The 144,179-nt window shown below is 36.2% G+C and overlaps 2 protein-coding genes across 3 annotated transcripts; one reads left to right on the forward strand and one right to left on the reverse strand.

Annotated features, from left to right (window-relative positions):
- Positions 1 to 7,738: 7,738 nt before the first annotated feature.
- On the reverse strand, positions 7,739 to 64,459 carry LOC109100678 (pre-B-cell leukemia transcription factor 1-like). 2 transcript variants are annotated; one of them, XM_042771282.1, is made up of 9 exons: positions 63,834 to 64,458; positions 62,541 to 62,614; positions 19,112 to 19,356; positions 18,736 to 18,926; positions 17,347 to 17,482; positions 17,030 to 17,189; positions 12,726 to 12,835; positions 11,139 to 11,228; positions 7,739 to 8,094 (listed from the first exon to the last, which is right to left on the reverse strand). In XM_042771282.1, the coding sequence occupies exons 1-9, from the start codon at positions 64,019 to 64,021 to the stop codon at positions 8,002 to 8,004; spliced, it is 1,287 nt and encodes a 428-aa protein (XP_042627216.1). In that variant the 5' UTR covers positions 64,022 to 64,458; the 3' UTR covers positions 7,739 to 8,001. The 2 variants fall into 2 exon arrangements, with proteins under 2 accessions (XP_042627216.1, XP_042627225.1); XM_042771291.1 differs by lacking the exon at positions 12,726 to 12,835 and having other exon boundaries at positions 63,834 to 64,459.
- Positions 64,460 to 122,153: 57,694 nt separating this feature from the next.
- LOC109106083 (glutamate-ammonia ligase (glutamine synthase) a) lies at positions 122,154 to 125,546 on the forward strand. The gene is made up of 7 exons (XM_019119405.2): positions 122,154 to 122,308; positions 123,109 to 123,293; positions 123,385 to 123,546; positions 123,635 to 123,781; positions 123,872 to 123,999; positions 124,144 to 124,343; positions 124,476 to 125,546. The coding sequence occupies exons 2-7, from the start codon at positions 123,128 to 123,130 to the stop codon at positions 124,786 to 124,788; spliced, it is 1,116 nt and encodes a 371-aa protein (XP_018974950.1). The 5' UTR covers positions 122,154 to 122,308; positions 123,109 to 123,127; the 3' UTR covers positions 124,789 to 125,546.
- Positions 125,547 to 144,179: the final 18,633 nt, after the last annotated feature.

Genomic DNA, 144,179 nt, shown 5'->3' on the forward strand with positions numbered 1-144,179 from the left:
CAAGGCTGCATTTATTACTTTTTTATATATTTTTATATATATATATATTGTGGCTGTCAAATGATTAATCACGATTAATCACATCCTAAATAAAAGTTTTGTTTACTAATATATGTATGTGTACAGGGTATATTTATTATGTTATATAAATACACACACATAAATTATATATTTAGAAAAATTTTACATGTATATACATTTATATATTTTATTCATATTTTATATTATATATAAATATATTTAATATATAAACATAAAATATTCTTCTTAAATATATACATGCATGTGTGTGTATTTATATATACATAATAAATATACACAGTATACACACATATATTATGTAAACAAAACTTTTAATTTTGGATGTGATTAATCGTGATTAATCATTTGACAGCCCTAATATATATATATATATATAATCTTTAGATTTCACAGTAAAACATGTCTAACACAGTGAGAAGTATAATGCATAATGTGTTGTTGTTGTTTTTTTTTTGACTGATGAGAGTGGAATATATGTGAGCTTGTTATTGTGTATGTGTGCACTGTGTGCTTGTGACCCCACCGACGGGAGAGTGAGGGTGAGATGTTGATCAGGCCTGACAGGGTGTGATCATTACCGGGCCTGGCCAGCGAGGTCTCAGCCCTGCCACTGTAATGAGATCAGTGGGAGTCATGGTCGCTGCCACGCTGCATGACCCTGCTCATGCGACAGCAGTGCGCTGAGATGGCTAATTTAACGCCGCTCATCCAGGCACCCACCACCCCTGAGCCATTGCTTGTGTAGTGTGACCTCAAGCATGTGGAAAGCACATTCATGGGAAACTGACATTTGAGTGACTGTAGTCTAACAAGTAAGAAACACTTTAACTGAATTCCATCTCAAGCTCTTGAATTTTTGTCCCCCTTTTTAAAAGGCCATGTAAAGGACATCAGATGAACAGTCAATATCTATTCAGCATTTTTGTAGGCCAAAACCTGGAAAGTAATCAGCATTTTGAAAGAGCTGTCAGAAGCTTAATGGTGCTGCTTTAAAGTCATGTGACCGTTGTGTACTTTATTTACAGCCTACATTTAGCTTTTTACTTCTGCCGATTATGTTTAGGCTTCAAATCTGTGTTAAATAATGGAGATTATGATGATGAATAAAACATGTAAGAATCATCAAGTTGTTGAACAATGGAACTTATTTTCTGCAATAATCCAAAAGTCACTGGAACAATCCTTTTGGGGTTCTTGTAGACGGAACCAGGGTGATGCTCATTTTCAGCTTGGCCTACAAAAATACAGTACATCATCACTGCAGCTCTCTACTGTGTTGTTAGTGTCAACAAATGAAATTTCAAGAACAATTATTTTCTAACATGTTTCCCAAACACTCCCCCATCTGTCATTGGTTAATCGAACAGTCCCACCCTAAATTCAGGGCATTGCTTGAGCCAATGTTTCTGTCGGTCTTCTGGTGTGAAAATTTAAAATGCACCAATCTTTAACTTTCCTAGTTAAAATGTAACACTTTATAATAACTTTAATTTATAAATCATTAACAAACATTATATAATACTTAACAGATCATTAGTTAATATATATTCACATAGCTAGAAATATGAGATAATGTTCTTATGTAATGAACTTACTAAACATTACATAATGATTAACATATGGTTATGTAAATTAATGTAAATTGAAACACTTACATATGTCAGTAAACTTTGAGTTCATATGATCTTTATTTGTCTTTGTTGTTGTGTAGACCTCTATTTACACATCTTAATAATCTATTAATTAAAAATGAGTTATTTGTTAATTTGTTCACCAAACCTGTCCCTAACATTATTTGTATCACACCTCAGTAGCAGCAAAAGTTTTGTACAATTAATACAAGTTTTTAATCATTGTATTGCATCTATTAAAATCATTTGTAGATTTTCAATAAGTGCTTGATCATATGGAATTGATATTTTAATTACATTTGTAAGCATCTTAACTTGCATGAAAAAATGATTGGTTTGAACATTATCTAATGTTTATTAAGTGTATTAGCAAACATTAACAAGCACATTATCTCACGTTTCTAACTCTTTGAATATATATTAACTAATGATCCTTTAAGCATTATTTAATGTTTGTTAATGATTTATTAATGCAAGTTATTATAAAGTGTTACCGTTTAAATATTAAAAATGAACTTACATTTTGCATACAGTTAGTTAAAACTTTCTAGGACCTATATAGGAATTTTAATAAGACATTTTGTGATCTCAAATACAGTACCAAAGTAAACATAAGCAGGCATTCACTGGTCCTACATCTCCGTCTCCCCAGTTTTCTTGGCAGGAAAGACATGGACTCAATATAATTTAAAGTTGGCTGGAAGCTGCTCAATATTTGACTGGCACCAAAGCTTATGTGAGCTGAGCTCAGATAATTCAGCAGGTTTCACAAAGAAAGCCTTTGCAAGTGTCAGGAAGGGGATTCTCATCCCTCCTGTGAGTGGCTGATATGCAGAGGCTGTGTGTCTGGACCAGATGGCCTATATCTGGGATTTGTCCTGTCCTTTCAAACCTGAGAAGATCAGTCGTGAGATGGAATGCCAAATGACACAGAGGCGACTGGGGAGGCTTCTACAGGGCCAAACAGATAAAGAGAATTAAACGGAACTGGCCACAGATGTTCCTATTGCCCTTTTTAATTTCCCAATACACAGTGCTGGATTCACTGTCAATGCCACTGAATCTTCTTTCTGTTCTTCTGGTATATTGATGCAGGAAAACAAAATAGCATACGATATCAACGGGCACATGAGTAAAAAGTCACAAGCCCCTTTTCTGACTTAATAATAAGATTTGCCATTATAACAGCTGTGAATATTCACCTATAATGCCTGATGAGTTTGAAGAACATCTGATCAGAGATCAGAGACCATTCCTTCATACAGATTCACTCTAGGCCGTTCAGATTCCCAGCTCCATGTTGATGCTTCTTCTCTTCAGTCCACTCTACTTATTTTCTATAGGGTTCTGGTAAGGGGACTGGAATGGCCATGGCAGGACCTTCATTTTGTGCTCAGTGACCCATTTTTGTTTAGATTTATTTTTGTCTGTTTTTTGATCATTGTCCTGTTGGAAGATCCAAACATGACCCATTATAAGATTTCTATCAGGGACAGTCAGACACTAATGTACAGTTCTCCAGGTGTGATCCTTAGAGAGTCTTTGGTCACTCAAACTATACTTCTTGTCTTGCTTTAAGACAATATACAGTAGACACACATCCTCTTCCAGGCTGATTTGTTATATCTCCTGTTGATTTGAACTCATTTATTATTTTATATACAGTGAGAAGTAGAGAATCACAGTGTTGTATGAATTATGTCAAAATAATCATTTTTTTAATCGACATCTAAGTAAATGTCCTCTATGTGGAGATCTAGAGATTCTACGGCTTTTTTCAACAACAACATTCTCCCCTGTATAAGCAAAATAAGACCTGACAACACAGAGGACAATTTCACATTTCATTTTTGTTAGTGTTCACATCTCTCTCTCACGCGTTGACAAGTGGAAGATGTGGATGAGTGGGATTCAGGATGTTTAGGGTGAAAGTCGTGTGGGGCTGTTTGCGGTTTGGAGGTGGGAGACTGGGTCAGTATGGGCCTGTGGAGGTGGGAGACATGTTAAAACCCTTGTCCCCCTCACACCCGTCAGCCCCCCTCATTGAAGGCAGTGAGAAATGGCTGCCAGAATATGTATATATAAAACAAGCTGCCAGTACTCCTGAGGCTGACTAGCTTAAAGCTGTTCTGAGTCCAGAAGCACAAGACCCTGACATACCTGTGAAGTCTAGGTCTGACCTTGGCCCACTTTTACTCTCGGCATGAGGGAATGACAGAACTCAGAGCAGGAACACAGTGACATTCAGGAAGGTCTGTGTAACTAATATCACAGACCTTACTGTGATATTCAGCCCTGGATCATACAAAGATAAAGAAATGTATATATTTTTTCTATATATTTAAAAAGGTAATGTATTTCTGTGACGGTAAAGCTGAATTTTCAGCAGTATCCCAGTTTTCTGTGTCACATGATCATTCAGAAACCATTTCTGATTTGGTACACAAGGAGCATTTGTTTTTATTAAAAAATGTTGAAAACATTATTACTGCTTTGTACTGTTTAATATTTTTCTGGAAACCATGATGCATTTTTTTAGGATTCTTTGATGAATAGAACATTTAAAAGAACAGCATTTGTTTAGAAAAGAAATCTTTTGTAACATTATAAATGTCTTTACTGTCACTTTTGGCTAATTTAATGTTCTTTCTGAATAAAAGTATTAATTTATTTCATGTACATATATATATAAAAAAAAATGGCAGTGAAATCACGGTAATTAGTCATCAAGGTAAACAGACTGAAATGTGTGTGTGTGTGTGTGTGTGTGTGTGTGTGTGTGTGTGTTGCTCTGGGGTCCCCATATGCATTGTGTGTGTGTGTGTGTGTGTGTGTGTGTGTGTGTGTATATATACATATATAAAGTACAAAAGCTGTCACTAGGGTGGTACCTTTTTTCCAGAGAGTGTGTGTAATGTATCAGATTATTGGCACAAAGTTTCTAAATAAATTAATTAATTACAAAAATGTACAACACCAGTTTTTGTTTTGTACATTTGAAACTGTAATACAATTTTAAATTAGATTATTTTATGATTATTACAATTATCATTTACGCAAAAAATCATATTTATTATTACCAAACCATTTGCTGTGGAGATACAGAAGCAGATAAATTACTATTAAAAAATAATTTACAAATGATCAACACCTTTATTTGACTGCATTTGCAACTTACTCACTCTAGCCCATCTCCAAGACCCAAGTATAAACAAATATAGAAAGCAGTTATTTTAAGTTGTATTAATATTTCACAATATTACTGTTCTACTGTAATTTTGAGCTATTACATGCAGCCTTGGTGAGCATAAGAGACTTCTTTCAAATGCATAAAAAATCTTACCGACCCCAAACTTTTGAATGGTAACAAATTTGGTTTGCAGACAAAGTAAAATCGTGAAAAAAAATAAATAAAATACAACAGCATTTACTCAAAACACTGCAATATTTTATTGTAAGCAAAACATGCAACAAAATAAAAAGGGGTTAATTTGTTAAGAGCTGACTTTAAAATCTCAGGCTAAGAAATGATGTGATATTGGACCAGAAGTGTGTAAAATCTAAGTCATGGACTGAGTTGACTAATGCCAAATGTACCCTTTATAGATGTGATACACTATTTCTCCACATTTCCTTTATTGTTTTACTAAAATGGTCCCTAAACATGAACTGGAGAACAAGGAAAGCATTAAACCCTGTAAAAACCCTTTATAAAAATAACAAAACAGAGAATCTCAAAAAATACATACTGATGTGTATCAATACTGTTCAGTGAGCAATACAACATTTATTGATGATAATCATGTCAATTATGAGACAAAGTGTGTGGGAATTGTGGGGGAAATCCAAACACAATAGTCTGGACTTCTATGCTTCATATGGTACATAATCGTGAAGTCTAATAATGCATTTATAGCATGTGCGTTCAAGTCTATTTCACAATATATATATACATATATGTACATTTTCACAATGGCAACCATCAGCAAACTAGTGTGTCTTTTGTGTCATAAACGTATGTCATTCAAATAACAGATGACGTATGTTTGTATTTTCATATGGATTAGCATGATTATCTTCAAACTATCAAAAAAAAAAAAAAAAATACGAACTGGTGTTTCAGGTTCTTATTATTCTCATTATTCTCAATAATGAGAACAAACAAAATCAACAAACAAGAAACATACTAAAGCAAAAAAAAAAAAAAAAAAAAAAAAAAAGCATCTTCAAAGCCATTATTGAAGGCAAAGGCAATGAAACAATCTGTCACATATTTCTGTTTCTTATACATACATAAGCAACTTTCAATTTTTACATTTTTGGTTTTGATAGTGTATAGCGATGAACATTCCCAAACATTTCCCCCCAAAATCCATTAAAGAGGCGGAGCGTCTTCCTTTTTGGCAATTGTTCAAAAAGGTGTTTTTGGTAGAACACATGTTAGAGAGCACAAATTAACAGGGGATAATATGATATTAGACACTGAGGTCATATTAGCGATATATATAAATCAGGGCAGAGATGATCGTTCATCTCAAATCAGTGTTTGAAACTTTTTGGGTTCGGGGCAAAGGGTCCATAAAGATTAAGTGGGTGTATGGCGCTTTACCTGCATAAACACAGCTAAGAGTGACCGTTGAAATATCCAAATCCTATTAACTTAATGACTTCCCCATTTAAATGGATTCTGATTCAATGTACTGCAAAACAAACTTCATTACCCAGAGCCCCGACAGACAGGGATATATTTTCAACAAAAATTAGTTAACTATTGGATTTTTCAAGATAATTTTTTTCAATTAGGCAGAAGAGCTGCATCCGTCATGATTTCACAATGGAAACAGTGGCATCAGCAATACAAATTGGCCAAAAGAAATAAGACATGAGTAATCTGGAGACTCAGACTTGCTTGTATGTTGCATATCTGAATTTCAGACATCCCTACAAATGCTACAGAAAACTGGGGAAAAGCTCATTGTTTGAACAGCTATGAGCATATTTCATATTCTTTTACAGCGGTTACACAAAGGATTTTGGTTCCCAGCAATACTCAGCTGTAATGTTAAAAGTGCATTGCTTGTTTCTAAATCTGTAGACTTAGAGTTGGCTCTCATAGTTGAAATTAGAGGGGAAACGACGAGATGTCAGGTTAGCATTTGTTAAGACACAACCTTTTAATGAAACCTTCAATTTTTTTTGCTAGTGAACATAAGATAATAAGAAATAAAAATTGTAAAAAGAGAATATACTAAAACTAATTCAACTTTTTCAAAACATTAAAGAGCATTAGTGCTTGTTTTTTAATTATATGGGGTAGTAAAGGTCATCTGTCTGTATAAACCAAACAAATATATTGCTCTTTATGTCAAATTCCTTCACTTAAGGGAGAGAGGGAATAAGGGAGCGTTTGAAAGCAATCTGAAGTGAAAGAGGGGAGGAAATGTCATTATAGACCATAATGACTCGATGCTTCCACCATTTCCGGAATCAGTTATATTTTCATCTACTCGCAGACAGTGTCCTCAAAAACAAACAGAGTGAGGAAATGACTCCAAATGAAATCTACGACAACAGAGTTGTTTGGACTGCTCTCTACAATAAACATAAACCTGTTCCTTTATCTAATGGACAGCTTTTGATGGCTTTTATGGGGAAAATATGATAATCAGCTTTGAAATGGTATGAGTGACCTCCACACATCCTATTTCACGTTTTATACAAAGATGTATAAGAACAATCTGTTTTATTGGGCAAAAATTGTCAAAGGAAATACTTGAATATAGCTGAACTGATACTGGAAGGACTTTTGAAAAATGATAAAGGGAAAACAATAAACAAACAAAAACAAATAGTCAATATATCACAATGAACGAACAAAAGAGGCAATAATAATTGACCGTACCGATAAGGAGAGCTTCCTTTCAAGCACTATATCAAGTGTTACATTTTTTACATTTTTTTATTATTTTTTTATTTTTTCATGTATTTTACTTTTTTTTTTTTTATTTTATTTTTATTTTTTGATTTGAGGTGGAATGAATCGTTTGATTGTTAAATCATTGACTGTGGCCTCATAAGATTGAAACAGTCACAGGTTTGTTAGTCGCCCTGTGCCACCTAAAATACACTGTGAAAACTGTACAAACACATCTTTTTTTTTTTTTTATTCATAATTGTTTTCAAAAATCTTGTAAAATATCCCAATGTTCCACGGTAGTATGGCATGATTGTGTGTGACCGTGTAGGACGTTAATCCAAATCTGAGGAGGGTGGGTCGCTGGATCTTTAGTCTGAAGATCCCACGCGCTGTGAGGATGGATGGTGCGGATCAGTTGGAGGTGTCAGAATGGACGCTCCCGGGTCCTTCCGTGGGTGAGGTCACTGAGGAGGGTGTTGGGGCGTCTTGCCAGCCTCCGTTTGTCTTTTGTGAGGAAAAAACGGAAGACAAAATTATAAAGTGCATATTTAAAAATACAACGCATATCTGAATGCAAAGATATAGGTGACCCACTACAAACCCCGCTGTGAAATCTAAACAAGAGCGACTGTGATGAATTCCCTCACTATAAACACACTTTTGCAAGAAGAGAGTCACAAAGTGAGACAGTAAAATGAAACGGCATTATGCTGCGTATTACGAGTCATAGCGAGTCATTTCCAGAACATGATTTTCAAAAGACAGATGATGGAGGAATCAATTATTGCAAATTATCACATTGGCTAAATGAATGAAAGTATAATGGGCATCTAAAATAGAGGCCATTTCATGTCCGGGAGACAGGTTGCCTAAAGAGCATTTGGGGCATTAATAGCAATTTCCATGCCATCAGAAAAAGGACTAGAAATGGGCTTTGGCAGCCTCTTATTTTCCCAGCCTGTTATTTTAGATAGAGGCAGTCTGTAATCAAAAAAGAAAGAGCAGAGCGAGAAAGGAAAAAAACTTTTCAAATCTTCAGCTTTGGTGACACTCAATGTCTATTTCAAAGGCGTAATTACAGCGCATGGGTGAGAGGAAAGCTCCCCCACATAAATGCTTTATGTCTCAGGCCGTCATTATCCACAACTGAAAAAAAAACGGGAATAACTGGGTAGAGAAGGAAAAGCATCATGTTATTTAAGACAGTGAATTTGTTGGAAGATTGAGACACTTTCTCTGGCTACATTATCACAGCTTTGTGATGCAAATGTTCGGGCTGCTGCTTTCTTCTTCTTTTTTTATCTATGGTTACAAGTGTCCAGGTATAAAATGTTGTTGATTTAATTATTGATATTCAATATCGAACATGAAATCAGTTGAAATCAAACTCAAGATTTATGAGATTTATTTATAAGAAATGACTGCAAGAATGTTACTGAAAAAATATAATAATTAATTAATACGATAGAGATTACATTCAAAATATATGTGAGTTAAACAAAATTTGGCTAAAATATATTTTCTGATTTTATTTAATATTGAAATCTTTACATTTAAGGATTTATGTGTATGTAAAAAAAATGTGATAAAATGTCTTAGAATTAATTGGTTTTAGAAATATTTACATGGTAAATCTATGTGAATAAAATAAATGCTCAGATAAAATGTATTTTTAGATCAGAAATAATTACATATAAAATCTGTGAATTGAAGAAGTGTTTAGATAAAAATGTCTTTTCAGGTTTTTATTTAATTTATTTAATTCACATTCAAAATATTTTCAGATTTTATTTAATTCAGACATACTTACATTCAAAATCTGTGAATAATAGACCATAGATTTCATAGATTTTAATGATGAAATGTACATTTAAAAATGTATGTGAATTAAATACATTTTCTGATAAAAAATTTTACATAAAATGTGAATGAAATATTTTTCAGATTTAATTAATAAACATTTTATTCAGATGACCTCAAAGATTTATTTATATCACTGTAAGCTGTCCTGACAAAAACATGCTCTCCATCAGCCATAGGTGGCACAGAAGTGCTGGGTCACCTCCACAGTACACATTCGGCTCTGCTTCAGAGCGGCTATTTAGAGAGACCATGTTACTGTGTTTGTCTTTTTTCCTTTTTTAACTCCTCACACTTTGCTGGCTCCCTGTCAGTGCTGTTAAGGTGGCAGATGTGTGATATGACCAATGCTCTTGGATTGCTGTCCCAAATCTCTATTCAGCCCTCCCTTGAGACTGTCTGATCAATTTCCTCTGTTGGCGACACGGCTTGTCGCTGTGGATTTTACATGCTGGCCTCTGCCGTTTGCGTTCCCGTTTTCCCTCTCCCTCTCTCTTAAACACTCCTCCCCCAGTACAAAACTGATGGTTGGAGCTGCTCGTCTCCTCTGGTTAACACGATTCTTTTAATGTGCGCTCAGAGCTGTGGTGGAGGACACCATTGCAGGCTTTGAATTGCTGTTTATGTGGCTGAAGGAGCCATGGTAACGCTAACACAGATCAGCGGTCACATTTACGGTCACCTTGGTGACTGTTGCTAGTGTGCATATTGCTGCTGGCACCACTAATCAATACGGCAACAGAACAGATAGAGGTATGTTTAACCATATATGTATACACACACACAAACACACACTGTTCCATTTAAAGGTAAGGGTTCAGTGATTTTTTTCTAATGGAAAACAATACCTGTATTCAGTAATGATGCACTGCATTGATCATTAAAGGCTTTTACATTGTTTAAGATTTCAATTTGAAATAAAATTTTCATAACCAAATTAAGCAGCACTGTTTTCAACATAGAAAATAATAAAAATTGTTTATTGAGCACCAAAGCAGCATATTAGAATGATTTCTGAAGGATCATATGACACTGAAGACTGGAGTAATGGCTGCTGAAAATTCAGCTTTCCATCACAGGAATAAATTATATTTTAAAATATATTAAAATAGAAAACAGTTATTTTAAGTAGTAATACAATTTTACATTATTACTGTTTTACTGTATTTTGGTCAAATAAATGTAGCCTTGGTGAGCACTACTTTCTAAAAACATTTAAAAACTCTTACCGACCCCAAACTTTTAAATATCAGACTAGTGGCACAGGTCTTGGGAATCAGGTACAATAGCAAAAGACAAACACTGCACCCGAAATTGCATACTTCTCTACTATACAGTAGGCAAAAAACAGTATGTAAGGCGAATCGTATGTCCGAATTCATAGTATTCGAAAAACAGTAGGCAAATAATCCCCGGTTGACCTACTTCTTCCACCCAGATTCTAAAGTGTGCATTCTATGGACACTTTACTATCCCATGAGGCCACGGGAGAGGATTTCTGAATGGCAGTGGAGTTACGCAACTGACGCTGGATGGTCATGTGACAGTAACATCATGGCGGATGCAGTACATCCAAATTCCATTTTTTAACGGTTGTCAAGTAAATTCAAATTCAAATGTAGTACCTACATAGACAGGAAGCGATTTCGGATGCACTGAAAGAGTGAAGAGGCTAAGTTTGGACTTACATTGATGCCCTGTGGACTGTATATCTGACTGGCAGCGAGGCTTTCACTGTATCCGCCTGTCTGACTGATAACATGGCGAAGAGTATCCACCTGCACAAAGAAGAACACAACACAAACAAAAGACTGGGTCAGACAATACCGATACAAAACAAAGACATTTGTGCTGTGAAAAGGTCACCCAGATATCAAAAGAATATTGGCAACTAAAAAGGTCATCAAATGTTGAATGAAATGTTTGTGCTGCAGATATCAAACAAAGGATACAATCTGTTTCTGAATTGACACGAAAAATAAAATAAAACTAAAATCAGTGATTAGAGTGTAATTATAGGGGTGAATTTAGATAATTAAATGTGATAAAAAAAAAATCAAACCACAAATATACAACTTATAATAAAATATAATAATTGTTATTATAAATTGCAATATACAGTATATATATATATATATACAGTATATGTAAATTATTTGTAATATATTAAATATATTGTATATATTTTACTCAGCACTATCAAATCATGCTTATATAATCTATTAGAAAAGATTTAAATAATACTTTAATAATTAAATATATTACATTTATATATATATATATATATATATATATGCAACATGTATATGTGTATATGTAAATGAAAACATATATAAACCAAATAATTTATATTAGATTATATATATTTTATAATATATTTTCTATATTTTACTCAGCACTATCAAAATACACACACACACAAAAAAACAACAACACGTAAAATCTCTCTCGTGTAATTCTTGCACCACATGAACTAATTTCAGAAGATTTCCTCTGGGATTCCCGCACTGAATATTCATGAAGCCCCCTGAGCCTTTGGAGAAGTTACTTCGTTACCCTGTGTTTGGATGCTAGTGTGCTGGGCAAGGTCAGCCAGCTACGGTGGCGGATGTGACAGCATGACAGATACGCAAACCTGCTGACAAGAGCTGTATTTTTTCCAAGACTGTCTTTGATGGTCTATTCATTTGGAAGTTGACAATGGCCACGGAGCAGTGTACAACTGCTGGAGGCAAACTGTAACCCCAGCCCGTCCTCAAGGTCCGGAGGCCCGTCAAGTCAGCCGCAGATGAACAGAAACGTACACACGCCGGACAATATGAAGAGCAGGCTGGCACTGAGAGATGAACTTTATTGTGACAAGGATATATAACAAGATGATGACTATTTGATCAGTTATGACATAGACATGCCATTCAGTATTAATGGTGAAAGTTCCCTTGAAAATATGGGCAAACACAAGAACAAAATATTACTAATATTTTTTTTCAGAATAGCACGTGCTTGCCTGCAAATGGGGTTCAGTGAAAATCAAAGCACAGTTAACAAAAGTACCCCGTAAAAAGGCAGCAGCACAATTCTAAGAGTCCTTTCTTAGAAATGTAATAAATATAACAAAAGAATTTGAGCACTAATGGATGTAAACCACAGCTTCCAAGACATGATTTTGCGAGCGAGGCAATCAGGACCACCGTTATGACAGAACAATGTATGATCAGGTTTAACTGAATGAAATTAGTTCCGGTCATCTACCCTCTCTTAGCGGTACTCCCTACCTGTGACTGAACGTTGGCCCCGACTTGGGCCCCCTGGTACGAGTCCCCATTCAGAGACTGCACACTCATGAACAAGTCCCCGGAGTTCATGTTAAAAGAGCCAGCAGAACCTAAGAGGAAGAGAGGCCGAGAGAGAGAGACAGAGAAAGACAGGGATAGATAAAGATAAGAAACGGTCATGCAACAGTAAGATTGAAGTAAGAAGGGTTAGTCGTGCAGAGCTTTTACTATAAGTGTTGAAAACCTCACAAACTCGGTACCAAATTCCCAATCCTAAATCCAAGGTTAGAACAAGTAAAGAGATATTCTGTTATAAATGTTATAGTTCATTCAATCTAAAAGTACCTAATATTTCTGTTTGCTTTGTATATTTATGTCTATTAGGGGACTATGCTCTTATCTTAGCAACACATCAATGCCAAACTCTACTGGATTCAATTTAAGACTGGGAAAAACGGACATAAATATTTCTCACAATATATTTTTTTCCAATATCATTTGATATCAATATTTATCACAATATTCATTTCAAACCCAGGGTTCCCACACCTTGATTAACTTCAAATTCAAGGACCTTTCAAGGACTTTCCAGGTCCAATACCCTCAAATTCAAGGACTTGATGTGGGGACACATTTCAAGTGAGAGCGAGGTTACATCGTGTAATCTTTTAAGATACATTGTTACAGTTTTCATATCTCAAACACAACTATGCAAAAAAGATTCTTTTTTTTTGCATTTATTTTTGGCCATGATAGAGATCTGATATTCTATGTTGTATTTCTGTTTTGCATAAAACTGAAGAATACTCGGTACATCCTATACTGTATTCTAAAATTATCTGATATTAACTTTTGCATGGATTTTATTGTAAAGAGCTTAGGCTCATGTAATCAGAAGTTTAAAGATATATGAATATGCTTTTAAGTTTTTCTTGCCTCATGGATTACATTATCTTAACAAGTAAATTATCTTAACAAGTAAAGCAGTTCTGTGAAACATTGATACCATCAGTTCTGTGTGTCTGTGAAATGTTGACCATATTTTAGGTTACCATCGTGGTTAGTTAAAGTGTGCAGTGCATGAACGTCATGTAGGGTGACCACATTTTTAAAGGTTCCCCAAAAAAATGGAGAGGCATTTAATATACAGAGCCAGATCACTGGGGCTGGGCAATATCGGTTCATTATGGTTCATCTGCGAAAAGCGCGTGACAATCGCATGCGAGTCGTGCAGCCCGGTTGGTGGTTAAAGTAGTGCCCAAAGTAGAAATGTCATGTCTATACCTAAAATACATATTTTACTGTTGTGCATATTGATTATAAACACAGCTAAAAAGCTTCCTACCAGTGGCCCTCCTTCACAAAACTTAACATCTAGCACAGTTCAGCAGAATGCAAAATGTTTCATACAAGCATTTCAAACTTAACATCTAGCACAGTTTTATCATAGGCAGAATGCAACATTTGAAACCTTTAACCCATGGGGAAAAAAAAAAAAAATCAACCCATTAACAGTTTAAAAGTAGCCATAGGAAAAAAAATGGCTGCAGGTGTCAGACTTGACTGATCACGGGTTGAGGAGAGAGAGATGGCTGATAGACCATGCTGGAGGATTTGCTGCTCAACAGATTCTGAGCTTATTGACAAATATCTGACCTTACTTTACACAAAGCGTGCATGATCGTGTAAACAGAAGTGAAATTGAACAGTGGGCGCTTATTCAAAAGAGGTTTAAATACTCTGCGTATTGATAGATGCTCTCTGATGCGTGAAAATTATGCACTATATTAGAATGTTTGCGGGTGCGGGCGGGACTGGTAACAAAAATCACGGGAGCAGGCAATAATGGTCAGAAATTCAGTGGGAGCGGGATTAAGAAACAGTCCCTTGCAGCGCTCTAATACAAAAATGCACACAATCACAATTAAAATTTTGGCCAATTCAGAAATCCCGGTTGGAGGCATTTTTTTAGGTCCAAAAAGAGGACATGTCCAGGAAAAAGAGGAAATGTGTTCATTCTAACGTCATGGCAACGTACAACACAAAGTACCTCACATGTGAAACACATAACGTAACGCGTAAATGCGTGTAACTAATGTAAATCAAGCAAGCTAGTACACATAGGCCACGAAGTGTTGGGAATAATACAGATTTTTTTCCAGAAAACTTCTTGCACAAAATAAATTCAAGCACTTTCAAGGACCTGTGTCAATGTATGTTTATTTTCAAAAACTTTCCAGGGCCTTGAATTTTTTTTTTTCAGATTCACTAACTTTCAAGTATTTCAAGGACCCATGGGAACCCTGCAAACCATTAAAGGGGGAGGCAATGCATTCCACATATTTATCAGACCTTGAGAATTAATGTAAAAATAATTTGTTTGTTTACAAGTAAACATAACTTTTGACTTAGGGCCCAATGAAATCAGTTTCATTTTAATAAAACTTAAAATGTAATCAACCACAAATATAATAGTTTACAACAAATCACTGCATTTATTTTGTCAAATAAAGTGTTGCACAACAAACCTTGTATACTGTATGAAATAAAACATGGATGAAAAATAATCTTGGTCGTATGATATTACTTGATATAATTATAATAATAATGAAAAATTATTATTATTATTACTTCAAGAATTACAATTTACTGTAGGTAAATAATTTCTGTATTACTGTAGGTCATAATTCATTCAAGTTAAATCAAACTTTTATTTTGGCAGACTGTTGTGAAGACCTTTTTTGTTTTGACACATACCTGAACATCTAGATATAGGCTAAATATAAGAAATTACTCAAAAGTTTATTATCGATAATGTGGATTTTTTTTTTTCCACTAAATATTGATTATGATTTATTGCCCAGACCTAAATCAGTTGTCCATTCTAGTCTCCAGTGCACTTCATATGAGAAGCACTACACTTTTCTTTAATGCTAGACAGCATAATAAATCAGTTCCTTTCCAGTTAGGATGCTGTCTATATAGTAAGCAGACAGCAAGGTTGTTCACCATGTTTTAGAACAGCCCTGCTGAACCTGCCTAATGTTGTTTACTGTTCGCAGCTAATTTTTAAACCTGGACATGCTGCTCTTTAGCTGGTTGGCCAGTGGCCAAATCCCTCTAAAACCATCAAAACAGACTTGCCTGACATCTTGGCAAAGCTAGGTAACTAGCTAACCACCTTAGGCAAATTTAAGCTGTTTTGTTTCAGTAGGGAAACAAAGTAGTTCTAATGTAGTTAAATGCCACACATAGACATTTGTGTTCAGATGCAGAAACATTTACTGTTGTTTGGCAAATATTATGGGTAAAACCAGTCATTTTAACAGGAATTCATGCGTTCTGGAATTTTGTGTGTAGACAAAAATTTTCCCCTGCAGATTTCACATCGGGTTCAAGTTGGTCACACAGAAAGCTGCTTGGTTCAGAAGTGACTTCTGTGTGAGCTCTGCTTTATTCATTGCTACACTTTTGACAATGAACCTATTTGGCCGGCAAACCTTCACCGAAATTTCGCTAATCGAAATTGAAAATAGCTATTAAAGTGTTTCAAGAACAACAATGGGTGAAGGACCAAAACAGTCTTTCATTAATTCTACAGTGACATCTAAGATGGACAGTACAGTTACACTGCCACAGCCAAGTCATTCAGGTTGTGCTAATTGAGTCACAAAAGGAATCAAAGAATGCTATTTGTCTTTAATGGAGGAGAACTCCCAAGATGTTTAAGAGAGAGCAGGGCTTAACTTAATTTCTGCTTTAAAAGCCGCAGGGCACTAATCAAATATACATGGACCTCTAATCACTTCAAGGCTATATGACAAAAGGCTTGACCATCTCATCATAATGACATCCAGGAGGTCAACCAGACAACAGCTACTGAGCCAGCTAATAGCTTATGTGCGTTCACACCAGATAAAGCAAATACAATTTTAGCCAAACAACTGTTAAGTCAGCCTAGAAAAACTGAAGAAAAGCAGAAAATTGGCGAGTAACAGGTAAATTATTGGTAGAGGACAGCGAAAGTCTTATATAAGCTATGCTGCTGGCCAAGTTGCTGATGTAGATAAAGATGAGGGAGATTTGGATCTCATAAAGAGAGGAATACAGTAAACAGAGGACATTAAAGGCAGGCAATTGTCGAATATTAAAAACATTACCATGGTGAAGTGCTTATTTGCCAGATGATGACATTAAATTAGCAGTTTCTGCGCCACTAGCAGGGCTATATTCTAAAACTCACAGAAGACCAATGAAAAACGAACACAACTGTTGTTTGTTTGTTGATTTATTGCAATACTCACCGGCTGAATTTGGTGTGGAAGGCGAGTTGGCTTGGCTGCCGTGGGTGGAGACGCTGGTTGCGTTAGCGGCGGTTTTGGCGGCGTACATGTTGGCTTCTTCTTGGAATTTTCCAATATTTTTCTTGTATCTGATCCTCTTGTTTCCAAACCAGTTGGATACCTGAGAAGACAAGAATTAATGATTAAATCAGAAAGAACATAAATTCATTTAAACTTCAATGTTACTTGAGCTCTCTTTAGTTTCTTTGTACAACAAATTACTAAGCATTCATGTGTATTCTGCCTCTCTGTATGGGGTGAAGGTTGGTGTGTCTCACCTGTGAGACTGTAATGGAGCATTTCTTCGCCAGCTCCTCCTTGGCCTCTTCGCTAGGGTACGGGTTGCTGAGGTGGGAGTAGAAGTATTCATTCAGGATCTCTGTGGCCTGCTTATTGAAGTTTCTTCTTTTTCGTCTAATGGAAAATGGCAGAACAGAAAGAAAGAAAGAAAGAAAGAGAGAAAGCAAGAATGAGAAAGAGAGAGTGAGAAAGGGAAAAAGCAAAGCCAGTTTGATTCAGAAGCTACAGTACAGTGTTTAGAAAGTCCTTCACATTTGAACCTGCTGTGTAATTACAGTGGCTCCAGTAAATACATTTTATTCACACTTAAAAATTTACGAACAGTTGAATTCCATTAAATAGCATTTAACTAAGTGACACAATCACACTTTTTTATCAAAACATTTCATAAAAACGTTGTTGGGTTTCAAAATATATAATATATACTGCCAATCATTTTTTTTTTTTTTCAAGGTTTCCAAAAAAAAAATTATTAAGCAGCACACCTGTTTTCAACATGGATATTAATGTTTCTTGACCACCAAATCAGCATATCAAAATTATTTCTGAAAGATCATGAAACTGAAGACTGAGAGTAATGGCTGATTCAGCTTTGCCATCGTATGAATAAATTACATTTTTAATATATTAAGATAGAAAACAACTACTTTAAATGTCTTTTTTCAAGTTCCTTTCCAGTTAGGATGCTGTCTATATAGTAAGCAGACAGCAAGGTTGTTCACTAGGTTTTAGAACAGCCCTGCTGAACCTGCCTAATGTTGTTTACTTTTCATAGCTAGTTTTTCAACCTGGACATGCTGATCTTTAGCTGGCTGGCCAGTGTGCAAATCCCTCTAAAACCATTAAAACAGACTTATCATAACATCTTGGCAAAGCTGGGTAACTAGCTAACCACCTCAGGAAAATTTAAGCTGTTTTGTTTTGTTTCAGTAGGGAAACAAAGTAGTTCTAATGTAGTTAAATGCCACACATAGACATTTGTGTTCAGATACAGAAACATTTACTGTTGTTTGGCAAATTTTTGTGGGTAAAAACCAGTCATTTTAACAGGAATTCATGCGTTCTTGAATTTTGTGTGTGGACAGCTACTTTAAATGTTAAATAATATTTCAAATAATAGATCACATTTTTACTGTTTTACTCTGTTTTCTTAGTCTTTCTAAGCATATAAAGAGTTCTTTCAAAAACATTAAAAAATCTTACAGACCCCAGACTTTTGAACCATAGTGTATATATTTGGACACTTTACTTGAAGAGAAAACAGGGGTCTGATGTTTTAACAATTTGTCTTTTTACTTCATGTTTGCTATGAAATTAGAAAAACACATATTAGATGTAATATTAGATACAGACACACTTATACAGACCTGGCATCTAGGAAACGGGAGCGCAGGATCATGACCGCTTCGCAGGTGCTCTGTTTGAGCTGCATCTGGATGGAGCTGAACTTGCGATGGATGATGCCCACCATGCGCTCGATCTCTTTAGGGGAGATAGGCCGAGTGCGAGACTGCTCCCTCAGCAGGTTCATCACATGGGTGGTGAACTCATTACACGCCTGAACATGCACAGAGGGGCGGCACACCAATCAGTTTCTGTGCATGTAAACATAGCTACAGGAGCTGCTCAAATATCCTATCCTGAGGACTTTTTTGGTGTGCTAAGGCCTACAACATTTTGTTGCAGAACATCTGCGTTTATACAGAGGTCAGATCTCCAGAAGTCCAGACTCTGATCTCTCACCTGCTCATACTTCTCCAGTTCTGTATGGTAGATTTGACGGATCTGGGACAGCTTGGCCCGGTAGTCCGAGTGTTCGGCCGAGTTATCGGACCCGCCGCCGCCTGCCGCAGCAGCTGCAGCTGCAGCTGCAGCCGACCCGCCTCCTTTCTCAGGTCCTGACACGCCCTCGGCTAGCAGCATGTTGTCCAATCGCATGAGTTGAGCATCTGGTGGCTCCTCCTCCTGAGCTCCACGGATACTGAGTACTGAAGGGAAGAGAGAATAATCTCTTTTGTAGGTTCAACTGCTAAAACAGCCTTCAGTTACCATGCCACTGGAAATCCTGAAAGTTTTCAGACATATTATGTTGTCTATGGCTAAGTAGTAGACATTTAGTGGTCATTTCTGATTAAATGTATACTAGGAATAGTTAAGTTAAGAAGTGCAATGTCTCAATATGACACTTAAAAATGAGAAGCACACACTCACACACACATACTGTATATATATAATTTATCATTTGAATGACCTCCATTATAGTCAAGTTAATGTCTGAAATAAAATCAAAACAATAACATCACCTTGTCTCTTTGTGAGACATTACAGAGCTTGAGGATTAATATATGGCTTTCATTTTAATTGCTCTCTTCTTTGTGACAAAAATGAGGAACTATACACTGATTTTGGCAGGGTATGAGATAATAAAACTGTAATTTCATTGATTTGCACAATAATTTAGAATAAATTATTATATGTAATTTTTGGTTCTTGGTCTAATGAAGAGTAAAAGCATCACATTATTATTTAAAACATTAAACTAAATAATTACTAAGATTTAGAAATATCAGAGAAATGCTTTTTTTTTACTTGTCTGTCCACTATCCACTGATTATTTTCATAGCGGTTCAAACTGTCAGAATCTCTGGAAATCTTTCATTTTTTCAACTTAAGTTAATATATAGAATAAGTTAATATAGCATGAAACTTTGCTCTTTAATTTTAAAGCTGTACATGTATCAGTTTATATTAGCTGTGTTACAGTGGTGCTCAGTTCTGTGCCTGAACCTTACTGAAATGTTTCGCTCCACTGCTGCTCTGATATACATGTACTGTTCAAATTATTACGAAGAAGACCCTGTTCACCTGATTTCAATTTAAAATATGGTCAAATGATTCAGTAAAATGTGATAAACAGAGCTGAGAGTATTCCACTCTCTTATTGGTAGCAGAAACTATTATCAAATTAGCAGGAAACAAACAAGCAAAGTGTGGAGGATATTTAAGATTCTTCGTGGGGAATGGTTATTATTACACTACGAAAGAAAAGAAGATTATATAAGGACTCCTAATGGAGTTTTGGCTGTTTGTGCAGGGCTATTAGAACATTATAAACTGTTATTTCTTTGTGTGCCACTAGATGTCTCTCCTTCTGTTCTGTTCAGTGAAGGCAGACTGAAGGCAGAAAGCACCTGCAGCAGCCATTCTACCAGTAACAAAGAACACACAAATCCAGATTTACCAAGAATTTGACAAACAAGCAGCCATACGTTTCTGTAGAAGATCCACAGCAATAACAGAAAACAAAAAAAAAATGTTACTGCAAATAAAAAAACAATATTCACTGAATAGTTTATAGCAAAGATCTGTTTTGGTTTACAGTTACAGAGGATGTCAAGTGGTGACCAAACATATCAATATTGCTTACTATAATATAAACCTTCAATTAAAATTACAATACATTACAATAGTTTGGGTTCAGTAAAGATGTTATTTTAAATAATTCGAAATCTGTATTTCACAAAGATGCATTAAATTGATTAAAAGTGACATTAAAGACATTTATAATGTTTCCAAATATTTATACTCTAAATAAATGCTGTTCTTTTGAAAACAGTTATTTTAAATTGCAATGATACTTCACAATATTACTGTTTCTACTGTATGATCAAATAACAAATCAAAAACTAAATTATTACCAAGAGACCAATTAATGCACCAAGAGACAGATGAATGTGTGTAAATACAGCCTATAACATTCTAAACAAAAGATACAGGAAGAGTTTCCCCTCCCTTTGAATAATTTTGAAATATCACTATACCAACTATATTGAGCTATATGGTTAGTTATATATTTTTTAATTGCATGAAGCGTTATTTTTCTCTATGTGACCCAATCAGAAGAGACAGAATGCCAGTTAAGAGCTGCTGATATAAATGTAACACATATGGCTTATTACATATGTAAACCTGCACAAACAACCCATGCTTGATGCCGCTACTGCAGAAGAGGCAATGCAAATGTTCCTGTGACATCATTCTGAAGATGACAGCAAATGGCGAGGCTACCAGCATGCTGCAATATGTTTCCACAACCCGAACCCAATCAGCCCAGCCTCTTCCAATCAGCCCACTCCCACTGCAAATGTCAGGGGCTGTCAGAGGGCTCCAGAGGTCAAGAGTTCAGCGCATGGGTTGAGCGACACCGGCGAGGTCAGATTTCTCTAGAGACTCCTAACAGTACAGCGAACATCCTGCTTCTTTGGCGCATGGGCAAACAAAGTGAATATTTTCATAGCACCGTCATCCTGAATTCATCGCTTTAACTCTTTGACGATAACTTCAAGCTGTTTTCAAAAGATATTGCTTTGTTTTTCAAAAAAACCCTGACTGTCCAATTTCAGACTCGTCTCAACTGTCTGCCCACCCAACTATTTCACAACAAATAAAAACACGAGTGTATATCAATAGCACAACACAAGAGAAAAAGAGCAAGTCTTTTATGCCTTTATAATCGAAAGAGACAGCAACAGTGGAACGTGACTGGTGTACGGCATCGACTAAAGAAACCCAAGCCCAGAAGTGCGCAACGTTCATCTGGAGAGGAAATCTAATGAGGCAAATAATGATTTATTCATTTCAACCATATCCTCCAGTGCACAATTAAATGCATGAAATATATTAAATAAATACAATGAATGTGGGTAATCATACAATTCACTTTGCTGTTGTTTAATTACCCCAAACCGACGCAATGCACTTTATTTATTTTGACTCAGTAATGGCATGGCAATCGATTAGGCCGTAATGCTGCCGGCCCTTCGTGCGTGTGTGTGTGAGTGTGTGTGAGTGGTCTGTGCCCAATGTGCTGCTGATGTGAACTGAGCTGAACTCAACCACCCGCAGACAAACATTAACAGTTTTTCTGTGGAGCAGATCATTATCTCTTTCTGTTTCTTTCCTCTATCTATCTCCGTCTGTAGGGGAAGATAGGGTAAGACACCCACCTTCAAAACAATGTGTTTTCACTGATATAGTAATATTTTAGTTTAACATGTATAATAATGCATCAATTATGCATGCAAAAATGGCTAAACAACAACATGCCCCAAATCTAAATGTCAGTATACAACTAATATATATCACTTTGCTACTGAGACAAAATTAGATATTTTAACCTCAATAATCAATACAAATGTTAATTTTCTGATGATATGTCAACATTTATATGAGCATAAGCATGTGTTTAAATGAAATTTAAGATCAAGAAGAAAATTAAATGTGGGGGGTGGAACATGCTACCCAATGTTACCCTATCTTTCTCTCTTTTTTCTCTCTCTCTCTTTTTTTTATTTATTTATTTTTTTTGCGTGTGCTATTTAGCATCATGAACTGCAGCGGTTTTTTTGAAGTCTCAAATGGACCATTTCACTTTTGGAGGCTATTCTGATGTGACTTCTCCTCAGACAAGTCTTAATTTCACCCTCCCAGCAGTCACTTTCCTGAGCGTTTCCCTTTTCACAGCTGATTTGCCAATCTAGAACCCACGCACCTGATAGCAAGACCTAATTTCACTCTCTTCACTTCTATAACAAGGCCAAGCGGGTCTGGAATTCCCCAGAAAATCTCACATCTTCCTCATGTTTGTTAAATTGTAATCTTTTTAAAATGTATGCTCGATCACAAGGTTACAGAGTCTTGTAAATCCTCCTTTGGAACAATAAAAAAGTCTTCAGTTTAGGGGAAACGAGGCGCTAACGCAGTCAGGGGCTTCGAGCTAGGTTTAGTCAGGGGGGTTATCTTTTCAGTGTCTAAACCAAGGCTGGTATCAACTTCAGGGAATTAAGTTGGGAGTCAAAGAGTGGAATAGATTACTATTGAGACAGGAGCATTTGGCCTGATTTTTATATCAGAAAGACAGATATATGGCACACAGCAAACTCGTGGCTTTTTAGTTCTCAGCAAAATCTCCTTGGAGTAAAACGTGTGAATATTTTTCTGCAGTGTTCAGCATTGCTAAAAGTCAAGCTACCTTTTAAAAAACAAATTTAAATAAGCAATAAGGTATGTTTCTAATGTAAATATTTACCAAATGCTGCTCTTACACTAAACTGATCAGAAATAACCATTTTTATGATGGCAGTTCTCATGTGTTGTTGTCTGGCCCCAAAATTATTTATTAATTTAGCATCCTTTAAAAGAAACCTTTGGGCACTGAACTCGGGTTTGTCTGGCTGCAAATATACAGAAGATGGTTGATTTTTAAATTCACAAAAAAGAAACAAGGTAGTCAGCTTTAGTTAAAATACATCAGAAAATTAAGAAATCTGCAGGTTTAAAATCCTGTGTTTTTGCATCTTTGCTAAGTATTAATGTCTTTCAAAAGAAAAAATAAATAAATAAATTACCCTGAATTTTGAATGGTAGTGTAAATTCATTATTTTACTAAGCCAACTCATTTACCTCCTTCTACTAGAAGATCCAAGGGTAAGTCAGTGAGGCAAAGTTTATTCGTTTCTGATGTGGCTAGTAGGGCAGTTTATTGGCAAGAATCTGGCGATACGATACGTATCACGATACATGGGTTTATTGTGGCAATTTGGGTTTGTTTTTGGTATGATTTGTATGTAAGTTTATTGTTAGGAAAAATAAATAAATAAAAATTGTTTAACCAGAACACACTGGGATCTGCATTTGCAATAATTATTTCAACCACTTTTTGTGCATAACGAGTCAAGGGGGAAAAATCCAAGTGCTTGCAGGATTCTTTAGTTAAATGTATATGTATAAAATGTATTTTATGAAAACACCATATATATTTTTAGACCTTGCTTTAAAGGTTCACAGTTTAAGTTTACAATAGTGACATACAATGTCATAACTAATTAGACAAATAAAGTTCTTGCAGGATTCCTAAAGAAAACAAAACAATTGTTTCATTCTCAGAACCTTTCAACTTGAAGTTCACAGGTTTTCAGTTTGTATTTATGTTCCGCGTGGAAACAACAAGACCGTGACGTGAGCACTTCCCCAACTACACAGAATACCCCCACCACGAGAGAAAGCTGCAACCGTGCGGCGACCCTACCGCCTGCCGCGCCCCACGTGTGGCTCTTCATACGGGACACGGCAAGTGGCAGAAACGAGATGTCATCCTTGCACAGTCCCGGGGCAGATGTTACCACAAAAGACCAAATGACGCCACACTTCAGATTTGTACACTGAAACGGGAACTAAAAGAATTCTTTCATCCTCCATTAATTACAGCAAACTATATTAACGCTAACGATAGTGGCGTGCCCTAATGCTAGTATTTCCTGTCACTGTTTAAGTTCAGAGATGAAGACTGCTATCTAGCGGTTGGGATATGAACTCAAAAAAAAAAACAACTACCATGAATCTTGTATGTTTTTTTGTTTTGTTTTAAATATTGATATTCCGTTTTTGAGAATCGATACAGTATCGCCAAACTAAATATTGTGATTAACACGTGTATCAATATTTTCTTACACTCCTAGTGGCTAGCATAACAATATAAAGCCAGAGATGAAGTAATTGTCCTTCTCTGGCATGTTTTCATTAAATGGTGACAGGAGACAAATCCCACCTCTCTCTGTACTCATCTATAATTAATCTGTGAATGGAGGAGGCCCTATCAATGACATTACATTGTGTTAATAGCACCGGAATGAATGCACACACACACACACACACACACACACACACAAGTTACACTATGATATAAGGATGACAGAGGGACCTTCTCAAGCTATGGTCTTACTGTGTAAGCCTCTTAGAAACCACTTCATTCTGTCATTTGGCATTTACACTAACAAAACCACGATCCTATAAAAACTAGACAGAGAGATACAACCACAAAGCCAGCCAGTCAAAACAAAAAAATGCAAGCAAAAACAGAAAATGCAAACAAGCCGCCCCAGCGCTGTGATACTGCCCAGCCCCCTCCCTGGCCTCTACTCCCTGTGAGCGTCTTAAATGAAAGCATGTTTAATTAATGATGTTGAAGTATTCTGTCACAATTAGGAAGATGTATGGTTAAACAAGGTGCTTGTGATGGCCCTGACAAGGATGATGAAAGTTTGCCTTCCTGGACTGGCACTGGCAGCCAGCGCTAGGCCCTGGAGCCTCTCCAGATGCAGTCAATACAGTAACCTGAGAGCTGAGATCTACAAGCAGACTCGTGCCGTCAGCCAACAAACATCTAATACACCTCACTACATCACACACTTTACTGCTGCTTCACACACGCCTGGACAGAATATAAAGTAAAAACAATAGAGGTTTGGATCAGGGTTGATTTTTCATGCATTTGAAAGGACAATTTACATTTAATTTTAGGTAAGTTTTATGATGTATCCTTACAAAAAGTATCACTGTAATGGTACATTTTGCCTAAATACCTTAATTACTAACATGGATGCACTGATGTAGATGCTGTAAATAAATATTTTTTTTTAATTTATGCTTTTGTTATTTATTGGGTTTTAATGTTTTAGATTTTTTTTGTAAAAGTTATTTATTATTATATACTAAATTAAATTATATAAAACACAATTTACTGTTGATTTGGTATTTTGGTAAATAAGAATAAAGGTGATGTATAATTTTAATAGTATGCATAGCAAAGAGCATCAAAGCTTTGTAAATCTCTGGAGCCATCTATTCAGTTTTTCTCTATTTCTGAATTTCTTTCTCTTTTCTGTGTCATGGTGGGCCTGTCACCAACTCGTCCATGAGATCAAAAGAGGGACAGCGACATGCTAATATAACATTGCCGTCATTCATTACACAGCCTGAATACAGTGAGTGAGAGAGACAGACTATCTATGGTACAGGCAGCATAATAATAACATCCAGAGTTATTCAGCACAGCTCTGTGTTTTTCACTCTTTGTCTGTGCTGTAGGGACTCTGAATAGGTTTTGCTGATCTATTTTGTTCTGTGTTACTGTCACATGCTGAAAATCTCATCCCACTACACAAATAAAAAATGTCTCGCTAGTCCTGTATGAAACATTTACTCATGTTTTGGTTTATAGCAATAACAACAGAGTCTTAAGCAAGTTGAGTGTAAAGGGTATTGGTTTGGAAAAATAAGAAGTTGTGTTGTTTTGGAAGAATTAGAAGGTGAGTAATTAAGTTCAAAGTCCATTTGGAAAAACTCAAAACTTAGTCGTCTTACAGGGGGACTCTCCAAAATAATGAAAGAAAGGCTCAGGGAATCAGAGGGTGACAGAATGAATGCTGAAGATGCAGAGGAGGAGGAGGGGAAAGGGACTGAAATGGAATGGTAAAGTACGGTGTCAATTAAAAAAATGAACTGGAGTACACTGCTGTGATGACAGCTGGTGGGAGTCGAGATGACAGGCGTTACATTACGCAGCTTTGGTGGCTCCCGTTGTTCCCTTTATGGCCCCCCGTCCCCCTCCCCATGGACAGTGGTCAGCGAGACGGGTTGGGAGGAGAGCGGAGAGCTGGGACGCCACTGGCCTCCAAGCTACAGCTAATAACTTTGATTAGCATTAGCAAGCCTCCACCAGGCAGTCAGGTGCACACCACAAGACAATTCAGAGCTACGCACTTCTACTTAAAGACCCTCATTAAAAGAATTTGTTATTAAAACAGGCGACGCAAAGTGTCCTCGGGCTATCAAAGTCCTGTCTTTTAAGGTGCCTCGGAAACGTACCTCACTAGATCTGATCAGACTTCAGTTTGGCGCATTAAGCTAGTCGAGTTTATCTAGCCTTCGGGCTAAATTAGATATCTTTCGCTTGGGTATGTTTCCAGGACAGATCACAGGGACAAGAATACATGAGAATGGCTCATTTAGTTCATGGTGTTTGACACATAAACCATAAAACAACATCTGAACTTGTAAAAAAACACTATAAGTTTACAGCTTTTGGCTGTTGCTCAATAAAACTTCACTTTGACGCTCTGTATTGGCTTCTAACGGATATGTGTCGAGATTCTAGGGTTGCTCTGTAATGTCTGTCTCTTAAAGAGCTGGAGATGGGAAATGATCCCTCTGAAAGACAGCGACAGTGATCAAAGTCAGAATTAATTATGCACGCTTGACTCTCTCCCCCCTCCTCCTCTCCCAGTGAATTTTTGCTAATCTAATCGAGCCGGAGCGGAATGGTTTCCTCTCTGTCATCCCTTGCATGCGTTTGGTGCCTGTTTACTAAAGGGAGAGGTGCGTATGACTTAATCTCTGCTCCTTAGGGAATCCACCATCTCCCTGTATATTGCTTCCTTTATGAGGATTGCATGTTAGAGAGGAATTTCTCTGCAACAATCAATCGCCAAGGAAATCAAGTCAGCTTTCTCCTCGAATAAATACCTGCAGTTATACTTGAAGGCTGACACACACAAAGCAGCGAAGACAGCTTTGTAGGGATTGTTTACCCAAAAATGAAAGTAATTTACTTAGTCTTACTGTATGTTGTTCTTCACGAGTGTGACTTGTTTTATTTAGAATACAAAAGCAGATGTTTTGAAGAATGTTTACGCTGCTTTTTACCTTATAATGAAAGTGGATGGGGACCAGTGGATGTGAACCTCCAAAATAAAAAATGCACCATAAAGGCATCATAAAAGGATGTGTATTGTGCTTTTTACCTTATAATGAAAGTGGATGGTGTGAACCTCCAAAATAAAAAATGCACCATAAAGGCATCATAATAGTTCATAACTCGTTGGCTCTATTCCAAGTTTTCAGAACTTATCTTATCTGGAACTAGGAATGAAAATACCTGGTGACTTTAATAGCCCTAAAGCTGAAAAATTACTTTTTACTGAAGGACTTTTTGAGTGTAACCCATCATTTTATGGCTGAAAGATTGAAAAAATAATAATAATAATAATAATAATAATAAATAAATATATATATAATTAATTTGCAGACATTTTTAGATTTGCTAATCACACTAAGATATATTGTGATATTTATGATATATTGTTCAGTCCTAAGAGGAACATTATCCTGAAAATGTCACTTGCCTTGAAAATCTAGCATGACAGCCGTGGTCACCATTCACTTTCATTGGAAAAGAGAGCAGTGAACATTCTTCAAAACGTCTCTTTTAGAATTTCATAGAAGAAGAAAAGCCATACAGGTTTCTAAAAGCATAAGTGAATGACTATTGACATAAATATATGAATAAAATATGAAAAAAAAAAAAAAAAGATAAATCATGTTTGGGTAAATCTACAGTAATATTCTCAAAAAAGCAACTTCAGTGATGTGTCTAATGAGTACGTGTCATCAAATAACTCTTTAAAAATAATGAGGTAGCAGGACTGAGTGTGGTCATACTTTGATGTTCATCTGTGCAGGTGATGTTGAGAGCAGAGGTGAACGTCTGAGAGCAGTAACCTCACTCTGTTGTGGGTCTCAATACGAGTGACTGCATGTAAAAGGACCCCCACATGCTCGCCGAGGTCCCTGTGGTGTGTTTGTACGCGTGGCACATTTCATAAGGCTTCGCTCTTTGACTGGTGATGAGTTTATGGGAAAGTAATTAACAGTAATTAATCCTTAATTACCATAATTAGCCAAGTCGCAGTAAATTAAACCACATCTGGAGGCAGATGAAAGGGGCAACTGAAGCGGCCTGTTTTCTCCAGTTTTTTTTTACTTTATTTTAGAGGACTGGGGGCGAAACCAACGCCATCTGACAGCATTTGGTGGCGGCTACCTGTTTGATCAAGACTGCTGTGTTTTTTGCTCTCGATCCCATGAGAATGACTGAGTGAGTGAAGCTGAGGGGGATGGAGCATGATGGGAAAGGGGGAGAAATGAAGGATTCATTTCAAACTACAATAACCTCTCATCTCTAGGGGAGCATCTCCCTTAAGCTACGACACAAGGACGTGCAACATATGGCCACTCGCAGACACACAGACGACTGCCTGTGGTGTCTGGCTCCTCTGGAACATGGATGTCTGCATGTCACATATGACACTGGGTTCTCAGAGATAGCAGCCGTTGTCATCAGATAAATCCATCTTTGTGTGATCCCGAGTCATTTCAATCCCTCTATGGACAAATGCAAACATGACGAGTGTTTAATCAAATAAAGCCCTATTCGGATGGGACTAGTTTTCCCTGAGGAGCTCAGATAAATTTGTGCTTCACAGATGTAGTTTGGGGTTTTTTTTTTTTTTTTTTCACAACCAAAATTACGGAGCAATTTACCTATTGATTTTCAGCTTGGGCATCCTCTGGAAAATCCAGTCACATCCAGTCTGTGATTGTGCTGCATTATTATTTTTTTTTTTTTTTTCCAGAAAAATTCTTCTCATTTATTTTGACCTTTGTCGAATACTGTTTTGTGCTGTATTTTTTAGCTTTTTTTCTTGAGTATGTGAAGAAGTATGAAAAAATGAAATGATTTATTAGATGGTTTCATTGAGGGTGTGTCTGGGTATGTGTATGTGTTAAAAAAGGCTTTTTAAAAATAATATTTTTGTAAAAAGAAATCTGAAAAATAATGATTTACTAAGTGTATGCAATGTAAGAAAATATGTTATTACTATATTTGTACCAGTGTTAACTAAAACTTAATGTTTAATGGTTTAAAACAAAATGTTTTATTATTTAAAAAAAAAATACTCAAAATAAAATAAAAAAAAACTCAAAATAAAATTAAATATTAGATTTAACTTAAATGTAAATGAGAAGATATATTAGCAGCTCTGAAATAAAATAAGCTGAAGTTGATGTGCTAAAATGTTACTACAATTAAAACGGAAATAAAAGTACATTAAAGCTAAATAGAAATATTGAATAAAAACTAATAAAAATGACAAAAGCTCAACAAAACTAATAAAACTGAATCAAAATAAATACTATAATAGTATATAAATAATACTAAAATAATACAGTTGTTTACTTGATGTTTACAAGACAGAAATCTAATTTCAAATCAAAACTTTTCTTGAATATATATATATATATATATATATATATATATATATATATATATATATATATATATATATATATATATGAAATCTAATTTCAAATCAAAACTTTTCTTGACAACATGAATACAATGAGTACATGTAAGATTTTGCCACATGTTTTACACTAAATTTTTAATCATTGTCCCACATAGGTCTTGTTTATTTCAGTGGGTTTTGTAAGGGATACAGTATATCCACAACACATGACATTTTGTTACAAACACCCACAGCCAAAAAACAAAGAAATAATAAATACATAGTCCCATCATAATAAAAACTACAGAGATCTCAGTCTTGTCAAACCAGTACATGGAATCATCCTAGGTTAATAATGAACTCAAACATCGTAGAGAAAGCTAATCTCATCCCAATAGTGCGTAAGTGATGCACCAATATACTAAACACTCAAACAGAGAAATGAAAGTGCTCTGGGCTGTGGATGCTCGGCATGTGTGTGTCACTCTCTAATCAGTTATTTACACAGAGTGTGAGCAGATTAAAGTGGGATTAGGCTATTTGCCACACCCGCAGGCAGCCCATGTATCCATGTGCCTTCCCAGCCGCCCACTAAACCACAAAACCCTCCACAGCTTTACATCACATCCCTATCAAACAGCTCCGACTCTGGCACAACATCCGGCAGATAAGCACTTATCTGCAGAACATATTCACAAACACTGCACCAACATTCAACATTCAAATCATACTAATGTTCCACATTCAATCACCACTCCCCAGAATTCAGTGTTTCTGATGCGTCAGTAAAGCACATAAAAGAAGCATAAAAGAGTCCTTATGACTTGTAAGCTATATTCAGTCTTTTGAAGGACAAATATAGATTTGAGACTAGAGTTGGGAACCATTTTTAATGAATCAAACACATTACTGTTCAAAAGATCGGTCTGTAGTGTAAATATTTTAAAGTCTCTTTTGCTCACTTATGCTTAATCTATTTGAAACATGTATTGATCTAAATTAATGATTAAATTATATCAATAAAAAATACAATTAAAAAATGGTAAATTGTAAAATATTATTTCAATTTAAAATAACTGTTTTCTATTTTAACATCTTGTAAAATATAATTTATTCCTGAATTACTCCAGCCTTCAGTGTCACATGTTTCAGAAATCATTCTAATATGCTGATTTGGTGCTTGAAAACTTCATATTTATTACTAGTTTTGTGGAAAGCATGACATTTATTTCTCCAGGAAATTCAAATTCTTCAGTTTTGACAGGAATTAAATTTGTTGCTTTGGAATATATATATATATATATATATATATATAATATATATATATATATATATATATATATATATATATATATATAATATATATATATATATATATAATCTTCTTTGTGTTGCACCACCTTTGTGTTGTTGAAATGACACAAGGGTGATCAAATATTATAGAAAAATATATTTTAATTAATAAGAGAATTTAGAATTCTTGTAGTCTATGAGCCCATGCTATTTGAAACAAATGGTCTACATGTCTCTGCAGGATTGCCCCACAGTTGAGGTGTAATTTAGAGCACTGATAGAAGACGAGAAAAGTCTATTAGTGTACACGCTTGGACCCCGATTCTGGCGAAGAATCTGGATCTTAAATGACCCCAAGGTGCATAGCTGTAACAGAGGGCAAGTTCAAGGCACAGTTGTTCACGTAAAGCTGTTACTTCAATAACACGCTGCTAACATGATCTCACTGCAAGTGCGAGCTGGAGAGGAGATCTCACACTGTGTACCGAACTTGACACGTATTATGTAAACAAGAAAAATGAGATGGCCTGCCAACACTGAAACAAGCACCATCTCTAATTGGACTATAGCCTATAAGCTATTTTTCTTGGTTAAACTTAGGTTCTCCATACACTATAAATGTCTTGTGGAAAAAGGCACGTTAGTGTTTTTGAATCCAACTACTTAAAAAAATAGTAACAGGTCTCATCTGGAATCTGTGGAAGAAAATGTCAAGTTATCTTGCAAATGAAAGAATATTTGGCCACACACTTTATATCCTCTCACACATTTCTTTATTGTCTCTAGTGTCTGTCTCTCATTGGAATTTTCCATTTGCAAGCTGTGGTGTGCTGGCTTTGCTGAGGCTGCCTTGTTCAGTAAGCAAGAGTAAAACTACATTGAGACATCAAACTTCATAACAACTCCCATCCACAAGACACCAGGCTGCTAGAGACCAGTGTTTTGTGTGTGGTAAGCAGCAGGCCCTAGAGAATAGAGCTCTGTGCTCAGTGACGGGACTGTTTGTTTCAGTTACTGCCAGTCATAATTTTCACTACTCCAACATAACTAATGCCTTGCTTTAAAAAAAACAAAAGTTGTCGATTCCAAGATAAGCAGCCGCTTAAGTTGCACTGAAAAAAAGAAGAATATAAGATTCTATGAATAAGATTTATATGAACGTCAACATGAAAACTGATTATTCTTTTTTTTTTTAATGGAATATTTAAGTGATGCCTATGATCACAACCACTAACCGTTAGCAAGGCTGATTAGGTCACACAAATAAAAATAAAAAAAATAAATAAAATAAAATATAATTGAAATTGAAATTCCAGAAATATTGTTGCAAACCTGTAAGATTTTATTTTGTCTGTGGAACACAAAAGAAGATATTTTGAAAAATGCTGTGGTCCAAGCAATATTGGACCCCATTGACTTTTATTGTACCTAAACAACAACAATAGGACATTTTTTTTAAATATCTTCTTTTGTATTCCACAGAAGAAAGTCAGTCATACATGTTTGGAATGACATGAGAGTAAATTAGAGAATCTTTATTTTTGGTTGAAATATCCCATTGAGAAATTACTAAGAAATGTGTGAAATCTGGGTCAGGTGAAGCCCAAAACACAAGGCTTCCTTAAAACTAGTTATTAGTTGACTATATTGCATGAGTAGACTAATACGCAATGCACAGAATAATTGATTTTAAAACGATCACAAATTATATCAGTCGCCACACCCAAAATTACTTTAGTAAAACCAATCTTTTCTCAGAAGCAGACAGCATTCCTAGATTTCCCAAATGTCACATCACTGAGAAAACAGAATGAAATCTACAAAAAAAAAAACGTGATCCAATTTTTCACATATTCAAAGATAATTGTCACAACATGGGATTTTCTGTTCTGATTGTTTTGGGTTGGAGATTAGCGGCGCAGCTAATCTCGCTAATTAGTGCTAACAGCGTTACTCACTTGACTCCCCAGTGAGACGGGGACTCCTGCAGACTCTATGAGTTAAGAAACGAATGTGGCTGAACATGCAAATGAGCTCAAAGCGGACCGGGCTTCACGGAAAACCCGGGCCGGACAAAAACCGTCTTGCCCCGAGGTTCACAACGCTTCAATCACTCAATCTTAGTGGCTTATGTGGGTCGCATAACAGATGCACATGTGGGTCAAAGGGAACCCCCGTTGTCAATCAAGAGACAAAAGTAGAGAGAGGGAGGTCATTTGTAAATGAACTCATTAGAGAAAGTAGCGGGGGGTCATTTTTACATATCCTTCTGTCCTTGAGGCGATATGTATGAAAAATGAGAGGCAAGTCTCGGAAGGCACCGGCCATGCTTGACCCCAAAAAGGCGCTACAGCTAAATGGATAGCTGATGACAGAGCTACAATACAGGGCACTTCACATGTTATACAAACACAAAATAAAAAGGAGAAAGAATCCTGTTTCATCTGAAAATGCCTCAATGCGAAAACCAGTGAAGTGCATAACTGTCAAGGGGAATCGGAGGCTCGTCTCAGGGGCTGGTCGAATGCGCTAAGATCGCATAAAGCATCCTTATTCTCTCTCTCTCTCCTTCGCTATCTCCATTTGTCATTCTCCTTCCTCACCCGCCTGGCTCGGAAGCTTTTTCCCCAACCCATCCCTCACCGAAATGCCCACTGCAAATAAGCTATGCATGAGTCAACACAAAAGGAAATTGAGCAAACGCTAGGCGCGTTTGCGTGGCATCTGCTTTGAGGGATTGCAGTGTGACTAAATAGGCAGCTTTCTGTCGGTCAGCCCATCTACACCTGCCTCCCCAGCTGGACTGCCGCGCTCTCCTCCGCACACAGCCCATTCCAAATAACTCCCAGCTGCTGACTGTATTTTTAGCCCCGGCTTTTATTTTCACACCTGCGGGGAGTGTTTTCACAGTCGACTTTGGGCTTTCCCACCTTTTGGCTGCAGGCAGGTACAGTAAATGGAAACACGTGTTGTTTACTCATCAACTTTCATCAGGCTGTTTGTGTGAAGAACAGGGCTGTATCTGGCGAGGGCCTGGTTTCGAAGCGTTACGTGACGATCCATCCTTTGGACGTGTAGCTCTGAAGATTTTGCACCTGCATATGAAAGGCTTATTGTGAAAGCTAGGTACACAGTCATTTTTGTTTATGTCACACTGACAGGATATATACTGACACCTAGTGGCGTGGATGAAACATCATCCAAAAGCAACAGTTTCCACTATCAATACTATAGCAGTAAACTATGATTAATTTATTCCAAGAGCGAAAGTGTGCAGTAAAAAGCAGGTTGCAGAGATAAAGTCACTAGTCTTCAGTTGGTCATGTGATCAAAAAATGGTGGCCCACATGTAAAATATATCAGCTTTTACTAGGCAACTGATATGACTGGAGATTTCTTATTATGACTTTTTTTTTTCGCTATCAATCCACTTTACTATAGCTATGATTAATTTAGAGCGAACGTGTGCATTAAAAAGCAGGTTACTGAGATAAAGTATTCAGTAAAGGCCCATTCACACCAAGAATGATAACTATAAAGATAACTATAAAGATAACGATATTAGCGTCCACACCAGCGAACAATATCTTCTTTTTATTCTAAGCGCACGCTCGTCTGGCGCTTTAAATTCTCGAGCTCGTTACAGCAGGATGGATTCTGATTGGCTGTCAATTTTTTATCGTTCATCAGCTGGAAAAAAAATCATTTTGAAAGTGATTCCAACGATATCGTTTTTCTTTGTCTTTATCGTTATAGTTGTGGTGTGGACTCTGCTGTTCTTTAATACTGAAAACAATTTTTAGAACTATATCTTTATCATTATCGTCCTTGGTGTGAACGGGTCTTTAGTCATGTGATATAAAAATGGTGGCCACAATGAAGTGGTCCAATCCATGTAAAACAAATCCACTCTTACTAGACTACTGATGACTGGATAGTTTTTTTTAATTTTTTTATTTTTTTTTTATTATTATTATATCATCATTTGACATTATTTTTATTTAGTTGTAAGACTGTATAGACTGTAAAAGCACAAGAATGACAATAAATAAATCATTTTTACATTTAAAGGAAAATGTAAAAGATAAAAAAAGCCTTATTTTCAAGACTTATTTCCATTGTGGTCCTCTAAGCTTTAAAGATACATAACAGATGCCTAAAAACACTATTGTTTATGCATTTTACTTTTACATCTACATGTAAAATATTTACAAAAAAACGTATACTATTTCATGCATTCATATTTCTACTGTACATAGAAAAGAATATTTCCACATGAAACTACTAAAAATTCTTAAGTGTGTATCCTTGTATTACAGTGTAAATATATCATGTAAATGTAATCAATTTGAAACATTTTAATTATATATTTTTAGTGGTAAATCTTTTTTAATGAAGAAAAAAATATTTTGAGTGCAACTTTAATATATGCGAAAACTGAGCCATCTCTGGCAAACGGCAAACAGCGAACTTGACAAAATGATTTAAGCATGCCACAGTGGCACTTGGTATGATCTGGGCCAGCGCCGACATTAGCACGATAATGAATGCCAATTCCGAAACTTGGAAATATAGAAATAGGATTTTTGTAAGAGCACTGCAGGGGAGAAGCTGAAATATACTGGGGGAGTGGGAGGTTTCGCTTCATCTTCTCCATTCTCACGTACAGCTGGTTAAGGGTAGAGATGGTGGGATTACATTATGAGTTTGACCTAGTTGGGAGTTGCCTCCAGAGACTCAGATACTTGCCTCAGTGGCTAGGACTGGCTGTAATTTCTCCCTGCTGGTGAAGAAGAGAGAGAAAGACAGAGCTGGGCAGACAGGCCTTCGCTCAGAATCTCAGTGTTGATTCTGGGGCTCTCTGGGACATTGCTTCGTGGGGGCGGTGGTTACAAAGCATGACTGTGCTTTGGCTCAGGGGCTTTATGAGCTCCATCTCTCTCACACACTCAGCTCTGTGAACCTGCGCTTCTTAATTTGAGTCCGTCTATGTTAAACTCACATGGGCTTCTACCAAGGTTGGGCTTTGACCTTCTCTAAACAGTGGATGTGTAGTAAAAATACGCACAGGACAGGGCTCTCTGAAGTATTTTGGACCAGCTTACATGACCACATACTGTAACTACAAAAGAATGAAAACAAAGGTCTAATAGCAAATAAAAAAATATGTAAAGTGGTATCCAAAACCATAAATGCTTTGCATTTAAATCAAAACAACCTTTTTCCAGTACATTTAATATTATCAGCACAATTATTTAGTTAAAAATGTAATGGAAATGTAAAAAAAATTAGAGACAAAATGCAGAAGTGTTTTGTATGTATGTGTGTATTAATGTATTTTTAACTTATTACTTCATTCATTCATTCATTCATTCATTCAATCATTCATTCAGGGACATTACACTTTAATAATAAAAAAGTGCCAGATTAATGATGTAAAATGTGCCAGATTTACAGTAGCCAAGATGGCCAAACTGTAATCCATCTGTAATTTATTTATTATTTTATTAAAACTATTTAACTTATATTACATCAATAAATTACTTTGATTATTTGATTACTTTGACGTATTACTTTGTTTTAATTCATTACTGTGATTATTATGACAAATACATAATGCAAAAGTTTTTTACTTTTTATTCTACCTCAAAATGTAATAATAAAGCCATAAGCCAGGGTTTTCAATGTTTTAAGAACAGTTAGCTATATACCTGGAAAGGTAAAATAAAAACACAGCAACAAAATGTAATAAATTATTGATAACAAATAATACTTTTCTGCCAAGAAATACAGTTCTTCAAACATTTAGCAGAAAAGCTGCCAAGCAACACATATGCAGAACACACAAAGGTCATAGGAATAAATTTATGAAGATTTTTACAACAGCTTTGAATTAAAAAAAAAAAAAAAAACATTGTTCAAGATTTAAATTATACTTTGAATCAAATTTTCAATATGTTCTTTAGGAACCCACTATACACGGCACACGTTAGCAGTTTGTAATGCAATTGTTTTTATGTACTGTTCCTGCACCATCTTAAAATGACATTTAATATTGGTTAAAAACAAAACCAATTTTATGTTGAGTTTCAGTCGATATAGTCAACAGATGCTGACAAACAGGTGCAGAATAATGACAGGGAAAATGAAACAAGAGATGTCATTCGGAAATATAAAAAAGTCACTTTATATTCAGTTTCAGTTCATCCTGAAGGTACACATTTTGAATTAGTATTTGAATGAGTAAAAAAGAACAAAAGAATAAATCAGGGAATAAGTCAAAACAGATATAGCTTTCTTTTTTCCTGCAGGTGTGTGCTTCTTTCGCTCTCCATCTCCTGTGTCAGAGCCAGCTAGCCTTTATCAGAGGGGTTGAGGGGAAATGTGCTCTAACCAGATTAGCCTCTGCTCTGTGCCAAGGTTATAAACAGCCTGTTATCAGCCTCCCAAACAGAGGAATCCACACTGTATCAGCACCCAAACATATGGGGCCACACAAAGACAGACAGGCCCTGATGGGCACCTCATTTTAATTGCAATGAAAACAGCATTTGAACATCTTTCAGGAGACTCGGGAGTATATATTTCCCAGTGTCCCTGCCTCCTTGTGTCTGAGATGTACATACACCGTGTTTCAAGATGAGGGTTTTTGTGTCGTCTCTGAAGGTCATTATTCATTTTCCTTGTTTAACTTCTATCACATTTATTCAGCTTAATTGATCTTTGTTCAGCATTCAATCTGGTCCCAAGGCTTTCATCTGTGTGCACAGCTCCAATATTCAATAGCTCTGTTATCTGAGACACTTCTTACTTCATTTTAAGCAGCGATGTGATTAATATTCACTGGGTGGCAGTTAATTCAGTTCAGAAACATAAAAGAGGACTACACAAATGGGTGCACGTGATGGGACATTTCGTGTGAGATATAACACCTTTTTAAATAATACAGCGCTAATTGAAAAGAGGAAACTATGTTCTAGCAAATTTGGAAATGGAGGTGATATTAAGTCTTTCTGAAATGGTATAGATTGTTTCAGGTTTGGCCTACAGTTTATAATAGCTTTCTAAGCTATTACGGAGGACAGCCAGATTGAGCGGTAATGGCCTTGGTAGCCATGGAAACATTATCATGGTAGTAAAATGCTACATGACATCAAGAGCACAGCGAATCGATGAAAATAAACAGCATTATGTCTGATCCACCATGAAATCCCAGAGTTTAGAACGCAAATTTATGAATGAATTACCTGACCGTCAGGTTTAGCGAGACTCTCGCTTGGCAGAAGTGCAGTGCTGACGCCCCCAGTACGCCCCGTGCCTGGGAAACTCATCCACGGGAAAAAGCAATAAATTCCTAATTTTTTATATACTGCCCACAGATTTAAAAGTCTTGTTCAATAAACTTTAAAATGTCACAGAGGGGCAATAACCGACTTCACATAAAAGCCTGGGTCTCGAAAAAGCTATGCAAAAATGGCAGAGTCCTTTTCCTCGAATGCAATAAAGTTTTATATGTTTCAATCGGCCATAAAAAATGGTTTTGCAGGTTGTCAACAGGGGAATAATTGTTACATTTTATTAATATTAGCACATCATCCAACAGGCTCTTTCTTGCAACGTCAATCTTCAGTCTGAATGTGAAAGGACAGGCTCTCACAAAACAGAATTCACTCAGAATTGAATTTGAACTGAATGTGAAATTAGTGAAAATAGTTCTGTGAACTAATAGTACTTACAGAGTAGGAAAAGACCAGACTGAAATGATGATACACATGGGTACAATCTGAAGAAATCATGTCAGGATATTACATATGTAACAGATATAACAGTCTAAAGTTTGAACATATCAATTCAGGCTTCTTATGATCTTAAAGCCTTAGGTTTAGGTAACTTTTTTATTAATTTAGCAGAAAAAATATCAATTGTGCCCACATACAGGTACAAGTACAGGTGTTTGAAAGTTTGCATTAAAATTGATCAAACGTGACAGTAAAGACATTTATTGCATTTATAGAAAAGTAAAGTAAAGACATTTATATAACATTACAAATAATATAAAGAAAAAATAATAATAATCAGCACAACTAATTTCATTATTGATAATAAATGTTACCTGAGCATTAAATTAACATATTAGAATGACTTTGGAAGGATCATGTGACCCTGAAGACTGGAGTAATGGCTGATGAAAATTAAGCTTTGCCATCACAGGAAGAAAAAAATTATAATAATAATACATATTAAAACAGAAAACATTTTTATTATTGTAATAATGCTTCACAATGTTATTGTTTTACTGTATTTTTGATCAAATATATTCAGCCTTGGTGAGCATTAGAAACTTCTTTCAAAACATTAAAACAAATCTTTCTGACTCCAAACATCTGAAGGGTAGTAAATGAATTTCTTTTCGTCCGGAAAAACAGAAATGATTTGTAAAAAAAAAAAAAAAAAAAAACTCTTGAAAGTTCTTAGTGCAAGGATAAAGATATATAGTTTTAATTTCTTAAATATATTATATGTTTGTGAAGTCTACATAATTCCCATACTTCCATTTATTCCAGTTATTTCATAGTCTTGATGACTTTCTACTATTCTAACATGTCACATTTAGTAATAATAAAGAAGGCATGTTAAAGATTGTGAATTTTTGTACTAATGATGGTATTAAAATTGAGGGTTTGATATCCTCTTTTTGCTTGTATATTTTAACATGTAGACTTCCAGCCTAGAGTATAATCTAGTAAATATCAATGCACTTTTGTTAAACATAATTTCTTAAGCAGGTGAAGAACCGTGACCACATACGTCCCTCTGTTTGCATAAATGTCAGTGTATCAAGAGTTTGCGTGGCTGAGTCAGAGTGCTAGTCTAGGCAGACATCTCGGAGCATCCTAGGCTCTCATTAGATCAGTGGCTGCTGTCAGGACGCCCGCCCGCCCGGCGATGTGCTTCTGCTCTGGCTGACTGGCACACAAACACTCCTGGTGTCTGTGCATCTTCAGCCACATGTGAAAAAGGAAAGGCATTGAGGGGTTAACGTCGGCTCTTCTCCACGCGCGCACTCAAACGTTCTGTTCCAGCAGGCTGCTTTAAGCCATTACCTCTCGCCACATTGCCGTGCCAGCTCATATGCTGGATGGCCTCGCTATCCCATGAGCACCCCTCTCCAGACCGCTACACAACCCAACAACCACCCCATGCACGCACACACACCTCTTCTAACACCCCCCAGGTCTATATATCACATTTAACACTCTGACAGTAACAGTCTATAATGTTTCAATTCTACAAAATCACTCTGCCAACTCCAGGATAGCTGAGCGCAGACTGAAGAAAATAAATAACCCCCTCAGCCAGCCATAGTCCATTTCAGAGAGGGAAGAAAGAAAAGAAAGGGAGGGCAATTTTAGCCCTCATAGACTTTTCCATTTCCTGTATGAATGATTACAGCATGCTGGCAAAATGAAATGGGGTAATTAATTTGTCACTCGGTTTGTTTCGGAGAAGATTTGGCACCTAAAGTCAAGCAGGTTCTTGAGCGAGCGACGCAGGAAGGATTCGAAAAGTGCAAAGCGAGTAACTGGCTAAATACACATTGAAAGGTTGAGTAAATCAATAAACGCTTGCTGAGGAGATGAAAACGGACTGTTGCTTTAGCTATTGTTACTTTTCCACAAAGGTTTCCATTCATAAAAAATCCCCACAAGCTCATGAGGACTTTGATATCCTTTCAAAACATCAACAATTGGATTTTTCTTAGGGGGAATAAAAGGATTGTTTTTAAATCATTTGTAGATTTGCGTATTCAAACCAGGTGACAAGCCGCTGCACGTTTTAGTTTTTCTTGTCACATTTTAACGTCGCCAACCTGGGAAGATTTACCTCAGCTATATTCAATCATTCCAGCTGTACACAAGCTTCCTGTGTTTCACATCCAAACCCAAAGATTTGTTTTGCTCCACAGGAGTATTAACATAGACATATTGTCAACTGCTCCTGCTCTTAGGAGCCATTCATTTAAATTCGCCCATTTGAAACACTTCAGTTTGTCACCATTATTCATCTCCAGCACACCACCAAGTCAACAGCAACAATGGCCCTATTTTTCAAGCTAATGGTATAGGGCTTGCCTGCCATTAGCTAAAAAGGCGTCTGCATTCGAATAAGCTTCTCCAAATGTGACTTCTGTTTAAGAACAAATTTGAATAATTAATTACATGATAAACCAGGCACGAGCAACAGTAACGGAGCTTCAGGGCTCAGACAGTGAGTTTGAACTCCTTTTTCCAGCCCCAAGGCCAAAGGGATTTCTCATTTGAGAGCTAATCTTCAAGGATAGCAATCTCAGCCGAATTTAATGAAACAGAAGTAAAAGATAAAGTCACATTCGATCATGTCAACTCCCGAGTGCTTCCTGTGCTGTGCTTTTGAGGTGGCACTCATCCCTAATGGGCAGAAATGTGTGTTTTCACCGTAAAGAGATGAATTTGCCTAGAGTGCTGGTTCTCCACTTCAGTTCAGAGTTATTTGCTGACTCCTGACCCGAGGTCATAACCTGCACTCCAGCTGTCAAATCAAAGACCGGTCAACTCACAATTATGACGGCTACACTCCAATGAGGGTGTGATTCATATTCTAAATGAGAAATACAATTACTAGCCTACAGTCATCTTTGCACATGCAGGTTTAAAAAATGTTTGAAAAATATTCAGTCAACTAGTAAAAATTACTACTTATTTTATTTTATCTTTTTTTTAACAGATTAGTCAACAACTAGTTGTACTAGCACTGACTAGTTGTGCACATCCCTATTCTTAAACACAAATCTGTTTGGACCCATTCAGTAATCATATTTCAGCACTCCCGCCACATATTAATGCGTAAAACAATTTCACCACCATAACACATTCATATCTCTCGCCCAATCTAATGTGGCCCCGCCAGCACTCAGCATATCGGCCAGACCCAAGTTTGTTTAAACCGAAGCTAATATCCATTTATACCTTGAGCTTGTATTTATTTAATAAATCATTCAGCTCTTCGGAGGCTAACAACCAACCAGTACCAGACTTCAGGTCATCCCGCAAGCTTTTATTTGTTTACCCCCTTCTCTTTATTCTTGCACAGGGCCGTATCTGTGGGTGCTGGCGCTCCATTATACATGAGCCATCCTTGTTCCATTCCTTTGCAGGGCCACACTGTCTTTATTATTTAATTAAGTCGCAGAGTCGTTACATTAATAATTGAGTGCGAGGGGACCCAGTGCAGCCTGCGGCTGTGGCGGATGGGCCTTTCCTGGTGTGGAGTGTATTAAAAAATGTGTGTATTTATGTCCTCGGGGAGTCTGTCCTGGCTGCATAAAATTGAATTGGTTATATCTAATATATCCACCCCCGAAGGGAAGGGGGGAGATCGAGCGAGAGAAAGGAAAGAGAGAGAAAAAAAAGGATGAGAACGAACGGCAAAGGGAAGGAGGGAGGGCTGGATGAGTAGATGAGGTGCTTGAATCCAGCCATTGGGGAATAGAAAGCTTGGCTTGGCTCTTGGATTTGGCAAGATGCACAGGGCCTTGACGTTAATGTCCCCGAATCAAATCAATGGATGTCCAAATCCTGAGTGTGTGGTGTGTATTGCCTTAAGGCTTAGAAGGAGAGAAAGACAGGGCAGAAAGACAGACAAGATGGACAGAGAGAGAAAGAAACAAGAGAGCAAGACAGATTAAGCGCATTCGTTCGCCGGGCCTCTTTGTTCTTCCGCTTTGTGCGAATCAATAAGACCAAGAGGTGGATTGGGTCTTAAAAAAGGATTAGCGGCAAAACAAAGCTTGCATAAATGTGCTAAAGACTCCTCGGTAGGAGCGCGTTGAGGAGCACAATGCTGACATATACGATAATGTGCACTTGGATTTGAATACACCAATAGTGCGGCACACTTCCAAAGGGAGTGCAGCTTAAACAAGCCATTCAAAAACACATTTGAAAGGAAAACGTCTCGCATTCAGGGTTTTTCACCAAAGTCCATTTGAAAGGAAAACGTCTCGCATTCAGGGTTTTTCACCAAACAACGCTACCCTAACTTTTAACGCTACCATTAAGGCTGCCTCCATCAGCATAACGGTCACGTCCCCGGTATCACAACCTAACCAGGCCGTGCCGGGTCGGGCCATTCCGCAGCCGCAGTCTCTGATCTCTGGAATAATTAGGGGGGTCGGACGTAGAAGTCTTGTGGTCTGCTGGGGGCAGGGTGTTAAATATCCCCCCCCACGGGTCTGCGATATCTCTCCAATCAAATCTGTCTGCAGTGCCTAAAGATTGCAGGTCTCATCCAGACCTAAATACAGCAGATAAGGTGGCGGTAAAGAAATAATAAAAGAATAATGTGAAAAGAGAGAAAGAGGAGAGGAGAGCGTCAAGCAGGGGCATAAATAAAGATGTGGCGCAGTGGTGTAATGAATTCTGAAGGCCGGGATCAATAATATCAGCACTCTGACTCTACCTTATACATACACAAAGAAGAGTGAGAGCGAGAGAAGGGCTGCTCACATGCAGTCAAAGAGATGAGACTCCACTGGATGACTGTTCACTGAAAGAAATGCTACGAAAGAGAACATTTAAAATCACTAATGAAAAGGAGGGGATGGTCTGAATGGTCAACTAGTAAACAACCGGTTTGTCAATTACTGAGATCAACTAGTTATTTTTCAACTGTGCTTAAAGGGGATGAATCTGGAGATGCAATGTCTCTTAGTTTTTTGTTCGTTTTTGGCATAATAACAGTAAAGTGACGTTCAAAAACTGACTGTTATTTCCACTGTAGCAACAAAGTGACTGGCAATAATTTCATTTCAATGAAACTTTCGATTTCTATCAACCTGGCAACAAGATGTGGACTTAAAGTTAAGAAAAGTTCTAATATGTTCTAAATATTTTGATTTGGTGCTCAAGACACACGTCTTATTATTATCAATGTTGAAAACAGTTGTGCTGCGTAATATTTTTGTGCAAACTGCAAAATAAAAAAAAAATAAAAACAACTTACTGACCACTTTTTTTAAATAGTATAATATGACCATACACACTGATATCCATTGTGCATCCCTACAAACTAGCAAGCTGATGCAATGTAGCAAATACCAATTTTACTCCTGTAAGATACTATGATCAAGTCTAGGCAAGAAGTTACTGTGAGTGATTTCACTGTATTATATGATTTGTCTCTCAAAACCATATCAGAATTCTGATTCTGGATGAGTTTGATTGATTCATTGTTAATTATAAAACATCCTTTAACAAAAACAATTTCTTCTGGACATAAACCTAAATCTGTATAATCATACAGGGCTCCTGCATGCCCAACTAGTCATTCATACAACCCACTGACAAGTCAATGAAAAAAAAAAAAAAAAACCTGTAGTGGCGAAGAAAAAGAAGGTGTCTGATTTGATATAGTGACATTCTCACAGCAGGAACAGACAATACTGCTTAATGTTGAGTATTGAGGAGATGGAAAAAGAGTCATGCAGCCTGCGACAGTGACACACACACACACATGCTGCTTGCTGATGAAGTGAACCGATGTGGGGGTGGGGTGCTCTTATCTGACAGTGACACACACACACACACACAGGATTGTTTTCTGATGTAAAGAAAGGCAGACAGAGTGAGGGTTGTCACAAAACCAGTACTAAAAAAAATGTCATGGATGGTTGTATAGAGTGTGGGTTGTGGCAGACAGAGTTAGTGTTGTAAATGTAATGGTTCTAAATGGTATTTTTGTTATTTATTAAAAATCTTGTATTTTAATTATTTTTCTGTAGAACAATGGAAAATATTCTGAAAAGTGTGTTTTTGTCCATACAATGGAAGTCAATGGGGTCCAATATTCATTTGGACTGCACTGATATTCATTATATGCGCAAAAACTTTTGTGTTCCAGAGAAGCCCAAGTTAAATAGGCCTGAAGGGTGAATAAACATGGCATTTCACAATCTATGATTAAGCAGGCGAGAGCCAATGAGCCTTGGATTTTCCTGCTGTAAACCTGTCGTAAAGTTTCTTAAAGCAGCAACATTTGAATTTGTAGCTAGCGTGTGATTCCTCTTGTAATTATGTTGCATTTTTTGGTGTATTGTATTTTATGGTTCTATTGTCAGTAACAGCATGTCAGAGAAAACGCCTTTTGTGTCCCACGGCAAACAAAGCAAATATTACAATGGTTAAACGATTGCAAGAATGTTATTCATTTGAAGGGTTTCAAGTGTAGTCTTGTTTAACATTATGTATTTTTCGAAATGAGTTGGCAGCAGAAATCACTAAGAACAGAAGGAAATGTTATTTTATATAAAGCAAATGAGTAAACTTCATTTAACAATGCAATTGAAAACATAATGCCATTGAAATGATAACTGAATACAATGTAATAAAATGTTAATGTCGCGTTTTCAATATTTATAAGGATTCAATTGTAAGTCTGTAAAGTTGTTCATATGTAAATAATTTACATTTTAGGTGTCGTCAATACATCAGTGCTGGACATTTAGATGCTGTAAATATGTCAATATTTTACATTTTAGTGTCTGTGCAAATGTAAGTAAATGTAATTTTTGTTTTGTAGAACCAGATTTTACGTAAAATACATATGAATTCTCATGAGATCATGTTGGAATATGAATATAAACCAACAATTAAGTAGTTAACAATGGAGCTAGTTCACACTGCCCCAACTAATAGCAACAAACAGCAACACAGAAATGTAGCAGCTGTAGGGTTTTGTTGGGTCAGTGTGTTAGCCCTTTTGTTGTGGTAGTGTGAAACATTTTCCAACCAAGTATCCAACAGTGAACTTCAGAAAGTCATTTGATTGGACAATGTGACGCAGCTTTGAGTCTCCTTCATAGAGACTGAATGGATTTCTGTGGACAGTAGTTCATTGACAGGCTTATGTTCAGTGATATGGAAATAAAACAAACCATATACTGATTTCTTAAGCCACTTTTTGTCATATCTATTCAATGCTTTCATCTAACACATCAATCTAATGCCTGTGAATTATCTTAATTTTAAAGATCTTCTCAAAAAATATTGATGTAATTAATTGAGAATAATTTGATTAATTAATAGTCAATAAGGTAAGAAAAATAAATTTATAAAGAAAAATGTTTTCTTTTATTTTTCCTTAAAATATGTAATAACATTTGACAAGCAAATGTAATATTTCGTGCTCAAAATATTAGACCTGAACAACACACGTTGCTATCTGTTTGAACTAAACACATTAAGCCTTGCCAGTTTAAACATTCAAGAGTCAGAAGACGTGAATGAGAATTCGCGCACACATTGAGAAGATTTCAGAGAGCGCACAGACATTGAGTCTTGTGCTTGAATGGACAAATTCACGCAAAAATTATTGAATTATTGTCTTGGTGGTTTTGGTGGGTGTCATAGTTGGTTTAGTTTGTTGTATGTGTGTTATGGATCCGTGCACTGTCTTAAAGTTTTTTATGTTAATCAAACAACAAAAGACAAAGCAATCACTCACTGCTCTTGACTGAATCTTTATTGTAACTTTAATTATGAATAATCTTTAAATTATAAAGTAAAATATGCAATGTTATTTTACATTTGATAGTCCTTTTTTTCCTAAACATGGCACATAGCGAACCGTACTATTGCTGCACAATTAATCGAATTTCTAATTGCAATTACAATAATGGATGCCACAATTACGTAATCGTTCAAAGCGGCAATTAAGTCCACTTATGTTTTTCTGCGTGCTTAAGATGCATTTTTTTCTTTCTACATGTTATCTTAAGGGTTTTTCCTATTATTTTAATTTTAGTTTTAGTATAACATTATAATACCATTCATATTTTTATGATTTAAAGAAGAAACCAGTCCGATGTATAGTTGACTTTTGAGGCTTAATATTATAGAAAAACACTAAAAGTTTTTTCAGTTAGAGTGTTTTCAACTTGTTTAATTTCATATAAAAATATGGCATGCGGTTTCATCAAATAATGGTATAAACATCATTCAGTGTAAACTCCAATAATCATTATTAATAATCGCAATTACAATTTCAAGGGAATAATCAACAATATGATTTTTGTCATAAACGTACAGCCCTAAACAGTACCGAAACAGTGACTCTAAAACGGTGATACAAACCGAACTGTGAGTAACTAGAACTGTTACACCCCTAATATACATATTCATATAGATATGAGTACGCCCATTTGTGGCACGTATGCATCTCACTATCACCATCCCCAGCCCATGGTTCAGTCACGAATGGGAACAATGAGCATGGAGGGATTTTCAGCAGGCCTCTGGTAATAACAGACCTCATTATGTCCTCATTATACCGCCAAGTCAATGTTATGATGATGTTTCAGAAATGTTATGAACCACTCCGCCACTCCTATAAAACTCCCTCACTAGCCCTCTGTTTCGGGTTACGCTCCCATCTGGAGCAGACATCATGTCCGAAGCCTGTCGCGTGCTCGTCGAAGCCATGTAGCGGAGCGTCACCTGGCCCGTGCAAATTCCTCCCCGCATCATGGAAACGGAGTGATACTTTTGCCAGTGGGAGGGGTTACTCTATTCAAATGAAGGTGCTGGAGCTGTATCAAGGAGGCCCGGAGGCTGTGATCATTTTCTCCCACCATGCCAGATCGGCTCCCCGATCGCTCATACAGCACCACAGCCTAATGGCAGCCCATTAACATAATTGCCAACACAACTAGTGTTCCGTGTCTGAGAGTCATTCCCTATCCTTCAGGAGAAAAATACAGAGTTAGAGAGAGAGAGACAGAGAGAGAGAGAGAGTACAGAAAGGGGGAATAAATGGATGCAGGGATGGAAGGTGAGTCATACTGCTAACCAGTTAAACCATTATCACATTCAGAGGGGTGAGAGTTCGTATTGAAACCTTGCTGAAGATCTGGATGAGATAGACATGAAGAAACAGAGACAATAGAAAGAACAAGATCTGAGAGAAGACAAACAGATACGTGTAAAAAAAGAAAGACAGAGAGAAAAGAGAGAAAAGGTCCTTAAAGAGCAGAAGAGAGAGAAAGGAAGCCGATTGGAGGTGGGCGGCTGGTATTTAGTCAGGCAAATGTGCCAGACACATACTAGAGCACAAACCAACCTGCCAGGCAAAATGAAATTCCCATTATTTTTAATTAATCCCTAATTAAAATATATTACTCCACAGATTCCGCAAATCTCTCTTAATATGCAAATGCAGCCCACTGAAAGATATTTACATATCATTAATTAAAGTAGTGCATTCTTTTAGTCTAACGAGCTGTGGTCCAAGTCTGCCAAAGAAAACCCCAACCTACACAGCAGAGAAAAAGAGGAGAGAGAGTGAAAGAGAACGAGGGAGAGAGCAACAGCGTGCTGGATGCCAACTGAAAGAGGAGACTGGCAATATGGCTGCCACCTCACTAACAAAATATAGCTTCATATTAGGGCTTGACATTATAGTTAAGAGAATCATATTCCAAAACTTTTCAGCCTTATGAGAATATGATAAAATACAATCATTATAGCCTGTTAGATTTAAAAATAATAATAATAATGCTAAAAATAAGTTAAAAATAAACCATAATCAGTAAACAATAATAAGCATGTTTTTTGTTGTTATTGTTTTATTTAGTTTTTTTACTAAATGAACATACAAATTCAATTTATATGCACCAATAATAATATTAATATATGAAAAATGCCACAGACAATTCTGGGAACAGCAAACAATTTTTTATTATTATTTACTGAAACTGACAGTTTGAACTGATTCATGTAAATTATTAGAACTTATTGACTTTTTTTTCTTAGTTAAAGTCACAGATGCTTTCACATCACCTTGATCTTAAAGCTTTCACACAAGGAAGAATAGAAAAATTAATCCAATGACACAGTCTTTAGGAAACTAATATAAACTTATATATCACCCAGCCCTGCTATACATAGATCATAGTGTCAGATGAATCCAGTAAAAATCCATAGGGTATATCACCTGATGTTAAAAAATATTTTTGCTAATTAGAAAACTATTCCAAAAACCCACAGATGACATTTCCCATAAAAACATGGACATAGTCAGGGTGGATCCTTGGTTTATATTGCACAAATGTGCAGCCAAATTCGACATACACACAATGTAACTTGCATTTGAGAGAGGGCACAATAAATGGAGGCGACTGGGCAGAATTCATTAAGTTGATAACCGCGGGCTCCATTACACAACTCCACAGCACTGTAATGACTTCTGAGGATTGGGGGAATGAGAAACACGGCAAAAAGAGTAACATGTAAAAAAGAAAATAAAAGGTTTGACTGAAGAAGAGAAAATGACAGAGAGAGAAGGGATGGTTGGCGGGTTTCTCTTTTGAACCATAAGTCATGACAGCAAAAAAGCTTTGCTAACGTTAACTGTGCATATATTGTAATAACATGCAGCTTCCTGGTAACTGAACTCAAAGAAACATAAAAAAGTCCATAACCTCTGCTAACCAAACAGTCATCTGATACAAGCATATTAAGAGGTTAATTGCTAAAACAGACATATCGTGCAGAGGAAGTACTAGCATGAAAAATGATCATGACACTTGCAAGACTGATTTATAGAGGGCTGTCCATGACATATTATTTTTGTAATGTAATTAATTTTTTGAATGTATGATAATTTTTGATTAGTGTCTTAATCATGTTGCTCATGAACGTCCTGTTCAGCATGTGAAACATTCATTTATTATTTAAACAGTGATTAAAGAACAGTGATAAAACATGACAGAAAATACTACAAATATGGCTGGTTTATGAAAAGTCATACACATCAAGACACTTCCCATCAGTCACTGTGCCATAAGAATGATAGAATATACATATAAAGCATTAATTACACGCCAAATGTTCATCCTTTTGTTGTATTAGCGCTAAAACAGCCCAGCAAGTCTGTTTTATTCTGAAAAATCACTTCAACATACATCACGTACTGTAACAATTAAAACTTCCAAATTCATAAGCAGGATCTTTCAAGAATGACTTTAACACAGCACAAACCTACTACAGGGAACAATATTTGACTTCAATTTCACTTAGAATATTTCAATTGATGAGCTGCATCTATCATTGTATATTGGTAGGGAAAGGCTGGCATTGATAGTCTTTGAATGATCCCTCGCCAATCTATCGAGTGGACCTGGCTAATGATAATCATGATTCTTAATGGCAGGCCATTCATTTCATAAATCCTGTCGGGCTTGATTGCTGAAGAAGTTTTAAAAACCATCCTTCATTAATGTTAATGGGCTTTTTTAGTGGAAGCCAGTTGTGGTTAGGTCTACATGGCAGGTTTCCCAGGCTTGTTACATTGATTCCCTCCACACCGAACCCTGATTGGCACAGAGATCCATCAGTCATGACTAAGATCCGCCCCATTGGTTTATTTCAGTCCTCCTTGGGCAATAAAGCGAGTGGACGGTTGACAGCTTGTGAAGCGGAGAAGCTAACAGCTCTCAAGATTCATTGTTTTGAATGCTTGCTTATTGAAATCGCACAATGGATTGTAATAGCTGCTATAAACTATAAGCTCCTGTAAAAATACATTTTGATGACATCCCAGAGGAAGACAAAATTACAAAGAGTAGAAATGCACTCCCATTTTCTGACTGCACGGCAATCTCAATGGAACAAGACAGATGTTTTTTTAGGATCAAATTCAAGAGCCACTACAGTGAAAAAGTCAACATACCAGCGTCAGGATCATCATGAGAATCATAAGAATTGATTGAGATGCTAAACAATTAGCATAATATAAAAGTGCCCTATAAAAAAAATTTAGTAATCGATTATGAACAAAACAAAAAAAAACAAGCTCAGAAATAACAAACCCTGAACTGACTTGAAAAAATCTCAGCGTTTACTTCTAGTAAAACTATTCACTATGTGCAGATTGTTTCACAGATAACCGATTTAATTTGTTTTTTCATCACTCCCTTTAGCAAACTGCAAGTAAACAAAGAAGCAAGAGGTGTCAGATTAATGTCAGATATGCAATAAAAACGCATTGTTTTCACATTTTATTTTCTGCATTAGTGTCTTTCTTGTGACTGTGCTTTCTGGGACATTAAGCATTATAATTATAACATCTCCTCACTCCCTAATTAACTTAAACATCCATATTTCACACACAGCTAATAATGCTCATATCAGTTACAACCCATTAACATAAATAAATGACATAATTTGGCATGGGAATAATAGTATTTGTTGGAAATGTTCTTGTTATTGTTGTCAAAACATCCACTCACATTTTATACACACCGGACATGAAAATGCATGTCTCCTCTCACATTTTATGCTGACACATTTTAATATGAAGAGCAATGTGGCTGGCACAAGAAAAAGGACGTTATTAATATTTTATAAGTCAACATGCTTGCAGCATTCTGATGAGAGTAATGGGGGGCTAGTGTGTGTGTGTGTGTGGAGGGGGGATATCTGTGAAGACACACTAAATTTGGACAGTAAGGAGTATCACCCTGTCAGCGCGGTACACCGCACATTTGAAACGGCCCATTTAACGGCAGCACGCGCCTATCCGCTGAGCTCATTTGCATACTTCAGTGAGGCCCTGATGGATGAAGATGGATGAGAGAAAATCAACCTCGCTGAAACAACTGTTATATCAAGGTTAAACTATCCACAAAGCTCTTAACCTGTGCAGCTTTATCTCCCTGCCGCCTCCACCGATATCAATTCATCAATAGCACCTTATCGGGGAGGATTTCCAGAAGACGCACACTATGAGGTGTGGTAATAGGAAATCAAATGAAAGCAAAGTGTATGCAGATATGAGGAGGCACCTGCTTACGATGCTGTCAGGGGATATTACCTTGAAAAACAGTGGACAGCAGCAACAGGAGACTCCAGACAGCAGCTTCAGCTCTTGGTCTAAAGCTGAAATGTCCCTTTTTTATTTTTGCACAGAAATTAAAAGAAATATCAATATCAACAAGAACATTTTTGAAATAGGGCTACACCAAATAAATAAATGTATTTAAAAAATTTAAAAAATAAATTCAATTTGCAATACATATATATATATATATATATATATATATATATATATATATATATATATATATATATATATATATATATATATATATATATATATATATATAATTTTTTTTTTTTTTTTTTTTTTTTTTTTTTTTTTTTTGTCCAAATCATGCATAATATAATATAATCAGTGAGAGATGTTATATGTTTATCATAATATGATATTTTGGTCCAAATCAAGCAGTGAATTGAATGTGACTTCAAAGACAATCACATCACAGTGAGTTCCTGTTTAAAGATAGAAATAAAGAAAGGCCATCAAGTCTTTCATAATGGCACTCAGAACCTCATCCTCTAAAAAAAACACAGTCAGTAAGTACACAATGTCACCAGCTGGCCTGATGACACAAGTCTCCGATGAGAGTTCTCCAGTCGACAAGGATTCGATGGCGGAGGTTTGGCTTCAGGTCGAGGTAAACTCTACTGCACATGCCTTGACATCTCACTGTTCCTTTTTCTGGCAGGAGGCTTGAAATGCAATATATCACTAGAACAGCCTTCTTCCTCCCCTACTCCCAAATGCACACAAACACACACACACCTGCCACCCATGTTTCCGTTTGTGCTCTCAGCAACGGAAGACCTAGACAAGAGCTGCTAAAAGCAGTTATGTAGGACACCGGAGCACAATGCTGATTATGCAAAAGGCAAAAAAGGAAAATGACAGTCATTAACAGGATTCTAGGAGTTAACTGTCCATAACTAACACTGCCAAAGGCGAGCTGGCAAACAGAGGCAATCGGGAGTGTATGTGTATGTGTGTGTATTCAGGAAGAGCAAGCATACACTGTACAAACAGTTCTCAGTTTAGAAACAAACTATAATAGCAAACACCCAATTAGCCGAAAGACACAAGACCTGCGTCCTCAAGGTCAGACGCTATTGAATATTTTGTGTTTAGCGTACAGGAAATAATTACTACCCACATAATTACAGAAGGTGACTGTGATGCAATTCACAAACGCACCGTATTGCCTTCGTATTATTTAATTCTTCATCTACTGCATTTTCGAGGGGAAACCCACTGAGCTATTGCAAGACCTTGAATTCCTTGCCACATGAGGGGCTCTTTGTTTCCCCTCGATTAAGCTTGCCTGAGTGTTCAGGGCAGAGTGTTTCACGGTTCCTCGGTGTGTATGTGGTGTTGCCAGGCGGCCATGGTGAGCGCTGACCCCTGGTAAAGCTCCTGCTCCTCACCCCGCTGTGCTAAAAGCTACCTACGCGCTCACTGGCCACCATGTTGGGAAGTGATCCAAATCCACCTCCTCGTGCTCACCTTGCATGCTCTGCCCCTCCTCAGCCGGGCATGCATTCAGTCGCATTTGCTGTGCCGTCAACTGAAGTGTGTTAAAACACTTTCTCCTAACTCCATGTGTGACCAACTGTATGTAAGCCAATCATTGATCAATTTCTCCAAAAAGTGTAACCATTCTGGCACCATTAAAACATTTTTGTTTGTTTAAGCTTCTCAACCTGCCTGACATGCCAACAGTTGTTCAACCAATGGTGTGAGTTTGGGGCGGGGCTATCTGTTTGACTGACCAATGACAAATGGGGGAATGTTTGGGAAATCTGTTTGAAAAAAAAGTCATTGTTTCTGCTATTTTGTTTGCTGATTCTAGAAGAATAGAAATGTTAATTTAATTTAAGCTCTGGAAATTTTGACTCTAGAACTTTAACTCAAAGTTATCTTCAAAAATAATTCATTTGAATTCCTTTTCAGAATTAGAATACGACTGTTTTATGTTTTTGAAAGAAAGAAAGACTATTACATTACATTACATTACATCACAACTGATTTCTATATTAATATATTCAAATGTAATTTATTACTGCAATGGCAAAACTGAATTTTCAGCATACAATACTTCAGTCTTCAGTGTCACATGATCCTTCAGGTAATCTGGTGCTCAAAAACATTTCTTATTATTATCAATAATGATAACCATTGTGCTGCTTGATAAATACATATTATCCCCAAAACTGTGATACTCTTTTTTTTTTCCAGGATTCTTTGATGAACCGAAAGTTCAAAAGAAAATTGTTTATTTGAAATAGAAATCTTTTCTAACATTATTGACTTCTTAAAATATAAATAAATTACTCTTCAAATTAGAATTAAAATTATATTAAAATGCATTAATAAAATGTACTTATACACTGTATACAACCAAAAGACATTATGTACATTTTCATGATATGTCCTCATGAAAATCCACATGAATAAGTTTTTCTTGAAAAAAGTGTTGGTAAGTCACAGTTTATCATTCACCCACAAAATTCTAATAACCAGACATAAAACTATGTTTTTCAGCTTTAAAGTTTTGCCAATCAGATAGGAACACCACTGAGGATGGTGGCTTAATTCATCATTTTTCTCCTTCACTCTCACAGAGTGAAAATATGTACACTCATGTATGCGTTCATGGAGGGGGTTACGCAGGCTCATAGCCAGCCCTTTTGTTTCTCATGGCAGCGCCAGCTTCATTAGCATAAATTAGAATATTTCACGGCAAGAGAGCGACTCATAGCTATGCGTTACCTTCACATAACGACACACGTCCTCCCACGCCCCTCGACTCTATATCTCCTCGCCCGCTGTAACATCTAGCCCCCCTGCTGATTAAAGAGAGTGGAGGGGATCTTTAGCACAGCCACACCATGCCAATAGCATTACATTAATCTACATTAGAAACATTCATTACATGCTAAACCACTCAGGCAACATGCCTCTTCCTCCCCAGCACACTCTGCATATCATATCATTAGCTTAAAGTATATAGAATGAATATGAAAATACACTTCCCTGTTGAGACATTCCCTCAAGTAAAATACTAAGATGTGGCTGAGGCAACACTATAATTTGATGGTGAAATCTAACAAAGGTAGACGATATCAGAGTCATTTTATTACTCTAATACCCACCATCTATGAAATGAAAACGTGTGTAAAAGTCATTTTTGAGTCAATAGAGTCTACAGGATGTTTTAGGTCACAGTTACTCAGCGTGAGTGTGTGTGTGTGTGTGTGTGTGTGTGTGTGTGTGTGTGTGTGTGTGTGTGTTTTTGTGTGTGTTTTTGTTTGTGGTTATTCGTGGTGCCTCCACGTTTCCCTGAACACAGGATACGACAGCGAATAAATGTTGATCAGTGTTGATTCCATCCAATAAGCGCATTTCGACTGACAGTGTTCCTAAGCTGCGGCGAAAGGCGGCCATTAATCTTGGTCTGGTTTAAGTAGCATATATTAATTTGTGTCATTTTTACTAAGTCGAGACAGGAAGGGGCGCTCACCAGTCTGTGTTTGACTGCTCACAGCAGTGAGAGGAGGGGGGCCTGATGTCTAGGGGGAATATAGGGGGTCTTTTATGTATTGCACCACTACCGCCGCCAATGCCGTCGTCAAAATCAAACAGCAGGATGCGGGAGAACAGCAATCGCCGGCCTTTGAATTAAACTAAATGAACTCCTGGGGTGTTGGTATGGCAACCATAGCTGGAAATGGCACCGCCTTTTACACTTAAGGCACATAAGGAAATGAATGAATTGAAATGTGTTTGTAACGATGAGGATTTTGTGGCAGAGAGAGCCCTAATGCTGTTATATGGATCACGGCCATTGCCTGCTCCGCTGAGGGATTGAGTCTGACTCCACAGAGACAATAACAGCATCTGCAGAGCCTTTTACTGTAATTCGCTTTTTTACATTGAGCTACAAACTGCACCACAGACTAATATCAGACAGAAAAAGAGCTCCGTCGCATCTGCAAGCAAATTTCCTCTCTAAAGCAATTTTTAATCCAATAAGCGAGTAGATGTTTTCGCTGTAATGGCTCTGAATATGATATCTGTCAGACAACTATGAACAAAGCTCAGTTCGTAGAATGGCTGGCACTGATGCTGCAGATATCCGAACCGGCCAGCGCTGTGATGCTTTTATGCACTTTAGATGCATTCAAATCTTTTGAAAGGAAATATTAAATGAACATTACGGTTATCGTGTCTTACACTAAAACAAACAATGACTAACGGTTTGTATTGTTAATTCACACGAAAATGAGAAACGGTATATTCCTTACTTAAAATATAATGATATATTCGGGGTAGGGCTGCATGATTAATCATAATAAAACTGTAACTGTGATATATGCGCTGCGTGTTTCAGTGTATAACATGGCACTGTGTGCTTTTTACGTGAGCAGCTCGTGTTTTCAGTATCTCATAGTGGCTCGAATGCAGTAAATGCTGCTTTGTGCAAAATCCATCTCTGCATCCAATCTGAGTTTGAGTCGCTTATAACACTGGGAATGCAACATATGCCAACAATCTTCCTAAACATGTAATGAGAAGTGCTTATAAACTGACTTTGGTCAACAAGGGCCCTGCGATTATCCAAAAAAAAAAAGCTTGAGGGTTTTTCTTCCAAAATGGGGATATTAAGACAGCCATAAATAATTAGTATTGTAATTTTAGAGTTAAGCTTAAACATTTTTTTTTTAAACTACTTAATATTATTATAATATTTTTAAATGCTCTATTTTTTTTTATTTTTCAGTGAAATGTTAAAAATAGTATTAGTTTTGTTTCAGATTTTATTTAGTAGTAGAAGTAGTAGTAGTAGTAGTTATAATCATAATAATAACAACAATGATGATTAATTTCATGTGTTGTGATGCCTTTCATTCAGGAAAGGAGGAGGGGTGGGTTTAAATAAAGGTTTTGATCCTGAAATCAATGTGAAATAATATTAACATGATGTCGTCAGCCAAGACTCTGTACCAAATGGAGTGCAGGTACGAAATTCAACAGTTTCAGTCAGGCCCACTGTAACCTCAAGCCATGTCAATAATTATTCCATAAAATTTGGGTTCCTTTATTGACCATCCGCAGGAGGAAAACACCTCCCACACAAAAAGTGCTTCTTCACTATTCACACGGGCAACCTGTTATCAGAGCTAATTAGAGACTCCCACCTCCGTTATACATTTCTGTAATTAGGCTCTTAAAACATGATTAACATGTCTCAATTACGCCAGTCATCATTTGCATAATTTATAAGGAGCTCTAATTGCGAGTGAGTTTAGACTTGAAGCTGGGTAATAACAGAAACACACAGGAAACATTATGCTGCTACTGAGGCATGTCCGTTCCAACGGCCCTAAGTATGATTAGCAATCACGTTCCAAATAAAACAGGAGGAGGAGAGACTCCCCTCATGTAGCTGTAGCAAACACAATATTTCTCCACAATTCGCCATGGCGGTCGTTAGATATCTCGCCAGCTCTAAAATTACATGCCGCACAAAGAACAAATGTGTTAAGGAATGAAGCCCAAACTTTATTAAGCGCGGTGTTGCAAGCACTACTACCGCTACATTAAAGGTAAAAGAACACTGTGAATAAATATGTGAATATTACAAGAGTAATACATCAAAATACAATCCTTACAACAAGTACTCTGTTTACTAGTGTTTTCGCATCTCATCTCATAATAGCTATGTTTATATATGAAAGAAAGACATTTATTTGAAGTTGAAAATTATTTTGTAAAATTTTTGCAGCTGAATATTGTGTTAAAGGTAAATTAATCACTTTTTTGAGACAAATGTGAGATACATAGGAGGTTTTATCACTCATTTGACATGAGATACAAGTAAGGAGTAAAGACATGCTTGTTAGTGTGTGCACGTGTCAGGTTAGATGATAACAGTGTATCAAATATCTCCTTATTGCTTGTAGCATCATGCACAAGCCAAAAAGCATAATTTGTTGAATGCCACCTTAAATGAACTCTAAATACATGTTTTTGATCTTAACATTTCTTTTTTGTTTTTTTTAATCTTCTGCTGGAACAACAGATTTTTTCTCCGGTGACATATGCTAAACTTCTCCAGATATTTAGTTCGCTTAAACCCCACCACATTCAGACACTCACCAATGAATTAGGGTCAATGACATGACACTCATTTTTGTCTGTCTATTATAAAAATATATAAAAAATTTAATTCATAGATACAATGACTTGAATACTATGAGGAGAATGTTTCCAATTTCCTAACTAAAATTCATTATAAATATTTTAGGGCATAAAACCCCTGCAGACCCTCATGAGTGTGTGTCTAGGCCAATGCATTACTTAAAATATCAGATAATTTTTATAGTTACAACATATGACATTTTTAGAAGAAAAAAACTAATATTGAAACTTTTCTAAAAGTTATTCGAGATTGTATGAAACCAATATGAACTAGACCCAACCCTGATTTTTAAAGATTTTTCCTTTCCTTTTTGGTGGACATTTTTTGTCATTATACCTCTATGGTTCAGCGAGTTCAAGCTAAGTTTATTTTTCAAAGCTCTGTTCATGATTGTGCAAATGTATGTCCATGTGAAACAAGCCTGATGAAAGCCCCAAGGGTAAAAGGAGCTGAAACCCGATACCAACAAACATCCAAGTTAATGTCATTGTCAACGTTTCCACACACGACCATCTATATGTGCCAATCACCAAATTCAAATACACACACAGTGGCCTTGCATTTCCAAGAGGACGCAGTACACACAAATACATAATCCGAAACACTTGCGGCGCTAAAGCAGTCTTGTTTAAAATGTCCCCACCCCGCATCACATCCTGTTCCGTGAGCTGCAATACTTGTTTATACACACACGCTGGCCTGTGCTGTGTTAGCTCGGTCAGGCCCTGTGTAAAAATACACGGCGAGGTCAAGACTTCAGGCCGGCCCTATCTGCTGCTGGCACACCGTACTGTCCCGCTTGACAGAGGAGGACTCATCACCACGCCGTCCTCCCGCATGGCTGTCAACACGACGATGCTACACAACACAGCCGTGTCAATCTCAGCAAGACGGCCGTAGGTTACGAAGAATTATGGGAGCCGTGTCTTTCCATGCTCTCTCAACACGTCTGCAGATGAAATATATTAGAGGAGCCAAAATTTATTGTTCCCTTCGAAGAAACTGTGTCACGTCTGAATAGGAATTACGAGTCACGCTTAAAGCAGCAGGCTGAGGTGCCTGAGGTAACGACACAGTTAATCTAAACATTCAAAGTTCTTGTAAATCAAGGTTATCGCCAGCACAAAAAGTTCATTTTTTTAAAACACAGAGCCACTGTTTCATTGAGACAAGCTCTCGGTCGGCTCCATGACCTCCACAGTCTGTTTATGAAAGCTAAGACACCACTGTTCCACAGCACGCTACACCGTTTCAACAAAACAGACCTGCTACCGATTTAATAACCTTGCTTTTCTGGAATCCACCTGGGACTCTACGGCTGCAACAATGTAAAACCATGAACAAGGCTGACTCTTTATTAAAAAAAGAAAGAAATAAATTAAAAAGGGCCTGACAAAAATGGTGGCTGCTCTCGTTTGGGCGCTCTGTACTCAGCACATTTGCAGTAAATGTCACGGTGGAGGTTTGAGCCATTTTCTCTGTGGCGGCGGTGGATTTTTAGTGGTGTCTGTCTGTGCAGTGTGAAATTACACACTCACATTAAAAAGAGACAGAAGTGAACCGAGGTACAGCAGCTCACGGCTAATTCTGTAGGAGAGAGCACAGGGGGATTTAATGTACTAGGACCTTTCAAATCAACCATTGGGGCTTGAGTTGATTTATTTTCAGTGTTTGCTAAACCATGTTCCTGACAGCATTTTCAACAGTATTAGAAAAAAATGACACCTAAAAACACTAAATCTTTTTTTTTGTTCTATTTTCAGAGTGTTTTCTTAAGTACTAAATCTTTTTTTTTTTTCTATTGTTTTGAGTTAAAAAACATAAAAAGTCCTTTTTTTCTGTCAATTCCCAGGCCAGGGCTCAAAAAAATTACAGAAATAGCTTGCAAATGTTTGTGGCTGAACGTTTGATTGCATAAATAAAACAAATATATTTCTATTATATATATATAATTCAATTCCCAGGCCAGGGCTTATATATATATATATATATATATATTTATCTATATATATATATATATATTTACATACTGTAGCTTGGCCTCCTGTTCAAATTTACAAATTTCCTTTCTCCCACTTCCTTCAACAACTGGAATGCCCAATTTTTTTTAGTGTTTTCAAAATTAAACAAACAAAAAAACAGGAATCAGCTAATGTTAATATTTTTACATGAATGTTGGTTTGATTTTGGTGGTATTGTTTTTGTTATGAAGTCCTGAGAGAGAAAACCGCGGCACAACAGAGGAAGCTGAGATGAACCCCGCTGACAAAAAAAAACAACACCAGGGCTGTGTTAAAACACAAACAAAAGCTCAACATGAGGTGTATGTAGGGGGGCATCTCATTTTTGCACTGAGATATTAAAAAGATAATACAGCCAAAAAACAACAAACAACTAATTCACACACTCCTCATGTTGGGAGTGACATCACAAGTAGAATTCAACCTAAAAAGCCCCATCTTCATAATCTAACATTTTTATAACGTGTTTGGAGTCTAACCAGGTTCATCTCTTCAGTCAAAAGCCCTGCAGGTTCCTGGTTGCCAGGAACTGTGGGAAGAGAAGCAGGAGCAAAAAGCCAGGAAGAGGTCCAAGTCACTTTGTTCTTCATCTTGGAAACGAACTTTGAGTGAACCCCGGGTGACGCCAGCCAGTTCAAAAGAGCCAGGCATAACTCTTTCCCTCCTCGAAGAAGCCTTGCTAAACAAGAGGAGGAAAAAAGCGAACCTAGTGCCATGAGGCCCCTGTGATCGCTGACACAGTGGCCCTCCAAAGCCCTCTTCAGTTGGTCGGAATTTCACTGTGGAGGGGGGAACCTCTTTACTGCAGCGCCTTTTAGACAGTGTGGCAGAGAGCCAAATTCAGCCTCCATGTAATGAAATCTTTGTAAATTACACTTTGGGGCTAATTAGTAGGAAGATACGGCTGTTTTTCTTTCTTTTTCTTTTTTTTTTAAATTTGTTGTTGTTTCTCGTTGTAGCAATCTGCCTCGAAAGCCTTCACTCAGGGACGATCGCATAATCAAAACAGCATGTTCATTTCACTCTAATGAATAGCACTTCTGGTGGACTTTTTAAACTGCTCTTAAAGCGCCTTACTCAACCAGCTACATTTTATGCATGCACAAACTTCCAAATGTATCCATTAACAATTTAGAATCTGCATCTAGCCAGACAGCGCAGCAAACAAAAAATAAAAAAATGGTATGTCGCAGGTTTAGAGTCTGATGGGCATTATCAAAACCATGAGGCAGAGTGAGTAATTTAAAGCTAACACTCAAAATCACAATTTAATGAGTAAAATAGCATCCTAAAATCCTATTTTCAAACTAAAGCCATTGATATTCTCATATACTGTAGGCTATAAAAGTAAAATAAAATGAGAAAAAGCCTCATCAGTAGCGCTCAATGCAGCATAACATAACCAAATATACAATACAATGTAAAATGCTGTATAGCACACAAAATAATAACAGCTATCTATCTGAAGAATCTGAATGCTGGATGAATCACACAATATTTGAATACCATGAATTTTTGTGTTATTATTGTAATTACAGAACTTTGACATAGTGCAGTCTTGACTCTTAACTGCAAATTCTCCTCTATCAAAATATCTAATAATGCACATTTTCACAAGACATGCAATACATCACTGTATTAAAGAGCTCTGTGGCAAAAAAAAGAAAAGAAAACCTTTCTATATTTCAATATTGAGCTTAAATGTGAAAACTGGATTTAAACAAAGGGTAGCACTTGCAAGTTTTCACTTTCTGTTCTCTATTTAAGACAGGAAAACCCACCTGTTTTTTCTTTTATTTCACACAGGACGTTGAATAGAGCTGGCTTCATTCTGTGACAATTCAGTGCATGTTTCCTAAGAACACAAACAGAAAATAAATACCAAGCTGTCACTATGCATGACCTGTCAAAACTGTCAAAACACAGACATTAGACTTAAAAGGACTGTCTGCTATGTCTGATGGAAATGTGTTTTTGAGTATTTTACAAATGGTATTTGATAGAAGACAGGTGACAAATGGCTCTAAATTGTGCAGCACTTTTTTGGAAGTGATGCATGTGTTAAATGAGGAAAAACTGTCAGAATATTTCACGTGCATCACAGATAGCACCATAAATTGGATTGCAAAGTGAAATTACTATCAAATTATCATATAAGGTGACTAGCTACATTCCTTCTCCAGAAAACAGCACAACAAAAATTAAATGAATAAATATTAAAACACAAATATAACTTGCATATCAGTATAAAAGTGTTTTAATATGCATGGTAATTATTTAAAATGCTTTAAGCTTTAAGTCAATTTCAAGTGGTTTAAATATGATTTCAAAAGTCAAATTTCATTTATTTCAAAGTGTTTTAGAAACACCTGTGTTGACAGTTGCCAAGGCTAATACGGTCAAGTGAATTAATTTTTGCCAACACTTCAGTCATATAAATTAGGTCTCATGTAGTTTCCTTATTAATTTTAATTACTATAAGTTAATGTGTAATATTTCATAAAATATTTATATGTAAAGTAGCAGATTTAATACCGCTCCTTCAACACACAAACAAGTAGATACAGAAACACTTTAGACACAATGTCAGTTATAGACTTTCTGACAAATACGTAAGTTTAAAAATGTGTAACCATGCATACTCGGTAACATTTATTTCGTTGCTTAGTTCTTAGGTGATTGCAGTCCAATAAATAAATAAACTGGGTCTAAATCCACCCGCAACATGTAGTAAGTCAATATGGAACTGAATCAATGCGCTTTCTCATTTGTAACCTGCGAGATCCAGAGCAATTGGAAATCGAAACGATGCATCTGGGAAGAAGAAGGCGACAGCTGAGACTGTGCACAAGAGCACTCGGAAGTGGCTGTAACATATTTGTAATGCAAAATAAAAAATAAATAAAAAATTACGCTTAGCATAAAAGTTTTAAAGAAGACGCGAAAAAAAGTCGGTGCTCTTTTGGGTGGCGCGTAAAAACATAAAGCAGCTGACTTGTTAAAACACTCGGTTTTTAGTAGCTGCTATGAAGTTAATAATACAGAGACAGCATGCATACATTCTAGATATATACCTGGCTTGTGCCTCGTCCAGACTTTCGTCGGTTATGGTCATGATTTGTTGTAATATGTCTCCAATGTCCTGTTTTCTTCCCTCGCCGTCCGCTCCTCCCGTGCCATCCAGCATATGCTGCGCCAGGCCGGGGTGTCCGGCCATGCCCACCCCGTGTGAGGAGTGCATCAACCGGGGCTGATCATCCATCCTCGCCGCTGTTCTCTAGACTCTGATGACTTTTTCAGTTCTTGCCTAGGATAAGGAAAATTCCTTCAGGAACTCTCTCCGTCACTCCCCTTTTTCTTTCTGGATGTCAGAAGCGCGCTTACAACATGGAGAGAAGGAAAGAGGGGAGAAAAGGCAAAGCTCCTTCTCACAGCTGGTTTAGGTGAAATCTGATCTGGAGAGCTGCTTTAGGATCAAGCCACTCCTGCTCTTGCCACCAAAGCCAAGACAACAGAGCCCAACTTTGTCTAAGGGCTGCTGTAATCCTGCGTAATCTGCGACTCTGCCGAGTAACTCCTTGTTTCCTTTGACAGCTTTACGACTGAAACAGCTTTAAGACGTGCTTTGAAGGCGTTAAATGTGAGGAGAGAGAAGTGCTTTTGTTTCGCACAGGTCTGCTGGCAACACTGACACATAACGGGAGGCTCCGCCCACCAACACTGGCACATAGCTATGGGGCGCCGCCCTTCGCCCGTGATTGGACGAGAGAGCGCTGTTGGCCCCGCCTCGGTTCTTCCACGATACGTCAATCATATTTCCGAGGAAGGTGGGTCGCCGTAAAAAGCTTTAAGATGTGGTGTTAGCGCTGGGTGATGGATAAGGGTTGAACATAAAAAAAAATAAGGGGGCTTGGCGTAAAGTCTCTGTGTCCGCTCTTTCCCACTATTAACCAGGACGGGACTGGAGCTCCATGTTATCTAATTCTGTAAATTAATATGGTCATTAATGAACTGTTTTCATGTGATTCCACAAGTTACATTTATGACTAAAATTTATTTTTGCGTTTGAAAGGTTTCAGCAGAGTTGTTAATGTATTTTACACAAAGTTGTCAATTATACATTTAAATCAAACTCTCAATTTGTACATTGTAGATTATGTCTGTGTCAAAACCCCATAAAACATGTCATAACACAGATGCAACTACCATATTTGATACATCATATAAACCATGATCATATTACATCTAAGTGTATAGTATAAGTCGAGGGAAAATGCCCCCTTTAAAAAGATTTATACATATGTAAAACGAAAGATTAAAAACACTCAATTTAATATTTATTATTACTATTATTATATATGTGCGTGTGTGTGTGTGTGTATGTGTGTGTGTATTTATATGTATGTATATATATATATATATATACTGTGTATAACCATGCATACATATATATATATATATATATATATATATATATAATATATATATATATATATATATATATATATATATATATATATATATATATGTATGCATGGTTATACACAGTATATATATATATATATATATATATATATATATATATATATATATATATTCATCCCTCCTCACCATGCCCACTCAATGTGTCTTGGAAAAATGATCAGACAGGCAGTTTGCTCAGCCATGTGGTCTGTTTAATGGTATTAAATTCACTGGCTATTGACATGGAGCTCAGAATGTGGCAGAAATGTCACGCTCTGGCTGCAGGTGCTGGGAAAAGGACCAATAAAGAGAGTGTTAAAGAGGCCGTTTCTGATGCCTGAGTACCCATCACTGGTGCATTCCAGAAGCACCACTCCAGCTATTCATGTTATGTCTCATCCCTGTGCTCAACATATGAGGTGTGTCACCTTCCATTATGTTCCTTATGAGAAACGACACCACTTTAACCTGTCCTACTTAGGAGGTGACTGCTGACATATACTGGTCGTATAGGTAATATCACAACTTTTTATTGCATACAATATCATCAATTTCAGAGAGCAAAAAAAGATATGAAGGATAAATCATTCAATGCATTATGACTATATTCAGAGCTCTGTATTACATGCATGTATTACATTCTTTTTTTCTTTTTCTTTTTTTTTTCTGATTGCTATGATAACTATTACCAACAATGATAGATAATAAAAATAATAATAAATCAATAATAATAATAAAAAAAAATGTTCAATTTAATATTCAGTTTGGTCATGCTCACTATTAACTATGCCTTTTGGCTTACTAAACTCCTAATTTTCTGCTTATTAATCTTAAGTAAGGTAGTTGTTAAGTTTAGGTGTGGGGTAGGATTAAGGGATCTGTGAATTAGCCACCACTTCCCCAAAATTAAAATAGTTATGACTGGACAATGATAAATGGTTTAAGCAAAACAACTCTTGCCAACAAAGATAGATAAAAAGTTTGCCATTTAGAAAAAAAAAAAAAAGGAAACCCTAAATGTAATTCTTAATTTACTAGCCTAGTTCTTCCTATGTTTACCATTTGGAAAAACCAGCCCCATATCCTGAGAAAACATTATTTTTTAATATAATTAATTAATTAATATAATAAATTTTTTATTTAATATAATTGTTTTATAAGGTGGGGATTTCGCAAGAATTCATACAAATCAAATTGTACAAATACATACATAAAATGTAAGATTTTTAGAAAGAAAAAAAAAATAAATCATGAAGGTCCACCCCTAAACATAATTGTCAGTGGGGTGGGGTATCAGTGATAAAAAAAAAAAAACTCTTAACAAAGATAGAAAAATAAAACACTCAATTTAATATTTCATTTACTAGTTGTATCCTAGTTACCAGTAGTAACAACCAACCTGATACATGCGCAAATGTAAGATTTTTAGAAAAATTTAATCATGAAGGTTCACCCCTAAACTTAACCATCAGTGGGGCATAGTAATGCCAAAATGTAAAATAGGTATGAATTGAGATGACGAGATAGTATTGAATTTTAATTTATTTATTGTTTATTTATTTATTTTATTTTTGTAAATGATGGCAAAAATGTGATCTCTACTCTTGGTAAAAGACATTTTTTACACCACAGTAGAAGTTAAATCGATCCATCAGATTTCTCATTAGTTGAAGAAGAAGAGGAACTAGTTAATGATAAAAGGAATTGGCCCTGCTGCTGTGATAGTATCTGAAGACTGCTGGGCTGGAACAGATGTATAGGCTTGTATAAGATGTATAAGTGACCTTCCTCTGTGGAACCAGACCTCAGTGATTGTCTGACCTCTTCACAGCTATAGCCTGCAGCCAGAACAGACTCTACACTACAGCATCATGTACCATAGCCACACAGCTCAATGTCAAACATCTATTAAATAATACAGTGTTTTTGCACTAAGTATTGAATCACAAACTGTTAGCTGCTTGTATACTTGTCCAGAAATTTTAGTAGAAACACTGCAAAAATGAAACTGCTGCAAAAACAATATGAACATCTCTTTTTAATGAAGAAAGATGCAACATCAGGCTTGAATATTAGCCTTTTGATATGGTTTGCCATATTTGAACATTTTCCGGGCATTCTAGCAGTGTCAGAAATTGCCCGCACATTAAAAAACTGACACCCAGTCTGAATTTACAATGAGCGTCACGCATCAAATAACACACTTACAGATATTTGACATTCTCTTGAAGACGCTTGAACTCTGGTGGTTTGAATTTAGAATAGTTCGGTTTTCCCTACCGTTCAGCAGTTCTATATTCCCAGCGGTGAGAGGAGCACATTGTGCTGCCGCTGAACACTTTTCTAGCTCACTCGTTTCATTCATATTTATGCCAGCTCATCTAAATTGTCCTCTCTAATAACGTGTGATCTGCATACTCTCACTTATATCAAGCACATTCATCTTTTTCAAAGCTTAAACATTTAAATAGTTTTAAATGGTTGTGCGGTGTGAGGCTGAATAGTTTGGTCAATAAAAAATAAGAGTGTCCATGATAAAGAAAATGATTTTTTTTATTTTTTTTAAATAGTGTAAAACACGTCAAGTTCTTAGAAATATAATTTATGTTATAGTTTGTAATAGTATAGCTTTATTGACAAATGATAATATTATAGTTATGTAATAGTATTTATGTTGGTTTTGTATGTACTGTGTAGAATTTTAAAGAAAATGTTCAATTTAAGGAAAAAATAAGCTTATCATATGTGTTTATAAGTCATTGTTTATATGAACTGCACTTTTAATTTGGTTTTTAAATAAATCAATCAATAAAAAAATGAAGTCACATGTCCTGTAAGCTCTCAGAGAATTACATTTTAATAATTTTGTTTGCCTTTTCCTTTTCACCACTGGCAATCTTTAATGCCAGAGGACAAACAAAATTGATAAAACGGAGAGACTGAAGGTTATGATGTCATGTCAATTAGCATGTTACAAAATATGAAAGTGTTTTTTTATTACGCGCAACATTGTGAAGGATTACCAGAAGCTTTGTGTTTCATGTTAAAACCCCTTTGGGGTTCAGTCTGCATTAATCATTTATTATTCTTAAGTAAGACATTAGATTCTCATCACCTCTGTCATGCCACAGTGTAACAGAGGCTGAGTAAAGCACTTCATGACATGTCTATTGATCACTGTTGCACGATGAGTGCGGACCAGGTTGAGAAGACATTGCAGTGCTGCAAGCTTCAAGTACATCTCTCAGGGGAAGGCTGTGATGAAATATTCACTTGTTTGGGGCATCGTATCCTCGAAGCATGTATAAAAGGGTGTGTGAAATAGAGAGACCTGGACACAGCTTGAGTCTGCATCAAGTGCAAAGCTAAAAAAACCTCTCCATCTCACAGACATAAGACAGGGATAGAGGAATTAAACTTTCATTGAGCTTTAAATGGGTTACAGGTCAGCGGTTGATTCAGCATTTTGCACTTTCCTAAAGCTTTGGGGATAAGAAGAAATCTACCTGTTCACTTAACATTGTGTCTCTGAGGAACAACGTTTTTTTTTTTTTTTTTTCTGTCATTACCTTCAGTAATTGTGTTATAAATACAGCAGACACCCATATCTGAGGAATTTCAGAACCCATCAAAAGCGGCAACAATGTTACCCCGTTTTTTTCATATGCAAAAGGCTGTTTTCCATTGTAAAATGCTGAAACGTTGGTAAGTCTAACTCATCTAAATGTCCCTTTCTGAGTGTTTCTCCCGAGCATCCCTCCACAAACCTGTCAGTTTCCTAGGCCATTGTGAGGACACACACCACGCAGTAGCTCTAGACCACGGGAAAAGGGAGCGGGACCTGTCATAAAGCATTCTCATTTACAGCTGCAGGGTGGATGCCTGGAGGAAAAGAGAGAGATAGTAAGAGAGAGAGAGAAAGAGAGAGAGAACACTACTGTAAATGTCAAGAGATGCTACTGGAAGGCCACTCAGCACCTCCCACCCTCCCATGTGAAAAGGCCACTTAGAGCAGTGGGCAGATAGCAGGCTGAGTTTATGTGCTGACCCAGCGCTCCAAATCAAACTTACAAATAGCAGGGGCTGGGCGGGCTGGGCCAGGCTGGGGGAGGTTGGGGAATGAGAAAGAGAGAGAAATTGAAAATAAATAAATAAACAGGACTAACCATGACCTACATGTTTAGCACTGCCAATACATCATCCACCTTAGCTTACAGTAAATGTAGGATTGGGAACCGAGTACCTGAATAAAAACTCAGTTTTCATCAAAAATGATAAAATTGCATAAACAGATAAAGTTTGTTTATGTTTATGCTCATATTGCGCACATGCAATCTTTTGTAGCTTCCTGCTCTGCATATTTAGTCATGTGGCTACACTGCTGCTAAATCTACACTGTGAAATAGACAATATGACAACTGAAGTCTGAACAAACAATTTCTGCATGAATAACTCTCATGAGGTGGTACTTTTTAGTGAATCCAAACCACAGAGAACAAATGATGTTGTCCAAGTACCAAACAAAGAAATTAAGCCATCTTTCCAGATCTCCGACAAACAAGACGTAACAGACTAGAGGTCATTCATTTTCAATGTAGAGTTGTACGGGAGCTGCATGGAGTTCCAACCATATGCGCATGTGGAAATTTCACATCCGATTTGAGCTTTGAATGAGTTGAAATATTTGAACTTTTGTGGCCAGATGGTTTGTGACTGCCTGACCTAATGTAATGTATTTTAATAAAAAAATTAAGCACAAGTTAAGATTTACCAATATTTTTTTCAATAAAACATGAAACACTATTTCTATAAAATGGTGGTTATGACCACCACACTAGATTTATAATTACTTATGTTGATTAGCCCTAGAAAGTGATGTTTTTTTTTTAATAGTGGGTGTTATAATATTTTTTTTTAGTTTTTTTTATTTTATCATGGTGAATAAAAAGAGGGTTATGATTATTTAACTAAGACTAAGGCTACATCCACACAAAGCCAGAGCTTTCCCTATCCGATCTTTTTATTTTCTTGTCTCAAGAAATAACTGTGTCCACATGAAACCACAAAACCGACACAAAACGATGTAGTATACATGCCAGACCAGCATGTGGTGCTGTAATTCTGCCACTAAAAATGGAGAAGAAGACTTGGACTATGCCATAAACCTTGCGCGCGGTAAACAAACGAACATGGAACAATACATTTATTACTCTGTGTTAATGTTAGTTGATAAAAAGACAATCGTTCAGTGTTTGTTCATGTTTTTGTTGCTGTTACGTAGCGGTGTCTGACTAGGGGTGAGACGTGGGCTGATGATGTCATCGTTTCAGTAAATATAGGGATTCGCTGTCCACATGAAAACGCAAGGGCAGTGTTTTCAAATTTATCTGCTCTGGGACTCAGTTTCGAAAAATATTGGTTTCACTCTCCCAAAACACCTATACGATACAAAATGTATGCGTATACAGTGAAACGCGTCTCCGTGTGGACGGGGCCTAATTTATACGTACCGTGCGACAATCATATGAGATTGTCATGTACGATTATCACATTGATCGCCCTGTAGTGGCAGTCGTACAAAACATACAAATTGGAAGTGAACCAGTTAAAATTAAGCATGGTAAAACCGCCCATTTTAAAGTAGAAATAAAATTGTACGCCACAAATATTGGTAATTCTAACGTCACGGTCAGTTTTGATTAGAATACATCACATCCAGTCTGGCAGTCGCATATTTTAGTTGCAAAATAAAAAAAAAAAAAATAATAATAATAATTATATATCCAAAACTCAAATCAAATTTAAAAAAAAAAAAAAAATGTGTACACATAAAAAGTCTGAAATCCACACACTTCCTATACTTGTCTCCATTGGAAATTAGTGACTTGACCAATGAATGACCAACAAATCAGTCCAATGCAGCTTATGCAACCAGTCCGATTCATCTCTTAAAGCTTGCATAAAGACACCTTTCGCTATAATTGTTTAACAATTATTGATTTTTAAAATTATTAAATTTATTCTGTAATGGATCTGTCAAGAAAATGGAATCGTCCATAAGAATCTACGGAGCCCCGCACGTGTTATGAAGGTGTAAAATTGTTTATTTATTTGTTTTTTTGATTTTTTATTTGGAGCCCCGCACATGGCATGCAGGAAAAAAAGTAGGCTAAATCGTGCGCACAATTTACTATTTCATTCCCTCGATTTATAAATTGTCCGCAAGATTTACTAATTCGTTCCCTCGATTTGCTAAATTGTGTTCACGATTTATAAATCGAGAGAACTAATTAGTAAATTGTGCGCACGATTTAGCAAATCGAGGGAACGAATTAGTAAATCGTGCGCACGATTTATTTATTTTTTCTTGCATGTCATGTGAGGGGCTCCGTAACTATTTCATTCCCTCGATTTATAAATCGTGCGCACGATTTAGGCCTAGGTTATTTATTTTTTCTTGCATGTCATGAGCGGGGCTCCGTAGGAATCAAAACCAGAATTGTTCAATCATTTGCAATTTCCATCCATAAATATTAACATGATAATTTTAGATCATGACACTCAAGACTTCTTTTTCGTCTTTCCTTTTTAAAAAGTGTTAGGAATGGAAAATACATAACTAATGCGGGAATTTCAGTGCTGTTCATAGCATTTTCAGGCTTATTTGCATTAATGAAATGGCTGTTCCTTGTCACAGTATGTTGTCTTTTATTCCCCCACGCTTTCTTCATGCCGTCTCTAAAATCCCTGTGCGACTCTTCACGGGAGTGCTGTGGGAAAATACGACTGTCAGTGACGACAAGACAAATGAATCGCGGTGTCAGGCGCGTGTGACTTCAATGATGACAGATTGAGAAAAACTGTCCCTCCGTCAACAGGCATGCTTCAGTTTTGAATTAATAAATCTGAATAAAATATTTCCCCTCTCATCATAAGGAGCTCTGCCGTATGTTTCCATTCCCAGTGAGAGTGTGTGCGAAGAGTGACCGAGGTGGAGAGACAGCTAACTGTAATTCCACCTAACCATCAGATGCCGCTCTGATTGTGTTTGTGATTCACTGAGAAAAAAGGGGGGGTGGGGGGGGGTGCTCTGCCCTGGTTTTCCACAGCATCCAGCAGTGAGACTCAAGTGTCAAGGCCTGGAGCAGCTGCATTATGATTTGTACATTTTCTTATATTCTGGGGGGGAAAAAAATACAAAGATAAAACAAATATTTACCCATTAAACTAGAAGTGTGACCCCCATAAACTATTAATTAGATGGATGTCATGACACCTCAAGAATATGTTCAGGTCATATTTCAGTCCAAAATCCAAAGAATAAAATGTTATTATAGTTTATAAAACAGATAGTTCTAGTCCTGAATGCTAATTGGTTAATATAGTGTTCCAGCCATGCTATTTTTTTTTTTCATAGCAACATCAGATACATCTTCTACTGTAGAATAAGAATGGTACCTTGTGAATTTGGTTCAAATTTATATGACATATGATGTCTTTAATATTTTTATTTTGTGCTAATACTATTATTTCTGTTGTGGTGGTCATCTGCTCCACCATGGGGATTTTCGGTCCCGTCTGCTCTGCTGTTGTGATCTTCTGCTCTGCCCTGCACTGCTCACCTGCTCCTTCAGCTCCCCAGTTTGCCTCAATCTTCAGTTCTACTTCCTTTCCATAGACCTGGTCCTTTTGCCTGTTACTTCAACTACAATTGTGGATTACCCTTTTTTTAAACTACTGCACTTGGACCCTCAGCCTTCATGTCCCTGTGCAGATTTGTGACAATATATATCTTACTGCTTATATTTTATGACACATTACACTTAATCCTATATAGGATTATTTTAATGTCACATTATTTTTCCCCCTCAATTCTCAATACTGGAATGACAAAAAAACTTACAATAAAAATACAGTATAACAGCAATAAGAAATGAATGACCACTGAAATAGTCAAAATTACACATAAAAAAAAGAGAGAAAAAGTTTTCTTTTTGATTTAGAGGTGAAATGTTACCTGGACATGTTTTCATCATCTATAAATTAATCAGGAAGCATATTGTGGAATACTGTGAATATATATATATATATATATATATATATATATATATATATATATATATATATATATATATATACTATATATATATATATATATATAGGGAGGGAAATTCGCAGATTTTCATTGAGAGTCCAAAACGGTTTCTTAATATGGCATGATAACATCACTTTCTTGTCTTTACCTCTGTCTCAATGATTTTCCACAAACCAAATTGATTTATTGCAGAGAGCAGCTGCTTTAATCGGCGTAACTAATGACCTTATATGACAGAAATACAAAATCCCTTTAAAATTAGGAAAACCAAGCAGTCTTATTGTTAAATAGGTGTAAAGGGTGTTGGAACAATAGGGAAAGCATCCCCTGGAATCTGTGGCCCACAAGGAGCAGGATAATGTATGTAAACATCTGGTGTGTGCAGAGGGCTGCCAGGACAAGACAAAGCCACGTGTCCAGGCATGGATGCACACACACAGTCCCCGGCGACACACACATGGACACCTCACCTGGCCAGTCTCAGAAAAGAGGAATAAAGACTCAGAGGAACAATGACTCCGGTAATAGAACTGGCTGGGGCTGAAAAGAGTGGAGAATAAAAGAGAAAATGTTGAGAGAAATGAGGGAAGGAAGGAAGCAAAATGGAAAGAAAGAAAGAAAGAAAGAAAGAAAGAAAGAAAGAAAGAAAGAAAGAAAGAAAGAAAGAAAGAAAGAAAGAAAGAAAGAAAGAAAGAAAGAAAACACATCCATGCCCACAGGGCAAAGAGTATATAGCTGGTGATGGAAAGGGAATCTGCATCTAAATTTGACAAATCTTTATGCTCAAAGGCTTAGCAAATGAATATGCATGAGAGAATAAAATTATATGCCTTTAAGCAGGGCACTTATTCTGTGTGTTCACCCTCAGAGGATTTTCAAAGGTACAGCTGAATATGAAGACAATATACTGCAGAATCAAATAGCAAAAACGGCCATTTAAAAAAGCCCTCGGCCAAGTATAAATGTCATGACACCATTCAATGTCATGCCGACTGGAGCCTTGGAGGGTTCAGGCAATGCTGAGAAAGATTAGATATTTGCAATTCCAATCCATAAAATTCAAGTACAGTTTTACCAACATTTTTTTTAGATACAACAGTGATCACATTTTATTACACGATTCTTTGGAATACTTGATTCTGGTCTTATTCAATCAGAACATTCAGTGTATGCTGTTTACAGTCTCTCTTCTCACATAATAAAATAAATATATAAATGTGCGCTTATTTGTTAACTGATCACCCTGTCAGAGTTTTGGATTATGACTAGCTGATTATACATTATCCTTTAAATATTGTCATGTACTAATTTAGTGTAATTTAATGTATTGTCCTGTTAAATACTGTATGTAATAGTATAAGCTATTAAAGCTATTAATTTATTTTAACATTTACTCATAGAAGATAATGTGAAGAATATTTGTGTCTACACAATGTAAATCAGTGGCGTCCAACACATCATTGGACCCCACTGGCTTTTATTGAATGGACATAAAAATACACTGAAAGAAAAATGTAGAAATTTCACAATTTGTGAATAAAACAGAGTATGTTTTATAAGAAAATAAATCTTATACTTGAAAATTCCATGTTTAATCCAGTTTAATTTAATGGCATTTATTTGTTAAATTTACTAGCAATGTCTGAGTGAAATCTGTTTCTATTGTACTTTCTTTGAAACAATTTTCACTCAGAAATTATCGGTCCTGACAAATTTCACAAATAATTAAAAACAGACAGCAAGTAACACATTGAAATTATAAAAACTGAAATAGTATTTTCTTATTAAACGTACTCCAGTAATCTTTTTCATTCACAAGACCTTCACTGTTTGTTCCGAGGCACATGGAATGAAGAGAGTTTTGATCCAGATGGAGTCTGGCAGCTGTGGCCATCATCCACAGCCATTTTTTGGTTTAGATTGGGAGAAGAGACTCACGAGGACAGGATGCTTGCTATAATGGACTATGTGATGCAAGGTAAACCACAAAATGTCTTACCCTCAGGTGAGAGCCAAAGAACATGCTGGGCAAAACAGATATAGTGGGGGAGGGGAAGTTAGAGATGAATGGGCCATCAAATACTGAAGAAATGTCAGATGAAAACAAGAAGCATCATTTGAAAAAGGCAGTAAAAGTGCAGAGCAATCAACGTGAAGATTGCTGGGAAGAACACATTGCCTCCGATTTGGAGATTTGCTGACAGTTAATGGAGAAATCCTAACTAGTTAAGCAAAAGTAAAATAAATATCTGTTCAGTGTACTGCTGAATAACTGGAGCGCTGAATGAGTTGGCAAAAACCAGCATCATAGGATATGGTATTTTGGCTCATTTTGAGTCGGAGTGACTGTCATGCGCGTCCAAATATGAGTTTTGGTTGTGTTGATCTGTAGATCTGTGCTGCTCGAGAAGTGAAATGTTTCAGACATTTCGAAATAAATGGTTCAGTCCGATTTGGGTAACTGGTTCATCCAGTTCACTAAAAAGAATAAAAAAAAAATTCATTCATCAACCGGACACGTTTATAGTGGTGTGATTCACTCCATAGCTGGTTGGTTTGGTTCAAGGCTTATAAAAATCCCTATGAGAAAAAAAAAAGAAAAGAATAGGTAAAATACTTCCAGTACCAGGCTGCTGAAAAAAATGGGCGGGCTCTGTTGCAATCTATTGCGAACTTCATAATCAAGTTTTGTACACTCTCAGATTAGCTTACTTATATGCTGTTGAATTGTATATGTTTTTAAAATGTTATTTTTGTATTTACTTACTGTAAATTATAATTACATTGACTACAAGTCTATAATTTATTATTGTTTTTAATTATCATTATATATATATATATATATATATATATATATATATATATATATATATATATATATATATATATATATATATATATATATATATATATCTATATATATATAATTGTTCTGGACCAAGGCTGCTCAATAAGTGAGCGGTCACTTTTCCCCTACTCGGAATGTCATCTCAATCAGCCCTTGATTAACACCTGAGGTCAGCGTTTGTCCAGCAAAATGATTTACTTGATTTACAGTGATACAATAGAGCAAACACTAAGTAGGCCACCTTCTCTGCTGAAAGTTTTCATCTCTCATACACAAGCACATTTAATAACCTAATAATGGTAAGGCCAGTTTCCTGTTGGAAAAATTTCCTCCACACAATAAGGTAAAATATTTCCTCCACGCAATAAAGTTAAATAAAAGAGAGGGAAAAATACAAGGAGAAAAAATAGGGAGGACAGAGGACGAGGAAGATAGAAGCTGCGGGAGCCTGAGCTAAATGTCTCTGGTCAGGAAGGAGTTAAGGCCATAAAGATGTACCTCAGCCCTGACCCTTCAAACTCCAAAGTATCCCCTGCGTAGAATTCTTATTCCCCACCAAACTGACAAAGTGTTTTTAATCTTTTCTTGCCCTCTCTACTGGAGATTGGGGAAACAAAAATCAATACTTGCTGGCAGGCGATCTAGCAAGCGGGTGAATTACAGAGGCTGCACTCCGGCCACAGCCACAGCACAGAGGGAGGCCTTGGAGGCAAGGGACCTTGGGAGTGTCGTTTGAGATGCAGGGGTCAGCGGTTCAGCACAGGTCCGCAGTCTGAGGAGCGCCGTATTTACTGCAACGGCTCACCATAATGAAAAATAACTCCAGGAGAGAAAGAAAGGGAGAGAGAGAGAAATGGAGAAAGGAAGAGAGAATCTCAGTGAGGATGAGGAGATTGGGGGGGGGGGGGGGGTATGTCTGTCAGCAAGCATTCAAACAAAAGCTTAGCAGGAGAGAACTGCAGGTGCATGGTGGGTCATTACACATAATCACATCACTGTTGAGTAGCGTGTGAGTCTAGATTGGTCATCATCTCTTCATCCTACCAATCACACCCCCAGTCATACTAATGAGAATAAATTAAACTTAGTTTAGTTCACCCAAAAAGAGTATAATTTGCTCACACTCTTGATGCACTGAAACAAACAATTCCTTGATTATAATGAAAGTGAATGATGACTGAGATTGTAAAGCATAAAAATAGCCAAAAGAATGCTAAATGCTAAAATCTTGACACTCAAACTAATTCTGCTTGGTGTGTTCATAGATTTGTGAATAAACCACTCTTTCGGTTGAATCTTTTTAATGAATCCATTGATCCATTTCACAAAACTAGTCAGTTTCTCAAGATTCTTTCTTTTCTTTTCTTTTTTTTTTTAATAAAAAAAAAGCTGCAATAAAATGAATATTAGATGAAAAGCATTAAAAGAAAATTATAAATGTTGTCTTGGCAAATAAAAAGTTTAAGCTGAAGTACAAAAATTTAATTAAAAAATACAGATAAATAGCAATACAACACAAAAAAGCAACAAATTACTATACCAAAATATTACCACCACCAGGTATTTAGTTCCTCTCTATTCACTCTGTGTTTGTCGGTTGTTGTTTGTGCAGACTGAATATAGATAGATAGATAGATAGATAGATAGATAGATAGATAGATAGATAGATAGATAGATAGATAGATAGATAGATCCAGTTGCAGCAGTTAACATTGAAGGAAAATTTTATCAGTGAAAAAAAGAAAACACATCAGTCTTTTCCTCAAACTGTGACCAGATAATGAAGACAGACAAAGGCAGGTTAAAAAATACTAATGAGGTTTAATCCATAAGCAGTGGCCTGTAGCACAAAGTGAGATGAACAAACTCAGAGTTGCAGAGTAAGTTCTCAGGCCACAGGCGATAAGGCGTAACAGTGTGTAAACATCTACACAAACAACAACCGACAAACACAGAGTGAATAGAGAGGAACTAAATACATTGTGGTGACAAACTAAATGACGATCAGCTGTAATGATTGGTTAGTGTCCATGAAACAGATGTTTGGCTTGAACTCAAACAAAGGAACACATGTGATAAATGAAAACAAACTAAAGCAAACTGAACTGACACACACACTTGCTATGTGAATGTAGGAACTTTATGAATTAAGAACTGACTAATTCTAAATACAGCACATGAGTTGTACAGACTAGTACAGTCCATTCTTCAGTTCATTCCTAACAAATTCTCCTTTTGTGTTCCACAGAAGAAAGAAAGTCGTACAGGGTTGGATTTAAATTAAAGAAAGAGTAAACGTTGATTGAATTCCTCTAACTGGTCTTCTTATTGGCATACAAGATGTCCACCTGAAACAGAATGAAAGCCACATTACACAGTGCTGATATTAACAAACTGGATAATAAATGATTAAAAGGCATGGATTGGGAAAATGTTGCTTTAACTTATATTACTTTGTGTTTTCAGTGTGACTGAAAATATAAAGAATATGCTTCCCATTATATCACTTGGGTTTGTTGTATTCATAATACACTCAAATGCTATTTAACAAAACATAAAGTGCTTACTATTGAACAGCAAAATTTAGAAATCTTTCACAATCAATAGGCTCACTGAGGAGACTCAATTTGTTTGTTTGTATGTTTATTTTTGTTTCTTTCTTTGTTGATTTCATTATCAAATCAAAAAAAGCCAAATTACTTTATGTACAATATATCTGTATTTCTTTTCTAATGTGCTTTTAGGAGATTAAAAAGAAAAAAAAAAAACATAATAAAACCTGCCATTTTAAATTTAGCACACAGTAACACAATAGCATTCTTGAAATGCACAAATTAAGTTTTGGTCTATGAGATTAGTACATCAAAGACAGTGAATATTCAACCTCTTTACTGATTATTAAGATATCTGTATATTTGCATTTAGAAACCATTCCAAATGTTCTTTAACGAGGTGAAAGAGCATATCAGAACATGCTTTTCCCATTTATTCAGTCCCATTCCCAGAAAGCTCATTCAAGACCGACAAGGACAAGCTATATATTACCAATTCACCAAATTAAGCTTTTTTATTTTCTCTATATGAAATAAGCACCTCATTTAGGTAAACAAACATTCTGTGTTGATGGGAAGATTGTTTTAGGAAGCTGTTGCAAAAATGTCAGATTACTCAATTATCCCACCACCCGACAGCTGGCAGGCAAAACAATTAGGACTGTGAAGATGATAATGATGATGATGATGAACTGAATCTATAATGCCTTTATTTTTAAAAAAAACAAAGCAAAAGAATTTTTGTCATGGCCCTGGGCTTGTGGGCCTACAACAGGTCTTGGTCTGGATCATAAGGTCTGATTGTTGAGACAGACAGAAGATAATGCTGGGACTACAGACAATGGTAATTATGCCATTTTAATTATGGCTGTCTTTTGAAGGCGTGAATCCAGTATTGAGGCCACTGCAGAGGAAGCAGCACCATTTCCATTGAAAATTTTGGAGCCTTGGGAGTCCATTGCTGTAGATTGATTTAGACGACAGGAAGGAGGTGAGTGTTTCTGTGATCGATGATTGAAAGGTAGCTGATTTGCTCACTCTCAAAGGGCTCCCTTGCCCTTTTTCTGAGGTGATAGTGAGAAAAAAACAGCTGTATTTAGTAACATGACATTAAAATCAACCAGACAGGTAAAAAAATACTGGAGAAAAAATAAGGGGAATATATCTCAAATATTCCAATATTCTATATCTGTATGCCTGTCTGTCTGTCTGTCTATCTATCTATCATAATCCACAGTGACTTACATATAAATATATATTTACAGTTTTACAGTTTTTTTTTTTTTTTTTTCTCTCGCTTTGGGGCTATTTTTATATAGACTATAACCACTGGTATATTTTCAAAACTCTTAGTACTAATATCACAACAAATAATCAAAAGTGCACTTTTTCTAACATTTCAGCATATTTTCACTTGTCTTAGTACAATACACACAAACGCAAAGTATCCTTTTCACTGCACAAAATAAATATGGCTCATATACTGTATGTAGAGCCATATACCGTGGTAGAGTCTGCACATATAACTCACCTTCCATCTGAAAGGTTCAGTTACAGTATGGATTCAGTCATATGGCACAGTGAGGATATTTACTGCATTGACAGTAAACTCTGTTCTAGCACTAAACCTCATGGCCATGTAATAACTTCATCACGCCTTTTGATAACACACTGGATAAATACTTTTAGAAACATAATGCTTGTGACTGCTGTCTTCACGAAAGCTTTGAGTTCCATATTTCAACTCAAATCAAAATTTTGTGTCTAATTATTTACTTATGTGGTAAGTAGCCATGTAATACTGTAAGTGGTATAATGTACATCCACCTGGTTGTTACAAGGGTGATACAAGATACAAGTTATTCTGTGATAACAACTGATGTACATTATCCCTTACATACCTCGGAATGTCTCGACTGACCAAACAGAATCAAGCATTTCACAAAGCCATGTAATAATTGTAACAAAAGCATGAGTCAGTTTTTAAAAGAATGACTAGAGATGGTGCGAGTGTTATCAGTTTGGATTTTGTTTTACTAAGAATTTTGAAAATATACACCTTACTTGTGAAAATAGTATTGAAGCATATAAAAAAAACTGTAATAATATTGTCCCTATTACAGAGCAATTCTTTTTTTCCCTTTTACACATTTGTGACCAACAGCAAACCAGTTTTGGTTACTTTTATATTTAATCATTTAGCAGACACTTTTATCCAAAGCGACTTACAAATGAGGAGAACAATAGAAGCAATCAGACGAACAAGACAGCAACAGTATGCAAGTGGTGTGACAAGTCTCAGTTTGTCTAGCACAGTACACATAGATAGTTTTTTTTTTAATAGAATAGAATAGAATAGAATAGAATAGAATAGAATAGAATAGAATAGAATAGGTAAGTGCTAGTATTAGTTCGTCAGGTTCTGGCGAAAAAAAAAGTGTCTTTTGACGTTTTTTGAAAATGGCCAAAGTCTCAGCTGTTCGAATTGAGATAGGGAAGTCATTCCACCAGCTCGGCACAGTCCAGGAAAAGGTCCATGATAGTGATTTTGTGCCTCTTTGAGATGGCACCACAAGGCGTCGTTCACTTGCAGAACGCAAACTTCTGGAGGGCGCACAAGTTTGAACTAGTGAGTTTAGGTATATTGGTGCAGCCCCAGATGTTGTCTTGTAGGCAAACATAAGTACCTTGAATTTAATGCGAGCAGCTACTGGTAGCCAGTGTAAACTGATGAAGAGAGGTGTAACGTCAGCTTTTTTCGGCTTGTTAAAGACCACTCTCGCTGCTGCATTCTGGATCAGTTGCAGAGGCTTGATAGTACGTGCAGGAAGGCCCACCAAGAGAGCATTACCATAGTCCAGTCTGGAGAGAACAAGAGCTTGGACAAGGAGTTGAGAAGCTTGCTCTGATAAGAAGGGTCTAATCTTCCTAATGTTGTAAAAAGCAAATCTGCAGGACTGGGCCGTTGTAGAAATATGGTCTGTGAAGCTTAAATAAACATTGATCACAATTCCAAGTTTCCTGGCTGTCCTGGAAGGAGTTATGGTTGACAAACCCAGTCGTATAGAGAAGTTGTGATGAAGTGCTGGGTTGGTTGAGACCACGATCAGTTCTGTCTTAGCAAGGTTGAGCTAGAAATGTCTCTCAGACAGGCTGCAATGGGACCAGCTACCATCGGATCGTCTGGTTGGAATGAGAAGTATAGTTGAGTGTCATCAACATAGCAGTGATAAGAAAACCCATGCTTCTGAATAACAGATCCTAATAATGACATGTAGATGGAGAAGAGAACAGGTCCTAGCACTGAGCCTTGAGGAACCCCAGTACCAAGAAGTTGTGACTTAGAAACCTCAACCCTGAAAGACACCCTGAAAGACCTACCTGAGAGGTAAGACTTGAAGCACTGGAGTGCAGTTACTGAGATGTCCATCTTCATGAGGGTGGACAGGAGGATCTGGTGGTTAACTGTGTCAAAAGCAGCAGACAGATCCAGCAATATTAGTACTGAGGATTTGGAGGCTGCTCTTGCTAGTCTTAGGGCTTCAGTAACCGAGAGCAGGGGCAGTATCAGTTGAGTGGCCACTTTTGAAGTTGGCACTTGTAACAAAAACAGTTAGAAGTATTATGATTTTGCTTGTAATAATTTTTCATATCAGCCAACTGGCAGGTTTTATTTACTAACTAAAGTCAAATGTTTCACTTTGGACCCCACAACCATTTTTTGCCAATATCAAAAGCAATGCCATTGCCAACCAAGTGAATCATCAAAAAAATAGTTAACAGGAGTAATAGAAGGATATGCACATATACAGAGATATTCACATATTTTCCGCTCAGCTTCAGCTGCCCACTGGGGTTTCAAATGGGGTTGCAAAACAACAAGCTCCCACACAGAGACTTCTCAAAGACAGCTTTGCACTCCTGAGTTTTGCAATCTCGTCTCCATTTGTTAAAAAATTTATGTAGCACCTCAGCACTTATTCGAACACTCTGCGAAACTAAACGACCTGAACTCTGGGCAACCCCCGCTGAAGGGCTTTCTCTTTTCTGTCTCTCATTTGCATTAGCATATTAGAGTGTTTTCTGGGAAAATGAGCTATAGAAATTAATTCAGGATTAATTGGTGCCTTTATCTCGTTAGGACAATCTAATTTGGGGGATGATGGAATTGTTTAGACTCCCTTTTGCATAATTGGATTGCAGTGAATGGCTGTCATTATCGTATCTTTAGCAGTGTCTGCGGACCCCCTCTTCCTGGCCTCCACCTCGTAAAGAGCCATCATGTGTTTAGCTAGTATTGTGCTAACCCCTGAAACACAGCAATGAGCCAGAGACGAGCATGTGGCTAACAGCACAGCAGTGATTAGCTCTCATATAAAACCAATAGTGCACAGTCAAAAATGTTCATGAGCTAGTCTGTACTCTATCCCATCTGACATACAACATATAGGTGCGAACAAAGGAGAAAATGGATGAGCATTAGCAGAAACAGACGTTTGGTTGGATATATTAATGATATTTAGTGATGAATAATTTTTTATAGGATTTCAGGTTTTCAAGTTCTCAGAGGGCAGGTGTACTTAAGGAGCAGTTAAATGTGCCAAAGGTGAATTTCACCATTACTGTATTTTTTTAGTAGCTCTTTTGATTGTAAGCAGCTTTCGACAGTAGTATAATTGTCCGCCCACAAACAGCTTCATCGCACACTATCATGCTAACAATAGTATCAGTTTTGATGTGATGGCACTGAACATCAGTTTTAGGGAAAGTTACTTTTAAAAGTTATGCATTACAATATTGCATTACTCCATAAAAAAAGTAACTATTTGCATTACTTTGTTGCTTTTTATGGAAAGTAATGCATTGGGTTACTTTTTTTTCACCTAAGCTGGACTTGCTTTTTAATTTTTAATATCAGAAAACCTAAAAGTTATATTTTTGCCAACTGTAAAGACCCTTTGACACCAAAAGTTAAATTAATTATCCTCAGCCTGAAGGAAGTGCCTCTGCACCTCACTCCTGATTTCTCTCAACATGGGGACAGGAGAGATGTCAGTGAATAAATGGCAAAACAATTATTACTGCTGCTGCAAGTACAGGAACTTGCCACTGCCAATACAAAAGCCGATATGGTGCTGTGAGTATTTAAGACATATTGCTGCTGCACGAATAGCATATAAAATAACCCGTAGCAGATCTATACAGGTGGAGCTGGGGAAGGTAGAGGGTTTCAGAGGATCTCTGAAAGTGCGCTGCAATGCTCAAGTGAAAGCTAATCAGCCATTTGTAAAGCAACAAGCTCATTGGCTGCGAATGCAACATGAACCAATCATCTTGTGACAAGTCGTTAAATGCTAAGAATAACATCAGTTACGTTAATGTATTTGGTCTTGATGGAATAGATCTGCTACACTGCTGCTGAACTGGTGCTGCTGTTGGTTATTGATAGATTATTGCTGCTGCTGTTGCTGCAAGCACAGTAACTTGCTACTGCCAATACATATGCCGATATGGTGCTGTGAGTATTTAAGACATACTGCTGCTGCACAAATAGCATATAAAATAACACTAAACTAAGCTGGAACGAGAAGATATACAATAGCTAAAATGTGTATGCTGCTGAGAGCATGAAAACGTACTGCTGATATACAATAATGTGCTTGAATAAACTCTCACTATCAGTGAATTAAATGTAATGAATGAAAAAAATAAAAATAAAAAAAATATATATATATATATATATATATATATGTGTGTGTGTGTGTGTGTGTGTGTGTGTGTGTGTGTGGCTCCTTTAAGAGTGAGTGCTCCCTTCTGATCTGTCTGCATCTCTTGTGCGCCACGAGTACTACACATATCCTCTTAAGACCCTGCGGCCTCATATGAGGACATTATATTTTTGAGAATTTCTCTGAGACTGTACATGCCACATTGATTACCAAATGATTGGATGTTTCACCATGACCGCTCCCTCTCCTTGGTCTTCAAAAATGTCTGAAATTAATTTTCTGACAATCTTATGTAAATATGTTAATATTTTGTAATTATCATTTAAATCTGTCTAATTTTTTAAATTGTGTGTCATAAATCAACATCTCAGGAAAATGTTATGGGGTTTCAAATCAAAATATGACTTTCTGTTTCGAAAAAGGACGTTGATTTCATACATGTCCTCATATTTTTATATTTTTAATTTGTGTTTCTTTAATGAGCATTTTTTGTTGAGGTAACAGATTATAAGGGAATGTTTTTTTATTTTTTTGTTATATTTAATATTATATATTATTATGAAAAGCTTGTCAATTATTACTCCCATTATTACACTTCTTTTTTCATTACATGTTGCCCCAAAAACACACTAATATGCAAATTAGATTTAGTTTAAAGATACATTGTATATAACGAGAAAACCTGTTTTTTGGCCATTTTACACACATTTTGCAGAAAGTAAAATTGTATATTGAAATCATTCTGTTATAACATAGTTGAGAATCATCTTTATACAAAGTTTGGTAAAAAAAAAAAAAAAATCTTAAAACTAAAAATGTATTGGTGATTTTAAAAATCAATTGTTTATGCCTATGCATGCTCATTCATGTCTTCTTATTTTTTTTTTTAAATTGAGTCCCGATGCCCTCTACCAAGGACATAGCATAACTTATGAATGAAATATCTTTTTTTATTTGTATTTTATTTGTATTTTTATTTTTATTTTATTTTTAATGCTCTAAACAATGTAAAGACATGGAAAAAAATAACTTTTTCCTAAAACATTTTTCTCGGGTCTTAATGCAGGTAAATAATTTTGCTCAAAGTAAGGCTGTAGACAGTAGGATGTTTCTGGAAGACAGTTATACAGGTTCACCTTGAGTTAGGATGGAATAACATGTGAAACACCAAGTGCAAACCGATCCCACTTAAATCCCATCTGAAATCAGCCCGTTCACACATAATGTATATATGAATGCCCATAGAAAACATTGAAAGCATTGGAGGTTTCGAGCAAATAGGTACAGCACTAAAGAGTACAGCACTTCAGCACATATGAATGTTTTTGCTGTTTTTTTATCACTGTGCAGTTCTGCAGAGCTGCAGCATTAAGACGTTCCATTAACAGCGATCGCTGATGGAATGGGAAGGTCACTGGAGTATCAGTTGATTCACTGTTGTCAGCGCACACAATTCTTGTCTGCCTAAACTGCTTGGTAACTATGGCAACAAGGCTGGAGGGCCCACCATTGTCTCACATGTGGTGAAAGGGAATGAAGGGTATTTTTTACACAGCAAGAATGAGTGTGTGACAAAAGTGAACAGGAGAAATGAAATGATACACAGCCAAAGATCGATATAAGATCACAGAGCACTTATCAAATTTTATGGGCTCATAATAACTTTTTTTTCACCCACACTGAATGTTGATGACTGAACCCTCCAATGAAGTTTGAAACCCTCCTCGCCTGTCTCCTATCTAAAGCTTGCAAGCTAGATCATCAGTGATGTGCAATTTGAAAGCATTATTATTCAAGCACAGCTCGTAATGCTATTATACTGCGGGCCATTCGAAGTTGTAAACAACAGTGCCACTACCAGGCAGTATATAGTCCATAAAGTCAATCCCATGGTGAGAAAGGAATTTTATAGGTATTTTTCAGACAAAATCTGTTGGGGGGTAGCTCGTGCTTCACAACTTGTCATCGGGTGCCACTATCACGGTTTGCTAAGCATCTAAAAAGTCTTTTTAAGCAAAACGGTAATGGAATCGTCCACCCAAAAATTTACATTTTCTGTAGATGTACTCACCCTTCGGCAATCCAAGATGTAGATGAGATTGTTTCTTGATCAGAACAGATTTGGAGAAATTTAGCATTGCATCACTTGGCAACCAATAAATCCTCTGCAGTGAATGGGTGCCGTCAGAATGAGAGTCCAAACAGATAAAAACATTACATTAATCCACAAGCAATCCACATCAGTCCATCAGTTAACATATGGAGCAAAAGGCCGTGCGTTTGTACAAAACAAATCCATATTTAAGACATTTTAACTTCAAACCATTGCTTTTTGGCTAAAAAAACCCTCTATCCATAACGTTGCTTTCTCCAGTGGAAAAAGTTTTCACGTCTGAATCAGGAAAGAAATATGCACAGATCAAGTATCATTTACAGGTGGGAAAAAAAGTGCAAAACTGTTCTAAACAAATATGTCAGGGGATATCAGGGAATAGACTTTTTCCACTGGAGGAAGAGTTATTATAAATTATGGTATTTTGTTCAGAAGCAATGGTTTCAAGCTAAAATTCACTGATGGATTTGTTTCTTACAAACATGCAGTTTTTCACTTCACAGTATGTCAGTTGATGGACTGGAGTCATGTGGATTACTTGTGGATAGGGTGATTATGTGTCCTCTTTTCCCAAGACATGTGTTGTTTTTAACAGCTGTTTGGAATCTCATTCTGACGGCACCCATTCACTGCAGAGCATCCATTGATGATCAACTGATGTAATGAATAAATTCCTCCAAAAAAAAAAAAAGAAGAAGAGGAAGAAGGAAACTCATCTACATCTTGGATGGCCTGAGGGTGAGTAAATATTCATTTTTGGGTTGACTTTTCCTTTAATAGTTTTTATGGAATATGTGTGATGTATAATAATACATCTATAATATAAATCTATAATGAAGTCATGAATACTAAAGTAATTGATCATGTTTTACAGAAATAATGCCTGACAGTGTTTGGCAAAAGGTGAAAATACACAGCCTAATATGTACATCTTTGTGGTTACAGAAAAATTTGGAATAAATGATATGTACTTCTAAGAGCCTTTCTGTGGGGGTTTCAGGTTTTAACTAAAGAGTCAGACCCCCAAACCACTAACCATGTTTCCAAAAATGTAGGCTATAAACTATAATATCAAGAACTGTAAGACATACTTAGACTTTGTCAGTGATCAGGTTTCCATTTAAAAGTGAGATTTCCGCAGAAAATATTGAATAGTGAGTAAATATTTTTTTTTTTTTTTTTTATTGAATCGTAAGTGTTTTTTTAGGTCAGTAGCATTCCATATGTTTTGAGGAGCAAAGAAGCACAAAACAAAAGGAGGATAGAAGAAAAGCAGAAATAGAGAGAGAAAGTGAAGGAGCACTCCTACGGGAGTTAGAGACATTAGGACCCATCAGCTTGACATACGAATCATTCTCTCATGTAAACATAAATATGATAGTGTGTTCCTGAAGTCGTAGCAATTTCTGTTGCTAGGCTACGTTGCATTAAGCAGTGTAGCTGTCCCTGTTCATTTCGCTCCAGGGATTTCAAAGATAGAAAAGAACCTGCCACCTATAATGAAGATTTTCTCCAACTATACAGCCTTTGCTAGCTCATAAACATGACTTTAAACACATCAGTATTAGGTTGTGAAAGCATATTGTTGCATGTTACTAGACCCTGTATTGTATTCAGAATTAACTTAAAACTTCATTAAGAGTGCACAGAGACCCATCTGGGGCTGGTGAGGTAGGAGGAAGTGGATCATATACAGTAAGCCCAAAATGTGTTTAATATCAAAGACCAAAAATGTGTTGTATGTAGCTCAATATTTCATTATTTGGAGATGAGCTTAAACAGAATATCATTTCTGAAGTTCTAAAGCCACAAGGCCTAAAGCCATGTCGCTATTAACAGAATTATTATATTTATATACATTATAAATATATATAGAGAGAGAGTGACTCTACATGACTTGGAAGAAAGGAACATTTATGAACTTGTGTGATGTGAACAGTCATTTGCTTCCATAAATATCTTGCTGGAGTTTTAATGTACAAACAGAAATAACTATTCGTAAGTTATTTGGATTGTTAGCAAAAGCATTCTTGGAAAATATTTTTTGATAGCTGGGTATTTTAAGAATGTACTAAAAGCCAAATATCTTGTCCAATCTAATGTCTAATAACAAATAATAATAATAATAATAATAATAATAATAATAATAATTAGACTCAGTTATCAAATAAGCATAAGGATAAAGCAATATTTTAATGAACATATCGAAAATTATAATGCAATTCTGTAAATCTAATATGACTTAAGTGTGAAATGAAAATGGGCAACATGCAATTCCTTTATGCCTTAAATTGCTGGTACTTGGGAAACATAACAGCTAACTCTATTACTTGGTGAAAAAAAAAAGTTTTTCTGACTACTATTAATAAATATTTATTATAGCCAGGTAAAGTCATTATTTACTGTGTTTGCAAGTACTTGTTAGAAGAAGCGGTGGAACAACAGATGTGGACAGCAGCTTGTAAGTGTCTTGTTTTTTGTTTTTTTCTCATTAGATTTCAATAATAATCATATGTTTTATTTATATAGCGCATTTCAAATACACAAGGACGCTTCACATGAGGTAAATAACAGATAAATATCATATGAACAGCCAAAAAGCAGACAGAGGTGAAATAATATTGCAATATACAAGATCAGTTACAAAACAAGCATAGAACAATAAATTAAGGCAAGCAATCCATTAAGAAACATTGTAAATAAGTGAGTTTTGACAGCAGTTTTAAAGGTCAGGAGTGAAGAGATAACACAGAGATCTTGTGGTAGTTGATTCCAAAGCTTGGCAGCGGAAATGCAGACAGCCCTGCCACCCACACTAGACAGCTGGAATTTGGGTACTGCAAGCAAATTTTCAGAGTTCGATCTCAAAGTACTGGCAAGGACATAGGAGAGAATTAATTCAGAAAGGTAAACCATGACAGGCCTTGAAAACTAAAACAAGAATCTTAAACTGAATACGATAGGTGACAGGGAGCCAGTGTAATTGCTGTAAAACCAGAGTGATGTGGGCAGATTTTTTGATAAATGTAAGAACACGAGCAGCTGAATTTTGGATTAGCTGAAAGTGATTACAGACTTTGTTGGGGAGGTCATAAAACAAGGAGTTACAATAATCCAGACGCGATGTATAATAAACACATGAACAAAAGTTTCAGCATCTTTGAAATTTAAAGATGGTCGTAGGCAGACAATATTACGAAGGTGAAAAAAGCTGATTGATATGGGATTCAAAACGTAGACTAGAATCAAACATTATACCAAGATTGTGTATAGTGAAAGAGGGATGTACTACTCCAAACTCTGTCAGTGTTAATGGAGTAGTCAGGTTGGGAGGAGACAAGGGATTTAGAGCCAACTTACCGAAATTCAGTTTTTTCAGTATTTAACTTTAAGAAATTTTGGGCCATCCATACTTTGAGATCATGTAAGCAAGATGTAAAAGAAGAAGGGGGAAAACAGAATTGGGCTGTACGGTAAAATAGATTTGCGTATCATCAGCATAACTGTGGAAATTTAGACCATGGCGCCAGATGATCTGACCCAGAGGAAGTATGTAGATTACGAATAGAAATGGACCAAGGACAGATCAGTTGTCATTGCTAGGAAACATTGATTGGCTTAGGGTGTGTCTCGCCACATCGCAATTACCGCGATTACAAAATACCATCTTGTAAAAAGTGTTCACATCCTCGTAGAACTCGTGATTACAACTTGTGGACTGGGAATTTTCTGAGAGCTACTACTTGTACCACCTGACCACCTCAGATTCATTAGGCACTATGTTTTATACATTGATAGTGCAATAGTTCCGAGTCCAAGGGTGTGAACAGCTCCAAGTAGAATATCACTTGTTGTCATCTTGAAATTTCAATCATTTTGACATGGCGTGAATGCAGCATTAGAACCCGATCAGACAGAATGCGTTTTTCAGGTTTGAAAACGCGAAGCGCACTGCACTGTTTTTTTGTTTGTTTGTTTGTTTACTTTTTTAATAAAAAAGAGCAGTGCTGTGTTTTTTATGTTGCTAGGGTTCGGACGGACCACACTGCTGTTTTTGGTTTTTAAGGATTATAGTTAGGGAGCTGTTTTTTCTTTGGTTTGCTGTTAAGTTTACTGTTATATTAGTAGAAACTTAAAAAAATTAAAATATAAAAAAAGTTTCTCCTCCGTCATTGCAATCTCCGAATGTTGCAAGCAACAGCAGATTTCCGTCACCACAACGGAAGGCCTGCCACTCCATTCAGTTGACTGGACAATGGGAAAAAAAATGTGAATGACATTGGGCACTTATCTGCACAGAGTTTTTTTTTTTTTTTCAACTTCAGGTGCTCAGAGTGTCAAAAAAAAAAAAAAAAAACGCAAGGCACACCAAGTGGACAAAACGCAAGTTGCCCGGGGCACATAAACGGCGTGCAAATCGCTCACTGTCAATACAAAACAATTTGAAAAAAGGAGCCTCTTACTGCCAAAAAAAAAAAGGCGTTCTGTCTGATAAGGGCCTTACTGTGTTTACTGTGGTAAACACATACTGAAGTTGTGTTTGTTCTCGTGCGTATTGCGTGGCTTTTCAGTTTGCTAAGTAGTAACGCGTGGCCAAAGCCAGGTAAAGTACTTATTTACTGTGCTTGCAAGTACTTGTTAGAAGAAGCAGTCTGGATGAATAATAGTAAATGAGTTTTTAATTGTTTTGTTTCTTTTCTCATTAGATTTTAGAGGGATTGTCATTGCTAGGAAACATTATTTTGTTTACTGTATTAACCGTGCTCTGAAGTTACATTTGTTTTTGTGTGTACTGCGTCACTTTTCAATTTCGGTTTGCTAAGTAGGAGGCTGCTGACTTCATCACTCTGCTTGCCTCATTTGACCTCAAGCGAGTGTCTACGACGGCTACTCACAAATCAGGTAACCAATTGACCTATTGCTAAGCCGAGTTGCTAACTGTCTTACAATGACAGCTGTCAGTGTGAAAACCTTGTCCCTATATCTTTTTGATAAATTTTGGACTCATCTCCGTTCAAGGGGAGGGGCTTATCGATAGGTCAGTTGGGCATTATCTACACACACTACTGCTGACAGCACGTTTGCTACTCCCTTGCACACCTCAGTCCATTTCATCATCACTTTTAACCTCAAACTGACTTCTGAATAAACATACAGTCCTCCGCTCCTACACTCACTTTCTCCCTCTCACCTATCCTCTATGGTTTCATCCTTACTTCCTCCACCCTCTCAGTTTTCAGCACTGGACACTAACACTGCTATTGACCCTCTTTGCTCCACTCAAACTTCTCACATAGACAACTTTTGCCCCCTTTGATCCAGATCAGCACACACCATCCCCTCTGCCCCCGGCTGTCTGATGTTCTCTGTGAACATCGCTCTAGGCTCAGGGCTGCAAAGAGGAAGTGGTGCAAATCAGAAAACTCTACTGACCTTAGTTTGTATCAGTCACTCCTCTCGTCCTTCTCTGCAAATGTCTCCACTGCTAAAATGACATATTACCACAATAGAATTAACAATTGCTTTGACTCTCGCACACTTTTCAAAATGCACACTACTTTGTCCCCCCACCTCCTTCATCAACTCTTACAGCTGATGACTTTGCAGTAATTTTCAGAAATAAAAGACCCATCAGTGGCCAATTCTCCACACCACAAACTGACACATCAAAACAACAAATACACACTATCTCTCCTCCTCCTCTCCACTCTTGGAGGCACACTTTTCCAAACTTATCCTTTCCAGTCATCCTACTACTTTTCCGCTTGATCCTATCCCCACTCAGCTCCTTTAGGTCATTTTTTGTTCAGTTATACCTGTGCTCACTCACATTATCAACACCTCTCTTCACATTGGTACATTTCCCACAGCATTTAAGCAGCTTTGGGTAACCCCACTGCTTAAGAAACCCTCTCTAAATCCAGCACTTTTAGAAAACTACAGACTGGTATCCCTTCTTCCATTCATTGCAAAGTCACTTGAGCGAGTTGTGTTCAACCAACTGTCTAATTTTTCACAAAGAGCAACCTCCTGGACAACAACCAATCTGGCTTCAAAAGTGGCCACTCAACTGAAACTGTCCTGCTCTCGGTTACTGAGGCCCCGAGACTGGCAAGAGCAGCTTCCAAATCCACAGTACTCATCTTGCTGGATCTGACTGCTGCTTTTGACACAGTTATCCATCAGATCCTCCTGTCCACCCTCATGAAGATGGGCATCTCAGGAACCGCACTTCAGTGGTTCAAGTCTTACCTCTCAGGTAGGTCCTTCAGGGTGTCTAGGAGGGGTGAGGTTTCTAAGTCACAACTTCTTGCTACTGGGGTTCCTTAGGGCTCAGTGCTTGGATCACTTCTCTTCACCATCTACATGTAATCATTAGGATCTGTCATTCAGAAACACGGCTGATAAACATACGGTAGCTCTTCGCATTGCAGCCTGTCTGACAGACATTTCTGGCTGGATGAAGGACCATCACCTTCAGCTCAACCTTGCTAAGACAGAACTGCTCGTGGTCTCAGCCAACCCAGCACTTCATCACAACTTCTCTATACAGCTAGGTTCTTCAACCATAACTCATTTCAGGACACCCAGAAACCTTGGAGTTGTGATTGAAGATCAGTTAAGCTTCACAGGCCATATTGCTATAATGGCCCAGTTCTGCAGATTTGTCTTATAGAACATTAGGAAGATTAGACCCTTCCCATCAAAGCAGGCCACACAACTCCTTGTCCAAGCTCTTGTTCTCTCCAGACTAGACTTTTGTAATTCTCTCTTGGTGAGCCTTCCAGCATGTACCATCAAGCTTCTGCAACTAATCCACAGTGAGAGTGGTCTTCAACGAGCTGAAGAAAGCCCATGTCACACCTATCTTCATCAGCTTGCACTGGCTGCTAATAGCCGCTCACATCAAATTCAAGGTACTGATGTTTGCCTACAAGACAACTACTGGCTCTTCTCCAATATACCTGAACTCACTAGTTCAGACTTATGCGCCCTCAGGAAGCTTACGTTCTGCAAGTGAACGACGCCTCTTGATGCCATCCCACAAAATCACTCTCAAAGACCTTCTCCTGGACTGTTCCCAGCTGGTGGAATGACTTGATTATATTAATTTGAGCAGCTGAGTCTTTAGCCATTTTCAAAAATGTCTAAAGACACATCTTTTTCGTCAGCACCTGACCAATTAATATTAGCACTTGCCTATTCTATTCTATTCTATTCTAAGTTTTTATGAATTAAAACTTGCTATGTGTACTATGCTAGACTAATAGAGACTTGTCAAATCACTTGTATACTGTTGCTTTCTTGTAGAATAGTACTTACCTCTATTTTATTCTGTTCTATTCTATTCTATTCATCTTTTTTCTAATTAATTAGAAAAACCTTGCTATGTGTACTGTGCAAGACTAACTGAGACTTGTCAAATCTATTGTATACTGTTTCTTTCTTGTATAATAGTACTTACAGTACCTATTCTATTCTATTCTATTCTATTCTATTTGTCTTTTTCTAATGTATTAGATACACCTTGCTATGTGTACTGTGCTAGACTAACTGAGACTTGTCAAATCACTTGTATACTGTCTTGTTGGTCTGATTACTTCTATTGTTCTCCTTATTTAGCAGACACTTTTATCCAAGTCGCTTTGGATAAAAGTGTCTGCTAAATGAATAAATGTAAATGTAAAATATTTATTATTGCAAAAAAAAATGTAGTGCAACATTAAAAAAAATAATTCTATAGAAAATGATTGGTAAAATATTACAGTATTTAACATTGTTAAATGTTTGCACAATATGTAATTTCACTGTACAGAATTTATAATGCTTAAAAAAGATACATGGATATAAAAATGTAATTCCTTAATGCCTGAAACATTGTCACTATATTTATTTCAGTGAATTTATGGCAACTACAGCTGCCAATTTTTACTGCAAAATTATTATTTTATTTTATTATTATTATTACTGATATATTGTGCTATATTTTCTTATGTTATTTTGCAACATCATAATTAAAATACAATCCAGTGTATTCTAAGAATACCATGGAACTATACAGTTTTTGCGATGGTGTTTCGTTTGCTGTTAGTCAAAGATGCAACAATCAAATCTATTCACATATTGTTGAGTTGTGTTTTCTGTTTGTCACATGGCTGTCATTTCTTCCTGTCTTTCTCAGCTCGGGGCTTCAGGGATATCCTTTATGCTGGGTTTGCATACTTCTCTATTTCTGGATTAGGCCTGTAATAGTAACCTTATTTCAGCCCAACAATGCTGAGCACACACACTGAAGAATAGCAGCAGCACGTGCTAAAATAAAACCACAAAGATACGCTGACTGAACAGGTGCAGATATCAGTCAGAGTTATGAGCAAATAACACCACTGAGACAGTTAAAGAATTACAGGCAAGCAAACACATCAGCCACACATGTTCAGTGTTTATCGAATTCAGCCTGTGTTCTTCAATATGTTGAATTGAGGTTGAAATTAAAGATAAGCAAATTACTTTGATAATGGCTTTGTGAATGTACAGGATTGTGTACATTTAATAAATGCATATAGCAGCATTGCAGCGATGCTTCAATGCAATTTAAGCACTATGAAATTCTATATCCCAGTGTTGAATGCTGAATCTGATGTGCTGCGATAGACATCCATCTGTTTATGCACTCAACATCACATTAGGTGAGGATGTGAAAAGAGAGGCAATTTTTTAAACCACATGCCCACGGCACAACAGTTCCTCTTCAGAATATAATTTTCTCCAAAATCTCTTGTTGCTGTGGTTGTTTCACCAGGATAGGCAATACACAGGCCCATGAATCCTTCGGAACTCAAACTGTTGAAGGACATTTGTACTAAATCAACTGGATTTTATGATACCTAAATTCACATTCAGTTACTTTCAGCAGCATGTAATCATATATCACATGGAACGTGTTTCGGTTGACATTGAAAGCCAGTAAATGATACTGTGAAAGATCCAATGGGCAGCTGCCATGAGCTACACAACCTCCACACTGCTGCTCTGTGAATGTGTGTGTGGTTCAGGTATAGCCTAGATGGCAATATGATGCTGATATCCAAAATCCTTGTCCTTGTGGGGACATTTTTTGGTCCCCATGAGGAAACAAGCTTATAAATCATACAGAATGAAGAAAATCTAAAAATGCAGACATTTTCTGTAAGGGGCAGGCCTCATGGGAAGTTTTATTTGTGGGTTTGTGTGTGTTTTAGTTTGTTTTTGTGTGTGTGTTTTTTTTTTTTGGTTTTGTTTTGTGTGTGTGTGTGTGTGTGTGTGTAGCATGTGTGTGTAGCATGTGTGAATATGTGTTCTTACAACTGCATGGGTAGCAACTTGCCATGTTGTTTGTGACTACCACATACATCTACAGTGGGCATAGAAAAGAATAATCCCCCTTTAAAATTATCACATTTTGTTGCTTTGAAGCCTGAAAAGAAGACAGATGCAGCTTTTCTTTTATCCAGCTGTATTTACAAAGTTAAATATATAACACCAACATGTCAGAAAAAAAAAATCAATGAGCTGGAAAAAGGATCACCCCCCTCCTAAAAATGACTTGTAAACACAATCAGGTATAGCTAATCACCTTCTCAATGGCACAGAAAACCATTTGACTTTCAGCTGCGATTGGCTGAGGTCATTTTGGTTTACTCAGTATGAAAAGAGCTTTCCTGGAGCATTTCAGTCCTTGGTAGTGCAACTGAAGCAAATAATCAACTATGAGTGGCAAAGCACTGTCAAAAGATCTCCGGGATAAAGTCGTGGACAAGCACAAGTCAGGAGATGGATACAAAAAATCAATCATCAATGCCTAGAAGCACAGTGAAGTCTATTATTAAGATGTGGAAGGTATTTGGTACAACACAGACCCTCCCTGTTTCAGGATGTCACTCCAAACTGAATGAAGGAACCAGAAGTAAACTACTCAGAGAGGTGATCAAGAGGCCTATGGCTACTCTGAAGCAGTTGCAGGAATTTATGACAAAGACTGGTCACTGTGTGCATGTGACAACAATATCACAAATTCTCCACAAATGTGGCTTGAATGGCAGGGTTGCAAGAAAAAAGCCATTCCTCAAGAAAGGCCACATGCAGTCACCACTGAGCTTTGCCAAAATGCACCTTGAAGATTCTGAGGCAGATGAGACTAAAATTGAATTATTTGGTTTCAACACCAAACGATATGTCTGGCGGAAATCCAGTACAGCTCAGCATCCAAATAACAGCATTCCTACAGTAAAGCATGGAGCCGTTAATATCCTGTGATGGGGGAAAATCTGTTGCCCTCTGCCAGAAAGTTGTCAATAGGAGGAAGGTTTAACTTCCAACATGACAATGACCCAAAGCACACAGCAAAACTGAGCAAAGAGTGGTTGAAGGAGAAAAAGGTGAATGTCATTGCATGGCCTAGTCAGAGCCCAGATTTAAACCCCACTGAAAATCTGTGGAATGACTTGAAGACTGCAGTCCACAAACGGTCACCAAACAAATTTAACTGAACTTGAGCATATCTGCAAAGAAGAGTGGGCAAATATTGCAAAGTCTACAGCAGATGTGAAAAGTTAGTAGAGACAAATCCCAAAAGACTGTAATTAAAGCAATAGGTGGTTCAACAAAATACTGACACAAGGGGGTGATTGTTTTTCCAACTCAGTGATTCTTTTTTTGTTTGTTTGTTTGTTTGTTTGTTTTTTGTTTTGTTTTTGTTTTTCTGACATGTTGGTGTTATATCTTTCAATATTTCACTTAGATGTTATAAGTTGCACTGAGTAAGTACAGCTGGATAAAACAAAAACTGTGTCCATCTTCATTTCAGGCTGCAAAGCAAAAAACTTTGATTAGTGGGGTGATTCTTTTCTTTACCCACTTTATGGAGATAAGGCATATTGTATTCTTGTAGCAAACACCACTGTGTTTATTAAAGTACACCATCAGAAATAAAACTCCACACTACTTAATCCACAACTCCACATCATTTCCTCTATTTCTAATCATCTTTTCTTTCCTAAGATTTGATCACTGCCAAGTCCTGATGCTCGAGTAGGTCTTATACACAATAGACCGATATGATTTTGGAATATGGAGGTGAGTTCAGTGATCAATAATGCTTACAGCCCCTAAAATGGCAAGAAATAATATCTGAGGCTAATGTGCCTGAAATTCTCATTTAAGAGTCTGTGTGCTAACCTCCTTAGCACGTCCCCTTGAGGAATCGGGGGATATGATTAGGAATTCGTTAGCAGGCTTCTATTTTTATGCTGATGACACACTTTTCTTTCCTCTCTGCCAATGGTGCTGGCTCTTGACTTTCTCAGCTCTTCTCAAACTAGATCAGCTCTTTGCCACAGCGTCGAGAAATGTGACACGCTGTTCATTAAGAAAAAAACCAATGGCCTCAGGGAGATGGTGGCAGTGGGATAATGGATGAATCTGATTTGCACTTTACATTGTGGAAAATGGGTAAATTTAAAGTTGCCTTATTATGTCTGGAACTAGAGATTGACAGACTTGTTTATCTATGTTTTCTGGAGGTTTCACTTTTAACTTTTAATGTTTACTTTTTAAAGGGATAACCACACATCCCAAAAAAAAAAAAAAAAGACAATTCTGTCATGAGATATTCTGAATGATTACTTTACAAATCAGACACGGCTAAAATAAAAAGTAAAGTAAATTGAAAAGTCTATGTTTGAAAAATGCACTTGTAGACATCTAGCACATGCATTCTTCAAAAAATTACTTTTACATTAAATACGTTTGCAACAACATAAGGGGTGAGTTAAGTATGATTATATCTTCATTTTGGGGTGAAATACACACTTTAAGACTTTAATCAGTCTTTAACCAATTCACACCACACCGACATACGCAGACCAGACCGAGTACAGTACGTCACTCCTCAGATGTTCCAAGACCCAACAAATGGCGACTGAACATGTTGAATCAACAAGCGCTGACCAGTGCCAACAGGGGTAACACACTGATCCGACAAAACTCAACGAGCGTGCAGTATGAATTGGCCTTTACACAGATTCACACATTCTGAAAATTGAAGACATTTTGTCTTTCTGAAACACAAAAATTAATAAAATATCTCACACTCTTCAAAACAAAAGGTTCTATGAAGAACCTTTAACATCCATGGAACTGTTCCAATGCACAAAAGGTTATTTTTTAATTTCTGATTATTAAAATGTTTTTCACACTAAGAACTGTTCACTAAAAGGTTGAGGTTTTTTGGGGAACCAAAAAAGGCTCTTCTGTGACAATGCTGCAAAAACACAGTTTTGGAACCTTTATTTTTAAGAATGTATTGGCATTTATGGTTCCATGGAGAAACTTTAACACCCATTGAACAAAAATATTCTTTATAGTCAGAAAAGATTCTTTAGATGTTCATTGTTCTAAGAAAAAAAATGGTTCTTTTAATAACTGTTCTCTGAACGGTTATTTGGGCAACCCAAAATGGTTTTTCTAAGGCATCACTAAAAAAAATCTATTGGAACCTTTATTTCAAAGAGTGTAATTCAGTTTTATAGTTCCTTGTTCCTTTTGACCATAAAAACTACTTATAAAAACAAGGCTGTACCCCAAATCAGTAAAAAAAATACCCTGATGCAAAAGCTAAACTAAAACTCATCTAATATTTATAATTTTTCTGACTGGTTAAATTAAGAAACGTGTGTGATTAGACGCAAAGCTTGGGGCGGAAACAACTATATCTGTAATGCATCCACTCAGTCCCCTGCTGCCCACTGTGGCTTTGGTATTGTGTTCATGTAAACAGCAATGTACTGTCTCCACATTTGTTTTTCATTGAAAAGCGGATTGCGAATCCTGACGGGCGTGATTAATCACCACGCGCCAGACATCTGAATATGGCTCGGGAAAGGTTCAACTTTTTAATTCATCCTACACGCAATCTATTCAAACCAGCTGCTGCCTTTCCTCATGCTCATTTTCACTCTTTTTTCAGTGACCACTGCTTCTACTCTCTCTCTCTCCTTCTCTTTCTCTTTCTTTGGCTTTCATAATTATCAGGGGAGAAGGGGCATTGAAAGCTGTTGTTTTTGAGATTTCAGTCGTGTCAATGTCTCTAGCCACAGCCAACTGTCTTCCTCTCCACTTTCTGTAGAATTATTATTTCAGGCTTACAGATATGTCGTGGAAATACCTTTGTTAGTGAGGAGCTGCTCTATGTAATTGTAAAAAAAAAGGTAGGAAAAGTAAGAAAATACATATTGTTGAGCACTCTGTATTTTGTGTCGGATTGATTTTCTGTTTCCCTTATTACCAGCAGACAACCCCAAGAGGGAGAAGTGGATCAAAACTTTTTTTTAAATGGTTCTGTCTCCGGTTCTCTTGTTTTGTAGCTCACTTTAGAGCAAGTCCAATTTTTCTCCTGGGGAGCTTGAACATACTCATCAAAATCTGTTGGGCGGCAACAGCCCACTAAAACCACAGTGTGGTGGCTCCAATTGTATAAAACATCTCCTCCATTATGAGAACAGGCAGAAAAACAAACCACAGCATGCTTGGCATCAAAGTCATTTATAAAACAGCAGACAGACACGGAACTATTTCAATATCCCCACAAAGATACCACAGGAAAACATTTGGTCCATTAAACTATTCACATACAGCCTAACCCTTTCGAATGCAATTGATTTCCACTGCACAGTTTGAGGTGAGCTTAGGGTTCCGAAACCTAGTGTGCAACCTCACTGCCTACTGCCTACATAGACAGCTGCCTTCTGAGGCAGAATCTTAAAGGGATAGTTCACCAAAAAAAAACTTTCGTTGTCATGATTCATTCCAAACCTTTTTTTTTTTTTTTTTTTTTTTGCAATAGAATTCTGCAGAAGAATGACATGAGGTTTGTAATGACAGAAGGATGAGTGAATGATGGCAGAATTTAAATGTTTGGCTGAACAACCCCCTTTAAGTCTCGTTTAAGTAGCAAATGAATTACATTTTTTAATTGGAACACTTTTTTTATTTATTCTTTTTAAATCAACATTTTATCTCACATCGCACATACCACATTGGATGCATTATGTTACACCGTTCATCGCAGTGCATTCTGGGATTGATGTTAGAATTTGGTTAAAATGAGGTATCTAAAAGATTGGTTGTCTTAAAATTCATTGGCCGCTCACTATACAGAAAAAATATACGTTTCTGGCCAAAATATATGCAAAATATATGCTGTAAAAATCAGAGCATGAGGAAATTTATTTTGAAATTGAAAATATACAATGCACTTTTGTAATAAGTGTCAAAATATGTTTTGATTGTAGAATAATGCAAAATGGGTAATGCAAAATGTATTTTTTTTATCAGTTTTGTTCAATAATAATATATTTAGAAATAAATTAAAGTTATCTAAGCATCCCCATGTAGTAAAGTTTGGACACTACACCTGTGTGTAACTGTAAATGTCTCGTATTGCTACCGTTCTCGCATCATCAGCTATTTCCACCACTTAATCTAGCCACTCTTCTTTAAAACACAATGACGTTTTATTTCACATGCCATTGCATTTGCATTGGCTATGTTGAGCCATTTCGTCCGCAGCCATTACAGTATTTGACTTCTCTTTCTATGAAACCTGTAACTCTATATAGAGGTTTGTCCGAGCATTGCAATTGTTTTGTATTTACTAGAATTCAATCAAATGGCTTTCCCAACTCATTTTTGCGTGTGTGTGTCTGTCCTGTTATTTCTTCTGTGCGTTCACGACGTAAGAAGTGCACACACTCAGCTTAGAGGGAACTTTGCTTCTATCCCTGGAGATGTTTTAGCATACTGGATCTGCTCCAATACAAGCAACACAAACATCTGTTTAAAGGATTAGCTGTGAATAATGCTGAAGGCAGAGGGCAGTTTTTATCTGAGGCAGCCACTGCTGCATCCTCAGGTAGGCAATTTCAGAAACCTGTTTGTCTCTTGAGCTGACTGACCTTGAAAGACCCTTGTTGTTCTCCTGCACTGCCACACAAACAGTCTGCAGATGATTTTATTGTTTGCCCTTTACTGTCTGAGAGACGGGTGCAGGGATTCGGTGAGAATGGCGGAGAGAGAGAACATCAGCGACACCCAGTACACATTCGATTCCTCTTTGAACAAAACATTGCAGAAATCGTATGTCTGCTATTCCTATTGCACAGAAACAGAAAACATTGAGAGAAAATGTAAATGGAGGACTACTCTATTGGTATTATTCATTTAAAAGTATAGTGGCTTTTTCCCCACTGAGTTTCTCCTCGACTCACTTTGGAATGACAGTCTTTCATCTGTAGCTGCACTTGCGAGCGTGAGTCACACTTCGACTTCACAGAGGCATCTTCCAGCTCTCCCTCTCTCATTCTCTCAGTCTCTGAGCCGAGTTTCTCTCTCTCTGACTTACTCTCTTACTGTGTTCTCTCTGTCTTGTTCCCTGAGGAAACAGGTTGAAGGATGAGCGACTGACTGCGGCATGTCAAGATCTTGAGAAAAACAGACATTATCAAATGCACAAGTCAGAGTTTTAATAGCATTTTCGATATCAAATGCGATGATAAGCACTTGGTTGACATCGGCTGCTGTTTATATAATGCCGTAGATTGTCAGCACCTATGGTTGTGTGTTCTATGCACATTACTGGAAGAAATATTGGTGCAGCTGGATTAAACTAAGTCACATTGTGAAATACAACAATTGCAAAAAAATAAAAAATAAAACAAGTCTGATAAATAAAGTCACTTTGGTGGATGTAAAGTCAGTTATAAGAAATAAAAAAATAGTCAAATCAGTGGATATAAAGTCACAGCTACAAGAAATAACATGGCTATTATAAGCTGTAAAGTCACAATTGTGAAAAAGTAATATCAAGATGTAATTGATATTAGGTATGTTTATATTCACAAATTTTCATCAGTCTAATTTCAGATTCTAAAGGTTCTGTTTGTTTATTTATTTATAAATTTATTACAATCGAATTCACATTTCTGTTTCCATTTAATTATTCCAAACAAAACTTCAGTGCATGAACAATGCGGCATCCAGCTGCCACTATAATGTCACTTGAGCTACCCTAAGTATTGTTATTTTTGCCTTGATGACTTATTTAAAATGAAAGACATGCTTCTGATCAGAATGTTATCCAATCACCATGTCCTGGTCCAGAGGTAGTCAAGAACGCATTGTGATCGGATCTCAGTGTAATGTAAACGCAATCTAGCCCTCGTTTCTGCATTCGCAGGTCAATGTCATGCAAAACCCCGCCCCCTCTATCCCGAACTGTCAGAAGACTTCAAGAAGTCACTTGATGTTACCAAGCGTAAACGCGTCGTGTCCTGATTGACTGATGATATGATCTACTTGATCAGATCACAGTGATCACATGTTAATGCCAAGTGTAAATGCAGCCAGATTTAGATCAAACTCAACCAGATCAACTGTGTTTTCATGAAGGCTTTTCAATCATATTGAGCGGTGAAATTGATTACTTACAGTCTATTTAGGTGTATATGGATGTAGCTATTGTTAAATGTGGCCCTATAGCTTACAATTACTGTTCAAACCATAATTTTGGGAACTTGTTTTAAACTGACCATTTGAACGTACCATACTGATATAAAAAAGGCAAAAAGAAAGAAACTGTATTCCATTTTTTCATCAACATCATAAAATGCATGAAACATTATAGTAAACCAGGGTTTCCCAAACTGGGCTTAATGTAAGAACTGCAGTGGGTTTGTGAGTTGATAAAAAGCTAATAATTTATTAAATCATAAAAATGTGAGGTAAATTATTTAAACACTTGAACATTGAAAATAGAAATATTTAACTTGTTTACCTGCATGTCAATGTGTCCATTAAGCAACATCAAACTGTAAAAATGCAAATGTGTTGTTAAATTATTGTAATCCATAAAAAAGTGATTGTAATCTGATCATGAGCATTAAAAATTGTAATATAATCTAATTATAAGTACTTGATTTTTGGAATCTATTACATAATCCAGATTACATGTAATCAGTTACTACCCAGCTGTGCTTGTAGTCAGCAGGTTAAATGGATGAACTTTGAACAGTTAAAAAAATAAAGAGATAAATCTGGAACTTTGTGAAATTAAAAAAATACTGAAAAATCTGCATTAATGAAAACATGAGTTAGCCTACAACAAAAAGGTGTTTAGGCCTATACCTACAAGCTATTTATTATTCGCTGAGGTGAAGATCACAAATCTTAGGCACAGTGATGTTTTGATATCAGAAATTATTATTTATAAGGTCTGTTGTGCTTCTTGCCTCTCCCTTATTGAAATAAATCATATTCAAATGCGCTCGAAAACAAGATGGGATTTAATTAAGTTGTGCAAGCTAGCTGAGAAGGCACAAACACTCCAGGATTTAATGGAGTGAATGTTGAATACTTAGCATTTTTATTTTCTTTTCCTCTCCCCCTTTGCTACAAAGTTATATTCAACTCATTTTATTTTTAAAGGAATGTTTCTGCCATGATGGGGCTTTTCGATAAGCTTTCCTTTATTGCGCTTTCTGTCTGGGAATGACTAGTGCACTTTTCTCCCACCTGCTCGCCTGTCACGGTGTCAGCTTGAGTCAGAACGCTGTGAAATCCCAGCGCACCGCCACGCAACCGTGTGGAAACACACGGATGAGAGCACCAACAATGGAAGAAGGAAAAACGCTGGCAATCGGATTAAGATGTCAGTTACAGTCAATAAAGAGGAAAGTCTTGATCTGTCATCTTGTGCATTCTGAAAGAGAGAGAGAGAGAGAGTAAGAGAGTCAGAGAAGTGATTGTATTGATGATAGGGAAAGGGGGTTTTATGAGTCATTACTATTAAAATGTTCTCTTTAGGGGTCTGAGAGCCTCTTTTAAAAGCCAACGAAACATTGAGATATCAAGATGATACTTCATGGCTTTTCAAATTCTTATGACAACTGATTAGACACAAAAGTTCAACTTAACTTTACATATAACACAGTAATAAAAATGTTGTGTCCTCCACAAAATGGAGATTTAATTACATTTATTTTTATTTCTTGGAAAACAAAATATTTTTACAAAACTGCCTGACTGCTTATTCATATTTGTGAAAAAATTATTTTATCTGAAATATTATATACAAAAATTTTGTGTTGTGAAAACTGTGTGTGTAAAATATATTTTTGTGTTTTTGTTTTATTGTTTGTGTATTGTACAATATCGTTAACTTTAAAAATTAAATTTACAAACTATATAAAATATGTATTCATGAAACATATTTGCTTTTTTCTTGACAATTGCACCACATGATATTTAAGGGGTCAATTTTCAAAATATGAAACCAGCTTGAAGAACTTGGCATGTGTTTTACACTATGATTTTTGCTTTTCTTCATCATTGATGCTCTTATTTGTTATTGGCCCTCTAGTCAGTTGGTGTTATTAATTTTTTTATGGTCAAATCAATTCCAAACATGAGCGGCGTTACTGTACTGCACCACAATTACCTTTCTAAAAGCGTGCATGTCTACTTTGTGAAAAGTGTTATAAAACAGAGGGATACAGCTTTAATAATATCTGTCAACTGAGTTTGAATGGGTCTGAGAGAGTTGAAAGGAAAATTTGAAGGGAAAATAATATAGGTCACACTGCTATTATTTTTTCTACACAAAAGCACTGGGGGGCTCTACAACCTCAAACATAAAAAGTGTAACATGAACTTCCCAATACAGGACGGTTAACAATAATAATTAAGAATAAGCTTAAATTGGTACTGTATATGTGCAAGAGCCAAAGGACAGTAGAATATTGGTAACCTTTCTATATCATGGGCAGAGTTTTGTATCAGAGGTCAGATATGTAAGGACTTGAAAGATGTAAGGACCTCTCCCAGTACAGACTAAGTATTTAGGTCTGGCTATGGTTTGTTATTTTCTAGGTACTTTGGAGCTGAGTAAAGGGATCAGGAGGTGAAGAGTCGAACCAAGGCCAGGCTGACTGATAGGAGCTGGGTGAAGGGGTCAGTATGTGCAGCCTGCATCACCCCCTGACAGCCTGATTTCCTCCACCATTATCACAGCCATCTTTTAACACACCAACACAGCTGTGTGTAATAAAAAGTGTGAGAAGCAGAGAAAGAAAGCATTTTTCCCTCCCCCTACATGCCTTTCTCTCTTAACAAAACAAATAAGCATAGTTAGAAGGGAAATTAATTATAAGATGATAGAATCAGGTGAGCATCGCCAACCCCCAACAGGACCAATTCAGAGAAGTTCAAGAAAGTTGTGAAAATGGCCCCTGAAGCACAGTGCAACTATCCTTTAGACGAAAAGCATCTTTTCAACAATTAGCTGGAAAAATATTGAAGGGCTCCTTTATGTAACTCATTTAAAGCCTTACAGATTTCAATAAAATGGAATTATTCTATTCAATTCAGCTCAAATACACCCTTACTTCAGTCATTTGCTTTCCATTTCATTCAGGCTTTTCATTACCGAAAGGGGGAAAAAAAATCAATTACATCGAACACCTGAACTAACAATACTGCCAGGCCAGTTTGCAGTTGCAGGAAACTGCCTACGCAAGAATTAGTAATGTTAATGAGGAGATTGATTTGATATTTTTGGTAATCTGAGAGCAGGCCCGTCCTCTCGCTCCCATTCCTTTTGTTGACTGGTAAATTAAAGAGCTTGGACTTGATCAAAGAAGAAAAATCTAATTTCCTCTTTCATTAAGCCCGACCAATACGCCTAGACTCTGTAGAGCGGCCAAACCTGCCATTGTCTTGATAATCACCAGCAGAGTCCAGGAGGATTCAAACTTGTGTTCTTTTGAAAAGGCTTTTGTATTTCACCAACTTGTAGTGGTTGAATAGCTATTCATTATAAAATTTCATATAACATGAGCCAAATTAAATGAGACTCAGGTAATTATGATTGGATGGGGAGTGTGCAGTCATCATAATGACCCTTGGGTGATAAGTCTAGATGTTGTCTGCAGAGGTAATGTAGATTATATTCCATATTAATACAGTATTCACTGATTGGGCAGTATCCCAAGCATCCTTGCACCAGCAATAATGAACACAGAGTTATCTTACAGACTCACATTTCTGGATTCACTGACCCTGGCCAATCCCAGAGTGGAGTATATTCATCATATCTGTGCTCGCATAGACCTCAGCCATTCCAGAGGAGTCTGCAGAGAGACTGGAGTTCATAAATCTACTACCTCTCACTTAATGAAGCTCCCCATTCCTCTGCAAAGCATGCTGGGCTTAACATACTGTACGAGTCTCAGAGAGAGTTAATAACTGAGGTCAGACTAGAGGAAAAGTTTCTCTTAGAGACCAAGTCACACAATGAACTGAATGCAATGCTGTAACAGCTTGACAATCAGGAGTTAAAGGGATAGTTCACCCGAAAAATTTTATTCACCCCCATTTGGTTACAAACAGGTCTTCTTATTTAATCTTATTAGCAATTGCATTTAAAAGCATTCAACATGTTAGATCACAATCAGCCATGAGACTCAAAGATATTTAGTGTTATTAACCTCCACTTGAACTGTATGGAGAAAAAAGAAAAAAAAAAAAACAGCTCAGACATTCAGCTAAAATTTGCTTAAACAACAGCAATTCCCACAATGTGACTTTATATTTTGCAATCTGACTTAATTCCGCAATGTAACTTACTTAATAATTGTTTAGTAACTTTATACTTGATTTCTCTTAATTGTGAATGCATTTAATGTAACTGTGGCTTCTTTCCTCATAATTGTGGCTTTATCACCCAGTTGTGACTGATAATGTGACTTAAAATCTCACAATTGCAACATTGTTTTGCATAATTGTGAGTTTATATCTTGCATAATGACTTTATTTCTCACAATGTGGCATTATTACTTATTTTGGATTTTTAAAAAACAAGGTTCGGAAATAATTTGGTATCGTGAAATAAACAACAATAAACATTAATCTAAGATTATGTTGATTCATAAATATGCAATTGTTGACTATAAATTCATGTTTGTTCATAACACATTACTAATGCTAATTTATTCAAATGTTAAAAATGAAATTGATAAATGACAGTTTGTTTGTTTTTTCATTGTCACAATATGACTATATTTCGCAGTCTGATTTTATCTCGCAGTGTATATTTATACTTCTCAACTGCAATGCAATTTGTTTAACATAACTTTGATTTCACCACCCAGTTGCAACATCTGATAATGAGACTTTGTTTCTCTTAATTGTGACTTTGTATCTTGCATGACTTTATATCTCATGATGTGACTAGTTTATTTCAGTAACATTTGACAACATGGTATAATTAGATATCCTGAAATAACAAACAGCTATAAACATTCATCTAAGGTTCATCTAGAAATTTGGTTTTGTTTATTGTTTTTTAGATACCTAATAAATTAATGTTGACAAACTGAACTTTATTGTGTAGAGCACAACCCTTATTTTAAACTTTATTACATAATAATCGTTTTACTTTTTACTCTTGAGGTGGAAACAGGCTTCCTGTAATTATTTACTGGAAAAGTCTCAGTGGTCCTCGTCTGAATGGAGTTTTTTAGTATAGCAGAGTTCCACTATGTTGCTTTGTGTAAAGTTTTATAATGCCTTGAATTGAACTGAATCAGTCTGATAGTACAGAGACACCCCTCAGTGAAATGTGTTTTCTTAGTCTCCTATCATGCACCTATCAGTGGCCGATGGGCCGTCACGTCATTGAGCTCCACCATTGCTGAGAAAGTCATATCTGTCGAATTCAACGTGAGAGAGCGGCTGAAGCGAGGAGGAGAGGAGAGGGAGCGGGAAGAATCTGTGTTTGCCATCAACAACTCAAGAGAGCAGAGCGCCAGCAAGATTGATGATCCCTTCCCTGAAAGTAACAAAAGATCTACCGCCCATGAGAGCCTGCTTATGGGGCCTGATAGACTTGTCATTCTCTTAATAAACGCCACAGATATGTCAGCGGCAGCAGCAGTGAAGCCTGAGGTGGACCCACCCAAACACAGAGGAAGCTCCATCAACCCCAAACCCTTAAAATATGCTCAGAGTGGCTGAATGCACACAGAGGCAAAGTTGATTTTTTTTTAAGATTCTCAGGAACGATCCTTCAAACATGTTTTTGTTGACATATAATTTTAATTGGCCAAATTTGGTTCATTTTCAAAAATACTACACTCTTAAAAAATAAAGGTTCTTTATCTATGGTTCCATGAAGAACCTTTAACATCCACAGAACCTTTCCATTGCACAAATATTCTTTATAGTGGAAAAAGGTCGTAAACATATAAAAATGTTCTTCACACTAAGAAAAAATGTGTCTTTGAAGAACTGTTCAGTGAAAGGTTCTTTGGAGAACCAACAATGGTTTTTCTATACAGTAGCATCACTGAGAAATTTTGTATACAGTAGAATAACTGAGATTTTAATAGTATTGAAAGGAATTTTTTGAGGTTTTGGGGGAATTTAAATGACGACTATTTTGGGCATTTAAACGGGAAACTTTTTATGCGTTTTGCCTGTTCGTTTACACGACAACAGCGTTTTGGGGACTGAAAACGCATATTTTTGAAAATGGGTTTCAAAGTGCAAGTTTTTAAAAAAAGCCACCATTGTCGTTTCCGTGTAAACAACCAAAACTTTTGACTACATTGTTGTTGTGTAAACGTAGCCTAATTTTCCCAGAGGAGGTTAGCAAAATTTGCATTTCACAGATGAACTTTGTGATTTTAATCCTGTCCGAATCGGCCATGTCTATGTTTTTCACGCATCACTTCTGTAAACATTTCAGAGCAAATTACCTGCTATTTCAAATGTGAATGTTTGTGATTACTGATCCCAACTGACCTACTATTTGCGCACTAATCTTCCACATTGCATCTCTAATTATGGACTGCATCTGGCAAAGTATTGTAATACACAAATCAAATGATAAAATATAAATATAAAATTGCAGAAATTGCAGAAACTGGCCATATCTTCTTGAGTTAAGATACTGTACATAAATTTCTCTACTCAGTTTTGTGGGTTTATAATAAGCAGCCACGTCTAAACTCATATGAAGTTTATTTAAATAAAGATTTTTTTATAATAAATTTAAATTATATAAAATAATTAATTAAAAGGTCTTCTGTGTATCTACATGTGCACCTCTGTAATAAACATGATTTCAGAAATAATAGAAGTGAAATTGTTTGTTAGGGGATTATTTAATAAATTTTGATTTATTTCAAATTCAAATTTTTTTCATCATTTTCATAGTACGTAATGAATTCCATGAAGACTACTTTAAGCCATTTTATGGACCCCATATCATAATAATCTCATGTAGATTATATATTTTTAGTAGTTTAAGGAGGAGGTAGGGATATGTACATGTCATATGCCCAGATGTCAAAAGCAATTGCTGTTGTACCCATTGACTTGAGACTGACAGCTCAGGCCTCAGTCTCTTTATATAACTGTCCAATCAGATTAATCCTGCAGGGAGGCAGCCTAAATTATGCAGAGACACTAGGAAATGACGAATACGTTAGCATATAATTTTTTGTTTGCCGGTGGGGTAACTCTAATAAAGAAATGACAGACTAATGGCGTATACAGAAATTGTGGCTGTATGGTTACACCAGAAAAATTAATTAATTAATTAATTAAAGTGTAATATGTGATATTATAGTATGGTATGCTTAAACTAAATTTAAAATGAATCTTTTTTTTTATTTAATTAAATTAGAAATTAAATTGTGCATGTGCATCCACACTCAAATAACACCATCCTATAAAAGCTGAACCTGCTAATTTGTCTAAAAATTCTCTTTTTAGGAACCATAGGTTTGGGAGGAATACAAGAAAGATTCTATAAGTTTGAGGAGAAGTGTGGAGAATATTGTTTTGATAGCCAGAGTGAATCTAAAATGCCTTGAGCTGTAAACACACATGCAACCCGACACACACACACATTTATAGACAGATATATAGGCCTGGACACACACAATAGAAATGAAAGACAAAAAAAATAAAAAAAAACACAGAAAGAAAATCATCATCTCCAGCACTGCCATTTTATAGAGTCTGCTGCCATTTACAATATTTTGAGTCTGCTGCCATTTACAATATTTTGTTATTTTTCACCGCAAGAGCCGCTGTCTCTGTCACAATTCAATCTAGGCCTCTCTCCCCACACACTGTATAATGCCTAGTTAAAGGCAGCAGTGTGTGAAATGGTATTTTAAAATAAATGAAAGTGACTAGGAAACAGAGGGCTTGGGAGATATTACTGTGTCACCGCTGACAGACAAGCCCTGGGATGGGCTGTGAAGTTATCAGGCCAAGGGAGACGGCGCTGGATTAAATAAAACTCCAGTTTCACTGCTGCTGTGTCACCATCACACACTCTGCCACACTAACGTTGCTACAATACAGGGCCATTTTTCTGCAGCCCATCAAGATAATATGCTCGGAGACCTAATGAGATAACTAATGTTTCAGCCACTCTTTCAATGCATCTCCTGAAATTTCCATATGAATTGAGGCCTTGGCTCAGATAATACAGCTAATACAGGAAGTGAATTCTACGGGTTGACATACAATGGAGCAATGATTCCCAACCAGGGAACGTGCACGAGGAATTTGAAAAGATTGGGATTTTGCTTTGTTAAACCTATAAAACATAATATATATAATTATTATTATTATTATTATTATTCTAGTGTACACTACCATTTAAATGTTTGGGGTCAGTATTCGGTAAGATTTCGAAACAAATCTGTTATGTTCACCAAGGCTGGATTTTTTTGTATTTTTTTTTTTTATCAAAAATAAGGTGGGAAAAAAGTAATATTGTGAAATATTATTACAGGTTTAAATAACTCTTTTCTATCTTGATTTAGTTTATAATGTTATTTATTGTTGTGTTTGTTTAGTTGTATTTTCTGAAGTAATTTTTCGAGTTTTAATTTTCATGTGTTAGTTGATTATTCTTTGTAGTGTTTTGATTTGGCACTCAAGAAACATTTCAGAATAATTAAGTATTAATATCTTATTTATTAATTTCTCTAAAAAAAACATACTGTCCCTAAACTTTTAAACACTGTATGACATTACTAAAAAATATACGCTACGCCAATTATATTACTATAAAGTTATATGAAAGTGATCATAAAAGAAAATATAATAATGTGGGGTTTTTTTTCTGTGTAAATCACTTAATATTGTAATAGATTACACCAACAGCACAATTGTAAGTATGAAAATGCATTTATGCAACTGATCAATAAACAAGAAGTTAGCAGACTTACATTTATGACACAATATTGCCATACTTTGTCTATTTTTGCTCTGCCTATGAAAACAGTTCCAGACAAAGCAAAAGTAGAACTGATAAACTGATGATCTCAGAAAAAACACTATTTTGTTCATAAATGAATCAGTGTTTAGGAATCAGTTGAGTGAATTATTTAATGACTCACTAATAAAGATTAATCAGTGCATTCGAATATATTGTTTGAATGAACGATTCAATGACTCATTCATAAATAATTGCTTGTCGCCATCTACTGGTGTAATGACACAACATGTAAAGAGTCACTGAAACATCCTAACCACTAATGCCAAGACTAACTGAGGAACTAACTGGTGTGTAATGAGTTAAAAGAAGCACATTTCCGATTTGTGTTGATGAATGGGACTGTGAAGGCAATAAAGGGCTGAAGAAGGCCAATGAGTAGTCTTTAAAACATAAAAAAATAAAAAATATCAGCAAATATTGGCGTCATTATACCTTAACATTAACGTAATAGTGATTCAAGAACAGAATGCCAGTAAAACAACATACATCCCTACAAATCATGTATGAAGAAGTGGCTGCTTCACCCTCTTTCCTATTGCCCCAATCATATCTTTATATTTACAACCCTGCCTGTGTCCTCTGGGTCTGCTAGGGGCAGAAAAACTCTATGCATGTGGTTTTACCGCAGTCCCTGTCCAGCTATCGGAGAGAAATCTCAGAGCCAATCTCCTGTGTTAAAGAAGACCAATTTCCCCACAGGGAGCTTTTCATGCTGGACAAAGCATATTGCCTTGCCTGGGTCCACACATACTCAGGTTTAAGTAAGAACCCCATACACTCTGTTGAATCGCAGTGTCTGTCAACATGGCAGTACTGTCACATTCTTCCCTTATACAAGCAAAAAGAAATGAGCGAGTGTAGGAAATGAAAATGATATCGACACATCATCTGTCTATGATGTTTATGGCATGATCAGATATTTCACAACTGATTGTACCTCAAATAACAAGCGCTATCCTGCGACAGACTACAATAAACATCTGGTAGTGATGGCGACAGTTCAGAAAATGCCAATGACGAGACTGATTTTTTAAGACCTGTTTTGACATGTTTCTTGCTCACTTCTCGGGAGAGTGTGGCTTATTCAATTCACTGTCAAAGCTCTATAAATATTTATCTTGCATGATGCAAAACATGACATTAGGGAGAAAAAGAGTGTCACCTGGTGGAACAAGAAGAGAGAGAGCGTTTGAGTGACAGCGCTGCCAGATGTCGTCTCAGTGCAGATTGTCTTTAACTGCGTCGGCTCATATAAACAGCAACATGTACGCTGTACCCTCTTCGGCAGACAGGATTAGACATTTGAAGGAAGTATATGGACAGCTGATCAGAATAAACAGTGCTGCAAAAGGCCAACGGTCAGATCAATGTTGCGGAAACATAAACGATGTAACAGGATCTACAGAGATACTGTACACTGAAAGATACTTTAAAATGTATAATCCAAATCCAGGGCAATTTTTTATGTTGTCAGCAGGTTGTCCACCCACTGGGAATTTTACAGTGCCTAAATAAAGCACATGAAAGCACTCTGATGTCTCAAAACATTTCTAATATAACAGATAGCCCTGTTTAACAAACATGATATGATAATTCAGGAATAAATGTAGTGCGTTCCAGCAACTGATATTTATATATTCTAAATATTCCTGAGTATGATGACTGTAAACTATTGTAATTTTGAATAAATGTTTTTGAATATTAGGCCTAATTGGGACAGTCTATTGTAAATTGCATAACTGCAGTGCTTCACTTCAGGACATTAGTATTCCTGCTGTGCTTCATACCAAACTCTCAGGTGAAGAATTTTTCTCTTCATTAATAAACATAAGAGTGGGGATCGGTGTAACCTTTTCAGGGAGGATTATGAAGAAAGGGGAAAATAAAAAGCAAAACATCTGTCCATGTGTCAAAAACCGTTTCATATTCCAAACATGTCTGGCAATAATGCTTCTGTCTCATCATGGGAATAATAAGCAGTCAATTATGAATTTGTCACTATATGTTTTTTTTTTTCATTGTTTTTTTTTTTCATCCAATGTAAACTGAAGTTTTCTGCAAATTAATTTCACTGCAATAAGGCTATATGGCAGATTAGACATTTATCAGTTCCATATATAAATTGTTAGTGTAATTATGTTATGAATGTTATGAATTTTCATTGTTTTGTTTTTGTTTTTGTTTTTTTACTGACAGACAGAAGTGGATGAAAATAAAATAAGTGATTTGGTGCCAAATCACGGAGGAACTTTGAACTAAAGCTGAAACTAAAAATCTTCCCAAAGAAATGTGCATCTCAAACTTAAAATAAAGACTTTTATAAGTTAACAAGCATTTGTTTCCATAAATGTGACATCTGCCATGCAGTTATCATTCTACATGATTAGTCAGAGCAGAGCCAGACATGTTATCATAATCCTGCTATAAAGCTACAAATCAAAGCAGCCCAGCATCAACTCTTTCATTCAGAGCAGCGCTCAATCACACTGAGGAGATATGCATGGACATTCTCCTCTGATGCCATTCAACAATAAGCCTCTATTGCAGTCCTCGTGGTCTATATGACTCAGCCAGTACTTGTTCAAAGAAACCAAAAGCACAAAGACATGGAGAAAGGCATACAGCTGCAGAAGACATCTGATTGTCAAGAAGTCTCTGAGATTCTCTTGGTATTAAACACTGCCATCTGCTGTCTCGATCATTCATTGGCAGGTCAACAGGCTCATGCATACGTGCTGATTTTGTCTGCTCTTGTGTAGATTACAATGCATATTACACATTATGATTTAAAAAAAAAGAATTATTCATGTACTATATATATATTTGTATTTAAAGTAATATACACAAGTATTATAGACTTAATTAAATTTTTCTATCACTGTAGAATTCTAAAAAACATAGTACATGTGTCTTTTTGCTTTGAAGTCTTTTTGTAATCTTTTTTTAAATTTAGTACTTTTTTTAATATTTTTAGTAATATTTTAAGATGATCATTTACTGGACTGAAGTAACTTAGGTTTCTTGATTATTCATACATACTGCATTGCATTGTGTTTTGGCCCCCCCATGATTAAAATTGCAGAGATTTGATCATAAAAATATTGAAATATTATCTTACTAAGACATTACTGAGAGATAGAGTGACAACTTATGTTTACATGCATTTTATAAAAGTAGTCTGATATAATGTTTCATTGATTTACATTACAAGCTTACAGAATTTCATCTTAGTTTTTGGCCATATAATTCACAAAAGCTCATCCAAACTGCATATTTTCACTTAGTTTGGGATTCTGAATATAAATGGGCCATAAAAGCCTGATGTATCAAATATGATACAAAATATGCAACATTTTCTAAAGTTTTAAATATATATTGTCTAAAGGCTCAATAATCTTTTAATGTATATAGCCTATAGAGAGATATATTTCTGATATGTATTTTTATGTCAGGTTTTCAGGGTTAGCGACCTTTCTTTGTACAACCTCAGTTACCCCACTGCTTTGGTGTAACCATATTTAAGTAACACAAGCTCGGGTGGTACTTACTTTTGCTTACCCTGGATGACTTAGTGATGATCCTGTTGTAAACAACAGCATCAGTTCACGGCTGTGTGTACAGCATGAGCATGAAGGCCCATTTGTCTGACTCTTTGGATTACAAACAATAATGTTATAAATAATTTGTGTTTTTGTATCTGCTTGTTTTGACTCTCAAAGTGATGGCACCCTTTGATATTTTATGAATCACCATGAATCATGGGTTCAGCTAAAAACCTATTTTAATGCTCTACTGATGTAAGAAAGTCAAATTGCATTGCATTTTATAAAGCGCAGTCATTTTCTGCATACCATTACATAAACAAATATAATAATTTGGTCATTTTATTGTAATATTTATTATAATATTTTAATTAAAACGTATAATAAAATAATAATAAAATAATAATTTTATGCAGGGCGGACAATGACACGTTTTAGCTTTGAAGTGAAATTAAAGGGGTCATATGATGTGATTTCAAGTTCCCCTTTCTCTTTGGAGTGTTACAAGCTGTTCGTGAATAGATAAGATCACGAAAGTTGCAAAGACTAAAGTCTCAAACCCAAAGAGATGTTCTTTATAAAAGTTAAGACTCATTCACGCCCTCCTAAAATGGCTCATCATAGTCATCATCGGCATCACAGTATGGCAAGGGGTGTAACATTTCCGTCACACGCTTGAGGTATTCGGCCAATCACAACGCACTGGATAGCTGACCAATCAGAGCACACCTCGCTTTTCAGAATGATGAGCTTTGTAAAAATTGACGTGTTTCTGAAACACGGGACATAGAGGAGAAACAATAATGTACAGAATCTGGAAGATAATGTGTTTTTTAACCTTAAACCGCATAAACACATTTCATTACACCAAATACACAAAATAATGTTCTTTTTAACAACATCATATGACCCCTTTAATATTGTCTTTTTTTTATTAAAAAAAATATTTTTTGACCCCCTCTTATAGAGCAAAGTGAAATGACTGATGCGAAAACACTCACATTTAAGGGTTTTTAAATCAAACTTTTGTGTTTAAAGAAGAGACATTCAGACAGTTATAGACAAAACATCTGTGTTACAGTCAGCGTCCACAACCCATCTGCCAGAAGCCCCACGTCACAGTGTGTGGCCTCACAAACAGACAAGACCAATTAGTGCCTCGTCAACAGTGATTACTGCCAGAGTAAGGCTGAGACACACACTCTCTGTCCCTGTCACCCGTCTCATGCTCAAAATCACATGTGGCATTTTCACTGATGATTTTTATTGGGTCGCTTACCCAGCTCCATCTGTAAAGTGTACTCCAATATGTCCACATGGCCACTGGAGTGCTGCAAAGCAGGCTGGTTAGAATGGCTGTGATTCCTTGGTAACCATGCTGGACTGTGCAATCAGAGCATGTACTTGTTTTGAATGTAATTTAATTGGGAGTGACGATAAAAATATATCACATTTAATGCGACCCTTTGAAGAAAGCATGTTTTGATAATCATACTTTGTAAATCTTTGTTGTATAAAATGCTTGAAATGGGTGAATAAATATAATGCTAAAAATTTGTCCGATTTCTGTAGATAGATTCTAATTAGTGTTTTATGCTAATTTTGTGCTCTATTATTATCAATTATTGGTGGTGATTGATATTAGTAATGGTTTTTATTAATATAAATGTTGAAAACCATGATACATACATTGATAAATAGAAGATTGAGAGAGTGAGGCAATAAAGTTTGTGAGCTGTACAAGACATGCCCCTCAAAAAGCTGGACATTCACCATACACCGAAAATGACTTTTTTAATAAACTGAATTACTTTGGGGATGAAAACCCATTCAGCCATTATAATAAGCTGAATTAAACGACTAATAAAAATAAACGCTTATTATTAGTTGCCACTGAGCCGCTAACAGACTCTCGGGAAATGCTTCAGTAAAAATTACAAAATAAAAAGGCATATTAGTTTTGGAAAACCCTATCAAAAAGTCACGCCATGCATAATAAACAGTGTCATCCTTATTTAATTAGATTCAAAAGCTTGAATACAGAAGTGTTTGCTGTAATCACACATCCTTGCCGAGACCAGCATAATAACTACATCCAAACTGTTCCTGAAGCAATCAGACAAAAGCTATATTTTCATTTTTATGTAAACAAAAACACATTTCCAACCCATAAATGTGAACTGATAACAGCCTACAGTTTTGGAGCTAAAAATCAATGAGACATTAATGTTATGGAACAGAGTGTAAGGCTTTGAGTAAGATAACATTTGTCCCTTGAGGGAGTACAAACTTTGTATAGATTTGTATAGATGTTTTCAACATTATTAATTATAGGAAATGTTTCTTGATCACTAAATCAGCATACTGGATTGATTTCTGAAGGATCATGTGACACTGAAGACTGGAGTAATGATGCTGAAAATTCTGCTTTTCCATCACAGGAATAAATTACAAATTAAAACACATTAAAAGAAAACAGTTATTTTAAATTGTAAAATACTACTGTTTTACTGTATTATTGATCAAATAAACTTAGCCTTGGTGAGAATAAATAATATGGTTAAATAAAATTACTGTAATATTATTATTTTTATTATTATTATTATTATTATTATTATTATTATTATTATTATTATTATTATTATTGGAGACAATTTATTTCACTTAAGTTTAAAGTTTACCTCAGGCTGCAATGCCTTTTAGCATCTTTTGATGCATTTTTTGTTTAATGACATTCTACAAATGCTGTATTTGAAAAAAAAATGACACTTTACAATAAGGTTCCATTTGTTAACATTACTTAACATTAACAATGAAAAATACTTCTGAAGCATTAATTACTCTTAGTGATTAAATGTTGATCCAAACATTTATACATTACTAAAATCAAAAGTTGTATTTATTAAAAATATCTAATAGACCTGAGCTAAAATGGATTAACAATGAACAGTTTTTTTATGAACTAATGTTAACTAAGATTAATAAATACTGTAACAAATGTATTTCTAATGTTAGTTAATGTTAGTTAGTGCATTAAATATAGTTGTGATATACAAATGGAAACTTATTGTAAAAAATAAAAATAAAAATCAGAATTGGTGTAAGCAATTTAAGTAATTTTTTTACTTTAATGAGTTAAAACTGTAATACACCCTTTTAATAGCTGTTTTGGCTTTGAAAAATTGTGTATACAGAACAAAGTACCCACAAAACATCTGCATATTATAGCACACACAAGTAAATACCATAAAATGGTATTTCTTGTTACAAATAGCTCAATATGTCTCACATGAACACATCTGTGTCCATTAAATTTTTACACTCTCTAAACTCATCCACCAAACATCTGCTGGAAGATATGTGCAGTTTATGGGCAAGTTACGATGCTGAAATATGCTGTAAATAGAGATAACAAGTCCTGGACGCCTAGCACTACAGAGTGACATTCATGAAATAAAACAACAAAGCAGGAACATCCTGAACGTTCTTCTGAATAAAATAAGCCTAATTTAACTACATTAATAAAAGGATTATGTGGTGCCATTATCATTAACAATATGAATGTTAGAACCCAGATATAATCTAAAGAATCTGATGTAATGATGGCACACCTGCCACTCCAAGAGTTCTTTACAGATTTGACGACCAGACCCTCTTCAGTTAGAGGAACATAAAAATCTCTTCTTTAGGGATCTGGGAGAAGAGGCCCTCACAGCACTAAATGTGATCCATTGAGGAATGTAACCAGAGAAATTTCGGAGGGCTTTAGGAAAACCATTTGAGTTGGCATTTCACTGTAACCTTTTATGAATCAATATACCATTTATGACTCAATATGCATTACAGATTTGGAATGAAGGCTTCTTGAAGGATGCCTATTATTGTAAAGAGACAGTCATGGAAATGAATAAATTCTTTAAAAAGCAATATGAATTTCTATGAGTATACATTTTTCTAGCTAAATCGAAGAAGAAGAATCAAATTCTGTAATCACAAATGATTGAAAATGAGTGTGAACCCATGAACATTCTGTTCTAGACACTTGTGAAATTATTTGCAATATTTTTATTAAATTGTTTTAATATATTGTCAACAGTTTTAACAAACAAGCAGCTTTGTTGTCATATGATGAATCTTATATAAGGGATTTTCTGTAGCTCAAACAGTAGGTCATGGGTTCGATTCACAAGCGAAACCAAGAATTTATAAAATGTAAACGTGTACCTTGAATGCAGTGTAAGTAACTTTGGACAAAAGTTTTTGCCAAATGCATACATGCAAATTTAAATATCATACACTAGATAGTGACCTTTCGCAAAGACTATAGAATACCCTTAAAGGGACTTTGCCCTTCGAATTTTGTCTTGAATTCACAAAGAATCCAAGATTTTCACCGCCACAAGGAGAAAAACTTTCATACGGTGAAAAAATACACACAGTGGTATTAATTTGCTTATCTGTTGCATCAACAATATTTAAAAAAAGAAAAAAAACAATTCTGAGATATAGCCTCCTCTTCTAGCAGTTACACAATAAACCCGAAAGACAGAAAATGTCACCATCTTCAACTGCTGCACTGGAATGTTTTCCCCACTAGAGGGAGCCATTTGTATACATGTTACAAGTATCTCTGGTCAACCTTTTTGCAGGGAATTTGAGGCATTATATTAGAATTATACTAATTGTCTGTTTGAAAATAATTCAGGTACGTTTTCTTCTCTGAATTTACAGTTATAGTTAATGTAGCAGTGCTTCTGTAAGTGACAATGTATAAAGTCCATTTGAACAGTTTCACCAACCTGGCATATGTTTTCTTCAATTTAAAAGATTAAACAGCAAATCTTATAGTTAGATTTCCCAGCTTCTTCCACAAGCACAGATGGTGAAGCTGAACTCTAGGGCTAGGTTCACCATGAAGAGTGAATATTTTGGGTGGCTTCTTCACTCTGAAACAACAAAATACAATGGAGTGCCTTGATCTCCATTTCCAGTACACAGGAAAACCACCAACAGCGTCCTGGCTCGTCTTTACTCTTTGCATTTCTCATTTAATTTCTGTTCCAGGTCATCATTGGTCTGTTGAGAGAACTGATACTGTTCATCAGCTGTCCAGCGCTACTTAATAATGGAACTTTGGCCAAAACAGATGCTGACACAGCATCCTACTCGCACTTTAAAAGATTAACCAGATTGGCTTTTCTTATTATATATTCTATTTAGCATGAGCATTATGAACATTTGTGATATCACCACGGGGAATGTCACTGTTACACCTGAGGTAGAGTGTCCATGGAAAATGGACCTACGTTGCATATGATTATTATATAATGTTTTTAAAAAATTGTTGACAACCCTTCTGTGCCTCTGACAAAGACACTGGCCTGACACTTCACTTCAGTACCTCTGCAGTGTAGAGGAATTTGGATATGGTGGTCCCAACAAACAACTGAATAAATGCATGATAATTCAAATGTATATTTAATCGTATATATATTTAATGGTAACACTACCAATACGATATATACCCAGTGACCTAGATAAAAATAAATAAATAAAACTAGTCCCAAATTAAGTTAATTCTTTATTTATTTATTTATTGCAGAAACATATGCAAAAACACTTAAAATCAACACACCTAAAAAGATTTAAACATTGTACATCATACAATATGTTAAAGAGGTAACAAAGTATTTGGGAAATGATTACAAATACAAAATGCAATAAAATATCTGTCTCGGGGTGTTAGTGTAAGATAAGTAAATTAGATAAATCTAGCAATGACTGGATTGGCTATTAGTGCTATCATGCTGTCAAAAACGATTTGAATTACAATGCCCTTTTCAGTGCACCTGGTCTTGTGTGAAGATTACTCAGATGTTTTACATTTCTTAAGGCTCGCTGTCTTTAAGGCGTGCTGATCTCATCATTTCTAATGACTTTACAGTAATTACATCACACAGTCATGAGTGAAAGAGCAATTCTGAGTGAAAGATAATGAGAATTATTGCTTTCTTGCACAGTGGCTCTGGTTAAGATAATTAGTTTATGGGTAGGATTTATTTGCCTTTTTCTTTTTCTTTTTTTTTAGCATTTAATCGTGGCTATCTTGTTTAGGCCATGAAGATATCTTGCTTTAGAAAATCCAAAAATGAATGAATGGATGTTACTTGTAAAAAAGAAAAAAAAATGAATTAGCAAATTGAAATCAAATTAACATAATCCACTCAGAAGTTTATTTAATTTAATTGGAGGTTGTTGTTTTCTTTTCCACTTATGACAATGATGAAGTCGCAGCGGTGAATGCAGTATGAACACTATTTTACACCACATGGGGGCATTTAACATCTCGTGAAGCATGATGCTCGCTCTCCCCCACATAAATGCTTCGTTTATCTGGGTTTGCTGAAAAATCAATTATTGTGAAACACTGTTCTTAAACTCCTGTTAAAACATCCTGGCATGTTGAGACTTTACTTCGGTGGGACAAGCTTCCTTATCGCTGTATCAAGAGAATGAGCAACAACAAAGGACTATTCGCACGCATACGTTCCCTCGCCGTGGAGGCTGAAGGCGTTCCTTCGCTGCTGGAACCCCGGCCAATGACGTAGCCGCGTGTCCCTTCAATCCACAAACAGATCACGCTTCTGCTGACCAATCACACGCGCCGCGAGCCTGCACCAGACATATAAATCAGGCTGACAGCACAAGCGCCTGGTCAGAGGATGAGAGAACATCGAACATACAATAATTAGTCAAATAACTGGACCTGCCAGTCGGATATCATACATTTTTATTTCTGTCGTTGTACAGGTACGTAGCTTTCTTTAATTTATCAGACTGCCATTTGTGCGCAATGCACGTGTCTGCTTTTGTGAACGTTAATATGGGATTATGCAACTGGATTTTTTTTATATATATATATTATCATACTTTATATGTATTTTTTGTGTTTATTTTTAGTGAGTTATTTTTTCTTGTTTTGTGAAATCGCCGTTTATCAATATTTCACGCTGTGATGTAATACTGCCGCGCTGTAACCATGGCTACCGGTTGCTATCTGTGTAGTCGGGGATGCGCAGGAAAGCTTCGAGTTGAATGATTGTGGCTACTTTAACGTGTTTGTTTGTAGAGCAGCGATGATGCTTTTTGCATTGATCTACTGATTTGTGCGATCAATATTGATTTCCATGCTGATCGAACAACCCTTTCACAAGTGAATACAAGAGAATTCCAAATGCTGATTACAAAGCACGTGGTCTGGTCTTTCCCAACCCCTTTTAAACCCGATTTGTAAATTTTTTAATCACAATTATTGTCTGATTTGTTGTTTTAATATGCCATACTAAATATTCAATGGCGTACACAAAATAAAAGGTTTATTATCCAATCAGTGCTGTTTGTTTTTTTAGTAACAGGCCTCTGTGATGAAATTGATGAAATTATAATGTTTGTCTGTGATTAGTCTTTTACCCTAACTAATGGTCCTTGTGCTGTATGTATGTATGTTTGTATGTTTTGATGCTTATGCAAGTGGCTTCATGTTGAAGGAGCTATGATATTTTCAATGTGTTACTTCGTAGTGTTGTAAAATCTGTTTTCCTCCTATTTAGGTGTTCTATAGTAATAAAAATGGCCATGTCTGCCAGTGCTCAGTTGAGTAAAGTGGTAAAACGGCAGTATATGGAACTGCCTCAGGGAGACAACGTACAAGCCATGTATATCTGGATAGACGGAACCGGAGAAGGACTGCGATGCAAGACCAGGACACTAGACTCGGAGCCTAAAAGCATTGAAGGTAAGCTAGACAAAGCCACATCGATCTACATTGCAATTATATATTTCAGTTTAAGTCTAGAAATTCTAATGGATCCTGTTTCATTATTCAGATCTTCCTGAGTGGAACTTTGATGGTTCTAGCACGTATCAATCTGAAGGCTCCAACAGCGACATGTATCTCATCCCCTCTGCCATGTTCAGGGATCCTTTCCGCAAAGACCCCAACAAACTGGTCTTGTGTGAGGTGCTCAAGTACAACCGGAAACCTGCTGGTATGTTTGTTTGAGGATAAAACATAATCGGTGTTTGTTTGATCAGGGTTTGCTAGAAGACTTATAGCTTTTCTGGTCTCGAACACAGAAACCAACCATCGTCGTACATGTAAAAAGATAATGGAAATGATAGATCATCAGATCCCTTGGTTTGGCATGGAGCAGGAGTATACCATCCTGGGTACCGATGGACATCCCTTTGGTTGGCCCTCCAATGGGTTCCCTGGTCCCCAAGGTAAGGAGGGCTCCTTTTACACTCCTAATTGGCCATATCCGTGATGTTCGCAAGGTGTCTGGTCATAACATGCTGCTCTGATATCTACAGGACCTTACTACTGTGGAGTTGGAGCAGATAAAGCTTATGGCAGAGACGTTGTGGAGGCACATTACAGAGGTTGTCTCTATGCTGGTGTGAAGATATGTGGAACCAATGCTGAAGTTATGCCAGCTCAGGTAACCTCCATTCCACTATGTTCTGAGACAGACACTACAGTCAGCCATTAAGTGTATTAAGACATCTAAGATTACCCTTTTGGAATGTGACCTCAATTCTACCATTAATTCTTGATTAGTTATAACGTGGCTTTTATTTTCCAGTGGGAGTTCCAGGTTGGCCCCTGTGAAGGTATCAGCATGGGAGATCACTTGTGGGTAGCTCGTTTCATCTTACACAGAGTTTGTGAAGATTTTGGTGTGGTTGCCTCATTTGATCCTAAGCCAATCCCTGGCAACTGGAATGGCGCTGGTTGCCACACTAACTTTAGCACCAAGGAAATGCGGGAAGATGGTGGGCTGAAGTAAGTACTAATAGGCTTTTTCTTTTTTTAAATTGGTGGCAAATAAAAATCATAAATGGCTGGCTATGATTTGTTCATGTGCTATGTGTGCGTGCAGACTATTAAACTATTGTTTTGTATATCCTCAACTAGATGCATTGAGGCGTGTATTGATAAGCTTGGAAAGCGGCACAACTACCACATCCGTGCCTATGATCCAAAGGGAGGCCTGGACAATGCTCGCAGACTGACTGGCCACCATGAAACCTCCAACATCCATGAGTTCTCTGCAGGCGTGGCGAACCGTGGCGCTAGCATCCGCATCCCACGAACTGTGGGACAAGAAAAGAAGGGTTACTTTGAGGATCGCCGCCCATCTGCCAACTGTGACCCCTATGCGGTCACCGAAGCCCTGATTCGCACATGTTTGCTAGATGAAGAGGGTGACGAACCTGTGGACTACTAGATCTTTCTTTTCTCGGACTGAACTTCCCTCCCCTTCTTGCCATACATCCCGGTTTTCTTTTTTAAATGGCCATCAAGCCAAATTAGTACTGTATCTTGTTTTCTATCAGGGTGGTTCTAACTTGGCATTTTAATTTTGCTGAAGTTGACTGGTCAACTTAACATTTTAAGATTTAAATCTAAAGTTAACCTGATTTGACTGGGGACACTGTGTTGCAGGGCATGTCTTTCCCATGTGTTTTTTTTTTTTTTTTTTTTTTTTTTAACCCCCTCATTTTTATTGTTTCTTGGGGAGTGATGTTTAACGTTAACGTTGAAAGCTCTTCATGATCCCATGACTCTACCATTTGGTAGCTAAGATGGACTGAAACGCGAGTCAAGTGCACAGAAGGCCCTAGGGCTGCCAAGGCTAGACATCTAATTTCTTTTAAACCAATAGCTAGTTGTTGCGTATTTTGACTTGATTATTCAAGTATGTAATGTTTCAATGCGTCTTACTTAGTGTATTAATTGGCAAATGTTGGTATCCATTTTGACTATACATCTTGCACTGTTCTTGTGCGGTACTCTTCACAGTCGAGGTCCAATAACTGTCTTGTTTTTATATTTGTGGATCTGTTATTTGTCATGTTAAGTCCAGATCCATCAAGGATTTGATCTGTTTTTGTCTACTACTATGGCATAACTGCACCTGTTTTGGTAAAAACCTGAAGTTGCTAAAAAAAAAAGGAGACTTAAACGTTTATTTTTTATCACAAACTTTGTTGTGTGCTTCCTCTTTACAGTGATGTCTTTCTTGTGTACTTAACGATTTGACTCGTATGCTATTTTTAGCAATACAAGGTCCCTAACATGTTTTGAAAACGCATGGGCAAGATGAGTATACTGGGTCAAAACAAAATACAAAGACTCAACTTGGATTCCAACTTGAGCTTTACCACTCAAAAAATACAATCCACCCTTAGTCCTAATTAACTGAAAGCTTTGAATAATTAAACTAATTTTAATATTAAAAGAAAAGGTAAGATTTGAATAGCAAGTATTCATTCCCGTTGACATTTGTACTTGTTTTAAGCATAAACTAATTACATTTTGTTCAATATTACAGAAGAGACTTCATTTCGCATCTTGCATGCCATGACTATAAATTTAAGACTTTCTGCTTCAATTTAGGACCTTCTAAGGCTTTAATTTGTGGAAGGGCAAATTAAGACTTAAGTCACACAGAAACCCCAATAAGGGAGCATAAATCTATGCAGAGCATTAAGGATTCGTAAATTAATATATTTTTGCAATCAATTTTAACACACAAAACTTAGTTTTTCAGCTTCGTGGCACTTTGTCATAAACTTCCATTTACTTCTGAATCACAGGTAAAAGACTAGTCTTAACACACTGTTATTTGTTAGCTTTATATTTGAAAAGTGTATTTTTTTTTTTAGATGTTCCTTGTCAAATACAATCGTTATCGCTCTCATTTCTAAATCTGTTTACATCGCAAGCGTGCACTACGGTTCATAAACACTTTGTTTTTATACACTTTTTCTGCAGTGTATTGGTCAACAGAGAGATTAAAATGTTTTCTTTCTGAAACATCGTATTGCGCAAAATATAGACAAACAATTGAAACCCACATCGCTGGGATATTTGCAGAGTTTGCAGCTCAACTTTTGCAACCTCATCGATAAACTTTTTATCTGTTTGCGAGGATTTCATAAACACGGTTAACAGTAAAGTCACATTCACTAACGCTGTTTGCACACTGGAACAAAGGGGCGTCTCGGTTTCATTCTATGAAGTGCAGGAACATCCAAGCTTTCCTGGGACAAAAATATTTACTTTGTATTTTTCTGCGAGGTGGGAGCAGGGTGAACAAGTTTGCTGTAGAACCTTTGACCTACATTCCCATGCCTGACAGACTGACAAGCCTTGTGATTGGCTCCCCAAAGCGACTTCCAACCAATCATAAATTAGAATGGTGGTTTCTGTCCAGTGCTTGGGAAAAGTTGCTGGGCAGTTGTATTGTTTTATAAGTCTTAACTGCGGAGTTAAAATAGACTTTGAAGAAGTCCAGGGCATGTTATTTTTGTCATGTTATTTTTTAATCCAAAATACTGTTAAGAACAAAGTTTCTCACAATCAACAGATAAACTTTGATCATATAATTTACTATTTAATCATTGCATTTTGAGATAACATTATATTATTCATATATATAATTATTTTCAATCTTGTTTAATTATTTTGCTGCATTTCCTAAGGGTATCATCAACTTTGAGTCATTGTTTTGACATCAGAAATCTTAAAGAAATGGTAACTTGATATAAAGACAAAGATATCATTAATTTCGTTTGGATGGTGAATGGTGAATGATTACAATCAGTCTGAACAAAAAATTGCAAGCTAAGGATAAAAGTGGCTTTTTAAACTAAAATGAGCAATAAAATATACATATGATAACACTTGTTTTCTTTGTAAAATGCATAAATAAACCATAAAAATTACAAAGTGATATTTTTTCAAATAAAAAATTATTTATTTTAATTATTCCGTTCCATTTATCTACAGGCACAGACATTTCCATTTGAGTGCTACTCATGAATAAATCCGAGCATAATCAATGATTGTAGGTGTTGATAACAATGAAGCCTAATGTAGATTATTTCTTGTTAGGCCAAATAATAGCACAGCTTGCATCTTCCATGAATCATGCAGAGAGAAGCACGTCAGGCTGCTGACCCAGTTTCCTTCCTGCCTTTAAAAAACAGACAGTAAAGACAGGAACGTGTTTCAGAAGGATAAAGATAGTAATTTCTAATTGATCTTTCTGTCTGCTGTCTTATAACACAATAACTCTTTAACCAGATCTATGGACATACATAATGCTGCATGCAATGTGCCACTGGCTATTAAGTGCTATGAAAAAAAACAATACTATTATAAACAAATGAGCAGTATGTGTTGCTTTATCTTCTTCAGATGTGCCATGTCTTTCCAAATATCACTTTTGACCCTTAGATAACAAGCTCTCTGAGACCCGCTACTCAACAATGGCTTGGAGGGGAGGGATGATGCTCAGTTGCCATGGCAACCACCAGACTGCTCAGGCTGAACCGAGCTGGTTCTAGTGGGGAGAGGAAAAAACATGGTTATGCAATCAGAAGGGAGACACAACCAGTAGGTACAGGAAACAAAGCAGTACAGTTAACCTCCAGTTAAATAATGGCCTTTGTTACACTCAGACATCAACAACTGGATTATCCAATGCCTCAATATGGGCAATTTTATTAGTAACATGCTCTTTTTCAGAAATACTTTCATATGTAGCTGCTGGTATTATTCAGGAGATTATTCAACTGCATAATTGGGGATTGATTAACAAGCAGTGCCACTTTTACTTGCGCAAATGCTGCATGCTTTGGTTTGAGGTTATATCACAGCAATCACACTGTAAGTAGCCTATTGCAGCATTTCTTTGTTAAGCATGCTAGAGTTTCAGTGAATAGAAGTAAATATATATTAGGGATGCAACAATACAGTTAGCCCATGGTTCAATACATAGCTAGTTTTTTTTTAACCACAATTTTCGGTTCTGTTCAGTTTTGATGGCTTGGCGCATCAGAGTGTTTTTTTGCGATTTAAAATGTGATTTTACCAGGAAATAACAGTGGTCGAGAAGTGCAAAACAGATTACAATTCTGAAAACAAAATAACAAATTGCAAATACAAATCTAAAAAACAAAATAACAATTCAGAAAACATTATAACAAGTCAGATAACACAACGACAAATCTGAAAACAAAACAAGTATAGTCTGAGACAGCATTGGTTTGGGATTGCCATCGCTGACTGGACGAGACATCTGTCAATCAACGTATACAGAAAGAACCAGCCGAAAAACAACCTGCACCTAATAACCCTACCCTATACTTTATTTTCACCTTTTTGATTATTTCCTTAATTTTTTTTTAAATAAATGCCTTTACGATGTGATAGGAGATCGAACCCAGGTCAAAGCCAAGAACACACTTAATCACCTGCACCAATGAACCTGACAAAATGCTAATGCCAAAATGCCAATAAGGCAGGTTATTTGCACAAAGTATAACTAGACACTCTGCATGTTTTATTCCATAGTAAGCGCAATTCATACAATACATTTAAACCGAGCTACTTTAAGACCATCTCCGAACTTTCTACCGTGACTCTGCTGTTTTTCGGCTGGTTATTTCTGTATACTTTGATTGAGAAATGTCTTGTCAGCGATGAGTAATCCCAAACCAGTGGCGCCGTCTCAAACTATACCTAGCTTTTCCGGTTTGTCTGATTTGTCGTTGTGTTTTCTGACTTGTTATTTTGTTTTTGAATTTGTCATTGTGTTTTCTGACTTATATTGTTTTCTGAATTGTTTTTTGTGTTTTCTGAATTGTTATTTTGTTTTTTAGATTTGCATTTGCGTTTGTAATTTGTTATTTTGTTTTCAGAATTGTAATCTGTTTTGCACTTCTTGGCCACCGTAGGAAATCCCTAATATGGACTCGAACTTTTTTATAGTTGTGACTAAATAAAAAGAAGGCAGAAACATTTTAAATGATGAAACGTGAAGACAATAAACACTTGATTGTGACAGTATATGGTTTATCTCTGTCTTTCATGACATCTCTGGTATTTTTATAATAATTAAGTATATATGCTAATCGACATAGCCTTTATAACACTATATAATATGTTTTCTGCCTCATTCTGTTATAAGAAGACACATCAGATCAGACAAGAAAGTTATTTCAAACATTCGACTGAAAAAAAAGTGCTCTTTTGTTCTAGTTCTAGAAACATTTCACATTCCGAGTCATTATAAGGGAAGATGTCTGGCATGTGTTGCTTTCTCAAATGCATATTATAAGCGAGGAGGAGTTTCCTCATCTCAGCATGTAGACTAACAAGCACACAAACAGAGGCAATTGAGAGAGAAATAAAATGCACGGAAATTAATTAAATGCAAACTGGAAAAAAAAGAGTAATAAACAAAATTAATAAACAGAGGGTGTAATAAAGCAAACTGAGCACTACAGACTGGGTTTTGTGGACTGGTTGTGACCAGTTTTTTGGCTATGGCTGTCTGTAATCCTGTGAAAAGGCAGCGTGTAATTGGAGCGGATTGGCTCCCCCTCGGTAGAAATCATGGTCTGGAGGCACCTAGTTCAGACAGAAAGGGCACTTTAGCATCAGCGACTAAAGCGGCAGGGGCTCGAGCCAATGTTATATGTCACAATGGCTAATCCATTCACAAATGAATGCCTGGCCAATTTGTGTTTGTGACATAAAAAGGCATTTGTGGATATGTTTTTATTTGCAAATCTCATTTTATTTATTTGTGTATCCAATTCATGTTTGCGAAACAGATTAATTTGTGGATCTCATTCCATTTATTTGTCAATATGTTTTGTTATATGTTTTTGTTAATCTCTTTACATTTATGTGTGGGATCATAATCTATTTATTTGGAACTATGCAACAATTCTATCTCTATAGGATGGGGTTCTACAGTTTCTCTCTGGCTGAGGGTTCCTGCTTTATGAGTGAGCATAATCTTAATGTGACCATTTATTCCTTGCTGAGGAATTTGTGGAGAGTGAGACTTGGTTTGTACACATAGAACATTCATACACATAATGCAGATGCATGCACATGATCACATGCTCTAATAAATTTGTATAACCTATATTAACGCAGTTGGGAGAAAAACTCACATGCAATATGATGAAGTCATGTGACGACAACAACATAGCATTTTGTTTGAAATGCTGCATAATTGAGTTTAGTTTCACTGAAGACTCGAGTAACGGCTGCTGAAAATTCAGCTTTGCCATCACAGGAAGAAAATACATTTTAAAACAGAAAACTGTAATAGTATTTCACAATATTACTATTTTTTAATCTTCATTTTTGATCACATAAATGCAACCTTGGTGATCGTAAGAAACTTTAAAACATTACAAAACTGACCGACCGCTATCTTTTAAATTACACTGTATGTATGAGGTAAAGAGGACAGTGATGGGGTCAGTTTTATCCCTGAGAGCAATACTGGGGTATAAATTCAAGGATTCATGCATGACAGATGTGTGACCTTTGACCTGTGGGGAATCAGTGCTAATGTAAAGGTAAAGGCCACACAGAACATATGTGGAGCTTAGAAGATGTGTCTTCTGGTGTGGTTTGAGGGTCTAACATACTAAACCCAAAATAGTGATACAAAGGACCACATGTGTGTCACTGTGAAAAACAGACCCTTTTGACAGTGAGGTAATTTAATGCACCATTTCCCCAATTTCACCTTCAGCAAACAGGTCATCATTATCATTTTGCCTTTATGGAGTATGGTGAGAGGCAAAAAGGAATCAATCAAATAATAGAAGAAATAAAACAAGTCTGTAAACAGGCCTTGAGCGGGCACTGGCTGAGACTGGTTTTGTTAAGTAACATGCGTGTAAAGCCGGTAACTATATCAAGGGTCAGACGCTTCGGGTGCAAGAATGGAGAGAAAGCGCTGGCACTGAAGAACCAGGCATTTCCAGCTAATCACATGCTCAGTCTCAGAGCTCAGAGTCCTCCCTTTTGGTAAACCCTGCCCTTTAACTTAAAATAGCACAGTGATGGTCTCCAGAACCCCTCCAAAGCAGTTTGCTTAAAGAGAAGTGTATTTTTTTTCTTTTCTTTCTGGGCCGTACAAAATGTTCTGGCCTTGAAAGAAGCATGGCAGACTAAATACAACTACAAGGCTTTTATTAATAATCACTGTATGGGACACAGTATTATTCACATTCTGGTATAATATTATTCAATTTATGATTAGCATTATTAAGTTTGTAAGCATGATAGACAACAATGCTTGTGCCTTGCTGTTTCTGCTGTTTGCACTCCGCTTCATGCAGTGAATAGAGTGATTATATAATACAAACCTCCCATTCCCTTTTGTGTTTTCTCTCTGTACCCCACCCACTCACTCTTTTTAATCCTCTAATTCCGGTACCCCCAAACCATTTAAAATAGAAAGAGCTAACAGAAACATTACACATTTAGTTACAGAGAAAAGCAGAAGAACATTGTGTTCTCTAAGAGTGCAAGTAACAGCCTGACCGAAGCTCTTACGCTCTTCCAGTACCAATAATAAAAGGGATGTCACAATATAGAGTTGGCTCATAATGCTGAAACAAAGGGGTGGGTATAGAGGCATGACTTTTACTCTTAAAACATATGAACTGGTTTACCTTATTGAACTTACCTAATAGTGTGTTTAATCACGATAACTCTTTATAAGTAGCTATTCACTTTAAAAGGCTTTAATCATTAATGTAAACTTCTCAAGGTTCATTGGTATCATTAGATCGTTACATATCATGATAAAATAGATAACAGTGACATACTTTTATGCTGCAAGCCTTGTATAAATGAAAACAGCACGAAATGTATATGATGTATATGTATATGTTTATGTATACGAAACTGAAACACCTGTTGAACTGCCTTGTGCTGCAGTTGTTGTCTTAATCAGAATATTTCTCTTGCTTTTTTTATGAATATTCAACATGAATATTAAAAATGTGCAAATTGCACAAAAAAAATTTTTTTGCATATATTTTATACAAATATATATTTGACCAGACAGTTATTGTAAGAGAATATATTATTGTTTTTGTTTGTTCTAAACACACTGGCAGTCTTATTTGTTTGTTTGTTTATTTGTTTTTTAGTTTGCTTTCTTTTTAGTGTAAAGGTTAACCTGACTATTTTCATTTCACGTTTTTTTTTATTATTATTATTATTATTATTATTTTAAGTAAATGTATGTTATTTTAGAATATATATATATATATATATATTTTATATATTAGAATATATATATATATTTTTTTTTTCTTTAGCTTGTTGAGAATCCAAATACTCAGGCAAATTAAACATTTTCATGTGAATATATTAAGCTCATCATTGCTCTTCATATCTGTTGTTTAAAATGCCCTTTGACACTTTTAAACCTCATAAAATTGTCATACAATACATTTATCTATCTATTTTCATTTTCATTTTAGACAAGTGTAAAACTTCAGTATAGAGCATCAACTCTCAAACCTCGACCTGCTTTGAGTGCTGTTCCAGTGAGCTGTACAGTTTGTTTGTGGTAAGATGAATTAGTCTGTCGCCAGGTTACAATATTCTCCATGTGAAGGAAAAAACCACGTCTTTACCCTTGAGAAAGCATAACCTGTGCTGCCATGATACATAGATATATCTTGCTATACAAATAGACAGAATGTAACTGGGCAATTACTGTATGTATGACGTTCCTGATAAAGGCATATGGCTGTAAAAGACAGAACCACCACCAAAGGTCTCTGTGATGTTCTGGTCCGTAGATATGGCTCAAGATCTTCCTTCGTTGCAAGTCTACAGGATTTTTCACTTATTTCTTATACGACTAAAAGCACGGAATGACAAAAACATGAAACACAGTCAAATCCTTTACTGCATCATTGCTGCAGTACTTCCATCTCTGTTTCATTTGTGTATTTATAACAGCCAAAAACTGCAGTTTTGATTTACATATCAAGAAAATGTCCCCCAAGACTCTTTCTCCCTTAATTTATTTGCACAGCTGACTTGGCAGACATTGCATAAAACAGCATGTGAATATAATGGTGCTGAGGATCGACTTTTTGACTTGGAAACATCCATCTGACACGTGAAGGCATGGTTATCCTTTACCTTGAATGTGTAGAATTGGCAGGCTGCTGAAAAAAAAAAAAAAAAAAAACATCTAGAACACTTTGTGCCCATTTAAATAGCAGCCTCTAGTGGTGGGTCAGTGACATGACATTTGTGGAAAATATATGTTGTGAATTTAACTAATGTAATGATGATGTGATTACAATGCTGAACTGTCAGACAAGTATATATACTGTATTACAGTAGTTTTATACCCATGGTTGTCAGCAGTTATGGAGTAAAACATGATAAGCAATCACATGACATGAATCAGGTCACACTCATGACAGCCCTCCTGACTTGAGTTTAAGACAGCTTTACTGCTTTTACAAGATAAGATGTCTCCATCATGTATGTACTGAACTGTCCTACTGTCCTATATATATTCTATCTGAATATATAAATTCATATGCAATTTATTTCTGTCATTAAAGTTCAGCCGTTACTCCAGTCACATGATCAGAAATCATTCTAATATTCTGATTTGATGCTCAAGAAACATTACTTTCTCATTGAAAACAGTTTTTTTTTTTCTTCTGGTAATTATTTTTGGAGAAACTGTAATACGCTAACATTCAAAAGCTTAGGTTAAGTAAGACCGTTTTTAAATAAATTAATACTTTTATTCCACAAAAATGGATTAAACTGATCGAATGTGAAAGTCAAGACATCTATATTGTTACAAAAGATTTCTATTTCAAATAAATGCTGTTATTTTAAACTTTCTATTCATTTAATAATTGTGGAATAAATGTAGAACAAATATATTAGGCAGCTAAAAAATGTGTGACAGTAATAAGCACCATTAGTAATAACTGATCATCAATAATGTAATAACTGAACTCCAAATCAGCATATTAGAATGAATTCTAATGGGTCATGTGACACTGAAGACTGACGTATTGCTGTTTTATATATTGCTATATATGTTTTATATATTGCTGCTATATTTCATATAGCTTTGCAATCACAGGAATCAATGATATTTTTTTTAATTATATATATATATATATAAAGCTTATTTTAAATTGTAAAAATATTTCACAATATTACAGTATTTACTGTATTTTTGCAGTTTCAGTGAGAGACTTCTTTCAAAAATATTTAATAAAAAACAAGCCCCAAACTTCTGAACAGTATATAAATAAATAAAAATATATAAATATACTAAAATATTTATATACATGCAGGCCAGAAGCTTTAAAGTGCATTTACACAGTACATGGCAATTGCTGTGCTTTATGATACGTTAAATACCTCCACAAGAAGATTAATCCATTGCTTTTTATGTCAGAAAAAGAAATAGCCTGTGACCCAAAGCTCACAGAAATAATGTCACAGACAACTTGACCTCTGCCTTCCCTCTTGTGATTAAAGGTTGACTAAATATATCTGATGGAGGGCGCAGCTGAACTTGAGGCTGCTGTTCTCTGCTAATCCATGTAAATCCGTTATTTTCCTCAGAACGAAGTGGATGGACTTATATCTGATACACACGTCTACATGACACACAACCAAACTAGGCTGAGAGGACAGCATAAAAGACAAACTGTTGAGTTCAGAAGACTTTCATGTCTGGAATCAACAGTATAATCTTGAGCAAGTAATCAAAAAACTGTGATGCAATAAAGAGAGTGACGCAAATGTCCACAACTGTTCATTGAGAGAGTGCGTCTTTGGGTGTGAAACAGCTGATTAAGATTGGTATCAATCCGAATGCACTGCACAGAATCATATGGGGGCCACTGCTAAAAGTACATGGCCTACCCTTATAATTCCAGGCCCTGTGAATTCAAGCAATGGCCCTCCCTTATGTCTAAACTCGGTTTATTTCCTAATTTGATCCATGCAGTCACACACATGGAAAATGTTTGCATGGCATTCTTGGGGAATCTGTTTTCGGTTAAACATCTATTATGGTAATTTGAGAAATAGTGAGCACTGAATGACTGTGCTATTCATGCACTGAAAAAGAAGTACACACAGGCCTTGATTATCATTTACTATTGTAAAGGAATGTTTTATTGTCTTAGAAAATAATAGAGACATTTTCTTGCTTGAAAGCTTTGTGCTACCCTTGTAAGAAAGAAGTGCACTTAATTTCAGTGAATGTGCATTTGTAGTTTACTTCAAATCAAAGTGTTTTTAAACTTGCAGATAATATAATACTAATGAAATAAAATGCCACTTGATTGCAGATAATATAATGAAATAAAATGTGTGTACTAAAAGTGTACTTTAAGTGAGTATACTTTCATGACACCTTCAAAAAAATGTTGAAAAATTTAAAATTAAACACTTTATTTTGAAGTACATTTTACATAGTTTTCATGTGTTGACTAACATGCTAAAACACATGTGATAACAATTTTAACTATAGTGTGTTATCTGATATTACATTTAAAGTAAACTAAAATACATTACTAAAACAACACTGTATTATTTCCAAACTAAGTACAGAAATCTGATAAATGTCCTGTTTTTAAGATTGAAAATTCAAAAACTTTTCCAAGATATTATGAACAGAATGGTTACAGATTAGCTTTGCATGACATCAAACGGGGGTGTGCAACACAATGCACAATGATATTTTAATCAGTGTGCATGTCCAAACAGGACAAACTTTTCAATAAGGAAACAAGAATGACGTCAGTTGCGCTAGACTTGATGTTAATGAAGTAAAGCTGCAGCGTTTAATACAATGAATTCCAATGAGGAAATAGACAAGTTATGTGACAAACTAGTTTTCTGCATGTAAAATAAATGTGTTATTTATTGCTATTTGACAACTTCAGCATTTCCACTTTCAACAAAAGAAAAATAAGCTGTGTCAGGCATATGAGTGGCTTTTAGATGAGGAAAAACATGAATTCCTTTAAAATTGCTGACTATAATATTAAACCACTGAACAGGTCAAAAAATTATTAACCAGTTTAGTGTGACTCATCAACCCACACAGTATCTCTTTTCCCTGCACTGTCATAAAGTTCATCCAAGCTGTTGTATATTTTATTGCATCTGGAAACTCATCTCAGGAAAATTCTGATGCACAATCATTATGAAGCCATTGAAAGTGCTTCATAATAAACTTCATAATAAATTGTCTTATGCTTTTTCTTTCAGCTCAAAGTTCCATTGTGAATCAGCTTGAAAAACATCCTCTGCAGTCAGCTGGTGGTATAAAATATATTGTTAAACTGTGTCTTTGATAGAGGGTGTACAAAAGGCAGCACAAGAACATACTGTATGAAACACATCCTATGAATATGGGTGCAACCACAAAAAGTGCAAATCAGGAACTTTCTGTTTCCATCAGCACAGGAAAAGAGAGAAATGCTGAAATTTGCCTAAATTTAAAGACTTTTGTCCTTACTGAGGAAGGATACTAAGTTCTGCTGATCAGCTAAACAGGTTCAGACTGGAAAAAAGAGATGCTTTCTCAATTTTGTTTTTTATTATTATTATTTTTTTCAAGTACGGTATGAAACATTTAACTCTTGATTACAAGTAAACAAGTACATTTTCAGGTGTTCTCAGAAAGAGATTTCAGTGCTGATAATTCTCCATATTTATTTATGAATAATTAATAAAGTCGTGGACTAATGGTTAGAGAGTTTGACTCCTAACCTTAAGGTTGTGGGTTCGAGTCTCGGGCCTGCAATACCACGACTGAGGTGCCCTTGAGCAAGACACCGAACCCCCAACTGCTCCCCGGGCGCCGCAGCATAAATGGCTGCCCACTGCTCCGGATGTGTGTTCACGGTGTGTGTGTTCCCTGCTGTGTGTGTGCACTTTGGATGGGTTAAATGCAGAGCACAAATTCTGAGTATGGGTCACCATACTTGGCTGTATGTCACGTCACTTTACTGTACAAACTGATTATAACAGGGATGACATCTTAACATGCACAAAGAGTTAAGAGGTTGTAAGATATTTCGTTACAAATGTAAGTGATTTAAGTTGTAAAACATAGATTTTATATGGATATATGGATTTGTTCATTTCTAAAATTGGGAAAATATTACCGTAATAGGCTTGATACATAAAATGCATTTATTTTTAAAATAATGCATTGTTAAAATGCTAATTTTTTTTTAATATATAGAATTTGGAAACACTGGGGTATTCTATTTTGTGTCTATAAGTGCTTGGAGACAGACCTTACCATTCATCCTGCATCAGGCCCTGTGAGGTGTCCAGAGACACTGGATGCCAAAGGGAAAGAAGTCAACTCACTCGGGAAGAAGCACACATTCCCTGATTCCAATCAAAGTGGAAGGACTAAGACTTCATGATATGGAGACTGTCTTTCTTGCCTTGTTCAAGGCAATCACTTTAAAGAGGTTTTATGACTGATAAAAGCCTTATTGTCATGGATTACTCCAGTACACCCTGTCTTGATTATAATGCAGACCATATTTATGACCTTGTTTTATCAGAATGCCTGCCATAAAGACAGCGGCATGACCTGAAAGTGTACGGTTGCCTTGACTGAGAGAGCTTAGATTTTGAACCAGGCCCAGCTATGTACTTTTAGCCAGAGGTATGCATTAATTAGTTATATAAACAGACGCTAGCATGATTAGAAATGACTTTTGGGTGGGTCACTTGGACTGTTAGAGGCTACATGTGTAGTACTGCTCCAGCACACAGTGAAACGTAAAGTTTAAGCATGACAGTTACGGATTGCCCTCCAGTGGCTAAGAATGATAGCATTCATGGTCGCTGTAAAGATAACATCAGAGCCCGAAGAGGATTTTATGTATGACAAATAGTGTGATTGTTTTCTCTAGTTTCTAGTCGGTCTACAAGTTAGTTGTGCCTTAATATAAGACTGAATCTTTCGGATAGCATTGAAAAGGCTTTTTTGTTTTCAATAACACTGCACTGCCCTTGTAAGTAAAAATATGTGTGATTAATTGTATTGAATGCGCACTTCATACTTCAAATACTTCAAATCTTAAAAGTATATTTTAAAAAAGTACTCTCAAATAATGTAATGTTAATTAAACAAAACGCCACTCTCTTAAAGAAAGTCCACTTTCATGATTTGTATGATTCTTAAAACACTCAGTAATCAATAATCAACAATAAAAAAAAATCTTTTGTCATGCTTTTAAAAAAATTAAATTATTTTGATTTGATTTTATAATTCTTTAGTGATCTATTGTTTTATTCTGTTACAGTACTTTTAATGTTAATATATTTTAAATAAATTAAATTGCAACATTTCTATTGTTTAATTAAAATATATGTAAATTACATGTCATGCAAGTTTCAATAGAAATTTAAATCTATTTTTGTTTGTCTGAAACACTTTTCAGTACATTCGGCATGCAATACTCATAAACCATATTTCAAATAAAAGAAAGAAGTCCTCCTTAAGTGGATCAAAAACACTAATTGCATTCAAATATAAATGTAAACTATATTACTACAATTTAATTTGTACAAAAATATTACATTCAGCTCACACTTTTCAATAATATGATATCTGTAATAGTTACTCTTTTTAAAAGTATATGTTAAAGGTCACTTTTTCACAAGGGTGTACTAGCATTTAAATTTAGCCCTAATTAGAGTTTATGGAAGGCTTTAAACACAAATAGACGTGTGTTTTATCAATAAAATCATTCTTGTAAACAGACTATGCGTGACTGAGTGCTTCTCTGAAGGGAAGTGAGAGCTTGGTATGAATATGAGATGAGATGTGGTATAATTATTGTGTGAGAGATAGGTCTTTCCCTCGCTGCAGAACAGCCCAAGGTACAAGAATCTTTGTTTCCTCTTGACCTTATCCTGTGATAATTCTCTTGTGTTTAATGGTTTCCCTTTCACATTATCCCGAATGAGACGTATTTGTTGTGTACATGGTACTATGACAACTGTTCCTAACAGACTTTTGCCTGTTGAGGTAGCATGAACAGGATAGACCTTCTCCATTCCTATTGTCTGCACTTGGTTCCCACAAAATGTGCCAGCCTTTTCTAAGCCCACAGGTCCCCCTAGATGAACTGGAACATTTACCTTTGCCACAGGTAAGCATCTGCTCTGTGGGAACATTGTTGGTGGTTCAGTGCAGCATTATGTGGTCAATGGTTGAGCTGAATTGTGCTTCGGATGGGTTCTAATTCAAATGCTGGCAGGCTGCTGCCTTTTCCATGTTATTTGAGCCCAGTCCATTGCTGATGAGGCTATCACTATTCCCAATGGGCCATGAGGACCCATCAAAAGCCCTTCTCTTCCTCTCCTAAAAGTTTTGTTTATCAGGCTGATATCAGGCTTAATCATAATTCTGGTTCAGTGTGAACAATGGCTATTTCATTGCACAAAGTCATTTGGATGAGGTCCATGAATAAGCTTTTGGCTGCTCGGTTGTGTTGAGAAAACACAAACACTGCTCAGCTAGAACTGGGTCTTTGTCTGCTTGTGTTTCATTTAGCCTCAATCTGGACGGAATCAATGCAAATCAATGTACTTGAACTTACTTTAACACTGAGCTTCCTAATGAGTCTCTGTCAAAGCTTATGCACCAGAAACACTTTGACTTCTACTCTAATCTCTGTTTACACAAAAAAAGATATTTCTGAAAACAAAGTTTTCACCGAATTTGCCTACTATCCACACAAAAACAGCATTTTACGATTTTGAAAATGGCTTCTATAGTGAAGACATTTGAAAAAGCATTTATGTATGTATGTATGTATGTATATGCATGCATGCATGTCGGGAATAAAAGTGCACCTGGGAAACGTCTCAGGTTACGCATGTAACCATGGTTCCTCAAAGGAACGAGACGCTGTGTCGTAAAATGCTTTGACGCAGCGTTTTACGACGCAGCTCGAGTTCCTGAAGAGGAACTCACACTGTAACTTGTCAGTCGGTAATTCATGATTATGAAATATCATGCATTCAAGTCAGAAACATAACACAACAACAAGTAGCTTAAAATAAATAAATAATAACATTGTGAACTGTAAACTCAAGTAATTACATCTGAATTTGAAATGTTGAAAATTATACATTTGTATCACTTATTTATACATAATTTGTTTGCATTAAATAATGCAAATCATAAAAGAAGAGTGAATATTTACACTTGTTGTCTATCAGCTGTTCCGTACATCAGACCTTTCAAGTGACTAAAATACAGCATGTAAAATTAAAATAGTTTGCAAAATGATTTATGATCATTTCCTTACAGACCTGCTTTTTGCTCACTGATCTCTTTAAATATATATAAACATACAATGTTTCAAATCAACAGGCCCTTCCAGTGTTGCAACTCATTTATCATCTAGTATTAGCGTTTCAAACTTGTAAGTATGTCTTGGCTTGGTCATAAATGGACTTGGAACTTGCTTACAGTCTGTCTGGTTCATTACGATAATAAATGAGCTCTTGCGCTTGATTTATATTTAATAATGAATTGTTTTACACAGAAACTATGTTTTCAGAACTATATGTATATAGCCTATGTGCTGATGTGTAAAATAAGAAATTGTCAGGGGCCATTTACATAGAATGGGTTCTTGTGTACAAAAATGTGAGATGAGTCACAGTGAAATGGAAAAGACCACAGGCTGTGGAGACATTTTAAAAAGCTGTTTTTTTAACATGACATGGTGTGTTAAAAATGTAGCACAACAGTCACAAAGACACCAGTTCAAAAAACAGAACAAGCCCCAACTGTGCACCTCATGTTTGAACAACAATCATGCAAAATTTGACACTCAACTGAACCCAACTTGTAGGCCTTTGTGTTCTGATGCTGGATGTCCTCCAAGTAAAAATATGACACTGTGAGAAACTAAAGTATGTGCAGGGTTCAAAGGAAAAGAATAGAGAAGAATGAACTTTTCTCAGAAGTTTGAAATGCAGATGGCCATGTTAAAGGTAGTATAAATACTCTCATGAATATGACATGGAGTTTATATACACGCTACACCTCAAAGATCCATAGCCCTAAGCTACGGTCTTCTAATATCTGGTCTGAAGTCCAGCCTCTCTAATCTAAGCTCTCATAAATAACATGGCCTGGATTTACACTGCAGCAGAGGATTGTATGGCAATGCTGCATGAGTGAGACACCATGAAATGCCATTCAGACACCTATTGTGAGCTATGAGAATTAGTCCTTCCAACATTTGGCTCTGTTACGTAAGATGGTGCTTATTCATATAGGGTTCAGTTTGTGCTAGGCCCCTTGAATTTCAAAGGCTGTATTATTGGGGACATGCTACAGACTCTTTGAAACTTGAAACAGCGGAAGTCCTGCTGATTCACATGCGCTAGCGTGCCAAGGCGGCAAGTGTATAAAATCAAATCATGATGTTTGTGCATTAATGTGCTGAAAATAAAGATGTGTGCTTTGTTATATAAGTGTGCATTTCATGGCATGAATGCCTTTGGAAGCAACAGTGGATTTTTTGGTTAACACACAATTTACACAATGCTCTATACATTTCTGCTGCTGTTCAATTAGACTCTGCAGTGGTTGTAACCAGAAGCAAGCTTCCAGGGCAGACTTAAGATGAATTAAAATGATTTAAAATAATCAGACAAACTAGATATTTTGTATTTTTGAATTTTAATTCACTCTCTCAATATTTGTTTCCTGGGTTCCCAGAGTTTTGTATAACCTGGATATAGGAGGTAGCCAGGCCTAATTTTAAAAGTGTGATTTCTAGATTTGGAATCTTAAAACACTATGGACATTTAAATAATGAGTTTAAAAAAAAGTGAAAGACAAATGTAAAAGCTAAATTTGAAACATCAAACAGAACGATGACATTCCAAAGTTGTTTTTGACTTTTTACTCCAAAGAGAGGGGAAAAAAGAAAAGAAAAAGAAAATCATGCAAAGCTAGTAAGTCATGGATGACTGGAATAGTCATCGGTTAAAAAGTTTGGGAACCCTGAAGAACTGAAGGAATTCTGTTGTTTAATTATTTTAATTATAATCATTTTCCTTTTTTATTATATAAAAACTAGGAGTGCCCATGTATTAAAAGTCTATAAAAAGTCTCTAACTATAGGTCTATATGTGGCCTTTGAATATTGTTGTAGACAATGGGAGGCCATGGAACCAGAAAGGTTCCATTTTTTATATAATAAAGTGATATTCTACCCAAAAGTATAAACTCTGTCATCATTTACTTGCTTATGATTGTCACGCTGTATATCAAAACTCTCACAACGCAGGAGTACAGAAACTTTATATTACAAAACTCAGGAGCACACAGAACAGCATTTAACTCGGCTATACAGCTTTTTCAAGACAAATACCAGAACAACACAGTTCTTCAGCAGTTCACACATAAAGATTGCACTGATCACCTGCCGATTTTCCCCCTGATCACAGCCCAACCTGTCGGCGAGTTCGGTGACTTGCAAATCGACCTTAAATCAGGCTTAAAATCCTGTAGTGTGAACTTGGCTTAAAACAGACAACAAGACAACAGAAAAAAAACGAACCTGAACATGACCAAACAAACTAAGCTGCATGTCTTTCTTTCTCAAAATCACAATGAAAGCATAAGAAAAGCAAGCCATTTAACTCAAGAACCAGATCAGTTTGATTAGTGAACAAATCATTTAGAGTGGTTTTATGAGTCAGCTGAATCATTGAGAAGATCTGACTTGAAAGTACAATTTATTCACAAACTAACATCACCCCTTTTTGCGAACTTGATTATCATTGAATTACTGAATTTCACTGAATAACTGAATTTGTTTTCAATGGAAGAAATCTTACAGGTTTGGAAAGACATGAGGTTAAGTAAATGCTGACATTAATTTGTGGGTGAACTATTCATTTAAACAGGCATCTAATTTGTAAAAGGCAGTTATATGTATGGTAAGCCTCTTAAGCCAACCAGACAACCCAGTTAAGGGACAGTGCTGCCAAGGTATACCAAGGTTTACAGTTGGCACTGGCAGAAATTTGGCAGTCAGAGCAGAAGAAAGGAGCCAAAAGTTGTAGAGTTCAGCTTAAGAATGGATGTGTTCAGCATCTGTAAGCCCCATTTCATTGAAAAAAAAATGTCCTAGAGGAGTTTGAATATAAAGATTACTTTGAATTTCATAGTAACTGGAGAACAGCTGTGAACAGCACAGCCAGGGGTGTGTTTCCCAAAAGCTACTATGGTCGCAAGTTCCATTGTTACCAATAGAGTTCAGTGGAACTAAAGCTATTGCCTCCCAGAATACTGTATCTCTATTTGGTTCTTCTGACATAATATAGTTTTGAAAAACGGAGCAATTGTTTGTCAGGGCTGGTGTTAAAGCTGAAAACAATAAGAAAAGCTTCAGAAACAGTTGTATGAATCTTTATTTATTTATTTTTTATTCATTTGCATGTCTTTGCAATAATCATGCCATGTTTATTGTTGTGTTATATGATGTTATATAAGACTAGGTTTGAATTAAATACTTTCAGATTATATATACACATTATTAAAAATATTATTTCTTTGAAATTATGAATTTGGCACAGAATTTTAACCTCTACGACTGTACCTCTGTGACTAAAGACGTTTGTTACAAATCTGCTGATGTGTTGATTAGATCTGAATGTTCAGTAATAAGATCAAGAATTACACTGCAAAAAAAAATAAGATTTTAATTT

Source organism: Cyprinus carpio, chromosome A2 (assembly GCF_018340385.1).
Source record: "Cyprinus carpio isolate SPL01 chromosome A2, ASM1834038v1, whole genome shotgun sequence".
Taxonomy (NCBI): domain Eukaryota; kingdom Metazoa; phylum Chordata; class Actinopteri; order Cypriniformes; family Cyprinidae; genus Cyprinus; species Cyprinus carpio.

What these genes read in the sequence shown, in the direction of transcription:
- LOC109100678 (XM_042771282.1), bottom strand. Translation starts at nt 64,021, where the DNA reads ATGGATGATCAGCCCCGGTTGATGCACTCCTCACACGGGGTGGGCATG. An exon ending in TGAAATAAAAGAAAAAACAG is followed by an intron (nt 19,357 to 62,540) that starts GTGGGTTTTCCT and finishes TCTTCCCTTCAG; the next exon opens with TACTCAGTATCCGTGGAGCT. An exon ending in AACTGGAGAAGTATGAGCAG is followed by an intron (nt 18,927 to 19,111) that starts GTGAGAGATCAG and finishes GTGCATGTTCAG; the next exon opens with GCGTGTAATGAGTTCACCAC.
- LOC109106083 (XM_019119405.2), top strand. Translation starts at nt 123,128, where the DNA reads ATGGCCATGTCTGCCAGTGCTCAGTTGAGTAAAGTGGTAAAACGGCAG. An exon ending in GGAGCCTAAAAGCATTGAAG is followed by an intron (nt 123,294 to 123,384) that starts GTAAGCTAGACA and finishes TTCATTATTCAG; the next exon opens with ATCTTCCTGAGTGGAACTTT. An exon ending in GTACAACCGGAAACCTGCTG is followed by an intron (nt 123,547 to 123,634) that starts GTATGTTTGTTT and finishes TCTCGAACACAG; the next exon opens with AAACCAACCATCGTCGTACA.